The 138,802-nt window shown below is 60.2% G+C and overlaps 1 protein-coding gene and 2 long non-coding RNA genes across 4 annotated transcripts; all 3 read left to right on the top strand.

Annotated features, from left to right (window-relative positions):
• The first annotated feature begins 39,296 nt into the window (after window positions 1–39,296).
• Window positions 39,297–109,549, top strand: SH3BP4 (SH3 domain binding protein 4). Of its 2 annotated transcripts, none has more exons than XM_051834149.3 (5): window positions 39,297–39,494; window positions 89,686–89,912; window positions 96,575–98,934; window positions 106,669–106,857; window positions 107,757–109,549. In XM_051834149.3, exons 2-5 carry the CDS (start codon window positions 89,795–89,797, stop codon window positions 107,979–107,981), a joined length of 2,892 nt encoding a protein of 963 aa, XP_051690109.3. In that variant the 5' UTR covers window positions 39,297–39,494; window positions 89,686–89,794; the 3' UTR covers window positions 107,982–109,549. The 2 variants fall into 2 exon arrangements, with proteins under 2 accessions (XP_051690109.3, XP_089185008.1); XM_089328882.1 differs by lacking the exon at window positions 39,297–39,494 and adding an exon at window positions 56,952–57,074.
• A 3,875-nt stretch (window positions 109,550–113,424) lies between these two features.
• LOC149127244 (uncharacterized) lies at window positions 113,425–118,037 on the top strand. The gene is made up of 3 exons (XR_016231338.1): window positions 113,425–114,437; window positions 116,137–116,372; window positions 116,942–118,037. It is a non-coding gene; the product is annotated as an uncharacterized LOC149127244 (long non-coding RNA).
• Window positions 118,038–123,428: 5,391 nt separating this feature from the next.
• LOC149127243 (uncharacterized) lies at window positions 123,429–125,453 on the top strand. The gene is made up of 3 exons (XR_016231163.1): window positions 123,429–124,170; window positions 124,721–124,836; window positions 125,108–125,453. It is a non-coding gene; the product is annotated as an uncharacterized LOC149127243 (long non-coding RNA).
• The last annotated feature ends 13,349 nt before the right edge of the window (window positions 125,454–138,802 follow it).

Genomic DNA, 138,802 nt, shown 5'->3' with positions numbered 1-138,802 from the left:
CAAAGGAAGACCTTTCTCTCTGTCTCTCTCTCTCTCACTGTCCACTCTGCCTGTCAAAAAATAAAATAAAATAGACTCGTTACAGGAACAAAAGCAAAGGAGCACGGCCAAGGTTGAGGCCAAACTCCTTGGGGCTGCACTGACGTGGGACTTGGGGCTCATGAAGGGAGCTGGCTGGCCACGGCAGGGCCAGGTGCGACTGGGAGATCTTGCTGGGTCTTTCAGTTCCAGTCCGGACAAGTTTCAGTGCCTGTGCAAGAAGGAAAGTTGGGGAAAGTGTGTCCCCATGACCCCAGAAAAAGGGAGAAGAGGTGCTTTGGGCGGGGCTGCGGGGAGGTGAGGACGGGCGCAGGCCATGGAGAAGGGAAGAAAGTCACTCCAGCAAAGGAGTGCAATGATTTAATTTGACTCAACATAATTACAAAGTTCCCTCTTGTAAAAACAGGGACAAAGAGAAGACATTGAATAGGATTTCTCTCCAAACATGGCAGCTTTTAAAATCAGACTTCTGGAAGACAAGGGAGTAGTGCATCTATCGAGAGAAGATAGTCACAAGGAAAATGTTATAAAACCTGCAACTTCAGGCTCCATATTTTAAAATCACAGCCATCAGCTTCTACCACCACTGGGAAAAAAACACAAAAGGCTTTGAAACAGGGGCGGTGGGACGATGACTGTGCCTCCTTCCCAGGAACCGGATCTGCGTGTAGACAGTGGACAGCAATCCGAGCTAGTCCTGCCCTTGGAAATGCAGATTAGTTGTGTCTGGCAGAAGGCGAGTGAGGAGCGAACCATTCTGTGTCTATTGGTACAATTGTTTTTCATCTCTCGTCTGCCCTTGCATGAGAGACACTGCTCTGCCCTTTCAACAAGCTGTCACAGCCGCTGGTCGTCTCAAGCCTCAGTGAGTGAAATAAGATCTTTGATGTGGGTTTGCTTTATATCAATATAGCAATAAAGATCGGGGGCAGGCGTTTGGCAAAGCCGTCCATGAATACAGCGCTCAGAATCCCTGCCTTCCATACTGGACTGCCTGGATCCGAGCCCCAGCTCCGATTCTGATTCTAGCTTCTTGCCAAGGTGCACTTTGGAAGGCAGCAGCAATGGGTCCCTGCCAACCACGTGGGAGGCTGGATTGGTTTCTTGGTTCTTGGCTTCTGCCTGGCCCAGCCCCAGCTGTTGTGGGCATTTGGATTGTGAACCAGTGCTCGAAAGCTCTCTCTCTCCCTCTCTTGCCCTCATTCTCTCTTTGGTAAAGATGCTCTTATAGCAGAAGTGTTTAGAATACTCAGGCAATCAGAAGGGTGAAAGGTCGTAAGTATGTGTGTTAGTGAAGTCCACCAGAGGTGGCACGGTGCCAGACTTGAGGATGGGGCATTGGAGGACGGGGCTCCAGCCCAGTGCGGGCAGTGGCCATCCTGCCATGGGCAGGTCCATGTCCCACCCCGAGACTCAGGGAAGGGACAACAGCTTCAGTTTCTTCCCTCCACGTCACTAAAGTGAAGCACATTTGTCTCTGAGCATGCAACTTACAGAGCAAAACCCTGTCCCGCCCTAGAGCACAGATCCAAAATGTCAGACAGACCGTGAGCTAGCGTGTGCACTCTGCCAAATAAAGAGGGAGCATTGCCGGCGACGCATCCGTCCACGTGAGCGCAGCGTGCTGCGACAGCCCCACCCTGGACACTCCTTGCGGAAGAGCGGCTATGGCAGCTGAGGGCTGCCAGCAAGACAGGCAGGACTTTGTGGTCCACAGGAGAGCATGGCCGTGGACTGCACGAGTTGTGCCCACAGCCCAGCCCATCTTCACCCACTGGTGAGGACAGAGCCATCCCAGAGGGGCCTAACACGCCCCAACCCCCAGATCACCTGTGGTCAAATAATCGACAGAGGTGGCAGCTCTGGCAAATTTTCATCTGTACAAGGGCAAGGGGCTCCCAGAATTCACAGGCTGAAGTCATCAGGACTGAAGACATACTTCCGCATGCAAATGAGGCGCTTCCAACAGAGAGCACTCGAGAATGGAGCTAAAAGGCAATAAAGCTTGTGAATATTAGTTCTCGGCGTAAGTCAAGTTCAGGATAATTTTGTAAGCGATGATATCAACCATTTATCCCTCCAGAAAGAACTGGGGCTCCTTGGGGTTGAACCGTGCCCATGCAGGCTTTTATGCATTTTTAACTGGAGAAAATGGGTGTCATCGAAAGGTTTTTTTCCAAGTAAGACATGAGAGCAGGTGCGAAGGCACCACTTTAAGATCGTAAGGTTCCCGTGGGAGCTCCCAGGGCATCGTCCTCATTCGACGGCAGCAGCGGGCAGCGGCACTGCCCCCTGGAGCCCCGATCTCTCCGGAAGCCGTCCGGGAGTTTCTCCCCAAAGCTTCGCTACCTTTCGCAGGTCGCTCCCGTCAACAAGTGTTACTCTCCGGTCAACAAGCAAAATGCCGTGACCTTTGCCCTTCCCTGGTCCGCTCTGCTCTGACTGGACCCCCTCCCCCTCGCAGGGCCGTGCCCCCCTCTGCTCTGTCTCACGACTGGACCGCAGAGCCGCCTTCCATCCCCGCCACAATTCTTCCAAGAAGCACGGGGGATCTTGATGGGATTTCCACTGCACTCTGCTCTCGCCTGCAGCTGATCTGGTGCAGCGGTGTGGCCCCGTGGACAGGAAGCTTGCTCCCCCTCAGTCTTCCAGTCAGGATCGCTCAGGCCGACCAGCCGCGATGTCCATGGTGCTGGCTGCCGTCCTCTCCGACAGTTCCTTTCCCTTCTAGATTGCTGCGGCTCGTCTGCGGCTGTAGGCTTCATCCGCAGCCGCATCTCAGCCCTTCTTTTTTTGTTATTTTAAGATTTATTTATTTGAAAGGCAGGCAGAGTTACAGAGAGGCAGAGAGAGAGAGACAGAGAGAGAGAGAGAGAGAGAGTGAGGTCTTCCATCCTCCAGTTCACTCCCCAAATGGCTGCAACAGCCAGAGCTGGGTGAATCCAAAGCCAGGAGCCAGGCACTTCTTCCAGGTCTCCCACGCAGGTGCAGGGGTCCAAGGACTTGGGCCATCTTCCACTGCTTTCCCAGGCTACAGCAGAGAGCTGGATTGGAAGAGGAGCAGCCGGGACTAGAACCGGTGCCCATATGGGATGCTGACACCGCAGGCAGTGGCTGTACCCACGGCGCCACAGCACCAGCCCCTATGAGTTTATTTTTATACCAAAAAATTTTTGAAAGTCAGGCATAGCTTTTTCACAATATTAATTGTCTATGAACTTTTTGAAGATTCCCCAGTACACAGATATCAAATATCTTTTCACCAAAATGTAGTGTAATTCCATCTTCCACATATTTTTGAAGTGCCCTCATAAATGCTAGTAGTGAAATGACCCGGATATCTGCGGCATATACTTAGGTTACTCATTTGCAAATCTCTGTGGGGTCTGTCTAGAGCCGGATTTCACCAGGTAGAGAGGGGTGTGGCTGAAAGTGCGTCCCCAGCTGCCCGCAGCTCCAGGACACAGTGGCTGCCGGCCTCGCAGGCTGGCTCTGGGGAGACTCAAAGAAGCGTCTGCAAGCCCGGAGCTGGGGGAGGAGAAGAGCCAACCGCCCAGCTCCCAACCTCAGAGCTCGGCGGCCAGAGCCCGGTGCCCCAGCCTGAGGTCCGGCCGTGCCTGGGCCTGCCGGGGCTCCATCAACGCTCCCAGGTGACGACAGGGGTGCCCAGGGGCAGGAAAGCAGAGGCATGGTGTGGGTCTGAGGTGAGGAGTGAGCGTGAGGCAAGGTAAGGCCAGATCTTGCCCTGCAGCCATGCGAGGACCCAGCACAGCCCCCTTGGTGGGCTTCCAAGGTGGCAGGCTTGCAGGCGTGACCCTGGCCAGCTGGCTTTGAGGACCCCTGAGGTCAGGACGTGGGAGTTCCAGCCCTTTCTAGACAGCTCCGCCTCGGCTTCCTTTGCAATCTCCCTTTTCTTTGTTCCGAGAGAAAAATGTCCATTTTCCATTTGCATATTCACGGTTCGAGTCAGACGAGTGGGTTTTCTTATTCCTTCCACTTTGCCTCATGAGTCCACGTGAAACACATTTTGAAACAACTCTTTCGGGAAAGTCGCATTCTCAGCATATCCACTGACCCAGGGAAAATCACATTTTATCTAGGAAAGTTCACGGTCGTAAGTTGAAATCGTCTTCGGAGCCATTAAAATCCCGGTGCTGGAGCCTGCACGTACCTAACGTCCCGCTGCTGGCTCAGAGGAACGCCAGCCGGCAGATGGGGCTCCCGCCCGGCGTCTGGCAAGGCATCATTCCCGTGATGCATGTGACAAGGGCCTGCAGCCGCATCCAGGAGGCGTCTGCCTTTGACTTCTGAGTTATTCCCCTGCAGCCACATTTTTCCACTTCGTGGGGTGCCGTTTGGGGGCTCTCCTTTGGGGCATCATAATGATAGTTCCCGTCATTGATTCAAAAACTGTGTTGAAGAGGGAACCTCAGCGTCCTGGCCTGCGCTATCAACTGCATGACAAACGAGAAGAACTTTGCACCTGCGGGACCTCTGCTCGGTCCGTACCTCAAGCAAGCAAAGCCAGAGCGGCAGAGAATGATCCACACTCCCACGTTCTCTGCTGGATCACTCACAGTAGCAGGTGGCTGACTCGTTCATCAGTGGGTGGATGAATGGATGGAGAGATTGTGATACAAATCTTCATAAATACAACGGGATTTCAGTCAACCTTAAGAAGGAGGTCTTGAAATTTGAGATGATACAGACGAAGCTAGTGGACATCACGCTAAGTGACATAAACCAGAGAAACAAAACTATCGCATGGTCTCATTTATATGTGGAGTTAAAACAAAGTTTGTATAGCAAATAAAACAGTGCTTATCAGGAGAAACTGGGGAAGGGGAACTGGGCCAATGCAACTCAAAGAATTTAAGTCTCCTGTGTGTAGGATAAATCAGTCTACAACTCCAAGGTTCAACATGAAAACATGAAGCCTACGGTTACAGTAGGGCATCATTACTGAGTATCTACGAAGAGAGTCAGAGTCCGTGCTCTGGCCACACCCACACCACAAGGGTGACCCTGGGAGATGGTGGACACGTGAATTTGTTTCACTGCCACTAACCAGTCTACCACATTTACACCTGATAGATACAGAAAAATAATCTCAAAGAAACACGCTTTGCAAAATTGTGATCACCATCGTGGTCACTCGGAGAGTCGCCACTTTGCTTTGGCCACCGTGATGTCAACGACCAAGTTTCCCACCCGCTCACCTCACCCCAAGTCCTTGCTTTTGTGACCAGGAGTCCAGCCCTAGACCAACGGGGCTCAAGTTCAAGCCAGGGCTCCATGTCTTCCCTCCATGTGCAGTTACTTCTGTCCTTGCCGGAAGAGTCCCCGCTGTTGGCTCCCAGGCTCACTAAATCTTGAGCAAGGTTTGAATGAATGAGTGACTCCTTTGTGGGACGTCCCAGAGGTCACCTGGGTCCCCTTCCATTGCCGGTGGTATAGACAGAGACTTGGCTCCTTGCCACAGGGCTCAAGCCCACACAGTAAAAATCCTCAGACTTGGAGGTCTGCAGTCGCACCTGGTGGTGAACAGATCTGAGGTTGCCTGGGGAAGCAGGGAGCCTCGGCAGAGCAAGGTTGAGGCCCTGGCCCGTGGCTGCACCTGCAGTGACCAGCTTGTCCTGATTCTGAGATGCCTCCCGGGAACTGACTCAGCCCCGCGTCGGCCTTTACGTGTCCTCGTATGGGCTGACGGTGCGACACCTTCCCTGTCTGTCTTCTCAAAGACGTCAGAACATTCCACGGAGAAAGCGTTTGCTCTCTGAATCAGCCGCGCCCCTCATTCACCATTGGTTTGGAGGTCTGTGCCTCCAAGAGGACTGAGATTCCTTCCCTCTCTCAGCTTCTAAGAGGACCCTGGGGCTGCCTGGTGACGCTGCAACAGCAGAACCGTCACTCCCCTCGGGGGGAAGGCGTGCTGGCCAGAGCCCAATGATCTATGCCCCCACCCCACGCCCAGTCCAAAATAAAGGCCAATGGGAAAAGGAGGTCCCTATCCAGCCACCATAGGACCCCGAGAACTCAGACTTCTCTCTTGCTTTCTCCACCTGAACAAGAAGCGGCCCCTTCGGGCTCTGTGCTCTGTGCCCCAGCTGTTGAGGATTTGAAATAACTTCCTCTCCCAAAAGCCCTTGCGTGTCTCACATGTGCCCTTTTTCCAGATCTCTGCAAAACAGCACCTCCCCAGGGGGGCATCCGTGACCAACACGGCTGTAAGCACACCTCCCCAGGGGGCCGTCCATGACCACATGGCTGTAAGTACACCTCCCCACTACACTCAGGGGGTGTCCACGACCACACGGCTGTAAGCACACCTCCCCACTACACTCAGGGGGCGTCCATGACCACATGGCTGTAAGCACACCTCCCCACTACACTCAGGGGGTGTCCATGACCACACGGCTGTAAGCACACCTCCCCACTACACTCAGGGGGCGTCCATGACCACACGGCTGTAAGTACACCTCCCCACTACACTCAGGAGGCATCCACGACCACACGGCTGTAAGCACACCTACCCACTACACTCAGGGGGCGTCCATGACCACACGGCTGTAAGCACACCTCCCCACTACACTCAGGGGGCGTCCATGACCACACGGCTGTAAGCACACCTCCCCACTACACTCAGGGGGCGTCCATGACCACACGGCTGTAAGCACACCTCCCCACTACACTCAGGGGGCGTCCACGACCACGCGGCTGTAAGCACACCTCCCCACTACACTCAGGGGGCATCCATGACCACAAGGCTGTAAGTACACCTCCCCACTACACTCAGGGGTGTCCATGACCACACGGCTGTAAGCACACCTCCCCACTACACTCAAGGTTCATCCATGACCACACGGCTGTAAGCACACCTCCCCACTACACTCAGGGGGCATCCATGACCACATGGCTGTAAGCACACCTACCCACTATGCTCCACGGTCATTTGCTTTCACTGCTTTAAGCCTCTATTTCTTCCCTTAATGTACGTCTTCTACACTGAAACATGGCCATAGAAAAAGGACTCCGAAGGCTGATTCTATGTATCAACACTACTGGGCTACAGGGCGCCCAGGTAGTTGGCTAAACACTATGTGTTTGCCAGGGCGTTTCTGGGAAGGTCAGTGTTTGGATCAGTTGACCAAGTGGAAGAAATACTGACCCCTCCCCCACCACCACAACACACAGCTAAAGCAGGGTTGGTACAATCCACTGAGGGCCCCAGCAGAACCCAACAACAGAGGAAAGGCACATGTGCGCACACTCTCGCTCTCTCTCTCTCTCTCTTTCTCTGCATCTCTATGCAAATCGTATCAGTTCTGTTTCTCTGCAGAGCTGTGCCGACCTCAGGGACAAACTACTTCTTAGCTATTGTGACCCAATGCTTACAAAATACTCAATTTAAGGCCAGCACCATGGCTCACTAGGCTAATCCTCTGCCTGCGGCTCCGCCACCCCGGGTTCTAGTCCCAGTCGGGGCGTCGGATTCTGTCCCGGTTGCCCCTCTTCCAGGCCAGCTCTCTGCTGTGGCCCGGGAGGGCAGTGGAGGATGGCCCAAGTGCTTGGGCCCTGTACCCCATGGGAGACCAGGAGGAAGCACCTGGCTCCTGGCTTCGGATTGGTGCAGTGTGCCGGCCAAGGCAGCCATTTGTCGGGGGTGAACCAATGGAAGGAAGACCTTTCTCTCTGTCTCTCTCTCTCACTGTCTAACTCTGCCTGTCAAAAAAATAAATAAATAAAATAAAACAAAGTGACAGAACTGACATTGAGAGAACAGACAACACAGCCACAGCGGCAGATACACTCTGTACGAGAACACACGGATCCCCCACCAAGACGAGCTCTGCCGACCAGCCAGTCGTGGTAATTGTGGGAGGGCTGAAATAATGCAGGACATGCTCTCTAGCCATCAGGGAACTGAATTTGAAATCTATAAGAATCTGTAAGGAAAAGAAATCTGGGAGCCAGCACTGTGGTGTAGCAGGTTAAGCCTCTGCCTGTGGCACCAGCATCCGATAGGGGTGCCTGTTCAAGTCCCGGCTGCTCCACTTCCAATCCAGCTCTCCACTAATGTGCCCAGGAAGGCAGTGGAAGATGGCCCAAGTGCTTGGGGCCCTGCACCTACATGGGAGAGCCGGAAGGAGCTCCTGGCTCCTGGCTTCAGATTGGCTCAGCTGCAGCCATAGCAGCCATTTGAGGAGTGACCAGGCAGATGGAAGACCTGTCCCTCCCTCTCTCTCTCCACCCCACCCCATCCCTCTGTAACTCGGCCTCTCAAATAAATAAATAACTCTTCAAAATAAAAGAAAGAAAAAGAAATCTGGAAAATCTCTTAACATGTAACTGCAGCGCATTGTTGCGCTGGCCAGGAATGCTAACAACAAAAAGAAATAAACAAAAACAACACCATTTATGGCATCAGAAACATGAAATACTGAGGGATAGATTTAGCAAACTGTATGTAAGACCTTTTACAATCAACACCACACAGCATTGTAAGACGCACAAAATAAAATGATGGGAGTTAAAGAATGAAATGTAGAAACAAAAGTCGATGCATTATACAACCTGATATAGTTAAAATGTCAGATTTCCCCAAATGGATCCATAGATTCGACGCATTCCCATCAGAATCCTAACAGGTAGTTCTATATAAGTTTGCGAGCTGATTCTATAATTTACTTGGAAATTGCGAGGTGTCTAGAATAGCCAAGACAACACTTTAGAAGAGGCAAGAACTGGGTGATTGACGCTGCCTGCTCCTGGGACAGCACTGTGTGGACGTAGACATGTGGACACATGGGGCAGAGCAGATCCAGGCTCAGGCCAACACACGATGGCGAAATCGCTTTCACAGAGACTCGGGGTACTGCATGGGGATAGGGTAGGCTGCTTGAATAACTGGATATTCCGAGGGGACAAAGTGAGCCACTGAGTCCAGCCACGTGACCTGTGGGCTACAAAACATAAGCACCACAAATCAAACACATAACCCGTAACATGAAATGAGACAGGTTGCATCGACACCCTAATTCTCTGCTCTGGTGAAGGTGACAGAAGACGCGCTCCAGGCTGAGCCAGTGTGCCTACTGTAAAGATCCCCGACAAAGTCTTCCTATCAAAAATACAGAGAACCTGACAGGTCAAAAACATGGAAAAACACCCAATCTTTCTTAAAAAATGGGAAAAATATCTTAATAGATTTTTTTAAATAAAGATTTACTTCTTTATTTGAAAGTCTGAGTTACAGAGAGGTCTTCCATCCACTGGTTCACTCCCCAGATGGCCGTAATGGCCGGGGCTGGGCCAGGCCAAAGCCAGGAGTCAGGAGCTTCTTCTGGGTCTCCCATGTGGGTGGCAGAGGCCCAAGCACCAGGCTGTTAGCAGGGCACTGGATGGGAAGTGGAGCAGCCAAGACTCGAACTGGCACCCATATGGGATGCCAACAACACAGTGGTGGTTTTACCCACTACACCACCACAGTGCCTGCCCTGAAAAGACCTTGGTAAAAGAAGATATGTAAGGGGAAAACAAAGAATTCATGAAAATTTGCTCATTGTCATTATTCATCTAAATATGGTCATTAAAAACCACCATCAGATACCACTTCATGCCCCCTGAAATACTGAAAGTTGAAAAGACAGAATCCCAAGTGTTGGGGAGGAAGCACGAGTGTCAAAATATGCTGCTTCCTTGCAAAATGTTTAGCAGATCTCAAAATCTCCAGCAAAGGGGTGGGCACTTGGCACAGCCATTAGGGCTCTGGTCGGGACACCTGCAGCCCACAGCAGTGCCTGGGTCCAAGTCCTGGCTCCACTTCTCATCTAGCTTCCTGCTGATGCGCACCAGAGGCAGCCCTGGGGGCACAAATGCCGGGTCCCTGCCACGCATGTGGGAGGGAGCACTGAATGGAGTGCCGGGCTCCTGGCTCAGCCTGGCCCAACCCTGACCGCGGTGAGTATTCGGAGATTGAACCAGCCCTAGATGCAAGAGAGCTCTCTCCCCCCTCTCTCTTTCAAATAAATAAAATAAAAAAGTTTTTAAACAGTTAATTGTTTAGTTGAAAGGCAGAATAATAGAGAGAGTGGAAGAGTAAAGGGAGAAGGGGGAGAGAGAGAGAGACAGAGAGAGATTCCATCCTCTGCTTTGCTCCTCAATGGCCACACAGCCAGCAGCCAGGTTGGTCCAGGTCAAAGCCAGGAGTCCGGAACTCCACCCAGGTCCCAAGCACCCGAGCCGTCTCCAGCTGCTGTGCCCGTCCTGTGAGCCCGAGGCAGATGGGAAGCAGAGCAGCTGGGGCTTAACCACCACTCCCAGATGAGACGGCTGGGGCTGCAGGTGGTGGGGTCACCTCTGGGCCACAACACTGGTCCCAGCACAGAAATTTGCCTGAGTCAAGCATGTGTCTACCTCACCCAGCACTTCTACTCCCAGGTTTTTATCACAGAAAAATGAAAGCAAGTGTTCACCTAAAGACTTAACTCGTGGGTATTTACGGCACCTTTGCTTGCCACATCCAAGAGGGAAACGCCTTACATATCTGTCACCAGGAGAACTTTAAAGATGTAGGGTGTTCCTACAACGGTTGTTCTTCTGCCACAAATATGTAGGGTGTTCCTACAACGGTTGTTCTTCTGCCACAAATATGTAGGGTGTTCCTACAACGTTGTTCCTCTGCAACAAAGACACCCACACAACAACACGGAGGAATCCCCAGAGCACGGGGAACCTCGAGACCAGGGGTGTGTGTTACAGGAGTACAGGCAGTGGGTCAACTGGTCGACCAAATCCACAGCTACAGAAATCAGAGCTGTGGTGTGTGGCCTTTCACAGGCAGCAGACTGGCCAACAGGGGACAAGAGGGTGTATTCTAGAGTGACTGAAATACTTAAATGTCGGTTGGGGCGTTGGTTTTACATTTCCTTTTTTCCTTTTAAGATTTGCTTTATTTATTTGAAAGGCAAAGTAACAGAGAGAGTGAGAGTGAGAAAGAGAGAGAGAGAGTGAGAGAGAGAGAGAGAGAGCGAGCGAGCTTCCATCACTGGTTCACTCCCCAAATGGCTGCCATGACCCTGGCTTGGGCCAGGCTGAGGACAGGAGCCAGGAACTCCATCCAGATCTCCTGTGTGGGTGCAGGGCCCAAGCACTAGGGCCATCCTCCACTGCCTTCCCAGGCACATCAGCAGGGAGCTGGCTCAGCAGCAGAGCAGCCGGGACTCATCAACAGCCCTATAGGAGATGCCGGCCCTCCAAGCATCAGCTTAACCCCCTACGCCGTGGCAACGACCCGGGTCTTGTGTTTCCAAAACTCATCACACTGAACACTTGGGATCGGAGCACTGCATTCTATGCAAACCTTTCTAGAAGATAGAAAGCTGTATTTCAGCCGTTGTAAAAGTCAAAACAAGGAAAATGGTCTATCACAAAATAGGGCAGGGTGTGTTGGAGTGAGGACGGGAGCCCTGACGTGGAGAGGACTTGTGTGGCGTTGGCATGGAACATTCTCACTCTCCACCTCGGACAGGGTCATCGGCTTCATGACTACGCTCACTGTGGGCTATTTTCTGCACACATTTTTCACAATTCAAAAATAGTTTCTAAAAATATGGCGACAAATTTTCCAGTTCTTAGAAGTCCTCCATCTATTTCCACAGCTCGGACTCCAGCAACACCGCTCTGCGGCCCTCGTCTGCCCCTTCCCTCCCCCGCGGCCCTGTGCGCTTCCTAGAAAAGAAGCCCATCTTTTATCTTCTGATGGCCTCAGGGTTTTAGCTTTTCATGAAATAGTTTACAGTATTTTCTCTCTCTCTCTTTTCTTTCTTCCTTCCTTCCTTTCTTTCTTTCTTCTTGTTTTACAGACTGGGGCGGGGGGGCGGGGAAGAGAGAGAGAAAATGTTCCATCCACTGGTTCACAAGCCAGGAGCCTGAAAATCCAGCTGAGCCTCCCACGTGGGTGCAGGGGCCCGAGCACTGGGGCCATCCTCTGCTGCTCTCCCAGGAATATTAGCAGGGAGCTGGATGGGAAGTGGAGCAGCCGGGACTCCAACCAGCATCATATGAGATGCCGGCATCACAGGAGGTGGCTTCACCTGCTATGTCAAGATGCTGGCCCCTATAGTGTCTTCTCAAATCACACCTGCTTGTTTTACAGAGGAAAACATGTAGGGGAGAGGGAGAGAGAGAGGGAGGGAAAGAGGGAGAGTGAGGGAGAGAGGGAGAGGGAGAGGGAGAGGGAGAGGGAGAGGGAGAGGGAGAGGGAGAGGGAGAGGGAGAGGGAGAGAGGGAGAGAGGACATTTGGCCTAGCAGTTAAGATCCCCACATCCCATGTCTGGGTGCCTGCCTTTAGTTCCCAGTTCCGGCTCCTGACTCCTGCTTCCTGCTAACGTGGACCCAGAGGGGCAGCAGTGACGGCTCCAGTACTTGGGTCCTTGTCACCTACGGGAGACACCTGGGCTGGGTCCCCACTCCCAGTCTCTGCCCAGCCTACTCCTGGCAACTGCAAGCATTTGGGGAGGGAACCAGTGAATGGGAGTGTTCCCTCCCTCCCTCCCTCCCTCCCTCTCTCTCTCCCTCCCTCCCTCCCTCTCCACTTCTACCTCTATCTCCGTCTCCATCTCTGCCTTTCAAACAAGCAAGTAAATAATTTTTTGAAAAGAGAGAGATTTCTTACACTGCACTCAGGATTCCAGGGAACTATGGAGCCTAATTCTCTTCCTGTCTGTGCATCTGCGGTGGAGCCCCACCCCCAGCCATTCTGATTTGTCCTGAGATCCCAGGGTCTGCGGTGCCTTTGACAGTGAGACTGTGTGTTCTCACAGTGCACCACGCACCTCTGTGGGCTTTAGAAATTGGGGAAGCAGGCGCACTCTTTAGGCCTGGGCAGAGCCTTCCCCGGTTGAGTGGGGGAGGGGCATCCATCTCCAGGCCTATTTTAGACTACAGATTCCTGGAAACCCCAGAGGGACCCGTATTTTAAAACTCAATTCTAAACATGATCGTGCGTCAGCCTGCTCCTGGAAGAGCGAGTCTCCAACAGACGTGGTTTCATGCCCAGCCTATTTTAGGACACAAAACCAGAGGAATAGAGCATTTTGCAATTTTCTCCGGATTTGCCTTCCGTTTCTCTGGCCAAGGTGCTCATCTGCGTGGCTTCTGTCAGTGGGGGATTGGAGGGGAGTGGCCTGGGCACTTGCGGGAGGCTTCCCGGGTCTCCCCCTGAGGATTTGGTAGGTCAGCTGACACAAGGGCCACGCCCAGTGTCATCCTGTGCCCTGTAAGGCCCGGCCCAGCACACGCTGGCTTTCCCATCAGCGTGCACGGCTGGCAGGGCCTGGGCACGGCCAGCCCTGGGTGTGCGGCTGAGGCAGGAGCCAGCATTTCAGCCGAGCACTCTTCCGTGAATGCCACGGCCGCCCACTCAGAGGCAAAGCAGCAGAGCCGCAGAGCTGAGCGTGGCTGCGTCCTCAAAGGAAGCGCACCAAGAAGCAGGTTGTGGAACCCAGCGAGGGGCCGGCCTGGCGGGGCTCACCCTCCCCACCTCCAGGCACCCCTGCCTCCGGTCCTTCAGCGCAGCCTGGCCTCAAAGGGACCAAAGCTGAAGTCGCCACAGCAGCAGCGCAAATGCGCCTCCTCCACACAGAGGCGTCCACGCACTCGGGACCCAGGGCCAGTGCCGAGTCCCATCCACCCACGGGTGACGGCGGTGGCGCCCGTGGGCTGACGCTCCCAGCAAGGCTGGCCCTACGCCACCACGCTGCACACATTTGTTACGACGACATTCATGGCAGTAGATTTGTCTTCTCTCAAACTTCCTCGGCCCCGAACTTCAGAAGCGTAGCCATATTTGGCCACGAGGCTTTTAAACAGGGAAATCCAGGTCATGGAGTCGGACAGGCGCCCCTGACTCGAAGCGGACAGGGCTCTTAAAAAAAAAAAGAGGACAGGAGGACACAGACAGAGCTGCAGGGTCACGCGGCGTCCCCAGAGGAGACACCGTCTGCAGTCCCAGGAGGGCACCTGCACCCAGATGCTGACAAAGCGAGGTTCTGTTGCTGAGCCCGCCCAGTCTGGCGTTTGTCAGGGAGCCTGACAGACTGGCGCAACACTCAGTTTAGGATTGCGATCTCGCTGTGCAGAAAGCCGATGCCTGAGCCGTGCAGGGGGACAGCCAGGGGCCGGGGACAACCACCGGCCTGCACGCCGGAGCCCTTGCAATGCGCATGTGGCTCTTGGCTTCCAGCAACAGAAACAGATACTGGCTGCTTCAGGCAGGAAAACCCTTTACAGAGGAGTAGTGGACGGCGCACGGAGCCACCCGGGGCTGCAGAGGCAGGGCCGGGGAGCACGGAGCTGGGACCGCAGCCCCAGTCCCCCTGATGGGCCGGCCGGCCACTGCCCCTGAGCCCAGGACCCGAGCACCTCCACAAGCACCCCGCCCTCACCGCCTGGGGGGCAGCTGGGGGTCCTCCACGTCTGTCAGCTCAAAGCCCACGCTGGCCCGTCTGTGCCTCCAGCTGAGGCCAGGAGGATGCAAGCGCGGGTTTAGACGGCTCACCTTCCGTAGCGGGAGGTGGGCTCATTCTCCCAACACCTCTCAGGACTATGGGGCGCTCCTCAAATACGGGGGAGATTCCAGCACCGGGCAGGCCTGAGGAATCCAGCCGGGACGGCAGGCACAGAGCAGGTGAGAGGCCCTGAGCAGGTGGGGCCAGGAAGGACTCGGGGAGGCGGGGAGGGCTCCCTCCACACCTGAAAGGGATTCTCATCAGAGGAAGAAAGTGACCGTTCTGTGTGCGGCCGGTTCCACCAACACCTGGCAACAGCCGCCTTGGAGGTAGCCAGGCTAGCAGCAGCGGAAGAACCTCGTGCGTGTGGGGGGTGAAGGTGGACGCCGGCGGGGAGTGGGCAGAGGAACTCCGCTTCAGGCAGCGTTGGCCGTGGGACGCCCTGCAGAGCCCTGTGCATCTTTGACAGAGGCGCAGCGAGCTGACCTCAGACATGCTGGAGGTCTGCTCTGTCCATGCTGGTGTGGGCCCACTCTGTCCACGCTGGTGTGGGCCCAACGAAAATGGCAACAGCCTTATCATTAGGACACAGGAAGGGCCTGTGCTGTAGCTTAGAGGGTGAAGCCACTGCCTGCAGTGCTGGCATCCCATATGAGCACTGGTTCCAGTCCCAGCTGCTCCACTTCCGGTCCAGCTCTCTGCTGTGGCCTGGGAAAGCAGTAGAAGATGGCCCAAGTCCTTGGGCCCCTGCACCCACGTGGGAGACCTGGAAGAAGCTCCTGGCTTCAGATCAGTGCAGCTCCTGCTGTTCCGGCCAATTGGGGAGTGAGCCAGCAGATAAGAGACCTCTCTCTCTCTCTCTCTCTCTCTCTCTCTGCAGCTCTGCCTTTCAAATAAATAAATAAATCTTAAAAAAAGACACAGAAAAAAGCAAACACGTGTGCTGGAAGTTGAATAATTAAAAGTCAGAATCAATGTCACAGGTAGCAGCTACGTGGACCCGGTTCGGCAGGTCAAGAGCAATGGCTTCGTGAATTTTAAAGATGGAGTTGCCCTTTGGAGAACACTGGATTTCCACACAGTCCCATGGGATGAGGGATTGGGACCAGCGCCCCCGGTGTGCACTGCAGGAATGGCTGCTGGTGAGAAGGTTGAGAGATGGGTCCGTTCCTGTCTGTTTGGAGAGTGGTGACTTGTTTTTAGCTGACACTTGACAAAGGCGCATAGGTTCTCCACTTGTGGGTTACTTTTTTTAAGATTTATTTATTTGAAAGAGTTACACAGAGAGAGGAGAGGCAGAGAGAGAGAGAGAGAGAGAGAGAGAGCGGTCTTCCATCTACTGGTTCACTCCCCAGTTGGCCACAATGGTTGGAGCTGTGCCGATCCGGAGCCAGGAGCCAGGAGCCAGGAGCTTCTTCCAGGTCTCCCACATGGGTGCAGGGGCCCAAGGATGTGGTCCATCTTCTACTGCGTTCCCAGGCCACAGCAGAGAGCTGGATTGGAAATGGAGCAGCCGGGACTTGAAGCGGCACCTATAGGATGCCGGCACTGCAGGCGGCAGCTTTTCCCACTGTGCCACAGCACCAGCCCCAAGTGCAAATGTCTAAGAGCATTGCGTGTAAAGTTCCTTGGGAAAGCCCATCTCTCTGACCCAGTATTGAGAACACGCAGCTGGATTGGATGAAATTTCCTCAGCCAAAAACTGGGGCAACTCTGCCGCCCACAGCCAGAGCACTGCCTGGATGCTGGAGGCCAGGACGATCCTGAGCTCCGCTGGCGCGGTCGAAGTAGCTCTGCCGCGGAGACCATGCGCTCAGCAGAAACGGGTCTGAAGGTGGGCGACCAGCAACGGGAAAAATATGGCGCGTGGGAGCGTGAGGTGCGCACGCGTGCTTGTGTGTGCCCGGTGCCTACTGGGGCTGGGGTCGTCTGTGCCCGTCACCCTCAGTTTGCTGTAAACCATAAGCAGGGACCCCCACTCCCAGCTCTTGGCTCCCTCTTCTGTTTAGGGCTCTCCCAGCCCAGTCGCGCATCTCTGTTCTCGGGTTAGAGTCACACGAACTTGAGAGAGGCCCGTGACCCGACCGCGTCTCAGCGCTGTTGGAACCACCCCAGGCCTGTGCGGGCCAGCTGCCCTCACTTTCTCTTGGGAATCTTATACACGGAACTTGAAAGAGGATTCCCTACGAAGTAAATATTTAGAAGGCATGTTGGACGATAAAAATATTTCAGTAATAAATATTTAGGGAAGAGAAAGTGTTTCTGTAAATGGTGGCAAGAAGAGCAAATGTTGTATCAAGAGAAAACCCTCTGTAGTAAGCAGTAAGTGCTGAACCGATTTTAACCTGTTGTCCCGGGCAGCCACGCCTACTCAACAAGGCTGAAGAAATTCCAGATCTTAGGAAAGTAGAAAACAAGTGGACGTGGGCAACGGAGAGTCCGCGGGCGGGGCTTGAGGCCCTGAGCCGTTGCTGAGTGGGGTCTTCGGAGAAGATTGTCCGGCAGATCAGCACACTCACACACACACACGCACATGCACACACACACACATGCACACACACATACACATGCACACACATGTACACGTGCACACACACAGACACGTGCACACACAGACACGTGCACACAGAGACACACACGTGTGTGCACACATACACACACATACATGCACATGTGCACGTGTACACATGCAACACATGCACACATATGTGCACACGCACACATACACACATGCACATACACATGCACACATGCGTGCACGAACACAATGCACACACACGTACAGGTGCGTGCACATGTACACACGCACACACATACACACATGCACACACATATGCACACATGCACATGTACACGCACACACATGAACACATGCGCACAGTGCACAATGCACACATGCGCACAGGTATGCACACATGTACACACGCAATACATGCACACATGTGTACACTGTGGGGAGCAACTCGGACTAGACTGTTACTCGAATTAAGACTTATTCTATGCATCTGCTCTCCCACAATATGGCGCTGGGAGAGGAGGTAACAGCTTCTACACAGCTGCCTCCAGTTCAGCCAATAAACTGTAGGACCTGCTCCTGATTGGAGGAGAGCAGCGTACTCGGCGTGTGGGTAGCAGAGTTGGGATTGGTGGAAGAGGACTATAAAGGAGGAGAGAGACAACATGCACCAGGAACATCTAAGGGGAACATCTATCTGAAGGAACACCTGTGCAGCCCCCGAGAGAGCCGGCCGGCGGTGTGCCGCTCCCCCGCGGAAGTGGGGAAAGTGGCAGGGGGAACTGCCCTTCCACGGAGGTGGAAGGGTTGGTAGCCAACCCGGGAAGAACCAGCAGCAAACCCGGGGAGGGCCGAGCAGACAAAAGAACAGCGCAGGGTCCTGTGTCGTTCCTCCACGAAGACGGGAAGCAACAGTACACATGCACACATGTACACACACACATGCACACACACACACACAGTTATGTTTTCTCAAAACGTGTCTACACAGCAAGCCACCCGGGAGTAGCCTCGCATACTCTGGCTCTGCTCTTGGCCCTGCATTGACTTCTTACACAGTCCTGCACTTCTTCCCTGGACCCCACTGAAGCCTCCTCTCCCCCGTGGCAGAGGCTGCCCAGATGGCCGAAGGCGGCAAGCGCAGCCCCTGCCCTCCCTGTGCCAGGAGACAGAGGGAAGGGCCAGGGCGCCAAGGGGAGGGGCGGGCCTGATATGCAAATTGGGTCATTAGCATATCAATGGTAATGAGGGGGGGTGGATGCCCCTGGAGTGGGAGTGCTCTCCTCTCTTCCCAGCCAAGGGGAACCGGCCCCGCCCCCGGACGCCCTCACATGCAGGGGACACACCCCATTTCCTCTCGACCTTGTTTGGGTGATGAGGTTTCCTTCAGTTCTCTCTCCCTTCCCTGCAGGCTGTAGGTCGACCTGAAAGCCGCCTGTTGCTGGGCTTTGCTTTCTGCACCGTCTCTCACGGTCGCCTTGGCGAATCCGCCCAGCTCCCGGTTGCTCCAGCCTCTGCTTCACACCCTCCCCCTTGTTTTCCGGTTGTTTCTCCTCCATCTCGTTTGGGTTGAGTGGAGATTTCTCCGTGTCGACTTCAGCTGTGACGTTCAGACGAACATTCTTTTGCTTCTAACTGTTGGCGAAAGATTTAGAACAGCAAGGAGCGAGGGTAGCAATGGCGTTGGGGACGCCGTCCCAGCCTCCCAGCCTCGCCCAGCCCTGCCATGGCGGCCGCAGCAGCCTGGGAAGGCCTTGTGTATCCGCAAGTCTTCTCTTTCAACAAAGACATTTGAAAAGTGTTTTTAACTGATAGGACCTTGGGGTGGGCGTTAGGCGCCAGTTAAGATGCCCTGGAGCGGGAGGAAGTGCAGGGCATTTGAGCGACCCCCGCTCCGCCTCTGAGCCAGCGTCCTGCTCAGGCACTCCCCAGGAGGCCGCAGATGGTGGCTCAAGTCCTTGGGCCCCTGCCCTGCGTGTGGGAGACCTGGGTGGAGCTCCGGGCCCCCCACTTCAGCAGGTGTCAGCCCCAGTGTTGCAAACATTTGGGAAGCGAACCAGCAAGTGGGAGCGCTCTCGCTCGCTCTCTCTCTCTCCCCACCTTTCAAATAATAAACAAAAAATTGAAAACTAAGATTCTGTGACTTCCTCTTCGTACGTAAGTCTGCTCCCTGCCTGCCTCCTCCGTCTGGAGCTGGCTCATCGTTCCCCTGCAGTTCTGATTTCGATGAACGGTTTTGCTCCACCTCCATGCTGGGCGCTGCTCGCGTCACCGTCGCCTTTTGTCTCTAGCTGTGTACTCTCTGTTGTCTTGTCTCTCGTCTACACTGGCTTCTCCCTGTCTACACTGGCTTCTCCTTCTCGTAGCTCCTACCCTGCCTTTCCATTTGCTCCGCTCAGCCCGGTGCTGGGGTTTTCCAGCGATGGTGACCACACTGCTCCTCCTTGCCTGCGCTGACTCGGGTCTCCTGTGCGTGATGCAGAGACTCTGAGCGTGGGGAGACAGGGGTGGGAAGGCGGCTCCCGCGCCCGTTCCGCCATCTCGTCTGGAAGTCTCCCTCAGGAATGGGAGGGGATCGGGCTCCTGTCTTCTCTCCTCCACACCCAACCTGATTGACCGGCGTGAAGAACGGGGTTTGGGGCAGGGAAAGCCAGGAGCAGCCCTGTCCCGGCCCTGGGACAGGTGAGCACGGACGCACAACCCTGGCCACCTGGCCGGCGAGGCACCTTCAGATCAGACAGAATCGCAAGATTCCAGCTCCACCTTAGAGAGACCAGCAAGTGCAACACTGCACACACCAAACAGACACTCACAGTCAGAATGCCGCTTACAGGGAACCAGGAGCTGCCAAAACAGTGTGTGTGTGTCTGTGTGTGTGTGTGTCTGTGTCTGGGTGTATGTGTCTCTGTGTGTGTCTGTGTCTGTGTATGTGTCTGTGTGTGTGGGTGTGTCTGGGTGTATGTGTGTATCTGTATTTATGTGTCTGTATCTGTGTGTCTGTGTATCTGTGTGTGTGTCTGTGTCTGTATTTGTGTGTGTCTATGTGTCTTTGTCTACATGTGTGTCTGTGTCTGCATGTGTATCTGTGTGTGTCTGTGTCTGCATGTGTGTGTGTCTGTGTGTGTCTGCGTGTGTGTGTGTCTGTGTCTGGGTGTGTGTGTCTCTGTGTGTGTCTGTGTCTGCATGTGTGTGTCTGTGTCTGTATGTGTCTGTGTGTGTCTGTGTGTGTCTGTGTGTGTGTCTGCGTGTGTGTGTGTGACGCTAACCCAGACTGGACCTCAGACCCCCCAGCACTCCGCACTCAAGTGGGCGATGGCTGTGAACACATTAATCCCCCTTTCAACTGTCTCCATGGCTTTGGTTGTGCACAATCAACCACCATCCAAAACATCAAATGAAACATTCCCTAAATACATAATTCATACATTTTAAAGAAACGCCTTACAGTATTGTCATAATTGTTCTATTTCGCTACCAGCTTTTCTTGTCCGTCTCCTCTAGTGCCTAACTTACAAGGAAATTGGATGCCAGACACAAGCATGCAGGGGAAACAGTCTCTCCGGGGTCGGGTGCGATGCAGGGTCCCCAGCGCCGCTGGGGAGAAACGCTGTGTTGAAGAAAGAGGGCACCTGGGGCCGGCGCTGTGGCGCAGCGGATTAATGCCCTGGCGTCAAGCGCTGGCATCCCATATGGGTGCCAGTTCGAGACTGGGCTGCTTCTCTTTCAATCCAGCTCCCTGCTATGCCTGGGAAAGCAGTAGAGGATGACCCAAGTCCTTAGGCCCCTGTACCCACGTGGGAGACCCGGAAGAAGCTCCTGACTCCTGGCTTCAGATTAGCATAGCTCCAGCCATTGGGGCCATCTGGGGAGTGAACCATAGGAGGGAAGACCTCTCTCTCTCTCTCTCTCTCTCTCTCTTTTTCTTTCTCTCTCTCTCTCCCCCTCCCTCTCCTCTCTCTGTGTAACTCTGACTTTCGAATAAATAAGTAAATCTTAAGAAAAAAAGAAAGATGGCTCCTGCCGCCCTCCCCCCCTCACGGCCCCCCTTGGCCCCGGCACCGCCCAGAGGCTGGCACCCCATGCACCCTCAGGCTCCCCTCGTCCAGGCTGCGCCCTCTCGTTTCTCTGGCTGCTTCACCCCAAGCCGGCAACGACTGGGGAAACATCCTGTCACCCCGCCACAGCTACCGTCCGCCTTCATCCACCCAGAGCCAACCCCTAGCAGAGGAACAGAGTATTGGTGGTCCACACTCGCCCACCCCCATAGCCTGCCCCGCCCCACTGCCCGCCATGCTCTGCCACAGCCACCACTCGTGTCCCCAGACAGCCTCCTGCCGCGGTGCGCACCGAGTGCCCTGCCTTTGCTCTCCGTCATCTGCCTGACACCTGGCCACGCCGACCCTTCTCTCCTGCCTGCCGCACTTCCTCCACCTGCGCCAGAGGCCCCGCCCACCCTCGCTGTCCAGCTCCTTGCCCTGCCCGGGGCCGGGGCCTCTTCTGCCAGTCTCTGCTGCCCTCCCTCAGCTACGGCCCCGGCTTGTTCGATGCATTCTGGCACATCCTGTACCCCGTGAAGAAGAGAAGCAGACAATGCCCTGTGAACCATCTCCAATATTAAGGTGCAGAAGAGTGTGTAGCACACGCTAGCCCCGTATGAAACAGTCTTACAAACAGATACGGAAGATCAGCAGACAACTTTGAGATGGAATGTAAGTACTGTTTCACACAGGCACAGGCACAGCCAAAGACCGCAAGCCGGCGAGAGGCACACGCCCAACGCTAGGAATGTTCCAGAAAGAGCACACAGAAGGGCTCTATTCACCAAGGAACAAAAGACAAGGAAGCGTCCCACGTCTCAAGGTGTGCGTGTCCCGACCCACATGGACCTAAAGAGCCATCTCGAGGGACTGCACAACTCAGGGAGCAACAAGAAATGTCTTTGGCCTGCACCATGGCTCACTAGGCTAATCCTCCGCCTGCGGCGCCGGCACACCGGGTTCTAGTCCCGGTCGGGGCACCAGATTCTGTCCCGGTTGCCCCTCTTCCAGGCCAGCTCTCTGCTGTGGCCCGGGAGTGCAGTGGAGGATGGCCCAAGTGCTTGGGCCCTGCACCCCATGGGAGACCAGGAGAAGCACCTGGCTCCTGCCATCGGATCAGCGTGGTGGGCCGGCCGCAGCGGCCATTGGAGGGTGAACCAACGGCAAAGGAAGACCTTTCTCTCTGTCTCTCTCTCTCACTGTCCACTCTGCCTGTAAAAAAAAAAAAAAAAGAAAAAGAAAAAAGAAAAGAAATGTCTTCGATGCTGACAGAGAAAAATGTGTGTCCATAAAACGGGCCTTGCACATCCGATGGGGAGCTCGGTGGTCCCTGTGGGTGAAGGGGCGCAGTCCTCGTTAGCAGCGAGCAGTCCTGCTCCTTTCTAACTCTGCTTCCCCTCTTCTTTGGCAGCCAGGGAGCTCAGCGTTCCATCCAGGCTCAGTCGCAGGCCCTCTCCTCTCCAAGCCTTGGGGGGGGGGGTGAAAACCTCCTTTTGTGGTCAGTCGTGCTGCAAGGTCTTTAGCACCATCTTTCCAGTGACTGGTGGCCTTGCATTGTTTATCACGAGCTGTCCAGATGCTCGTGGGGAGTGAAGAATAAATCCGGAGAGAGAGTTTCTTTCTCCCCTCCCAGCTTTCCACGTGTGTCCAGCCCCCAGCCCCGTGCTCCGTGCCCAGCTGCAGCGCAGGGGTCTCTGCTTGCACAGAGGTCAAACGGCCCGCACCCCAAAATCCAAATCCAAACTGCTCCAAAATCCAAAGCATCCGAGAGCCCCCGTGACAACGCAAGCAGAGAATGCCACACCATGAAGCTTTCTTTTGTACACAATTACCCTCCGCCTTTGTGTGTGAGAAAGGAATCAGCTCTGGGTTGGTGCTGTGGTACAGTAGGCTAAGCCTCTGCCTGCAGTGCTGGCATCCCATGTGGGCACTCGTTCGAGTCCTGGCTGCTCCACTTCCAGTCCAGCTCTCTGCTGTGGCCTGGGAAAGCGGTAGAAGATAGCCCAAGTCCTTGGGCCCCTGCACCTGCGTGGGAGACCTGGAGGAAGCTCCTGGCTCCTGGCTTTGAGTTGGTGCAGCTCCAGCTGTTGTGGCCAATTGGGGAGTGAACCAGCAGATGGAAGACCTCTCTCTCTCTCTCTCTCTATCTCTAACTCTCTCTCTCTCTCTCTCTCTATCTCTCTCTATCTCTCTATCTCTATCTCTCTATCTCTCTATCTCTATCTCTCTATCTCTATCTCTGTCTCTCTCTACCTCTCTCTCTCTCTCTCTAACTCTGTCTCTCTCTCTATATATATATATATATATCTCTGTATCTCTATCTCTCTCTCTCTATCTCTATCTCTCTCTCTCTCTTTCTCTCTGTATGTAACTCTGCCTCTCAAACAAATAAATAAAAGTCTTAAAAAAGAAATGACTCAGCTCAGCCGCTTCTGCAGCTCAGACCATCTGTCCCCCACCTGGTGCTGATTCCGGGCGCTCAGTCCCACTGCTGCCCCCTCAGCAACAGTGCTGGCACAACGCAGCTCTGAAATGTTTATAAAGCAGACGGATGAATCTGGAATCTTGGGGCTGGAGGGCACCTCAGAGTTGGTCTTGGTCATCTGCTTACCCGAGCCAAATGTAGAGGAGAAAAGTGCCCAGGACTCCGCAGCCCTCACCTGTTAGGAGACAACAGCAGGTGCAAGAGCTGTAGCCAAGGGTGTTTGACTTTGCAGAGAGCTGGGTTCAGGCTTCTGGGGAGCTGCTTTCTGGCTGTGTGACCTCAGGGGAGAAGCGTTTAATCACCAGGAATGAGTTCTGTGAACCGGCAGGCACTACATGGCCACAGTGCATCAGGCTCACCAAGGCTCTCGGGACCCTTAGTGCAACTTGACTCTGGGCCAGCTGGGAGGGGCCCACCATGTCAAGTCCGTATGGGACCCTACGAGGATGGAGGCGGTCCTTGCCTGGCTCTTTCTGCTGCTGCCATGAGAAATGAAACCTACAGTCAGGGGGTCAGAGTCCCTAGGCCCCGGATTAGGGTGGCCCACCTTTATTGGGAAAGAACTGACAAAGACTCAGAATTCAAAGACTGCATTCTGAGCAAATGCACCTGCAGGGCGCCCATCCCAGCCTGGGCGTCCTCGTCTGAGAGGTGTGGGTACAGCGTCCGTGTGCACCTGCAGAGAGCTCGTCCCCGGTCTGGGCGTCCTCCTCTGAGAGGTGTGAGTACAGCATCCGTGTGCACCTGCAGAGAGCCCGTCCCTGGCCTGGGCATCCTGAGAGGTGTGGGTACAGCGTCCGTGTACACCTGCAGAGCGCCTGTCCCGGTCTGGGCGTCCTGAGAGGTGTGGGTACAGCGTCCGTGTACACCTGCAGAGCACCTGTCCCGGTCTGGGCGTCCTGAGAGGTGTGGGTACAGCGTCCGTGTACACCTGTAGAGTGCCCGTCCCGGTCTGGGCGTCCTTATCTGAGAGGTGTGGGTACAGCGTCCGTGTGCACCTGCAGAGAGCTCGTCCCCGGTCTGGGCGTCCTCCTCTGAGAGGTGTGAGTACAGCGTCCGTGTGCACCTGCAGAGAGCCCGTCCCTGGCCTGGGCATCCTGAGAGGTGTGGGTACAGCGTCCGTGTACACCTGCAGAGCGCCTGTCCCGGTCTGGGCGTCCTGAGAGGTGTGGGTACAGCGTCCGTGTACACCTGCAGAGCACCTGTCCCGGTCTGGGCGTCCTGAGAGGTGTGGGTACAGCGTCCGTGTGCACCTGCAGAGCGCCTGTCCCGGTCTGGGCGTCCTGAGAGGTGTGGGTACAGCGTCCGTGTACACCTGCAGAGCGCCTGTCCCGGTCTGGGCGTCCTGAGAGGTGTGGGTACAGCGTCCGTGTGCACCTGCAGAGCGCCCGTCCCAGCCTGGGCATCCTCGTCTGAGAGGTGTGGGTACAGCGTCCGTGTGCACCTGCAGGGCGCCCGTCCCAGCCTGGGCATCCTCGTCTGAGAGGTGTGGGTACAGCATCCGTGTGCACCTGCAGAGCACCCATCCCCGGGGTCTTGGCGTCTGTGTGCCGTTGAAACAGAGCAGGTTCAAGGAAGACAGAGAAGCCACCAGCTCCCCACTGTGTGAGGTCCAGACCACTGCCTCCAGCAGGAGGATCTAGAAACCGACATCAGAGCCCTGGGAGGGGGTGACGCCAGAAACAGCGACCTTCCAACGCGCAGTGCATACTTACCATGTCCATTCGTTACAGCTTTCAATCCTCGTCCTTCGAGGACTAATCCTCTTGTTACTGTCTAAAGAACCTCTCACGTATTAGACTCAAGGCAGACAACACCCCCAACACCACAGATTTTCCTTTTTCAAGGTTGGGTAGTATTCCATCGTGTGCATATACCATATAGCAGAGACCGGACTCTGATGTGCAGAGTTCCCCAACCTGTCCAGACAGGGCCTGCTGCTGGCCCTGCGGTGGCCTCTCAGGATACCCAGTTAGCTGGACAGGGAGCACGCTTACCTCTGCAGGCCCGTGGTCACCTCTCTCCCTGCTCCGGGGACTTCAGGGGACGGTGACTGGAGGCCCTGGAGCTGACACAGGGATGAGTCGGCTCAGAGGGAGACCGCTGGGGAGAGATGGGCCCAAAGCTGAGCCCGGGGCGGATGGCGGCTCTGGGTTCATCTCCAGGACTGTGCTGTTGGCCGCCGACCGAGGAGGAACAGACGGTGAGGTCAAGACCAACTTGCTACCGAAGTCCCAGCAAGCCTGGGTGAGCTGAGAAATGAGCCCCGGGCGAGGCAGGGGTCCCCACCGGGGCCCTGGTTCCTTCTCTTTCTCGGACGCCGTCCCGAACACACCTGGTGCGCCGGAGAGCACAAATGAGCAAGCCGCGCTCCTCCTCAGCACCTGGGCTCTGCCCTTGTGTAACGAAGCCGCAACGGGAAGCAGAGCAGACCCAGTCTCGGGCCTGCTTTGCGCCGCAGCCTGGCACCCGTGGCTGGAGCGTGGGTTTCAGAGGGCGGCAGCCCCTGGGCCCTCCCTGGCCACGATGGTGCTGGGCGTTCAAGTTCTCTGAGCCTCGGCGTCCAAAGTAGAGAGGCTGAGGATCGCGCCAGCTTCAGGGGTCCCCGTCGGGGCGGGGTATGGTCACCCGCTCTGCCACCCAGTACGAGGCCCCTGCCAGGGGTTGGTAAACAGTGGTGCTTACTATTGCCTTTACCACCTGAAGCTTCCTGCAGCCAAAGCCTCAAAGGGTGATTCCAGAAGATGCCCCGTTCTCGGCTTCTCTCCCCTCTGTGGTCCAGGAGGGTGTCTCTCTCCCGGAAACCACTGAGGGTCACCCGTGACGCTCCAAACACGAAGACATAAGGCACTGGAAGCACAGGTTACCTGACGTGATTGACTGATGCCACGGACCTGTGTGGGTAGCATGTACCACCCCCATGTACCACCCCCGTAGACCACAACCTGTGTGTGTAGCATGTACCACCACCATAGACCACGACCTGTGTGTGTAGCATGTACCACTACCAGAGACCATGGGCCTGTGTGTGTAGCATGTACCACCACCATAGACCATGGGCCTGTGTGTGTAGCATGTACCACACCTGCAGACACACACCAGCGTTGCATGTTAATCAAAGATCTACCAATCGATAACGAGGTCACCCTCCCGGCTCCCGTGGCAGCCCCAGGGCTGTGTCCCTGTAGCCTGGCTAGGGCCACGCAGCCGTCCTGAAGGCTTAGGGGTTCTCGTTGGCTGCTCCCCTCCCCGGCAGCACACAGGAGAGCGATTCTTCCACCGCCGTGAAGGAAGGCGTCCCCCCGCAGGCGAGCCATCGTGCCAGGGGCCGCGCTGTCCTTTTTGACATCAGACCCATGGGCTGAGCAGAGCACAACGCCCCTCCCCCACCGTGAGAGACCCCCCCTCCTCAAACAGTGCTCTCCACCCCGAGCAGGACGACGTGGCCGGGGTGGCTCAGAGGGGAAGAGAGATTCTCACCTCACAGGAGACAAAGAGGGAGGCGGCGGGTGGGGGGGCAGACAGGAAGAGAACAGAAAGGGGCTGGGGGGTGGAGAGAAACTTCTCCAACATCCTATAGAAAAGCTCATCCCACCAGAAGACCCAACGGCAAACAGGAGAAAACTCACAGGTCGCGCTGAGTAAAACTGAGGGCTTTGACGCACTTGAAAAACCAACTTACTTCTTCCCATCATCCCTAATTATCGTTTTTATTATAAACTGGCAAGTGATAGCGGTAAATATTCATCAGGTACAACGTGATGCTACCATTTGTGAATAATACCCGGGGCGATTCAGTGAACTGCTGGGCACGCCCTGCACGTCCACCCAGGGCTTCTTTCTGGTGGTTAGGACATTTGAAACGTGTGCTCTCAAGGATCCTGAAATGTGCGACGCACTGTCTCTGGATCCCCACGCTGCACAGTTCCCAAAAACTCTCCCATCTCCCCGACACGCTCCACCTCTCACCATCACCGCCCCTGCCCGGCATGTCCCACCAGAGTACCGTAACCACCGTCCCGCCCTCTGCTGCTACGACGTTGGTTGCTTGATGCCCCTCGCAAGTGAGGACATGCGACATTTATCTCTCTGCGCCTCACTTAACAACACGTAGCATAATGTTCTCAAGTCCACCCATGTCGTCAAAACGAACAGTATTTTTCCTTGTTCACAACTAAGTAGTATTTGTCGCTCCCCCTCTTCGTGGAGGAACGACACAGGACCCTGCGCTGTTCTTTTGTCTGCTCGGCCCTCCCCGGGTTTGCTGCTGGTCCTTCCCGGGTTGGCTACCGTCCCTTCCACCTCCGTGGAAGGGCGGTTCCCCCTGCCACTTTCCCCACTTCCGCGGGGGAGCGGCACACCGCCGGCCGGCTCTCTCGGGGGCTGCACAGGTGTTCCTTCAGGTAGATGTTCCCCTTAGATGTTCCTGGTGCATGTTGTCTCTCTCCTCCTTTATAGTCCTCTTCCACCAATCCCAACTCGGCTGCCCACACGCCGAGTACGCTGCTCTCCTCCAATCAGGAGCAGGATCAGCTCCTGCAGCTCAGTCAATCAAATTGGCGAGAGGCAGCTGCGTAGAAGTTGTTACTCCCTTCTCAGCGCCATATTGTGGGAGAGCAGATGCATAGAATAAGTCTTAATTCCAGTAACAGTCTAGTCCGAGTTGCTCCCCACAGATCCCCCTTTCTTTTTATTTTTGGCGTTGATACGCGCCTGTCTTCGGTGCCCCGCGGCACACACTCTGCTCTACTTGCTGGAGTTGCCCACAGGTGCTTACAAGCCCTATCAATCAGGCAAACCGAATCCGGGTCCTCTCTTCACCATGTTGTGAGGAGGTTTTTAGGCGCTGATGCGTGCCTGAGTTTGGTGCCCTGCAGCGCATGCTCTGCTCTGCTAGAACTGCCTGCAGGTGCTTACAAGCCCTATCAGGCAAACCAAATCCAAGCCTCCTCATTGCCATATTGTGGGGAGACTTATTGATGTTGATTCGTGCCTTTCTTCGGTGACCTGCAGCTCATACTCTGGTGGAGCTGCCTGCTGGTGCTTATCGCCTAATCAGGCAGACCGAATCCAAGCTCTCTCATTGCCGTCTTGTGGGGAGGCCTTATTTTTCCCTATTTCTCTACTTCCGGGCATTCCTATCTCTCCTATTTTACTTCTATCTGCCAGCATCCATATTTCTCTCATTTTACTTCTAAACTTCTGTTTCTCTTATCCCTGCGGCTTCCTGGCGCCCACCTCGAGGCTGCTTCTCGGCGGCTTCCCGGCTCTGAGCCGCTTCAGCCAGCGCTTCTCTCATCTGCGCGGCTTCCCGGCTTCACGCGCACACTCCACGGTCTCCGTGCCCCTTCGCGCCCGCACCACGGCCTCGCACTAGCCCCACGTTCCCTATCTATTCACGCCCCGTGCTCTCTCTGCACGCGGCGGCTTCCGCGAATCACACAGCACAGCTCACGTTTCCGCCACCGGTATTCAGTCCAAGTTCCCCGGGCTAACCTGGCGAATTCAACCCAGCTCACGTCTGCGCCCTTTGGCTTGGCTTCCCGTCCTTTGCTCCCCGGGCTAATCTGACGGATTCCAACCTGGCGGCCCACGTCTCTGCCTCTGGTTCCAGATTTTCGCCTTTTGCTCCCCGGGCTGACTTGAAGAATCCCAAGATAGCTTATGTCTCCGCTTCAGCCTGCACTCGCGGCTTCATCCTCCCTAACATATTTTTCTCTACCCGGTATGTTTCCTAACTTTTCTTCCAACAATATTCCTCCCTCATTTCTCCTGGCTTCTCCCCACAGTCCGTATCCAAGTCTGTTTGTTCTAGCTTTCACTTTCGCTTTTGACCTTAGAGATTTCTCCCAGCTTCCCCCCGTAGTCCGTATCCGAGTCTATGCCTAGGCTTTTGATAGCTTCTTCCAGCACCTTTTCCATCCGGCTTTTCCCTAGGCTCTTTGCTAGTCTCTCTCTCCAGTATTTTCCCACTTCTTCCCGTTTCTTCCCTCCTAGGTTTTCTATCCGAGTCACGGCACCATTATGCCACTCCCCCTCTTCGTGGGGGAACGACACAGGACCCTGCGTTGTTCTTTCGTCTGCTCGGCCCTCCCCGGGTTTGCTGCTGGTTCTTCCCGGGTTGGCTACCGTCCCTTCCACCTCTGTGGAAGGGCGGTTCCCCCTAGCCACTTTCCCCACTTCCGCGGGGGAGCGGCACACCGCCGACCGGCTCTCTCGGGGGCTGCACAGGTGTTCCTTCAGATAGATGTTCCTCTTAGATGTTCCTGGTGCATGTTGTCTCTCTCCTCCTTTATAGTCCTCTTCCACCAATCCCAACTCTGCTACCCACACGCCGAGTACACTGCTTTCCTCCAATCAGGAGCAAGATCAGCTCCTGCAGCTCAATCAAATTGGCGAGAGGCAGCTGCGTAGAAGTTGTTACTCCCTTCTCAGCACCATATTGTGGGAGAGCAGATGCATAGAATGAGTCTTAATTCCAGTAACTTAGTCTAGTCCGAGTTGCTCCCCACAGTATTCCCCCGTGTGTACATATACCACATTTTCTTTGGCCACTTCTGTTGATGGACGCTTTGATCCGTTGACTTAGCTATCGTGAGTAGTTCTGCCACGCTTATGGGGGTGATGGCATCTCGTCACCACTCTTCACCATAATGAGTTCACGTCTTTTTTATTTTTTTAAAGATTTTTTATTTTTTTATTTGAGAGATAGAGTTACAGACAGTGAGAGGAAGAGACAGAGAGAAAGGTCTTCCTTCCGTTGGTTCACTCCCCAAATGGCTGCAACGGCTGGAGCTGCACCGATCAGAAGCCAAGAGCTTCTTCCAGGTCTCCCACACGGGTGCAGGGGCCCAAGCACTTGGGCCACCCTCTGCTGCTTTCCCAGGTCACAGCAGAGAGCTGGATCGGAAGTGGGGTAGCTGGGACTCAAGCCGGTGCCCATATGGGTTGTTGGCACTGCAGGCGGCAGCTTTACCCGCTGTGCCACAGCGTTGGCCCCTATCCAGTTTAAAGTAGGATTATTTGTTTTCTTTCTGTGGGGTGGTTTGAGCTCTTTATATGTCTTTTTTTTTTTTTTAAACAGGCAGAGTGGACAGTGGGAAAGAGAGAGAGACAGAGAGAAAGGTCTTCCTTTGCCGTTGGTTCACCCTCCAATCCGCGCTGCGGCCGTTGCACCGTGCTGATCCGATGGCAGGAGCCAGGAGCAAGGTGCTTCTCCTGGTCTCCCATGGGGTGCAGGGCCCAAGCACTTGGGCCATCCTCCACTGCACTCCCTGGCCACAGCAGAGAGCTGGCCTGGAAGAGGGGCAACGGGGATAGAATCCGGCGCCCCGACCGGGACTAGAACCCGGTGTGCCGGCACCACAAGGCAGAGGATTAGCCTGTTGAGCCGCGGCGCCGGCCTCTTTATATGTCTTGAATATAGCTCCTATCAGATGCATGGCCTGCGAGTGCTTCCTCCCAGTCTGTAGGTGATCTCTTCACTCTGTTTGTTGTTTTTATTACAGTGCAGAAGCCTTGTATTTTGATGTAATTCTACTTGCATATTTTCACTTCTGGTGTTTGTGCTTTTCCAGTCAAACCTAAAAATCATTTGGTCGGTGTGTCTGTTTCAGGTCAGCAGCATGCTGTTTTAAATACGCGGAGAGCTCCAAACCACGCGACTGGACGCCTCCAGCTCTGCTCCTTTTGCTCTAGATTCTCTGGGCTGCTCGGGGCTTTTTGTGGGACTCTGACAGGCATTGCATTGGCGCTCTGGATTGCCAGGGATAACGTGGAGGGTTAACAGTATCAGTCCTTCCAGTCCATGAATAAAGGGCAGATTTTTTTTATTTATTTGACAGAGTTAGAGAGAGAGAGAGACAGAGACAGAGAGAGACAGAGACAGAGAGAAAGGTCTTCCTTCCCTTGGTTCATTCCCCAAATGGTTGCTACAGCCGGCCCTGCCCTGATTGAAAGCCAGGAGCCAGGTGCTTCTCCTGGTCTCCCATGGGGTGCAGGGCCCAAGCACTTGGGCCATCCTCCACTGCACTCCCGGGCCACAGCAGAGAGCTGGACTGGAAGAGGAGCAACCGGGACTAGAACCCAGCAACTACATGGGATGCTGGCGCCGCAGGCAGAGGATTAACCAAGTGAGCCACAGTGCTGGCCCCAAGGGGTAGATTTTGACTTATTTGTGTGTTATGCATTTTTTTTTTACATCTGTTTTTCACTTTTCCATGTAGATATTTCGCCTCCTTGGTTAAATTGGTTTCTAGGAACTTTTTTTTTTGAACTGTTGTGTATACAATTGTTCTCTTGATTTCTTTTTCAGAAATTTAGTTGCTAGTGTGGAGAAATGCTACTGAGTTTTCTTTTGAAGATTTAATTGTTTATTTGAAAGTCAGAGTTACAGAGAGAGGAGAGATCTTCCGTGTGCTGGTTCCCTCCCCAGGTGGCTGCAATGGCCAGGGCTGAGCCAGGCTGGAGCCAGAAGCCAGGGGCTTCATTTGACTCTTGCACATGGGTGACAGGGACCCAGGCACTTGGGCCAACCCCTCTGCTATTCCCAGGCCATTAGCAGGGGGCTGGATTGGAAGCAGAGCAGCCAGGACATGACCCAGAGCCCACAAGGGATGCCAGCATCACAGGTGGTGTTTTACCCAGCAAGGCCCTGATGCTACTGATTTTCCTATGTAGCCTTTGTACCCTGCATCGTAACTGTACTCATTTAATATTTCTGGGCCGGCGCCGCGGCTCACTAGGCTAATCCTCCGCGTGCGGCGCCGGCACCCCGGGTTCTAGTCCCGGTCGGGGCACCGGATCCTGTCCCGGTTGCCCCTCTTCCAGGCCAGCTCTCTGCTGTGGCCCAGGAGTGCAGTGGAGGATGGCCCAAGTGCTTGGGCCCTGCACCCCATGGGAGACCAGGATAAGCACCTGGCTCCTGGCTTTGGATCATCACAGTGCACCGGCCGCAGCGCACCAGCTGCGGCGGCCATTGGAGGGTGAACCAATGGCAAAGGAAGACCTTTCTCTCTGTCTCTCTTTCCCATTGTCCACTCTGCCTGTCCAAAAAAAAAAAAAATATTTCTAACCAGTTTTTGGTAAAATCTTGAGGGTTTTCTGTATGTAAGATAATTTTGTCAGCCGACTGTGACAACTTCACTGCACTAATTCCTGTTTGGACGCCTCGTTTCTCTCTCTTGCCCTGGGCAGGACTTACAACATTGTGTTCACAGGAGAGGTGAGCGTGGACGTCCTTGCCCTGTCCCGGCTCTCGGAAGGCAGGGTTTCAAGGATCTGCAGTTGAGCATGTTAGCTGCAGGCTTATCACACGCGCACGAGGTCTTTATCGAATTGAGGTGAAATTGCCCTACCTTGTTGAGCGTCTTTATCACGAAAGCACGTTGGATTCTGTCCAATCCCTTTCCTGCCCCTAATGTGGTGGCCCCGTGGCGCTCCTCCTGCACTCGGCTGATGGGAGGAGTGACAGTTAGCGATCTGCATCTACAGAGCCGCCCTGGCATCCCAAGGATACGTCCCAGCTGCTCGCGCTGAGTGATTCCTTTGCTGCATCGTGGAGCTCTGTTTTCTCGTTATTCCGCGGAGGATTTTGTATCCGTGTTCATCAAGGATGTTGGCGGGCAGTTTTCCTGTGCTGTCGCTGTCTGGCTTTGGAATCAGGACAATCATGGTTTCCTAAAAAGAGTCTGAAAGCCTCATTCCCTTTTGATTGTTGGGAAGAGTTTGTGCAGGATTGGTGTGAGAGCTTCAAACGTTTGCAAGAAGTCAGCAGGGAAGCCATCAGATCCGGGATTTTCTTTGATGGGAGACTTCGCAAACACTGCTCCAACCTCTTTGTTTGCGATCGGCCTGGTTTTCTGTTTCTTTGTGTTTCAGTAGGTTGTATTTGTCTAGGAATGTACCATTTCTTCTAAGTTTCCCAATTTGTTGTCATGTAATTGTTCAGCGTGGTCTCCCATGACCCTTTGTATTACCGGGGTATCAGCTGTAATATCTCCTCTGCCATTTCTGACTGTATTTGAGTCATATCTGTTTTTCTATTCTAGCTAAAAGTTTGTGGATTTTATTTTTTCAAAAATCCATCTCTTGGTTTTGTTGGTCTTTTGTATTGTTTTTCTAGTCACTATTTATTTCTGTTCTCACCATTATTATTTCTTTCCTTTTGCTAACATGGGGCTTTGTTCTTTATTTTTTGTTTCTAGTTTTTTTTTTTTTTTTTGTTTCCTTGAGGAGTAACACTGAGTTGTTTGAAACACTGAGTTGTTCTTCTTTTCTGACATAGGCAGAAAATACCAAAATAAAACCTGTAGTGAAACCCTATTTATTTTAAAATGTTATTTATTTACTTGAAAGTCAGAATTACAGAGATGCAGAGGCAAAGACAGAGAGAGAGAGAGAGAGAGAGAGAGAGTGAGAGAGAGAGAGAGAATCTTCCATCTGCTGGTTCACTTCCCAAATGACCACAATGGCCAGAGTTGAGCTGAGTCGAACCGGAGCCAAGAGCCAGGAGCTTCTTCCAGGTCTCCCATGTGGGTGCAGGGGCCCAAGGACTTGGGCCACCCTCCACTGCTTTCCCAGGCCACAGCAGAGAGCTGGATCAGAAGTGGAGCAGCCAAGACTTGAACAGGTGCCCAAATGAGATGCCAGCACTGCAGGTGGCGGCTTTACCTGCTACGCCACAGTGCCAGCCCGGAAAACCAATTTAAACCCATGTTGACAACTTAGTAGTTCACTGATTCTTCTGAAAAATGAGAGCATCTTGACCTAGGCCAAGTGGAAAAGCCATGTGCAGACAAGAGCGCAGGTCTGGCTGGATCCCGGCCCTCGTGGAAGGACCCTCTGCTCCTGCCAGGGGCTGCAGCACTGACCGCTTGCCCTTTGCCCTTTGCGTCCAGGAGTCTGTCTCTCCAGACTAGGGTTTGCCAACAGGTGTTGCCTCTCCGCATTCTGAGTTGGGGTCACAGCTGCAGGGTGGGTTCTCCCACATCAGGTGTTGCCTCTCCGCGTTCTGAGTTGGGGTCACAGCTGCAGGGTGGGTTCTCCCACATCGGCGCACGGTTTCTGTTGTCACGGAGTCCGTTAGGAAAACGCCTCCGGCTTAAGCTCTTCCTTTGCTGCCCGTGTGGTGTCCTCGGCACTTGCATCCTAGTTTCCCCTGGACGTGAGCATTTCGGCCATTCTCGATGTCTCTTCATCAAAGAACATTATTCTTCTAGTTTCACCATGGAGCATGCCCTTGTACGGAAGAGCTACGTTCAGCCTGCCGTCACCCACGGGTTCTGCATTTGCAGATTCAACCAACCGTGGAGGGAAACTATTTTTTTTTAAGCCTGCGTCTGTACTGAACGTGTACAGGTTTTTTTCTTTGTCATTTTCCCCTAAACAATGCGGCAGAACACTGTTTCCAAAGCATTTGCCCTGTTGTAGGTATTACAAGTATTCTACAGATGACTCAAAGTGTGTGTGTGGAAGGAAGGACGAGTGTAGGTTACATGCAAATCCTAGTCCATTTTATGTACGGCCTTGAGCATGGCAGGTGTGGATAAGAGGGTGTGTGGGGGGGGGGGGGTCCTGCGAGGCCCGCACTGTCAGGATGGTGGGGCAGCGGTGTCTCCGACAAGAAGCCCCGGAGACAAGTTTCGGTCAACAGGTCTGTTTAAAACAACCAATCACAAGCTTTCAAAGGGCAGGCAGAGGGGGCGCAGCCAGTCAGGGCAACACTGATTCTACAGAATAACGCCAATACTCGTGGTGCTATGCTTCTCCAGTCAGCGTGAAGGTCATGGAGCCTGTGCAACCTTCCAGGTGGTGCTGACGGGTCTGGGCCACACCTGGGAGCTCTTTACCTGGTTGACAATTACAAGGCCCCTCAACAGGAAGTGGGGTGGGGGAGATGTGCCTGGGACACCCCGCCGCCTGCCCGCAGCTGGGACGTGTGTGGCTCTCAGTGTGCCTGAGCCCCGACCAGGATGTTTCTGGGAGGCATGGTGTGCCACACCCGCTTAACCTGCATGGGCAGGGCAGGCGGCCTCCCAGCCAGGCACAGGATCACCCACAGGTTACATGCAAATCCCAGTGCATTCATGGCAGGTGCGGGCATCAGGCTGGGGGTTGCCCTGCAGCCAGTCCCTGCAGACCCTGAGGGCCGACTGTTCTCCCAGGACCCAGGACGGGCTCACCTGTAACTTCTAAGTATTCATTTCTTAATGAGGCTGGAATGTTATGGTAGAGAATTTTGTGGGACCAGGATAAGGACAGAGGTACTTCAAACAGTGTGTGGGAAAATGATATCAACGTTTGTTATGGGGCAAATATGTTTGAACTTCATGTGGCTTTTTCACTAAAAGTCATGGAAAATGCATATTATGAAAAAGTATATGTGGGCTTCAATTTTTTTTTTTTGCACCAAAATACACTTATCTTTTCATGTCATTGTTCCACCAATCTTTTGAAATGCCCTCATAGCCTCCACCTGGGAGCTATTCTTGTCTGAGCCACTGTCTCTGGGAGTGTCACATCTATTTTGAGAAGCCCCTAGAAGGAATCTATGGTGGCAGTGGCTGGGGCGGATTGAGCGCTGCTGGTTTTAATAATAGCTGTGCCACCCGAGAGCCCAAACCTACCCTACTGCTTCCTTCTGGCTTCTCCCTGCATCTTGCTGTCCTAGAAATGGAAGACGTCCCCAAATGATATATTCTGTAGATTTTTTACTTACCTATTTGAAAGGCAGACACACACACACACACACACACACAAACTCCCATTCACTGAATAATCCCCCAAATGCCCGGTTAGCCGGGAGCTGGGACCTCAATCCAGGTCTCCCAAGGGGTGGGCTGTCCTCTGGCAGGCAGCTGGAGTCAGCAGCAGGGAATCAGACCCAGGCATTCCGACGTGGGACATGGGCCTTCTAACTGCTCTGAAGTGTTTTCCACACCCTGAATCCACCGGCACACAGAGGAGCCCTTGTTCACAGAGGGATTTGTTGAGTAGAATCCCTCTGGAAGGTCTGAAGTTCACTGTTATGGGCTGTGTTGCCAGCCCTTTCTCTTGAAAGCAATGGGGACAGCCGCGTGAAAAAGACGCTTCCATCCAGAGTTTACTTAAACGCTAGGCTCGTTCTCCCGGGTTTTATGTGAACCAAAGAACAGCTTGTGAGGATGTGCGTGCACCAATAATAACAGCTTACTTGGAGAATGATGTAGCGTGTGCCCATTGCTACGCTAAGCAATCTCCATGCATTATCGTAATTGATCCTTGCGAGCACTGGGCCCAATACGAGATGAGAACGCGGCAGAGCAGCCTGGCCTCCTGCTACCCGGCAGCCAAGGGACGGAGCTGCCATTTGTCTCCAGACAGCCTGCTTTTAGGATCCGCCATACTGTTTCCACGCGTGCACGTGGGTGTGTGTATGTAGCACACACACAGTTCACACCACACACACTTGCATCAGACACACGCACACACACTCATTAACACATATGCTAAAGCTTACATAATAACCTGTCCGGGCATCTAATGCACCACAAACCATAATGCCTAGCTAATAACACGCATGTAAAAGCTCCTGGACATATAATCCACTGCAAAGCAGACACGGGAGGGCGGAGCTGCGAAATCCGGGGCCGTGCTTACATGGATCACACATAGCGCTCCAGTCATTTTAACCCTTCAAAACGACCGAGTGGTATTTTGTACTTAAAAAAAAAGTGATTGATTTTGCTTGTAGTTATTCCCTCTGGAAACACTCACTGAACAGCCAAATGTTAAGTTCGTTTTTTGTTTGTTTGTTTTCCTTTCTTTTGTCTTGGAGACCTGTAGAAACTGATGGAAGGATAAAGCATGACCTCAGCAGGAGGCGGCACTGGGAGACCTGGGCCAGGAAGCACAGACACAAGGCGCCAACCCCGGTTACAAAGTGGCAGACAGCGGGGTCTTGTTTCTTCTCTTTTTTGGTGGTTTCTTTAAACACACTGGCCTCTGGCCTCGCCTGGGATGCAGGCTGGCTGGAAGACGCTCACAGCAGGTGGGCACCAAGTGGGGTCCCAGGGACATGGCCCAGGGAGGCCGGGTTTCCCTGCACCCCCCCCCCCCACTGCTCAGTGGGCTGAGCTGGGCCTGCCTTGGCCTGCGGCCCCTGTGGCCCAAGCTCCTTCCTTAGTGTGGCTGCGGAGCTCTCCTTGCCTTGGGCCATTTGTGATGCTTCAGGAATTGTCTTTTTATACTTTGTGATCTCGTTCAACTGGCTTTGTCTTTCCCCATGCTTTATAGGCAGTTTTTTTTTTTTTTTTAAATCACAGTCGCGACAGACAGTCGTCTGGGATGGCAGCAACTCCTCTCCGGGCTTGGCTGCCCTTCTCATACTCATTTAAAACACAGAGTCAGAGGCCGTCACTCGCCAGGGCCCCGCGCACCGCAGGCTGGCTCCTGTCTTGCCCCCTCCCCGCCCCGTCCCCCCTGCAAAGCGCTCCTGGGCTCCAGGGCTCCCCGGCTCACTGGCCCGCCCCACCCTCCCGAGAGACAGCCTCCTTGGAGCAGCTGCAGTGGTCGTGTTCGGCGTCATTAGGTCCACGTTCAGGAACCCCACGATCCACACCGAGGAGTAGGAAACCAGGGTCCTTAGGGAGAACGCGGTCTCCAGACACGCTTCGTACACGACCACGCACGCTTCATACATGACCACGCTCGCCAGAAGCCTTGTGCAACATGGGAGCATAATAACAGCCTTGGTTTGCTATCCCTAGGGGACTGGTTCCAGGACCCCCAAGGAGACAAAAATCCGCACAGGTGCTCAAGTCCCTGCACTGCGCAGGCCGGCAGGGCCGGGAACCGCCTCTCTGCAAGGCGCTCCCGCAGCCCGCTCTGGACTGGGCGAGGCTCAGCCCTGCCAGCCTCAGCCCGAAGCTTCCCGGCTTTTCATGCCCCGGTAGGGACCGAGAAGACAGAGCGCGGCTGCCCAGCACGGGTCGGCTACAATGACCCGTATTTCTGGTCCGCAGAGGGTAGAATCCCCCCGCGGGAACCAGCGGTCAGGACTAACTCACGCGTCCAGCTCTGGACTTGGAACCAGTGTTTGCTCTCCCCAACCCCAAGACCTGTGCAGGCTCCCGGGCTCCCCACGCCCCGGGCAGGGGGTGGCGTCCTGCAGCCGGGAGGGTCCTCCTTGCGCAGGGGGTCCCCGTTCCCGCTGCGGGGCGGGTCTTCCTCCCGCGACAGCCCCGCCGCCGCTGCTGTCGGGCTCCGTGCAAACTGCGTTTCCACGTTTCCCGCTGTGGCGACCCCACCCCGCGAGCCGCCCGCGCGTGCCACGGCCGATCCCGGAGAGCAGGGAGCGCCGCGCCGGTCCCCGGGCAGGGCTGGCCCCACCGTGGCCGGCGACCCCGCCGCCCCGCGCCGAGAAAAGCCGAACGCAGGGGGCAGCTTCGTGAGCCCCACGCCCTGCGGCCAGCCCACTCCTCTGGGATTTCTCCCGCTCCCCCGCCTCCCACCGCCCTCCGGCGAGCGCCCGCCGCGGGACCCCGATCCACGGCGCACCGGGCTCAGCACTCGGCCGCGCCCGCAGCCCCGGGCCGGCGACCCAGGGCTGCAAGGAGCAGGCGCCGGGGCTGCAACCCGGGCACCGCCCCCAGCCCGCGCTTCCGCCCGCCCGAGGCCCCGCCCCCGCGCTCGCCCCGCCCCCCGCCCGCGCCCGGCCCCGCCCCCGGCGCGGGACCACCCACCCCTGGGCAGGCGGAGGCGGGGGCCGAGCGCTCCGGGCTTTCTCGGCCGCCCCGGCCGCTCGCCCGAGTGTCCGCAGCCGCCTCCGCCGCGCGGTGACTCCGGAGCCGCGCGCGCCCCCGGCCGGACGAGCCGCTGGGCGCCTGGGAGAAGCCGCGGGAGCCCGCGGGGACGCCATGCGAGCCAGGTAGGCAGGCGGCCGCGGGGCGCCTCGGGCGGCGCGCCCCCGGACCCCGCGGCCCCGCGCCGGGCCTCCCCCGCCGCCGGAGTAGGCGGCTCCGCGGGCGCCGGGGCGCGGCTGGCGCGGGTGGCCCCCTCCCCGGCGCGGGCCGCTGGCTGGCGGGCGGCCCTGCGGGGCGCGGCTGGGGGCGCGGGGCGGGCGCGCGGTCCCCGGCCGGACTTGTTGGCGACCGTGCATATTTCAACTTTTGGCGAGAGCCCCGGTTTGCGGGTGAAATCGAGAACTCCGGTGGTGGCGCGGCGGCCGGAGACCCCGCGGGCCGGGCCGGGCCGGGATGGAGGCGGCGCCCCTCGCGCGGGGCCGGCCGTGTAGCCCCGGGCGCCGGCCGTGCGGAGGGCCGTGGGGCCTCGCGGCTCGGCGAGGTCCGAAGGGGAGCCCGGGGCCGGGTTTTCCGTGCACATTTTCTCCACGCTGGGGCGGCGGGTGGCTGCTGTGTGGTCGATCAGTCACCGCGAGCAACTTCGCAAAACTTTAGTTCTGGTTTTACGGACGCGGCCGATGCTGGGAGCGGGGGGCGTGGACGGCACGGCGAGGCAGACCTGATCCCCAGCCGGCCGCACGGAGCCCCCCAGCCCGCTCGGCGCGCGTTCTTGGGGTCGCAGGCGCGGGTTTCGTCGTCTGGCGGGACCGAGGGAACCACGGCGAGCGCGTTCCTCCCGCGCCTCCAAGGGTGGTGCCTCTGCCCCCCGCAGGCTGGGCTTTGGGGACAGGGTCTCCCTCCCTGCTCTCCCGGGGGCGGGGGAGGGGACGGGCCTGGCCTCCTGGCCTCCCTGTGGTTCGGGTTTCTTGCCTCGTAAAAAGGAAGGCGATGATTCCCGAAGTGCTTCCCAGGTCCCCGTAAAAATTAATGGGTGGTTTGTGGAGCGCGTGGACATCCTTGGATGGACAGCGGCTGTGCCCCAGGGGCCCCGGACGCAGGCTGCTGCTCCCGGGCCTCAGCCGGTCCAACAGCTGCCGCCCACCAGCCGGCCTGCCCGGCGGACCCTGCGGGACCGTCCCCTGACCCCTGCCAGGGCCCTCGGTGGAGAGCTAGGGAGGACCTGGCGCCTTGCACACACCCCGCCTCCAACTCTGCCTTCTGCAAGGGGCCCCCTGGAGTAAGGGGCAGGGGGCCAAGGCTGCCCAGCCTGCGTGGGGGCGTTGGAGCTCTGGGGTCCCGGAACCCAGCGACCTGGCTTCCCAGGACTTGCTTTATGGTACGCTTGTTTACTAAATGAACAATGACCCGCTCCCAGGCCAGGCCTGGCTGCTGGAGCCTCTATGTGCTTTTGTGTTTTTTTTTTGTTTTTTTTTTTTTCTTTTTTTCCTGTTGTTACAAATCCAGGCCCTACGCTCCAATGTCCTTGCAGCACCATGAATAGGGACCCAGGCTGGGTACCAGCAGCCCAAGCAGGAGCAGGTGCCTCCCACCCCCCAGGCAGCCGGGGTGCCCACCTCGTTCTGCCTCTCCTGGGCTCCACCGCTGGGGTCTTTGGCAGTTTCTTTGTTGCCATTTCTGCTCCCCCAGGCCTTTGATTTGATGGAGGTCTGGTGACAGAAGGCAGCTCACACAGGGGGCGTTTGGAAGGGTCTGAAAAACAGCTAATACCTATTGTGCTCTTAACTTTCCTGGTGGAGGGCTGGGGGGGGGGGGCTCTTCCTGGAATCTCTGCTTTGCTGCTGTTTCCTAATCCGAAACCTAGAATTGTGTCCCGGACCCCCGACCCCCGACCCCCGACCCCCGCTGCCGGAATGGACTTTCTGCTTATTCTAATCTGGTTTCTAGTCTGACAGAGACATTCACCAGTGGAGAAAGCAGTCCTGGGGAGGGACGCTCCTGCGTTTATATCCCACGAACCGGCCAGTTAGGAGCTCTGAGGTCCCTGGGGAGGGGTCTCCCAGCTTCCCATGCTTCAGGAGGAGCCCTTGACCCCAGCAAGGGGGTCCGGGCAGAGCTCTGGGGCTCCCTGTTTGAGGGCCAGCTGAGTTTTAACAGGAGAAGCTGCGCCCTTGGCTTTGCTGTTTTCAAATTCGACCCCAGAGTTGGACTGGGGTACATTTTTTTTTTCCTTTTGAGAGTTGGAGTCAGGCCCCTGGGACATTTCCCGAGGCCCCGGAGTTGGGCACCAAGACTTCTTTGTCCCGGGGTCGCTGCCTGACAACCAGGAACCAGGAATCAGGAAAGCCGTGCCCTGGCCGACCTGCTCCTGCCGCGGGCGTCTCCGGTGCGCACTCAGCCTCCCGAGGGCCAGCTGGGTCTCCTGCTGCCCAGCCATTTGCACAGCGAAGACCCCGCCTGCCACCTCCCTGTGTTCCGTGTCCTCCAGGAAGCCTGAGCCGGCCACCCCACACCCCCCCACACCGATGTCCCGTAGCTCTGCACCTGCACCTGGGGCCGTGGGGGCCAGCTCTTATGGGAAGCGGTCACAATAACCAGCCTTTAGGAGGCCTGGGACTGCAGAGGCTTTGCAAGAAAAGAGAGGCCTGGTACGAGGAGGGAGGCCATCTGCTGGGCGGCCCCGCTGGCCCACGGAGCAGGCACGTCTGAGTTAGAGGCAGCGGGCTCAGTTCACTCAAGATTGGCGGGGTCTGGAGGGGTAGGAGGAGGCACCACTGACCCAGTCTTGTGCTCCGGCTGCTTGCTCTTCATTCAGAACCGTGAGGGGTTTCTTTTCTTAAGCTCTGAGAATTTAGGGAACTCCTCCAAGCCCATCGCTTGTGATTGCCCAGCTGGGATGTGCACCTGGGGCTGCCTGAGGCGTGCAGGGCCCAGGGCAGCGGAGCACCAGGCGTTCTGGGAGCTTGGAGACCCAGGCACGAAAGGTCAGGGTGGCTGCCTCCCTCCCGCAGCACAACAGCTGTGCTCCTAGGGCGAGGGGTCCTTGTTGCCTCTCGGCCTGGCTGCAGGGCAGAGCCGGGTTTATTGAGGGCGGCGGTGGTGGTGTTGAGACACGGTTCACTCACTCAGATCTGTATGAAGTCTGTCCTCCCAGCGATGGGGAGGTTGTTCCGGGCAGATGAGGTCACTGGAGCAAGATTATTGGAAGGCAGAGAAGTCGGTGTGAGATAAGGGTCCCACCTTGCTTTTGCGATGATGAAAGAGATGACACACTAACGAGATTAGTCTTATCTGCCTGCCAGAGGCGTGGGGCAGGGGAGTGCTCTTTGCTGATGCCTGTTAGCCCAGCCCCAGCGCCCCAGCGGATGGGAAAGAAGCCTCTCTTTGGAAGCATTTTATGATTCCAAATTCTTATTAACCTTCTCCCCCCCCCCCCCCCCAGGCTGCACAACCAAGGCAGACGCTGCTCTGCAAGCCTAGGGCCGTAGAGGAAGCTCCTGTGTCTTCTGAGACAGGAGGCCCCGAGCCAGGGGTGCGTGCCTGCAGAAGACAAAGGGCCGGGCCGGCGGTGCCCACCCCCCGCCCCACGGCTGACTGGCAGCGGCACTAAATATTTAAGTCTGCCCACGTCTCGCCTTTCACTGCCCTGCACCCCCCTCCCGCCCCCGCCAGCCCCCTTTAGGCAGTGGGGGAGGTTGCTCCTTGCGTTTGCACCTGTCTGCCCAGGAGCAGGGCCCAGACAGCATGTGGGTGTCGCTGAGAACACCTCCAAACTCAGACTATGTGTGAAAGTCACCTGGCAGCTTTAAGAAAAAACCCACACCCTCCACCTGCCCCCCCCCCCCAGTCCCCAGCGTGGAACCAGGACCTGTGGCCCTGACCCTGGCATCTGAGGTTTCTTCCAGCTACCCCCTGGGGTTCTGATTGAACCCTGGGCTGCACACAGCATGTGAGAAGGAAGGAGGGGGGGCAGCCAGGGGCTGCGCATGGCTGACCTGTGTTGGAGGCCAAGGAGTGCAGGCTTTGTGCTTGGGGGGTGCTGAGCTCAGAGGGCTCCGGCCCCCCACCGGGCCGTCAGCTGCCAGTCTTAGGCAGTGGCCTTATCTTCCCCCGTGACGCGAGTCAGCACCCGGTTCTGCTCTGGTTGCTTCTGCTGGCCCAGGAAGAAGTGGCCTCGTGGGAGAGAGAGGTCCAGACGGCAGCCGGCAGGCGGCTCCTTGGCCGGGTGTGGTGAGCGGGATAGGGTGGGAGAGCAGGGGGCAGCGGTCCAGGGGGTCCTCCGGGAGCACCCACGAGAAGAGGGCAGCTTGAGGGCCAGGGAGGAGGACTGGGTGAGCAGCCTTGAACTTGGTGGCACACATGAGCTGATTATTTTTTCCCATCATCATTAGCAGGTGAAGTATTTTCAAACGAGAGACGCTCTCTTTGGAGGCAGGGAGCACGTGGGAGGGAGGTGTGACTGCGTGCAGAGCCAGGAGGCGGGAGGGGAGGCCCTGGGGTGCAGACTTTACAGGGATGCTGGCGTGCGGGCGTGGCTGCTGCTCCAGCCGCACTGTGGAGAGCGGCGCAGGCCTGGGCTCGCCCCCTTACAGTGGGAGCCGTGGGAGTGGCGGGGCTCACGTGGGGCCGCCCCAGGGTCACCCCGCGGTGCACGGCAGGCTGGGGAGAGGCAGGTGGAGACGGGTGGGGGGAGGGGCCAGTGAGTGCCCTGCGTGTCCCTGCAGCAGAGGAGGAGAAAGGCAGAGGGGCGGCAGGGGTGAGAGCCCCCTGCACACAGGACCGTGCTGGGGAGCCGGTGAACTCATGAAGGTTCCACTTGCAGGAGCTGGGTCGTCACAGCAGCAGGGAGACTTGGAAGAGAGGTGGTGGAGACCAGCGTGGGGGCTGCTGCTCAGCAGGGTGTTTGTGATGGGGGGGCGGGGACAGGATGGCAGCAGGGAGCCGGAGCAGGGAGCTGGAGCAGGGAGCCGGAGCAGGGAGCTGGACTGGGTCAGAGAGGCGGGGATCCTGGGACCTGGAGGCCTGCAGGGGGGGAGGGGCTGGCCCGAGCAGCGGAAGTGAGGGCCCCGGGCGAGTGGGGGTGGTGGCCGCAGGTGCCGCACTGGTCATGGGGCGGCTGTGGATGGACTGCTTCCCCAGACGCCTTTGCGGGTTGCACATTTGCCAGCCTTGGTGAGGCCTGGTGGGGTTGGAGGCAGGTCCCGGGGGTCTCTGCTGACACTCTGAGCTCCCTGCATGGGGGCCTGCCTCCGTCCTGGCCTCATCACAGGCCCCCTGCCAGGCAGGTGCAGCTCAGGGGCCCTCGTCTGTCCGCAGAGTGAGAGAAGCAGCCGGGTGGAAACCTAGACTGGTGGCCTCGTCTGGCCCTATTGCGACAACGCCGGTACTCTCCTGCGTGAGAGCTGGATGGTTTACCGCTGACGAGATGTGTCTGTGGCGATTCCTGGCCCTTGAGCACTAACCAGCTCAGCCAAGCGCTGGCCGGCGGCCGTCCTCGACGTTCTACGCAGTTAGCTCTCAACTCTGGTAGGCTCAGTTCGTCTGTGTCCACCCCTTTCGTCCTGATGCGGTCTGCTGAAGGACCTGGATTTCCCGCAGCCTCAGGAGGCCGGCAGTGGAGGGACATGCCAGCGATGCGCCTCGGACTCCCAGGAGATTGACAAGGGCGTCAGGTGTGGGGCCCGTGCGTCAGTGGACGCGAGGGGGGCAGTGCTGAGACCCGAGTCCAGGGTGGAGCTGCAGTGATGCAGGGGAGGAGGAGGAGGTCTCTGGCCGGTGCTCTGCCTCCTCACCCCTGCTGTGCCCCTGTTGCTCTTGCTTGGTTTCAGAAATCAGCGTTTAAGGTGCTTACGAGGGCAGCCCTCTCTTCCCGCCTCCAGTTTTGGTCAACGTCAGGCCCGTGTCAGAGGATGCGGGCTGTGCGTGACTCCTGCCCGCCATGAAGAGTGGGTGCCCTGGGGCTCCCGGGTGTAACAGCACCACCTGTGTGGTTCCAGAGTGTTCCGTCAGGAGACCTAGGAGTTTTTGGATTCCCCCTGTGTCCCAGGCTTCCCCTCTGTGTTGGGCACTGTGGCGCTGCCGTAAAAGCCGTGAGTAGGCAAATGGGAGCCGCCGGCCTGGCACAGCTGCAGGCCATCCCGGGAGGGAGATCCCCGCTCGCCACCTCGGCGTCCTGGGGCGCAGCAGCGGCATGACGTGCTCACGGAGCGGGCTAGGCGGTCACTCCTCCGTGGCGTCTCCGGGGCCCTTCCTGGGGGCATCGCAGTGGGAAAGGGCAGGGGCTTCTCAGCCCCGCACACCCTGTGTGTGTGACCCTTGACCTCTGTCTGCCTGCTTTGTCCCTGGGTGAGCCTGGGGAGTGCTCCGAGGCCACGCTTTGCTGGCCACGGTGCTTGCCTCCTGAGGTTGGAGATTTAAACACAGTGTGGCCCTGTTCCTCACTGTGGGTGTGGCTGTGTTGTTTCCACCTGTGAGGGTCCGGGTCCCCGCCCCTGTCAGCGTGGGCTTCTTCATGGCTGTGGGTTCTTCAGTCTGGTGTATATGCGCTCTGGCTTATTCTTGGTTTAAGAATTTATTTATTTTTATGTGAATGGCAGGGTTTCAGAGAGAGAGGGAGAGGCAGAGATCTTCCGTCTGCTGGTTTGCTCCCTAAATGACTGCTACGGCTGGGGCCAGGCCAGACCAAAGCCAGGAGCTTCTTCCGGGTCTCCCACGTGGATGCGGGGGCCCAAGGACTTGGGCCGTTCTTTGCTTCTGTCCCAGGTGCATTAGCAGGGAGCTGGATCTGGGCGGAGCAGCCGGGACACGAACTGGTATCCACATGGGATGTTGGCGATGCAGGCAGCCGCTTAACCGCTGGGCCACAGCGCTGGCCTGTACTCTTTTTAAAGATTTATTTATTTACTTGAAAGGCAGGTGAGAGAGAGAGAGGGAGGGAGAGGGAGGGATTGATCCTCCATCCACTAGTTCACTCCCCAAATGATTTTAACAGCAGGGCTGGGCCAGGCCACAGCCAGGAACCAGGAATGCCACCTGGGTCTCCGGCATGAGTGGCGGGCCAAGCACTTGCACCACCCTCTGCTGCCCTGCCTGGTGCGTTGTCAGGGAGGTGAGCCGGGTACTGAGCACCCCGATGTGGGCTGCTGTGCCGCAGGCTGGCCCCTCCAGCGTACTCTTCAATGTTGCCTACATAGGGAACGTTTAGGCTCTCTCACCACCGGAGTGGAACAGTTTTAGACTCTGTTCGGCCTGACCCTTTAAAAGTGTGTGTGCTTACCTTGCCCCTTGCCCAGGTCCCTGGGAGGAGATGGTGGGGACGCAGGAGGGGTGTGGCGGAGACCCCCAGGTTGCACAGCGGTGCCCAGACCTCTGGCGTGGCCTGGAAGGACCAGTGGCAGGCCGCAGAGGCTTCTTGGTGCTGCGGCACGGTGAGGCCCTGCCCTGCCCTGCCCTGCCCTGCCCTGTCCTGGTGGAGGAGCGACCCGTGCTCGGGGCACACGTGAGTTCTCTGACAGCCCCTCTGTTCTCGTTGTCGTCCTCACTTAAGTCCTGACGTGTTTGATTCAGAAACCTTGGAGAGCGGGAGCCCCACCCCCACCCCGTGGTGGGATTCTGCCCCCCCCCCCCCCCCCCGTGGAGCTGCCCTGGGTGTCTGTGAGCCTCGGAGGTAGTCCCGCCTCCTGGCAGCCCAGACCCCGCGGGCGGGGGTGAGACACAGACTACACGGACAAGACACAGGTGAGATGTCGGTGAGACACAGGTTAAGACGTGGACGAGACGTGGACGAGACATGGACGAGACGTGGACGAGACACAGGTAAGACACGGACGAGACGTGGATGAGACGCATGTGAGACATAAATAAGACATGGGTGAGACATGGATGGAACACGGATGACACTTGGACGAGACGGACAAGACATGGGTGAGACGTGAACGAGACACGGGTGGGACACGGATGAGAGGAGGTGCGGGCCAGACGAGGGTCATCCCGGGACCACACCTGTCGGGAACAGACTCCTTTTTCCCAGGTGTTTGGTGACTGAGTCGTTTGCTTTCTGAAAACAACTTTTTACCTCTAATTGTTGTTCTGGGGTCCCAGATTTGTGCCCTCTCTCTACCGTGGGATTGGTGCAGCGTGGCCAGCGCGCGGGACCAGCGCGTCCTGGTGAGCCGTCACCTCCCACTCTGAAGCCATACACAGCACCGCGGTGAACACCCTTGGTGCCCACGTCTTGCAGAGTGTGTTAGGCTTCCCCGTGGAACAAGTCTTGTACTTGGGCGGTGTCGGATCCGTCGAGAACGAGTTATAGTAACTTGGGTGAACGCTGGTCGCCACTCAGGAAGGCCCCCCGCGGCAGGAGACGGGGAGAGGGTCGAGGCCCAGTGGCCGAGACTCGAGCGGAAGACAGCAGGTGCTGTCGGGGGGGAATTGATGTCTGGCTGGCTCCTGACGCGCTGTGCATCCTGGGAGAGGCTGCCTGGGGTGGGGGGCTCTGAGAGCGGTGGGCGGCGAGGTCCCCGTCACAGGTCAGGTCAGCAGGGTGCTGGCTGTGTCACGTGATTGTCAGTGAGGGGGGCTGTCCCGGCCTGGGGGAGGGAGCACTTCAGGTCGTGACCCCGGCTGCATGAAGAGCAGAGGTTCTTGGTGCCTCCTGCCCGCGGCGTGGCTCTGATTGGGATTTCTGGCTGCGGTCTGGTGTCGCAGGGCTCCCTCGTTCTGGCCAGAGCAAAACTAATTCATGGGTGGAATATTTCTTGGCCTGTCTCCTGCCCGGTGCCGTGACTCATCCTGCTTGGGTCACAGGAGGCGGCGGTTTGGGGGCCTCGTGGAAGCCCGGGGGAGGGGGGGCAGGCGCTGGCTCTCTGAGTGCCACTCAGCCTGGGGGCCCGCCCCACCGTAGCCGGCCCCGCCCTCTTCCCTTCTGGCCTGCTCTGGCTTCTTCCTTGGCCCACTCTGCTGAGCCCTGCGGGCGGGGTGCGGGGTGTGGGCCATGGGGAGGCCACCAGGCCACCGTGCCCTAGGGAGTTTGTCCTCCAGCAGGGGGCGGGGATTAGCATACTGGGGAGGGGGGAAGATCAGGGTTCATGAGGTTGTACTGGGGTCAGCTCAAGCTCCCCAAAAAGTCCCACTCAATAGGAGGGGGAATGCAGGAATGAGCAGGCCAGGAGTCGGATGGGTGCCTAGAGGGCTTTGGGGGAGAAGGGGCTCTGGGCTGGATGACCTGTTGCACCCCAGGGCCCGAGAGAGGGACGTGGGGACACGGGGAGGGGGCAGCGTTCTGGGAGCACCTGAGGCAGGTGGCAGGTGCTGTGGCCGCTTGGCGTGTTTATCTCGGTGCCATGGGGGCCTGATGAGATGTGAGAGCTGACCCGGCCACATCCTGCCCTGGGCCCCCTCCTCACAGCTCCGGGCACCTCTGCGGCTGAGTCGGATCCTCTCCATGCTCCTGCAGCCCCGGGTGTGTGGCCCCCGTGTGGCCCTCGTCCCCGGTGTCCTGTGGTGGGACTCGCATTCAGCTCCCGGTCAAGTGGGCGCCCTGAAGTTTTTTTGGAGTTACTTTCGTGGACAAAAACGCCGTTCTGGGGACTCAGCCGGAAGCTGACTCAAGGCTGGGGTCACGGGGTCACGGCGGAGCTGTGTCCCGGAGAGAAACGGGCGCTGAGCGGGCAGGCTTCCCGGTCACCGCCACGCTCGGGCCTCCCGCAGCGCCGCGCCTCGGTGGCCGGAGTCAGCCTGGTTTTCCTGGTTTCTCAGTTTCTGAAGCCCGCTGAGCGGCCAGGCCCTCGGTCCCCTGTGGCCGGTCAGTGCTAAGCTGCAGAGGCTTCTGTGTGTACCCCGCGCGCACCGGGCTCATCCGCTTCTACTTCTGGGAGGCCCTGGACTCGACCCTTGGAAAGCCAGGGAGTGACGTCCCAACCCCGTTCTTTTGACGTGAGCAAGATGCTTGGAGCGAGATGCTGCCGGCTAAGGTGGAATCTGACACCTGTGAGTGACAGCCGAGCCGCACACCGGGGCGGTGCCAGCTATCTCTTAGCAGGTGTCCGCTCTGCATCCTGGGGGCGGCAGGGTGTTGGCCGCCGCCCCTGGCCATCGGACTGTACTGCCGGGAATCGCAGATCGGCTCCTGGGTACAGACGCCAGGGCTGCTGTGTGCCGGCAGGCGTGGGCTGTGGGGGGTGCCCTGCCCTCCCCCTCGACAGGAGGTGCAGCTGCTGTTGGCAGAGCCCTGGGGTGCACGGATGTGCTCACAGCATGGAAGCTCCTGGACACCCGGAATCGGAAATCCCCGGGGAGGCCAGCCCGAGAGGGCTCGGAGGTGCCCGGCGTCTCGTTTTGTGCCAGTTCTGCCTCACGCCCTGCCTCGGTGGCGCCTGTGCCCCTGCCCCACGTTGGCCGCCTGTCCTGCTGGGGTCCTTTTCTTTGGTTGCGGCTGGCCTGGCAGCCAGGGTCAGGCAGAGCCCGTGTGCTGGGCAGCTCTGCTCCGGGAAGCTGTGTTCCATTCGGTGACAGAGACGTTAAAATAAGGTGGACAGGTCGCTGTGGGGCGCCCCCTCCTTCCCTGTTCTCGCTGGCTCCCGTGAGAGCATCCTGGGTTAGACCTCAGCAGTGCACCCCCAGCGCACAGGTGGGGCCGGCTCCCCCCTCCTCTGTGTAGCAGACAGGGAAACCGAGGCCCAGCGGCTTATGAGACCTGCCCAGGCTGCGCGCGCAGGAGACGGAAGTCAGGTCGGGGCTGTCCTGGCCCTTACGCCGTCCTCCCCGTGCTGGTGTCCCTCAGTGTCCAGGTCCCAGGGTCAGGAACCTGAGCCAAGGGCATCGCCTGGGGCGGGGTAGGGGGGCCGTGGTCTGAGGGTCGTTTGAGGCCAGCAGCAGGAGCCAGGGCTTGGAGGGTGGGCTGAGATGGACCCTAACGCCCAGCGCGTGTGGAGCTGCTGGGTGGGTCTCCTCCTCCTCCTTCCCCACCACACCCAGCCTGTGACTCTGCCCTCCCTTCTCCGCCTCCAGGACCCCTGGCCGCAGGCATTAGCTCCTCCTCCTCCGCACTGGCCATGCCCTCGCCATGAAGGAATCTCCTGCTCTCGTGTGTCCCCCATCCCCTCTTCCGTACCTCAAGGGCGCGGCAGCCTCACCTGTCCACAGAGACCCCCACCCCTCCCAGGGCCACCTCACCCGGGAACCCGGTGGTGACTTGTCCTGTACTTGGTAGCACCAGTCTGGGCCCAGGGCCCGCACAGTCCCTGGGGGAGGTGTTTAGAGATTGGGCTCTGTCCTGAGAAAGCTGCACGCCGTGGCCTTCATTCCCGTGGTCCCAGAGGGGTGGATGCCTTCCCTCCCCTGGGTGAGGGCGCCCACTGCTGTGGACCCCCGGCTGGACCCCAGCTGATGCCAGGAAGCGTGAGGGCCGTCTGGGGTGATGTCGGCTGGTGTTGATTGATGGGTGAGGTTTCCTTTCTGGAAGTTTGCTTCCTACTCACGGGGGGATTGGTGGTGGCATTCTGGCCAGGAGAGCTGTGGGGTGAGCAGTGGGGCTGTGTTTCCACGGTGGGGTGCCCTGGAGACAGGGGCACCGGACGCCCCCTGAGCCACGGAGCAGGTGGCCCCGGCGGGTCCAGGATGCCCTGGCTTCCAGGTCCTTTGGCTCCAGAGCCCCTGTTTCTCCTCTAGGTTTCTGGGCTGCCTTGTGCTCTGGGCGGTCCTCTGCTGGGAGGGCTTTGTGCAGGTTGTCGCTGGCCGAGGCGGGGCTCTGTATCCGTGTTTGCGCCTGGGACGCTTGCACAGCGACCGTGGGGCCGGGTCTGTGACGGGTAGCTCGTTGCTCATGTTGCGTGCCGCACTGGTGGTTTGCCGGCTGGGCGGTCGCGTTGCGGGGGACAGGCTCGTGTCCCGTGTCGCTGCTGCAGCCCCGTGTCTTTCTGCTCACATTTTGCCTGTTCCTAGCGTGCTAATCGGAGCCCCTGCGGCCTCATCGGTGGCCGTCCACTTGGTGTGCCCTGCTGCTCGGTGCTGGCCCCGATGCCCCTCCTCTGCCTCGCTGGCTCGCTCTGCTTAGGCTGAGCTTCCTCTGAGATTCTCGGCGCCGGTGAAGCCCCTGCTGGCTTTTCCGACCCCTGCTGCCCGCCTGCGTGGTGCGGAGCGTGCTTCTCCCTGCTTCCCCCGAGCTCTTGTCCTTCCGGACCTGGACGTTGGGCCACCTCGCGAGGCTCAGGTCTGCGCGGGCTGTGGCTTTCCACGGAGCGAGAGGCTTCGCCTTTCCCCGGCCCTGGGTCCCTGTCCCAACAGCGTGGTGGCGTGGGGGCATGGGGGCGTCACCGACACGTCTCAGTCCTGCCCCATGTTTTGTGTTGCTTGCGAGACTGGATTTGCTGGGCTTTTGCAGGGTTGTGTGTCTGGTTCTGGCTCTGCGTCGGGTGCCGTGTCCGTGGTGGCTTCCGGGGATGGCGACAGCCCGGACGTGACGTCAGGGCTGTGTGGCCGGTGGACACTGAGGAGGGGGCGGGGCTGGGCAGTCGGCGGGGTTGCCATGTGCCAGGACTGCCGGGGGTCACATGGCCCTGGCCTTGGCCTTAGCCTTGCCCGCTTGGTCATCCGCGGATTCGCCCCGCACACGTCAGGGTGCATGGGATCAGCCCAGCTGTGGCCTTTGCCCTTTCCTCAGAATGGAAGACACGGCACCGCTTCCCGCCTGTCACTGCCAAGGGCTTCCTGGTGCCACAGGGGCCTGAGCACTGGCAAGCTGGCCCGCCCCTTCCTGCAGCCCCCGGGCCGCTCCCCCCCAGCCCCACTCAGGCCCCTCCTGGCCCACATGGGTCCGAGCGCACAGTGGTGCAGAGCCGTCCAGCGCACTGGGCATCCTGGCCTCACCCTGGCCTTGCTCTGACCCTGGCGGCTCCTCTTGCGTCAGAATCACTTGTGAGTGTGGAGGTCTTGCTCAGGTCTGTCCCCTGAAGACCCAGCTGGCCTGGGGCTGGGCGCCCAGTAGCACCCCCGGGACTCTGCCCGGCGTAGCGTCCCGTGGCGGTCCATGTCCTGCGTGTGGCCACTTCCGGGGGCTAGTGGATGGTTGTGTGGACCTTGGGGTGTGCGTGGACCTTCCCCCAGGGGTAGCAGTTACAGGGCAGAGGGAGGAGAGTGAGTCACCCCCGGCTGGCGCGGCTCTCCTCTGAGCGGGCCTCGGCTCTGCCGCCATCGCCGCTGGCTGCCCCTCGGGCCCACAGCTGCCGGCCAGGAGGGGTTTGCGTCTCATTCTCTGGCTTGTTTAATGGCTCTGGGATCCGGATCACCTTCGCTTTTCTGTATGAGTTTTACTAATTCTTTGCCTCTACTAATTATGGGACTGCTTCGTTCTCGTTCTACTCAAGTTTTTTGAGCTCTTTCTGCTTATTTATAAAAAGGAGCTTATTTATTTATTTTTTTTTTGAAAGCAGAGCTACAGAGAGAGATGAGAGGTGTTTTCCATCTGCTGGCTGGCTCCCCAAATGCCCGCAACAGCTGGGATTGGGCCAGGCCAAAGGCAGGAAGGAGCCAGGAGCTACAACCAGGTCTCCCATGTGGGTAACAGGGACCCAGCTACTTGAGCCATCTGGAGCTGGATCGGAAGTGGAGCAGCCGGGACACATTCCCAGGTCTGGTGGTCCAGCTGGGGGCGCGGTTCAGCCCTTGGCACAGCCGTCGTTCAGAGATCCGTGCAGACCGTGACCCGGATCCATTTTGTGGCCGCCTCCCTGAGTGGGTTTCATGGGCAGGGATGGTGTGTCCTAGGGCTGACGGAACGTCCTAAATCCCACCTCTGCTTGTGCTGGGCCCCTCGGACGCCTGGGGAAGCGTCTAGAACGTTCAGCTCCCGACTCCACTAAGCATTTGCTATAGCAGAGGTGGACGAGGCCGCCTGGGAGGTGGGGGTGGGAGGGGCTCCCGTGTGCTGTGCTGAGGGAGGACCGGATGTCGGTGCAGCCCAGGGCGGCTCTGCTCAGGAGCCAGTGGTAGCAGGCGCAGCTTCTCCCATGCCCTGGCTGCCGTTGGGCGCTTCAGGGCGGGGCCTCTGGGCCAGCCCTGCTCAGCCGCGACACGTGGCGATTTGTGCCGGGGATCATCATAAAACACGCTGATTGGGGGCAGTGTGGCGTGCACCTGGCACACGCCTTGCTCCTGCCCCTCGGAGCAGCTGCCTGGCCGTGCGGTTCCAGGAACTGGAGAGGGGACGGCTGGGAGACAGGCCTTCTGCTGCGGCCGAGTGGTTGGCCCGTGACTAAGTCAGTTTTCTGCCTGTAAGCAGTGGCAGTCCGGGTGGCAGCCACGGCAGTGCCAGCAGCAGGCGCAGGTGCACACAGCTCTGCCCGGCCCCAGGGGTTTGATCACCCGTGGAGGGCACAGCACCGGGACTCGGGCCCAGGAAGCTGGCTGCCCCCAGTAGGCACGGAGCTCCTTGACCTGGCAGCCTGTGACTGTGGCTTCCACCTGCCCCTGGCTGGGGCGCGCACGTGGAGTTCTAGGTTCTGCCCGGCAAGGAGACACCCCGAGCGTCTTACCACAGGGGGAAGCAGACCCCAAGCAGTCCTCCCACACTGTGAGGGGAAAAATCCAAAGGGAAGAGGTTTGGCCTGGAGCGTCCAGTCTCAACCCCTCCCACCCTCGTGGAAGGCAGCTCTCTCCCTAGCAGATGACAGCGTGGAGTTCTGTGCCTGGGGCATGGTGCAGGGCTGTCATCCCCTGGGGAGGGACCACAGCGTTCATCCCGTCACCCCTGCCCAGGACCCCTGCCAGGTACACTGTGTCCGCGGAGAGCTGTTCCTGCTGGGGGCTGGGGGCACCTGGTGAGGTGCTGGCAGAGACCCAGGCGGGGCAGTGGGGTCAGGGACCTTCTAGAAATTGCCTTTTCATAAATAGAGGCCAGGTCTCTGCTGGATTTGTTTATTCAGCCACACAGTTCCAGCTCGTGCTGCGGCTGTCGTCAAGTGATAGTTCTGAGTAACCCAGTGAGCCCTGCCGAGGTGACAGCAGGTGTCTGTGGGGCCAGACAGCCCCTCCCTCCCTCCCTCCCTCTTCCCTCCCTCCCCCTCCCTCCCCATCTTCCTCCTTCCCCCTCTTCCTTCCTCCCTTCCTCCCCCTCTCCCTCTCCCTCACATTTCACGCAGGGTCACCTGCAGTGTAGCCAGGGCTTCTGTCCCTTGGACCCGTCTTCCCTTTGGCTGACCTTGGGGGCTGTTGGAGCAGAAGGGGCAGGGGCCTGCCAGGCCTCAGCATGGACGGTGATGTCACATGGATGGTGATGTCACGTGGACGGTGATACCACATGGACTGTGATGTCACACGGGTGGTGTGATGTGAGAAGGGCCCTTCCCTGCCATCTCCTCACAGTAACCCCAGGCCCTTCCTAGCTGAGGGTTCTCTTACAAAACACCTGAGCAGGGGCCAGCACTGTGGCACAGTAGAGTAAGCCTCTGCCTGCAGTGCCGGCATCCCATATAGGCGCTGGTTCGAGACCCAGCTGCTCCACTTCCTGTCCAGCTCTGCAATGGCCTGGGAAAGCAGAGGATGATGGCCCAAGTCCTTGGGCCCCTGCACTCACATGGGAGACCCAGAAGAAGCTCCTGACTCCTGGTTTTGGAATGGCCCAGCTCTGGCCATTGCGGTCATCTGGGGAGTGAACCAGCGGATGGAAGACCTCTCTCTCTCTCTGCCTCTGCCTCTCTGTAACTCTGCCTTTCAAATAAATAAATACATAAATCCTTAAACAAAAAAGGCACCTGAGCAGTCCTCAGAGCTGGCAGGGTCATAAAAGCAGGCAGTGTCACGGCCCCGAGGCGCCCTGGGCAGCGGGTCAGATGGTCTCCTGCAGAGCTGGCTGCACAACTCCGCAGGGACACTCACAGCCTCGCAGACACCTGTGCCGGTAGGTGCTTAGTGTTCACGCGTGCAGCCTGCCCCGGAGAGCGAGCCCAGCTCACGGCGGCGAGGGGTGGGGGTGGGGGAGGCAGCGTGTGCAGACTTGGCTCACAGGCACACCAGGAACCCCCCCGGGTTTCTTCTGAAGTGGGGGGAGGTCTCCTTCCGGGTGCCAGCCCCATAGCAGGAGCTGGGCAGAGCTGATGACTTGCAGCCCTTGCTTCTCAAATCTTGCCGTAGGACGGTGAAGCGCAGATTCTGGCTCTGAGGCGGCCCTGCGTGTGTGCAGGCCTGGCCGCTCCCAGAGGGTGGGGTGGGTGCTGTGGGCTGGGGGACGCAGGTGCAGTGTCCAGGGGCCCCGTGAGCTGCAGAGTTCCTGCCTGGGCGGTAGAGCGTGGGCCTGCTCCTTGGCGGCTGGGACACGCTGGGGCCTGCTGGGGGTGACAGGAGGAGTCTGCTGGGGAGACACGGACAGCAGCGGTCAGTGGCATGGCCCTCGCTGTCCTGGTGCAAATCTGGGGTCTCACACCAGGTCAGTAGCAACTCCGGCCCTTTGCGTGGCACTGACAGCGTCCCCTCTCCAGGCCACCAGAGTGGCTGTTTTCCAAGATAAGGGTGAGTGTGAGGGCGGCTCTGCAGCTGCCTAGGGCCCTGCGGGGGAGCAGGGAGCTGGCCCCTGAGCCCCGGGCAGAGTAGGCTCTGCTCCTAACCACTGCAGCTGCAGCTGTGCAGCTGGCGTGGGGGTGGCCCCCAGTGCTGTGTTTACACCCAGTCGTCAGAGCTCTGTCCATGTGCTAGGTGGAGACCGGAGCCTGTTCAGGACCCCCATGGACACGGAGGGCATCTGACCGAATCCGGGCACCGTCAGAAGTGGGGGTGTGGGGAGCCTTGCAGGTCGGCGTCCACGGTGGGGCTCTTGGCCACCCCTGTGCAGTGGGACTTGTCGCCCCTCCCACCGAGCCCCAGAGCTGCAGGATGGGACCCCCCCCGAAGCCACAGAGCCGTGTCCCCGCTGAGACTTGGGGTTCCCTAGAGAGCCACACCATGCCATCCTGCTCCCCGGGAAGATTGTCCGTGAGAGTCCCTTACTGGCCTGGCGCGGGTCAGAGAGGACCAGGGTACTGGGTCCCGTCGGAGAGGATGGTACCTGTCACTTCCTTAGCACCCTCCCAGAAGGAGCCGTGGATCTTCCGGGGGCTTTTCCAGAGAGGCCTGGGTCTGAGGGTGTTGGGTGTCCGGACAGCGTGGTAGCCTTTGTCCCGTGTCCCTTTCAGGACTCGGGGGACCGAGGGGCCTGCACAGTGCTGGGCGTGTGTGGTGGTGGTGGTGGTGGGTGCTGTGACCACGGCGTCCCTGGGATTTGCGTGCGGTCACACCTCACCGTGTTTCGGCATGTCCTCACACCTGCTGGAGAAGCGCTCCTGCCATCCGCCCATCCATCACTCACCCAGGTTCTGGTGTTGCCGGGCCTGGAGGGCTGTGAAAGCGCAGGGCGCAGGCACGGCCTGGGGTCGAGCTGGCCAGGCGCTCAGCACTTCCTGGTCACCAACTGGGAGCCCCCTCCCCCCCCCAGCCAGGCTCCTGCCCCAATGCCTGGTCAGAAAGTCCCTTTGTTCAGCGACACTGGCACAAACCAGCTGATGCCGTGGCCAAGCAGGATGTGGTTCCGGGCAGCTCCCAGCTGCCCCCAGGCGCCTGCTGCCGCCTTGCCGCGGCCTTGGGGGTGGGGGTCGGACCTGCCAACATCAGGGTGCTTCCTGGTCCTGGAGGGAGACCGCACGCCGCAGTCCCAGTGTCCTGCATCCTTAGCTGACAGGCGAGCGGTGAGAGAACCCCGAGTTAGACCGGGCCCGGGGGCGGGGACACAGCCTGGGAGAGCGGGCAGTCCTCCCAGGGCACCTGCCTTGTTCACCCCCAGGCAGAGCCTGGGGCTTCTGAGTGTGGAGGAGCAGGGAGGGGCGGGCCCCCCCTTCCAGCCTTGGCCGAGACCTTGACGACACGAGGCTGCTGCTTCCCCAGCTCAGCCGCCCCTGGAGCCGCGACCTCCCGGAGCCGTGAGGTCCTGTGTCCGCCCCTGGAGCCGCGACCTCCCGGAGCCGTGAGGTCCTGTGTCCTTGCTGGGATTGGGTACACGCCCCGAGGAGCTACACGCGCTCTCCAGGGAGTTCCTTTGTTGCCTGGACGTGTGTGTGCGTGAAGGGCCTTCAAAACCTTAACAAAAGCTCGTATTGTGTGTATTCGTTTTTCTTTCTTTTCTTTTTTTGCACCAAAATAACCTCTTTTAGTCCCATTTTCCCTGCAGCTCTTGGCAGCCCCGGTGCAGCCATGGTGTGTCTGCCGGTGATGCCCTGTGGCTTTGCTGTGCCCGCGCCGGCCCTTGCTCGCTCGCTCCTCAGCTGTCCAGGAGGGTCAGAGGCTCACAGCCGGCGGCTGACCCGGGCAGGCTGTGCAGGGCGCCGTGTGGGACTCCCAGTTCGGCGTGCAGTTCGCCGTGTGGGGCCGGCTCCTGGGGCGCGCTCCCGGTCCAGCCACATGCGGGGTTCAGGTTCGCCTGCGTTGCCCCCGGCCTTGGCGTTGCCAGTGTTTCTGGCTCAGGGCGGCGTGATGGGCATGCGGCGGTATCTGGCTTGCTCTTGACTGATCTTGTCCTGTAGGTTGCACGCAACGTGAGGACCCTCTTCAGGGCTCTGACCCGTCTTTCTCACTGACCTGTAGGAGTCCTTGGGGTTTTCTGGAAAATGGTCCTTTCTTGGTTGTGACCCGTGCAGAAGTGGCCCCTGCGTGTCCCTCGCCCTCATGGGGCACGTGGCGCCTTCTTCCCTCCCAGGGGACAGCTGGCAGAGTCCTGTCTCCGAGGCCACCCCAGTTCTGGCCGTGCATCCTGGTCTCGTCCCAGGGCCGTGGAATCGGGCTCCTGTTTATGGTTAGGGCCTGACGCCGCCTTCCTGAGTGGAGCCGGCTCGGCCGCCCCGTGGCTGCCTGTGGCTCGCCCTGCAGTCTGACTGCTTTCCTGTTCCAGCAGCACGCCAGCCCCTTCGTCACGTGGGAGCACAGCCATGAGTCAGCCCGGAGCCCGGGGACCCCCAGCCGGCACGCTGGAGAGCGGCAGTCTGTTCTGGGCGCCCCGGAGAGGGCTTCACGGCTGCAGAGGAATGTGGGAGCGGGCGGGTCCGGGAGCCTTGTGCTCGGGCGCGCATTCCTGGACGAAGTTAAAATTAGAAGAAGCTGCTACATTTCCTGCCATTCAGCCGCAGCTGCCGCCTGTTTGCTCGGGGACTCCTGGGCTGCGCTCTGTCCTGGGCTTCTGCCGGAATGCGAGGTGAAGTCATGCTTTGCAGGGGGCGGTGAGCTGTTGCCATGGCGCCCTGGGTTGTGGGCGTGGCTGCTGCGTGGGCGTTCTTGCAGGATGACCAGGGTGGGGAAGTGTTCCAGAGCGAGCCCTCCTCAGAGTTGCAGGAGACTTTTATGTCAGTTACTTCCTTTCTTTAGAAAGCGGCTTTGTCATGGGTCGGAGACAGCATGGCACACCTGCCCTGACGTGAACCTCTGCAGCCCAGCCAGGCCGGAGGGGGTCTCGGGAGGGCGCTCGGGCTGGCACAGCAAATGCAGAACACTTAGACGTTTGGGGCACACGTATTCTAAAATGTGACTTGAAATGTGTTCCTGAAACTCCTGCTGTTGCATGTCCTGGGTTTTACCTGGAGACCCTAACCCTGGGGGATCCACTGTCTCGTGCTCCGTGTCAGACTCCGAGGAGGGCCGCTCCTACTCCTGGCCGGTTGCTGGCACCACGGGCACGCCCGGGGCACCACTGGAGCTGCCCGCCTCCAGGCTGACTTGGTTACCCGCGCCGTGCCAGGCTGGAGTACAGCCTGGGGTACCGTGGGCGTCCGTGGCACTGTGCCCATTTTGTGGATGGGAATGTAGAGGGTTCGCAACCTGTCTCGCAGCTTGTAGCTCGTAAAGGGCAGGGGGGGGTGGGGCTGTTGGGCTGTGGAGCCGCGGCCCTGGAGCCGCAGGGCACGGGAGAAGTGTAACCATGACCTTTCCGGGACCTCACCCACAGGGAGGAGCTGCCGTGGGCCTGGGGTGTGGACGAGGGGGCGTGCCGAGAGCTTGGGGCCACAGGCTTGGTGCACAGCTACAGGGCAGGGCGGGGGCGGGGTCCTGTGGGAGAGTCTCAGGGAGGGGTTAAGGGAGTGGGCAGTGCATGCTGGGGACCCTGGACACGAGGGGTAGGTCCAGGCTGGGGAGAACCTGGGAACAGGCAGGGAGTGGGCGGCCAGGGGGAGTGGCCCAGAGAAGCAGGGCAGTGGGTGTCCATGGGGAGAAAGTGCGGAAGGCTGGGCAGGGATGGAGGGGGCAGCCCACCAGCTGGCCCCAAACCGAGCTGCGGGTTGTGGGTGCCTGGGGCGCGGCTCCTGTGTTCAGTCAGCGGCAGCTGCTGCTCCTGGAGCACTTTGCTGGGTGCCTGGCACAGGCCCGAGGGCTGGGGGACACAGCCGTGAGCAACACAGGTGACTCCTGTTCTGGGGACCCTGCGCTGAGTCCACGGGGCACTCTGCAGCTGTGCACGGGCGAGGACCTGGGAACCTCTGGGGTGGCATAATCACTCCACCAGTGATGTCACCCCTCCACCAGTGATGTCACCCCTCCACCAGTGATATGATTCCTCCACCAGTGATGTAATCTCTTCCACCAGTGATGTAATTACTCTACCAGTGATGTAATCCACCAGTGATGTCATTCCCTCCACTAGTGATGTCATCCTCTCCACTAGTGATGTCATCCCCTCAACCAGTGACATCATCCCTCTACCAGTGATCTGACCTCCACCAGGCCCCACCGTTTTTATTTTATTTTATTTTTCAGTTGGGAAAGCAGAGGGAGAGACAGGCCGACCGACAGCTCCCCACTGTGGTTCTCTTCCCAGATGCCCACAAGGCCTTGGAGGGGCCTGGGTCAAAGCCAGGAGCCTGGAGCCAGGAGCTCAGCCCAGGTCTCCCATGAGGGAGGCAGGGACCCTGTACTTGAGCCCCCGCGTGTGCTCCCAGGGTGTGCATTGGCAGGAAGCTGGAATTGGGAGCCAGAGCCGGGACCTCTCTGGTGTGGGATGCAGGCGTCTGGACGGCTAGCCAAATACCTGCCCTGGCCCCGCCTCGTAGGATTCCAGCTCGAGACCACCATGCTGGGGACCGGGCTGTGTGACAGGACCCTCGGGTGTCCGGGTGGCCCTCGGTGTGGCCCTGGGTGTCGGTTACCCCTCAGAGCCCCCAGGACCAGCCCGCCTTGCCCCGAGGGTGGTTTCTGATTTCCAGTCCCCAGAAAGTGAAGAAGCAGATGGCAGTTTGTGACGGCAGCAACACAGAAGCTGCCCAGAGCAGGGAGAGCTGGGGTCCTGGCTGGACGCTGGCTGCCCAGAGCAGAGAGAGCTGGAGCCCTGGCTGGACGCTGGACGCCCAGAGGGGAGAGAGCTGGGGTCCTGGCTGGACACTGGACACCCAGAGCAGGGAGAGCTGGGCCCTGGCTGGATGCTGGACGCCCAGAGGGGAGAGAGCTGGAGCCCTGGCTGGACGCTGGCCGCCCAGAGGGGAGAGAGCTGGGTCCTGGCTGGACGCTGGCCACCCAGAGGGGAGAGAGCTGGGGTCCTGGCTGGACGCTGGACACCCAGAGCAGGGAGAGCTGGGCCCTGGCTGGATGCTGGACGCCCAGAGGGGAGAGAGCTGGAGCCCTGGCTGGACGCTGGCCGCCCAGAGGGGAGAGAGCTGGGTCCTGGCTGGACGCTGGCCACCCAGAGGGGAGAGAGCTGGGGTCCTGGCTGGACGCTGGACACCCAGAGCAGGGAGAGCTGGGCCCTGGCTGGATGCTAGACGCCCAGAGGGGAGAGAGCTTGGGTCCTGGCTGGATTCTGGCCACCCAGTGGGGAGAGAGCTGGGGTACTGGTCGACGCTGGCCACCCAGAGGGGAGAGAGCTGGACCCAGACTGCCCAGAGCGGAGAGAGCTGGGGTCCTGGCTGGACGCTGGCTGCCCAGTGGAGAGATCTGGGGTTCCTGGCTGGACCCTGGCTGCCCAGAGCAGAGAGTTGGAGGGGGGGTGTCCTGGCTGGACGCTGGCTGCCCAGAGCGGGGAGAGCTGGGGTCCTGGCTGATGCTGGCCACCCAGAGGGGAGAGAGCTGGGCCCTGGCTGGACGCTGGACGCCCAGAGCAGAGAGAGCTGGGCCCTGGCTGGACGCTGGACGCCCAGAGGGGAGAGAGCTTGGGTCCTGGCCGGATTCTGGCCACCCAGTGGGGAGAGAGCTGGGGTACTGGCCGACGCTGGCCACCCAGAGTGGGAGAGAGCTGGACCCAGACTGCCCAGAGCGGAGAGAGCTGGGGTCCTGGCTGGACCCAGACTGCCCAGAGCAGAGAGAGCTGGGGGTGGGGTCCTGGCTGGACGCTGGCTGCCCAGAGCGGGGAGAGCTGGGGTCCTGGCTGGACGCTGGCTGCCCAGTGGAGAGAGCTGGGGGTCCTGCCTCAAAGCCGTCTGTCCTTGTGCAGAACGCTGGTGGTCATGTCACATCACCCCTATAGCTGTGCTCTGTGGCTAGAAGTGACCTTTTCCCCCTAGAGTGACAGCCGCTGTGTCCAGAGGAAACGCAGATCAGATGGAGTCTGTGTGGAAGTTGGTGACCGCCACCCCCTCACTCGCAGGTGCTCTCTGTGGATATCCCTGTACAAAACTGGGTGATGGGGGAGCTGGTGCTGTTGTGTAGCAGGTAAAGCCACCACCTGCAGTGCCAGCGTCCCACGTAGGTGCAGGTTCGAGACCCAGCTGCTCCACTTCCGGTCCAGCTCTCTGCTAATGCACCTGGGAAAGCAGTAGGAGATGGCAAGAGTCCTTGGACCCCTGCACCTGCTGGGAGACCTGGAAGAAGCTCCTGGCTTCGGATCGGCCCAGCTCTGGACATTGTGGCCATTTGGGAAGTGAACCAGCAGGTACAAGATCTCTCTCTCTCTCTCTCTCTCTCTCTCTCTCCTCCCTCCCTCTCTCCCCCTCCCTCCCTCATAAACTGGGAGGGGGAGGTGCAGCGGCATGGCTGTCACCTGCACGGGGGTGTTTGCTCTGTGTAGCACCTGCTGCTGGCTTGCGCTCAGCCCCCGCGTCCCGGCTGGGTCTCCAGGGCCCCTGATCCCCGCGTGGGTGTCTCCTGTCTTGTTCTGTGCCCACACGAGCAGTGTTCAATCCCGGCCGCTTCCATGCCTGACCTGTGTCACCCGGGCTCCGGAGCTCCCTTCCACCTGCTTGGAGCGGGACCCACGTTTTCTCTGTGCCTTACCAGGATAGGAGCTGGGTGAGGCCTTGGGAGTGCAGGAGCCATCGGCCCCGTCCTGTAGTCAGGGCGCCTGCCCTCGCGCCTGCCCTCGCCTGCCTGGGAGAGGGGAAGAAGGATCCAGGGCAGCCCTGGGCTGGAGTGAGGAGCCCTGGCAGGGAGCAGAGGTGAGGTCAGAACCCACCCTTCCTGTCCCGAATAACCAGCTGGGCTGCGGCCTTCTCTCCTGCGCCCAGACTGCAGCAGCCAGGGGCTTGGGGGCTGCCAGAGGGAGCAGGCTGGCCCTGCAGCTCCGCCCTGTGTGCGCCCAGCCCCTCTTGTGGACTGGGGACGGCGGTCGCCCCACCCGGTGACACCCATGGGAACAGCTGCCCAGCGACTCTCACTGCCGGCTCCCAGGCCTGGCTCTGTGCAACTTTGCATTCAAAAAGCCTTTTTATGAAGGTGGCTTTCTTTTTTTTTTTTTTTTTTCCCAAAGATTTGTTTTATTTATTTGAAAGGGAGAGTTAGAGAGAGAGGTGGAGAGAGACAGAGTTTTCCATCTACTGGTTCACTCCCCAGATGGTCACAATGGCCAGAGCTGGGCCAGTCTGAAGCCAGGAGTCTCCCACGTGGGTGGCAGGGCCCAAGCACTTGGGCATCCTCCACTGCTTTCCCAGGTGCATTAGCAGGGAGCTGTATCAGAAGTGGGGCAGCCAGGATATGAACTGGTGTCCATATGGGATGCCAGCAGTACAGGCCGGGGCTTTAACCCTCTGCGCCACATTTTTTTTAATTCCTTATAAGATGCTCCCTGTGGTTGGGGCCTGCCTGTCATTTCCGGTCATCTCAGCGAGGGTTAGAGGACCCACTGGGGGGAAGTGTCTTGAAATTCAGAGTGGTCTGGTTACAGCCGGTTCAGGTTCGGGGCTTCTGCACACGTGTTTTGCAATAATCCGCATCAGTGTCTCTGTCTACACGGAGTGGCCTGACGTGTCTTCACAGTGACAGAATGAACCAAGACCCCGCCCTTTGCTGCCCGCCCCCGCCACATTGCCTGGGATTCCAAAGCGTGGGTGTTCTTGCCCCCAGGTGCCCCTTGTTGAGCTGAAGAGAGGAAGGCTTTGGTCTGCGATGAGCCAGTGTGGATGGGACTCCGCCCTGGAAGGCAGCTCAGCCACTGCAGGTGCCGCCTTCCCGCGCTGTTGCTAAGGCGAGAAGTTGCCGGGGGAAGATTCGACCCATAGGCAGGAGACCCCAGGGGGCAGGGGGCAGGGCCGCCCCGTCAGCCGTGTCCCTGTGTCAGGGGCAGCTCTCCCTGCGATCGGGCAGGGTAAGCAGGCAGCAGTGGGCTCCCCAGGATGGGCGTAGCCGTGTGGGGTTCTGGGGAGAGCCGTCAGCACCGTGGCGTTGGCGCTCCTGGTTCCACACACAGGAGACCCAGGAGTGGCCGGCCCGCCCCAGCCGAGGCAGATGGGCAACGTTTGCCTGTGGTCAGGCAGGGGCCGAGGCTGCCACACACGACTGTCCCAGGTTTCCAGGGAAGGACAAAGCCTTCCGAGACCCAGGGGCTGGCGCCCGGCACCTGACACAGGCGGGAGCTCCCGCTGAGGCCGGAGGAGGCTTTGTGCTCCCTGGCGGAGGAAGGAGCGCAGGAAGGAAGGGCAGCACTCGAGCCGCCGTGGAGACGCCCTGACGGCAACCTGTTTGTCCGCGGGTTGTTTGCTTTGTGTTTGGCCACCTCCCAAGGTCCCCGGTGCCGGCTCTGCCTTGATCTCTCGGGCGCATCGGTGCGACTCTGCCTGGCCGCGCCTTCCCCGTGGTGTCTGCCCACCTCCCAGGGCGATGGTGAGACGCAGCCGAGAGATCAAACTAAAAGCACGTTTGCAGCAAGCATGCAATTGCACCGGCGGCTCTCGGGCTGGTCCCAGCCCTGCAGCCCTGCAGCCGCAGGAGCTCCGAGGGTGAGGCCCTTAGGGGACTCTGGGACCCGCTGTTCCGTGGAGGCTGCGAGAACCCTGACCCACAGGGAGCCCGTCTCCCCGGCTGCTCCTCGCCCCACGCGTGGCTCGCGTTCCTGGCTCCCCATTGCTTTACAGAAGGGAGCGGGGTCAGCGTGTCAGGCCCCTTCCTGGGCAGCTCACCTCTGTCCGCTCAGATTCCCGAGGCGTCGGACTCCCGCCGGCAGCCCCCCACGTGGAGCCTGGAACTCTGAGCCGGCCCAGGCTGCGAGGGTCCCGGAGGAACCGGTCGGTGGATTGCGAGGGTTCATCAGCCGCTGAAGAGCAGTCTTTCTGGGAAGCTCCTGACCCTGGGGAGAAGGGCCCTGCCCCATGGGCTTCCCGTGTGGGCGGCGGGCCTGCGTCCCTTGGCTTCCTGCCACAGTGGAGCTGACACATGGGTGCCGGGGTCGGAACCCTGCGGTCTCACCGCGGCTCCCTGAAAGGCTTCCTGTGGCCTGGTGTGCCTGCAGGTTTACTTTTTTTTTTTTTTTGAAGTTGTATTTATTTGAGAGGTAGAGTTATAGACAGAGAGGGAAAGACAGAGAGGTCTTCCATCTGCTGGTTCGCTCCCCAAATGGCTGCAGTAGGTGGAGCTGGGCCGACCCAAAACCAGGAGCCAGGAGCTTCTTCTGGGTCTCCCACATAGGTGCAGGGGCCCAAGCACCTGGGTCATCCTCCACTGCCTTCCCAGGCGCATTAGCAGGGGGCTGGCTTGGACATGGAGCAGCCAGGACACAAACCGACACCCATAAGGGAGGCTGGTGCCACAGGCGGAGGCTTAGCCCACTACGCCACAGCGCCGGCCCCTTGGCCAGCGAGCTTTAAAGTGAGCTGCCTTGATCCACTCTCCCAAGTGTCCTGCCTGAGTTGGCGTGGAAGGGCTTTGTCTCTGGCTCATGGTCATTTGTTTATGTAAATAAGAGAGGCACTCGGACCCAAGGGCCCCCAGAGGCAGAAGCCCCCTGGAGGAGAAAGCCTTCCTGGCACAGGTGTGGCCGAGGTGGGGACGGCAGACTTGGCGCCTCCCCCGCCCATGCATGGAGGAAAGGTGCTGGGGACAGGCAGCCCTGAGTGCCGGCTCACACCCCCCCCCCGCCTGCTCTCTGAAGCTTGTGGCGCTGGGGGGTGCTCAGGACCCGCCCTCTCGTGCTCAGTGCCCAGTGAGGGGGACTCCTGGAGCGGTCCCGCACACAGCACGTTGCTCATCACGTTCTCCATAATCTGAACTTTCCCTTCTAAGATGTATTTATTTACTTGAAAGAGCTGCAGAGAGACAGAGAGAGATCATTCATCTGCTAGTTCACTCCCCGGACGGCTGCAGCTGGGCCAGGCTGAAGCCAGGAGCCTGGGACGCCTTCTGGGTCTCCCATGTGGGTGCAGGGGCCCAAGCACGTGGGCCACCTGCTGCTGCCTTCCCAGGCTGTTGGTAGGGAGCTGGATGGGAAGTGGAGCAGCCTGGACTCAACGTGGGATGCCGGCATCACAGGTGACAGCTCAGCCCGCAGCACCTCAGTGCCGGCCCCGGAATTTTGCCTAATTCTGGGAACGGTAAGCGCGCCGGCACTGGGCTCTGCTCAGGAAGCCGTGTGGAGCAGGTGAGACTGCAGACAGGCCTCGTACCTTGGCCGCCTTGTACCGCACGTGCCCGGTGACGTTTTAACGCGCCTGTTCACAGTTTGAGCGGCGTTGATTGATGGCTGTAGCTACGAGGCAGTGTTAGTCCACCAGTTTTCTCAGTTGCCCGTCCCAGAACGGAATGTTCCCCCGCACGATGAAACGCCTGGGCTGTGTCCACGGCCGGGCCCTGGGGTCTGATTGCGGTCTCGGCGTCCCGTGAGCGACCGCCCGAGCTCCCTGCGGGCAGAAGTGTGGGAGTCGCCCCGCTGCCCTCTCCTGAGGCCGGAACCAGCTCCTGGTGCCAGCGTAGCCAACTCCCTCCCTGCCCACACCTCCCGCTGTTTCTCTGCTGTCCCGGCGCCTCTCTGGGCCAGTATGCCTAGCACCTGGCCACATGCCCATGGGTGCATGCCACTACCCTCTGCCCATTGCCTGCGTGGGACTGGTGGAGAGCAGGCGCCGCCCCCGTTTGCTGGGAAGGCTCGGAGAGTAAGTGTTTCTGTCAATGCAGCTGTGTCGTGGCGGCACACGGAGCGTCAGCAGGTGCCGTGTGTGTTTGATAAAACCTCAGTTACGGACGCTGTGGCTTGGACCGCCTACAATTTCTGCACCACGAAACGGTCTTTAGATCCCTCCAACCCCAGATATATTTTTTAAAGGTTTATTTATTTATTTGAAAGAGTTACACGGTGGGGGGTGGGGGGGAGGTCTTCCATCCACTGGTTCACTCCCCAATTGGCCGCAATGGCCAGTACTACGTCAATCCAAAGCCAGGAGCCAGGAGCTTCTTTTGGGTCTCCCACACGGGTGCAGGGGCCCAAGGACTTGGGCCATCTTCTGCTGCTTTCCCAGGCCACAGCAGAGAGCTGGATCGGAAGTGGAGCAGCCGATTCTTGAACCGGCGCCCATATGGGATGCTGGTGCTTCAGGCCAGGGCATTAGCCTGTTGTGCCCCAGCACTGGCCCCCACCCCCAGCTATTTAAAAATAGGAAAACAGAGACTGGTGTTGTGGTGTGGCAGGATGGGCCACACCACCCAGGATCCCAGCATCCTGTGTGAGCAGGGGTTCGAATCACAGCTGCTCCACTTCCAGTCCAGCTCTCTGCTGTGGCCTGGGAAGGAGCAGAGGATGGCCCAGGTGCTTGGGCCCTGCACCCACGTGGGAGACCCAAATGTTCTGGGTTCCTGACTTTGCCTAGCCCCACACGGCCATTGTCATTTGAGGAGTGAACCAGTAGGTAGAAGATTCTCTCTCTCTCTGTATGTGTGTGTGTCTTCCTGTAACTCTGCCTTTCAAATAAATAAATAAAGCTTTTAAAGAAATACTTAAAACATTCTCTGTTCATGGGCCACATAGAAACAAGCAGGCAGCCAGGGCGGCTGGCCCACAGCCCTCAGGTGTGAGACAGGGCGTATTTCATTCCACTGCGCCGTAGCCACGCTCCTTGGCGCTCATGTGTGCAGAGGCTGAGGCTGGGAGCCGCCGTGTCAGTGCAGCAGGTGCAGGCTCTGGGGAATTCATTTTGCTGGGTCCATGGCCTCCTACCGGGCTGGTTTGGGAACCCAAGGAGCAGGCTTTGGAGGCCCTCAAATGGCTTCACTTGACCCTTCAAGGGCGACGGGCAGCGTGGGACCCAGAGCCCCTCTGAGGTTGTCGGAGCAGGGGACGGAGTTGCTGTGACCGGCTGCCACAGGCTGAGGCGGGCGAGGTCTCACGGGGCATCCCCTGGGCAGCCTCTGAGATGGGCAGGCCTGGATGCCCATCCACAGACGGTAGCCGGGAGACTTGAACTTTGGGGTTTGTCAGCACAGGCTGAGGCCACTAGGTGTGGGTGGGGCTGGCCGGCAGCCTGGGATCACCGCCCCACCCCTGTCTTCTGTTCACATGGCTTCTCCTCATTCTTGATTCTTGTCATCCTGTTAGGCCAGGGCCAGTGCTGGTGCTGCCCTTTTTACCCTGGTTCCCTTCTTAATGACCCATGAGCCACGTTCACAGCGCCCAGCATCAGGACGCCAACGCTTGAGTTGGAGGCACACACGTGAACCTGTAGTGTGGGGCGGCGGGGGCTGGGAAGGGCCCGTGTGCTGTGGGCAGCTGGCCTTGGAGCGAGGACTCGGGCCGGGCCGCCTTCTCTTCTGTGGCCGTCCGTAAGCTCCCGACTGTGGTGGAGGCAGCACCCTGAGCCTAGCCTTTCAGGCCTGCCCGGGGAGGACGGACTCGGTGGGTTCTGTCCCAGCAGGGACTGCGGGCTGTCATGACAGCCACCATGGCGAGGTGCACACGGGGCGCATGGGACAAGCCACGTGTGCCTGCAGACTCCTGGGACGGGGGACCCTCCTGGCACTGTGGTCTGTGGAGGTCACCCCAAATCTCAGGCTGACGATGGTATTGATGGTTCTGAAGCGGAGACACGGTCAGCGAGGCAGGCGTCCTGGACATGCGTGCCAACTCCATCCGTGCTCTCGGAATTGCGCGGATGTCCCCTGGGCACTGATGGCCCACGGGTGTGCGTTTGACCATACTGGCCTGTTCTGTCCTCTCAGGAGAGCCGGTCCTTGTCCATCCACCTGGCCCTCCTCTGCCCGGCGGTCCCTGGCCAGTCCCGGCCTTCCCCTCTGCCCAGCTCCGGGCCGGCCGAGGACTCTGCGCCTGCTCCTGTGTCTGCTCGGGGCCCGGTGTGCACGTCACGTCTCTGAGCCAGGCTCCACTTCTCGGTGGGAGGTGTGCATTCTCCACGGCATGGCCCATCCAGGGAGCCTGCCACGGGCTCAGGCCTGACGGGGCCACGGGGCCACCCCTGCAGAACCTGCCAGAGTAAACTAGAGAGAGGTCCTGGGGCTCGGGAGGCGACCCCCTGGGCACTAAGAGAAGCAGCACCTGTCAGGGTGATGCGGCTGCCATCGTGGAGGGGCGTGTCCTCTCCCCGTGCAGCAAGAAGAGAGCCGAGGCAGTGGGAGTCCGGGGAGGGGGGTTCTGTGCACAGGAGGTGGGCGCTGGGCAGCCGGTGAGCCCAGCGGGCAGGCAGCAGCCTCTGCCGCCACCTCTGAGCGGCCCGGCCCACCCTTCATTGTCTTCCTGCGGCTCAACATCTCTCAGGTTCGGGACTCTGTTTGGTCACTGTTTGTGTCCTTTTTCTTGGGGTTTATTTCTTACAAGAGTTTATTTTTTGGAAAGACCAAGTGACAGAGAGGGAGGGGGAGAGAGACCTTGCATCTGCTGGTTCACTCCCCAGATTCCCGCAGCAGTCAGTGCTTGGAGCAGGCAGGAGCCAGGCGCTCCCCCGGGTCTCCCACGTGGGGGCGGGGCCCCAGCACTTGGCACCAGCACTGGGCTGCCTTCCCAGGCGCGTTAGCAGGGAGGCGGATCGGAAGTGCCGCAGCTGGGGTGCAGGCGTCCTCGGCCGAGACTGGGCCGTTGCTCCGTCCTGCGGACCCCTCGTCGCGTGTGCTGACTCCGTGGGCTTTGCCTTTTGCTTTTGTGATTCCATACGTCGCCCAGGAGGTCCGGCTCTAGCTAGAGATAAACCAAGCAAGGGGGCCTTGTTTCCTGTGTGCCCTGCACGCCTGCCCGTCCATCTGGAATTCTTGGACCCTTGGGGGAAACTGAGGCTGCACACGGGCCAGCTGTCCCCACGTCACAGCCCTGACTCTGCCCTCTTGGGTGGCGCTGATGCTTCTTTGAGTTCCGTGTTAATTACTCGTCAGCCACCCGGGGAAGGCTGCTCCGGGCTGGCTGTCCTGTGGGGGCGGGGGGGGGGGTAGGATCTTGCAGACAAAGTGGCCTTGATGTAGGGAGGGTGCGGCAGGCGAGGCTGTCCCCAGTGTGCCACCGCCTGGCCAGGTCCAGGCTCCTCCTGTCTGGAACGTCAGCCTGGGGGCGGGGGGTGTCTGCAGTCTTGCCTGTGACTGTCCCCGGTGGGAGTGTGTGCTCCCGAGGTCGGTCCCGTGTGCGGAGGAAGCTGCACTCCCTCGGCGCCCTGTACTTCTGTCCCCAGGGAGCAGAAGTGACCTTGGGAAGGGAAGTCGCTCAGCCGGGGCAGATCAGCTGCAGATGCTGCTGTCGGAGGCACCTGTGGAGGGGGAGGCGGCGGAGTGGGCGGTGGGCTGCGTGCCCAGGCTGCGGGGGCTCTGTCCTGACCCTGCCCTTCAGAGCTGGCTATGGCCCGATGGCAGCCTGTGCCCCCAGCACTGGTCGTCAAGGGCAGGCTGGCCACCTTGGGTGGGGCCACGGGGCAGCGTCCACCCCGGTACCTGCCCTGCACATGCGCACTTAGGAACCTGGCCCACCCTCACGCCGGGCATTCCTGCCAAGGGCATTGGGTGTTTATCCTTCCACGGGTCAGAGCCTGCTGTTGGTGGGGGTCCTGGGGGACGCGTGGGGGGGGGTCTTCCTGCTGAAGACGACTCCGGGTCTCACGCGCGGCTCCCATCTTACCTGAAGCAGCTCCTCTCCATCCTGGGGTCCTGGGACCCCCGAGGTTTGCAGCGTAGGTGTGCAGGAGATGCTGTACCTGGGCCCACTTCATGGCTGCAGCCTCTTCTGTGTGGAGCAGCTGCAGGAGAGAGAGGTAGCTTGGGGATGCTTCAGACCTGTCGCGGGCATCGCAGCGTTCCGGTCGTGGCCTTCTACTCACGTCCTTGGCCCCATGTCCCCAGCGTGGGAACGTGGCAGCTCGAAGTTGTCTCCGGGACATTCCTGGAACCGGCCCTCCTCTCTGTTACTTCCATTGAATTCCCATTCTGTCCCACCTACAGAATGTCCCCGCACTGCTGAGAAACCAGACCTGCAGCTCCGGGCCCCAGGTGGGCTGGCCTGTGTGCACAAAGGATGTATTCTTCTGGGGTGGCGGTGCGAGTCCCCCACACAGTGGCACCCAGGGATGGGAGGGGAGCCCAGAGCGGCCCCAGGTGACCCCGGGCTGTGGCAGGACGTTGGTCCTTGAAGAGCAGGGACAGAGAATTCTGGAAGGGAGCATGGCTGGCGTCCACGAGGGAGAGCTGGCCAGCCCAGTGCCCTTGCTGAGTGGCGGTTTCTTGGCCGCTCTTGGTCCGGCCGCTGGCGAGCAGCAGGAGGGCACTGCCCTCGGCTCAGGGCTCGTTTGTTTAGGCTCACAAACCCGTCTCTCCTCGCCAGGTGGACACAGTCAGCTCCAGAGGGAGGGTGGAGAGCGGGGAGGCAGCGGCTCAGTGCCAGCTCCCTTTGGGGGTGGACCCGGCTTCAACAGCCCTTCCAGCTAACGCGGACCACTGCTGGACTCAGCTTGGGGTTGTCTCGGAACCCTGTGGACCAGGGAAGCCCGCTGCACCTGTGTCGGCCTCCCTGCCGCCTTCTCTGTCCCGCCCCCTCGTTCCAGCCTCTGCCTGGGTGTTGGGATGGACAGAGGGTCAGAGCACCTACAGGCTCAGGGAGTCTGCTGGCCCGGGAGCAGGTCAGCCCTCAGCCCCTGGAGCTCCCAGGGACTTGAAATTCTTTGCTCAGGAAGTGGCCACCAGCAGGGCTTGGCCCAGAGGAAGCTCTGGCTTGTCTGGGTCTCCGTGAACTCCGCAGGGAAAGGCACCCGCATTCCTCACATTCCTGAAGCCGCTTCTCTGTCCCTTGCAGCCAGCTCCAGCACCTTGGCTGCTCCTCTCTCGCCCCACGTGGTCTCCCCCTGTTGGCCTTTGGGGCGCAGCGTGGCCAGAGCAGACCCCATCCTGACCCACTAAAGGAAGATGTGGAGAGTTGGGGGGGCACCAGGCCCCTGTGTGGCTTTGGTGGGTCCTGGGCCAGCAGGATGTCTAGAAAGAGGAGACAGGGGTGGGAAGGGGCTCTGCCATCTGTCGATGAGCCAGGGTGGCGCCTGCTCACCTCGTTCCGGGGCACGGAGGGCCCCTCGCCGTGGCCTGGCCTAGCCACAGCAGGTGCACAGGGGATCCTCACGCTCTGAAGAGGTCGTCCGTGGGCTGTGACCAGTGTTGGCCAGTGTTCGTGGCTTTGTTCCAGAAGCATGAGTCAGCACGCTTGTCCTCACTGGCCTCACTGTCACCTCTCAGACCCTGGGCTTCTGTGTCCTGGAGTTTTACGGGTGCCCCCCCTGGGTGATCCCTGCAGCGTCAGTCAGTTCAAGTTCTTAGCTGATTCCTGACCCCTCTGTGGTCACTGGCGAGAAGCACCCGTGGGTGCTGCTGCTCCAGTTGATGGACAGAGTGAGGCAGTAGAAATGGAGCCAGAATGACCCCTGACTCAGCTCTCCTTGAGACCAGCGTGAGTGAGTGAGTGATGTGACCACGGCATCCGTGGGATGGAGCCGGGCTCCAGCAGCCAGGGAGGGGAGCAGGCCGGGAGACAGGGCTGGGGAAGGCCTGGCCTTGAGGCCAGCCCACGGTCCCCTGGTGGCCGGGAGTGCCGTCCCAGGGACCCTCAGTTTACTCTGCTCATTGCATGGATAAGAAACCAGGCCTCAGAGAGGACCGCATGCAAGTTTAAGTTCAAAGTCTCATAGTAGCCGACTCCAAAGAGGTGGCCAAGCCCAGGCCCAGTGTGTACCCCGCCCTACTCCCCCCTGGCCCCCGAGCGGTGGGGGCCATGTAGGTGGCCTTAGACTTTTCTGAAAGTGCGTGCATTTGTCCTGTTTCTGACGTGAGAGTCTCCCGGCGTCCGCCTAGCCGTCCTGGGCTGTGTGGGTTGGTGGCCGTGAGTGCACCCAGCAGTGTGTAACTGCCACCTCTCAGCCTGGAGGTCTGTGGCACGGCCTCATGGGCTCGCTCACTGCTCGCGCCCGTTGCCCCCTGCCCCCAGCCCTGCCCGGCCTGGCTCAGGCTCTGACCCTGCACCTGCCTGGGCCTGCATGGCCCCTGTCCCTCGGGGGAGGTGGGGGGAAGCTGACCTCAGGGCTTTCAGCAGGTGATCCAGGGGTGAGAGAAGGAACCTCAAGGCTGTGCTCAGGATCTTTCAAAACCTTGACATTGAAAGGCCAGCAAAACCCCCTGGGGGTGAGATCATAGGCAGCCGGTGAGGTCACAGGGCACAGGGGAGAAGCCTGGGGAATCTGCTCCCATGGGAAGGGAAGGGGCCTCCCCAGGCTGCTGCTTTGGTCTCTAACCCGGGCAGAGGAGACATTTTTTGCATACCTTGGAGATAAAGACCTGAGTCAGAGAAAAGTCCCGCTCTGGTGGGTGTCAGCAGCCTCCAGGTGTCTTGCTGGAGCCTGCACAGGCTTTGAGGAACTCTCCGGTCTAATCAGAGCTCTGGCGTCCCTGTCTCCGCTCTCCCGGTTAGTTCGCGACGTGAGCGAGGGTCGGAGAAACGTCCCCGAAGCACGGACGTGTGGGCCGTGGGCGACTGTCCTCGCACCGCGTGTCCCCACGTGCGAGAACGGAACCAGCTCTCCAAAGCTTCTCAAGGACCAAAGGAATCTAATCTGCACTTAAGCGGGGAGGGGCGGGGAGGGGTGGGGGTGGGGGGACTGTTGGGAACCAGACCTTGAGAACTGGAGCTGCTCTGCACGGCCTGCCCGCCCCCTCCCCTGTGCGGCCTGGCCTGGCCCCTGTCACCCAGGCCTGCTGCTCACCCAGCACACACTGGGGCCACAAGCCTCAGACTTTCCTGAAAGCGCGTGCATTTGTCCTGTTTCCGACGTGAGAGTCTCCCGGCGTCCGCCTAGCCGTCCTGGGCTGTGTGGGTCAGTGGCCGTGAGTGCGTCCAGCACTGTGTAACCGCCACCTCTCGGCCTGGAGGTCTGCCGGCCAGCGCAAGGCGGGGCTTTGCAGGCTCTGCCCCGGCTGCTACTGCTGTGCTCGCCTTCTGAGCCAGGCCCCCAGCCCTGGACAGACCACTGCGTGTGCCCCTGTTACTGCTCTGCCACGGGAGAGAGCGGGCCAGGCAGTGACGGCACGGGTACCCCGGGGGTGCGCGCCCTCAGCCCGGCTTCCATGCAAGCCTCCCTCCTCCGTTTCCCCTCCCCCACTGCATTCCTCACAGCCCTGTCCCCCGAGCCAGTCACCTAGCTTTGCCGGGCTCACTTGCTGACCGAGGCTGGGGGTCCCTGCTGTGCGGCCTCTCTGTGACGTGTTACTGGTGCGGCTGCGGGGCCAGGCCTGACCGCTCCGTCCACACTGCTCTCATGAGGCTGCCCAGAGGTCAGAGGTCAGAGGCAGTCCTTTGGGACCCTGTTCCCAGGAGGTCCGCAGGGGCCTCCTTGGGGATGTGCGTGGCTGGCCCTGGTCTAGATGCCAAGCTGCCGTGCCCGGAGCTCCTCTCCACTCTTCCCGAGCCACAGGGGACCCACGAGGGCGGTGGATGGCGGAGCCAAGCTGAGCTTTTGGCAGAGGAGGGATGGGGGCATCGAGGCGGCGGCTTGCCCCAGGCGTCACGTGTCTCCAGTGGGGACCCGCTCGCGGCTGCCCAACAGCCCGTTCCCGCCTGGTGCGGGTCCTGCCTGGTCCTGCGTTTGTGGCGCCTCCGTGGGCGGGGGTTGCCGGCTGCTGCCCCTGCGGCTTCACGTTCCCGCGCAGCCCTGGACTTGGCGGCGGACACAGCTTGTTCTTTGCTTTCCTCCTTGGTCGGTGCGCACGGACGCTGTTCCCACAGCGCTGCGTGTGTGCCGGGTCTGCTGGTGAAATTCATTCCGAGGAGAGGCTCTGGCTGGCCGAGCGCCGCAGACGTGGCTGGTGCACCGCTCTGTTGGACACCGTCGCCAGCAGAGCCGGAACAGGTGTGTTTATCCCTGGCTCGGGTGTGTGCCCCACCCCCCACCCCGGCATGGCCCTTGCCTTCACAAAGCCTCTGAAATCACTGCAGACTGTGCCAGCAGAGAGATTTCTCCAGAGGTCCAGTCCAGGGCCTTTATCAGATTTCTGACGCATGTGCACCTTGAGTAAAGTTAGCGGCCCCGACCTGGAGGCAGGCCTAGGAAAGCTCAGAACTGGGGAGGAGGTACTGGGGCTGCAGAGCTGGGCTGAAGCCAGGCCAAACCCCCCTTCCCTTTTTATGTTCACTGCACCTGCTCACGTTGAGCCCAGGTATTGCTGCTGGTTTACAGAGTTGGGGGGACCTGGCCTTCGGGCTTTGGTTAAACCTGGGCTTACTCAACAACATCTGGAAACCCCAGGTGCCCTCCAAATGGCTAACGGCGGCCCAGGGCCCAGGGTCGCCACGCTCACCTGGCCGGCGGGGGTGGTCCTTGCCGACCTTGGGGGGCTCTCCAGCCTAGGGGTGTCCAGAGAGGGGTGGTGAGTGGGCCCTGGGGCAGGCTGGGTTTTCCGGGGCGTGGTCGCGGACCGGAGGGAGCTGGAGGGAGAGAAGTCAGGGCCGGGGCTTGAACCGCCTGTTTCCCAGTTTGAAGGCTCCTGAAGGTTTGCCTTGTATGGGGGTGGGGGCACCCAGCGTCCTCTGAGAAGCTGGACAAGGGCAAGACCAGCTGGCCTTTCCACAGGGCCCAGATGAGGGGTGCCAGGAGAAGGGGGTCCCAGGAATCCAGGGAGGGCTTGGGTGGTCCTGGGCAGGAATGCTCAGCCTGCCCCACCTTCTGCTGTCTTTGCTCTCTTGCTGTAACTTGAGCCCCCGTATGCCGGGCGGGGCTGCAATTGCCGGAGTCCAGCCTGGGAGCACTCACTCTGCAGTCCCTTGCCTGACTCCCATGACGCCAGGTCTCTAGGAATTCCTGCGATGTGTGGGCTCCCTTTGAACTCCTCCTTCCCTGGGACAGGGCATGCCGGCCCTGGGTCCCTGCTGGGTCGGTCCTTCCTTGAGGGCAGTCCAGGAAGCACCCAGGGGTGAGGGACGGGGAGTGTCCGGCCAGAGTCTGACCCCCAGAGGCTCTGGGCGGCCTTAGGTCCTACAGGCATGGAGGCCTGGGTGCTGGCTATTAGCGGTGCGCCCCCTGGAGGGGTGGGTGGGGCTGCAGGGCGGAGCCGGACCCTCAGCTGGCGGGAATTGCCGCCAGTCTTCTCTGTTGAGAAGGGGGTGCTCTTTGTTGGGGACCTTGGCCCCACCCCGCTGTGTGGTTCTGGGAGCGGGAGGAGGTACCTTGGCCTCTGCAGCCATTGGGTTGGAGTATTGGTGACGGACGGCTGCGTGGCTCCACTCGCTGTGCTCGGCTCCACCTCAGTTTGTGCATCTGTGAAGCGGAAAGGAGAAGCCACAGTTAGGAGCCCACGGAGCCTCCACGGTCTCACGGTTCTGGCACAAAGGAGCAGAACCTGCATGACGGTGACAGGGCTAGAGGTTGAGTGACTGTGTCCAGCTGTCTCCAGGGCCAGGCCCACCTCTCCTTGCCTTGGCTTGATTTGGGGCACCCAAGTCTCTACCCATTTGGGCTCAGCCAGCTTGAGTTGGGTCTGCGAGGCCCTGCCCCCCGCTGACGGCCCTGGGCCCCTGTGCCCGCCGGGGAGCTCTGCTTCAGTGGGCCCCAGTGCCGGGTGCCCTGCTTTGGTGGGGCCCAGTGCTGGGGCCTTGCTCTGCACCTGCGAGCCGTGACGGCCTCCTGGAGCCCCCGGGTGAAGCTGGCCCCGGCTTCCCTCACTTGTGTTGTTCCCTAACCCCAGCCTCCAGCCCAGCTGAGCGCAGGTCGTCTTTGTCCCCCGGCGGGTTATTCCCGATAACCAGGCCGTGTTCTCAGCGTCTGCGTTTGTCCTGGGAAGGCACTTCCAGTCTGTCCTCTGTGCAAGTGGGTTCTGAGGCGCACACACCTCCATCCCTGGGGGTTTGCCCCTTCTGGGCGTCACTCATCAACGTTCAGACTGAGACCTGTGTTCTCAGTCACGCGTGCCGCGGCAGGTGTTGAGATCCTGTCCTCTCCGTGGCCGTGCCACGCCCACTCTGCCCACCGTGGGTGCTTGGGCCTCCAGGTGTGTGCCACTCCCTGTGCAGCCAGGGTTCTAGCTTTCCTTCTGAGTTCCTGGAGCCCCTCCCTGGCCTGTGGCCCCACCCCGCCCCATGTCTGTCTTCAGGAGCCAGGGCTTGACCTGCGGTTGAGCTCTCCCTGGGCTGGGACCACTGCTGGTCACGGTCACGGTCACGCAGGGGCCTGGAGCGGCCAGGAAGCGCTGCTGACACAGACCTGGGCCAGCTGTGGCTCCCATCCCTGCATCAGGTGCCTGGGCCTCCTGGCCAGCGCCCATCCACCTGCCTCCCGCTGCCTTGCGCACCTGCCTGATCTGTGATGACTGCCAAACACTGCTTCCTCCCGGTCAGCAGGGGGTCCCTGGGCATGGAGGGGACGTCAGGGCGGCCTGTGTGCCCCCTTTCCTGCTGGGACCCTGGGGCATCTCATGCTGCCCCCACCCAGTGAGGAGCCCCAAGGCGGGGAACCAGCCTTCCAGCAGGCTGTCCCGACACCCTGAGCCCCTGAGAGCTGCAGGCCCCTGCTGCTGGCCTTGACCGTCCCTGAGCCCTGGTGTCCTGGCCCCAGGCCAGGCTCTGTAGGAAGCCCTTGTTCTCTGAACTCTTCCTGCTCTGCAAGTTAACACATCCCTTCCTCCAGACAGAGTGCGGTGGGGCAGGAGGGAGGGAGGGGCCGAGTTCGGGGTCGGGGGTCGCCTGGCTGGCTCCCACACACCTGGCACTCAGCCACGCCCCGTCCAAGCTCCTGGTCCTGGTGGGCGTTTTTGGCCTCTGGGTGCTGAGGAGAGGCCTGGCCCCTGCAGCTGTAAGCCCCTAGCCCCGCCCTGGCTGGAGTGGAGGAAACCTGAGCATAGAGCCACGCAGCATGGGCACTGGCCTGCCCGGGGTGGACAGGAAGGGACAGCCGGTGGGAGGCAGGGCCAGCTGTGTGCCTGGCTCTTCCTGCTGGGACCAGCCAGGCCTGCCTCTGGGCTTCCCAACCTGCTGTCCTCTTCCTTTGGGGCGGGAGTGGCCGAGTTCAGAAAGTGCCAGAAGGGGTTGGATGAAAACCAGTGAGCTGGTTTTTACGAGGAGTGAAGCCTACTGCCTTGTATCTGTGGTGAGGTTTTGGCTGGGCCACACTGGCTTTCTGGAAGGAACCAGCAGGTGATGATGTCAGAGGGCGGGACTCTCAGCCCGACACTCAGCTTTGCCTCGGGGGCTGCCTGGCCTGGGCTCCTCCTGTCCCATCCAGTGGGCTCTGGGACCGGGGCCCATGAGGCTCGGCCTGGAATGGGAGCCCCAGGAGAGCCTCTGGCTTTTGGGGGGTCAGAGAGAGGGGACGAGAAGCAGATGGCCCAGGTGCGCCGGCTGCAGGTGAGCATTGGGGGCCCTGTACGGTGCGTCCTTGGACAAGCTGACCTGGCCTGCAGCTCGCCGATACTACTGAGCATGCCTGCCCAGAGAGAAATCAGCTTGAGGAAGCTCCTGGCGCCTGGCCGGGCCTGGGGAGTGGGTGTCACCTCCTGTGAGAATCTCAGTGATATACATTTCCCCGGAGTCAGGTGAACCCATTCCTGGGAATTGGAGGAGTGGGGCCTGTGGGGTGGGGGTGTGGCAGGATGACGGCCTGAAGTGGGGTGGGGCTGCCCGCCCAGGGGCCAAACAGGTGCACAGCTTTGTAAACGAAGTTTGTTGGAACCCAGCAGTGCCACCCATCCTCTCTGGCTGCTTTTGGCTGCGAAGGTGGAATTGAGACCAGAGGGCCCCCGAAGTCTAGAACGTTCGCTGACCCTGTATAGCCGTGGCTGTACCGGGAGCCTTGCCCCCAGCCCCACCCGGGAGAGTTCCGTTTGTGACCACCAGGGTGGGAGCCCAGGGGCAGCACCCCTCTTGCCAAGCACAGCAGTGAGGGTGCAGCCTGGAGGGTCTAAGAGCCGAGGTCAGGCCCCTGCTTTCCACCACTGAGGGTCTGGTTGCTGGGAAGGTGTGGGGGGTGGGGAGCCGTGGGGCCTTGGGGCCTTCATCGGGGGACGGCTGTTTTGTGAGTGGTGTGGCTGAGCGGGACTGCCATCCGGAAGTGGCCTTTTGCTAACCCCAAGGTGGCCGTGCCTGTGCCTCCAGCCCCCAGGAGGACACCCCAGCAGGGAGAGGAGCGGGACAAGGTGGGCTCTGTGGGCGGGGGTCAGAATTGCAGGGAGACCCTGAGCTGAAAGGAAGGAGGCCCGGCCTGGGTGGAGGCCCCGGGCCTCAGTGGCCCCCACGAAACGGCAGCGCAGCCTCGCACAGAGGACCAGGAGGCCAGAGAGAAAGTGCGAGGAAGAACCGCGAAGGGTGGTGGGAGCCACGGGCAGTCCAGCGAGCGTGGAGACGCCGGGGTCCTCCAGCTGCCTCCTGGGCTTCCTGCCCCCGTGGAAGGCTGCCCCTCGGGTACAGACCAGGGAAGCCTCCCTGGGTTCTGGCTGTGCCCCTGGCTCCAGGTCACACCGTGTCTCCTCTTACGTCACTGTAAGAACTGCCAGGAAAACAAGCCACAAATTATGCAAAGCCACAGGCCTCTGCTCCCGCCGCACTGCCCACAGGAAGCTGTCCGGTGGGTTGATGGGTACTGCCTGTGCATGTGTGCTGGGCAGAGACGAGCAGGGGTCATTCTCATGGGGCTGACACGCTGACAGTCCCCTGACCCTCCTGCTGGCTCGGCCACACCCCACAGCCCTGGGGTTTGCCTGGGTGGAGGGCAGGAGGGGGGGTGCACAGTGCCTTCTGGGAGTATCTGGATATCAGCTGATTTGCATAGGCTGCGTCCCCAAAGCTGAGGGCTGAATGTTCCCAGTCAGCCTTTGTTGGGTTTGTTTAATCCACAGCTTCCTGCAGACTTGCTTAGGTAGGTCACCTCCCCACACACAGGCTCAGCCGTGGTCAGAGGACGCAGCTGGGGGCCGCGTCCCAGGCGGAGGACAGAGCTGGGGGCCGCGTCCCAGGCAGAGGATGGAGCTGGGGGCCCGCGTCCCACGGAGCTGGGGGCCACGCCCCAGGCAGAGGGCGGAGCTGGGGGCCGCACCCCAGGCAGAGGGCGGAGCTGGGGGCCACGTCCCAGGCAGAGGGCGGAGCTGGGGGCCACGTCCCAGGCAGAGGACGGAGCTGGGGGCAGAGGACGGAGCTGGGGGCCTGCGTCCCAGGCAGAGGACGGAGCTGGGGGCCTGCGTCCCAGGCAGAGGATGGAACTGGGGGCCACGCCCCAGGCAGAGGGCGGAGCTGGGCGCCGCGTCCCAGCGTGGCTCCTGGGGTGCATTCCTTCCCTGGCCCCGTCAGTCCCAGCTTTCCTTCGCCGTTTCTTCTCTTTCTCTCTCCGCATCTCTGCCGGCTGGCACGCGGTGGTGGGGTCCTGCCCTTGACCCTGGCCTTTACCTCCTATCTTTGTTCTCCTCCTCTCTCTGCGTGGCCGTCCTCCAAGTCCAGACTGCAGCCAGGACCGCCTCTCACTGCTGGAGCGCATACACCTGCTCCACAGACACCCCCCGGGTGGCGTTCGGGAGAAACCCCGCTGGCCCTCTGCCTCCAGGCCGCCGGGGTCCACCCTACAGGGGGTCGTGGTTGACAGTGTCCCTGTCGGGTTCCTGCCCCTGCCTTTAGGCTACCATCCCTGAGCCCTGGGGACAAGGGTGGGCCCTCCGAGGCTCTGGGTGTGTTTGGGGGTTACCTTGTCTCCTCCTGAGGCTCCCCTCCCCACCCCTCCACCCCCACTGCAAGCCTGACTTGCAGATTAGAGACGCTGCACCCCGCCCCAGCCCTCCTCACCAAACCTGGAGCCAGGCAGCCTCCTCACACCCCAACTGGAAGGCCACTTCTGTCACCTGTTGCCTCCCCGCTGAGCCCGTGGCTCTGACCGCCTCCCAGCTGGGGCTGTTAAGGGCGGGACAGGCAGGGCAAGTGGACAGGTCTCTTGCCTTGTCTGCGGAAGGGGGCAGTAACCGCTTGTCTCAGGGCCACTGTGACATTGAAGAGAGCAAACACAGGGAAAACCCTGAGCGTGCTGCCCAGCCGTCTCAAAGTCCCGCGAACCCGAGGCCTGAAGCAGCCTGGAGTCCAGCAATCGGAAATCCACGCGCCTCCAGGGTGGAGTCTGAGATGAGCCGGCGCTTGGAAGCCAGCGTGTGCTGGAGAAGGCGCGGGAGGGGCTTGGGGGAGTTTGCAGAAAGCCCGGGACGAGACGATCCTGGGCGCTGGCCCCAAATCCCGGGCCCTCGCGCAGCAGTGGGAAGCTTCTTTTAAAATAGACTCGGGCTGCTCGGAGTGGGTTCCTGTGGGGAGGCATCGCGTTTTAGTCGATGTTGGGAAAGCACAGATCCTCCCGGGCTGGCATTCCGCCGTCCTGGTCAACGTGCCGAGTGGGCGGCAGGAGTCGGAGCCCAGCCCCCGGCCATCCCAGTCCCGTGAACGGCCCCCTCTGCGGGCCGCCAGCCAGGGCCCCGAGCTTGGCGCACTCGTGGCCTGCGCCGGTCACACGGCCCTGCTTCCCAGCCTGTGTGTCTGCCGTCTCCGCCGGCGGCTGTGTCACAGGGCGGCCAGCCTGTGCGTGTGACTCCTGCGGGCCAACGTGGAGCTCCATCGTGACGTGCGGCCACACTCGGCCGTGTTGGGACTGTGGATTTCCGCAGAGGGGTGATAGGACAGAAGGAGGCCGTAGCTGCAGAGTGTGGAGTGCCAGACCTCACTGTCCTGCCTGGTTGGTGTCCTGTGTGCACTGCCCCAGGAGAGGAAGGGGACCAGGGCCTGCACTCCTTGGTGACTCTGGTGGACCCTGGTGCTGAGCGCATGTCTGGGCCAGGCCCCGGTTCAACAGACGGCCCCAAGCGTGGATCTGAGCCGTGCTGTGGGCTTGGCGCTGGGAACTGCAGAGGTATCGGAGCCAGGGCGGCAGCTTTCCAGGAAACAGGAGTCGTGCGGGGATCAGGGAGAACCAGAGAGCCGCAGCTGTGATGCCCAGGATGCGAGCAGGCCCCGCAGCACTGCCCCAGCGGTGATTGGCGGCTGGGTCCGTTTTAACTGTGCCGGGCATGAGCACCAGGCCCGGGGAAGGCTTGATGGATGGGAGCCGAGGCCGGTCCAGGCCTGGCGTGGGAAGCCTCCGAGGGTCTGTGCGCGCTGCAGGAAGGGAAGGGAATGGTGGGGTCTGTCCAGTGTTGGGGGGGATCAGAGCGGTCCTTGGCCGGGCATCTGGTAGACAGCAGGGAGAGGCCCCGGCCCTGGAGCAGTGGAGAGGGATCGGCCCCCTACCCCTCCCTCCGCTCCCTGGTCCCGACCCACAGTCCTGGGATTCCCAGGTTCCGATCTCCTGTTGTCTGGGAGATCTGAGTCCCCCTCGTGTGACAACAGAGCCCGCCAGCCTCCCCCGGGTCGTCTCTGAGTCCCCAGCTCCACAGGGACAGCCACGCCCCAAGTGTGCGAGGCTGCCACACACAGGACCTCCGCGCCCCTCAGCTCCGTCCCATCCCTGCTGTGAGCCGAGCCTGCTCCTAGAGTTGCTGGGGGCTCACTAAGGCGCTGCCTCCCTCAGACCGGGGCTGGGGCACAGGGCTCTGCCCACACACCTCTCTTCCACGCAGGTGGTGTGACACAGGCTCCCCCACTGAGCCCAGGTGTCCCGGGAAGTGCCCTGCACGTGGGCACTGGGATGGGCCACGACCCCCGGGGTGCCTGTTGGTGCCTCTGGTGGGGGAGCCCGTGTTCTTCCCCCCAAACTAGCAGCGGGCCAGAGGCCTGGAGGCAGCAGATGCACTCCTGCGAGTGGCTGAGGGAGCCCCTGGCTGCAGAAGTGGGCAGAAGCTCCCAGCACCTGGCAGGAAGGTTTGTCATGCATTGCTTGGGGGCATTCACTCTTGCTGTCTCCCTCCCATCCCCAATCCTACCCCTCCTTCCCTGCGGCTCCTGGAAGTCGGCAGGCAGGGGAGCAGGCTCTCACTTGGGGCACTGCCCAGGGTCCAGGCCAGACTAGACACACCTGGCCGTGCCTGGGCCTTTGGAGCTGGAGCGGGTTTGAGGTGTGGACACCTTGGTAGGCAGAGTGGTCCACGTGGCCCACGCGGTGCCTCTGAAAACCAGGGCCCCGCCCACCTTGCCGGGTGCTCGGCTCACAGCAGAGCCATGCACTGGGGAGGGGTCACTTGGGACCGGGCCCTGCAACACCTTGCTGGTTGGGCAGTAACGGGGTGAGAAGATGGGACCGGCGTCCGTCCCAGGAGGCTGGTGACAGAGCGCGAGGCACAGGCTGAAACTCGCGCTGTTTTTTTTAGCCTGGAGGAGCGCTGATGACACCCGCGTGATTCTCCATAATTACGATCGGCATGGGGCATGAGTCAGCTGAAGGCGTGAGGAGCGCTGGCGAGGGAGGGAGGGGCCCAGAGCGGCGCTCGGCGGGGGGCCGGGTCTCCCCTGCAGCTGCGCCTTTGCGGGCGTGTCTGGTGCACGCGGGCAGGGCCACACAGGCCGGGTTGGTTCCCCTGGCTCGCTTGGCTGTGCAGTGTCTCTCAGGCAGGTTGTTGGAGGACAGTCCTCTGAGATTCTGGACTGGGCAGACGGGCGGGCCGGCAGCTGTAGCCCAGAGCCCGCGTGCAGGTCCCTGAGCTTGCGGCTGGCATCTGCCGGAATTCTCTCCAGGCTTAGGTGGCAGAGGCCGGCCTCCTGGTGCCTGGGGAGGGGCTGGGAGCGGGATCTGCTCCGTCCTAAGGGATCTGCCGTTACACAGGAGGCGGCCTCACGCTGGGAGTTAAACACGTGACCCCAGTGCCACTTCGGTGCTGCTGAGTGCAGCCTCCGCCAGGGCGGTGGACGGCGCGGGCAGGGCCTGGGGCTCTCACCTGTGCTCCCAGGCGTCCTGCGATCCGTGCCGGCTGCCCTAACCTGGGCTGCCCTGGAGAGGTGGTCCCTGGGGCCCGGTGAGTGGCAGGTGCCTGGGCCGTCCAGGTGCGTCCAGGTAACCAAGTGTTTTCAGAATCAGTGAAGGGGCTTGCGGTACTTCACGGAAGAGACGCCTGATGAACACTGTGCGTGGGCTCAGTACTCAGGTACTTGCACCACAGTGATCTCTCTCCACTCCGTTTCCTATGGGCTTTCTGAAACGCCCGTGCTCCGCCGATTTCCACACTCGGGAGTGGGGTCCTGAGTCCTGCGAGTCCTGCGTGCCACGTGCCGCACGTCCCGTCAGCCTGGCCGGTGTCCGTCTTTGAGCAGATAGAAGTCACTGCTTCACTCGTATCTGAGAGCCGTCTATGCAGGGGTCGGTCCCAACACAGAGGGACAAAGACAGAGCTCGTGCAGGCCCCGGCTGGGGACGGGGGGCCCAGGTGTGTCTGGCGGGGGCACTGGCGCTGGCGCAGAGGGTGGAGTCCAGTGAGTGTCTAAACAGGGCCTTCCAGACGTCGGCAGGAGCGTGTGCAAAGGCCCGGTGGTGAGGGGGCTTGGGCAGGGCCTCGAGGGCAGCTCGGAGAGCACGTGCCTTGCCCGTAGCGGGGGTGGAGCAGAGTCCTGGCGGCGTCTGGCTGCTAATTGAGGGGTGGACCCTGGAGGGCAGAGCTGGCCGCAGGCAGTCCAGGGGCCCGGGAGCCGATGACTGTAATTGAGGTGAGGGAGGACGGTGCCACGGTGCTGAGAAGGGGTCAGCCACAGGTCATGTTCTGCAGGTACAGCCGGAAGGGCTGGGTCGGGAATCCCGGCCTAGGCTGGCGGAACGGAGCTGCCGCCCCCTGGGAGGCTGGAGCCAGGGGCATGGGGCCTGGGGCCAGCGCAGGCCCAGGGCTGGGTCTGGAGCCGGAAGGTTTGAGATGCCCTGGAGACATTGGAGAGCAGCACTCAGAGGGCAGGGAGTGGTCGGAGTCTGAGGTTTAGATGTCACTTGTCAGCGGGGCTGCCCGCCAGGCACTGAGTTCCTGCCCCTGGGGTTTCCTGGTCAGGGGGTGTAGAGGGTCTTCACTCACTGCAGCCTGTGTCTGGCGGTGTGGACAGCACTCACTGCGGCCCATGTCGGGAGAGCAGGTGCTGAATGTCCCCCTGTGAGCACTGGGCTGCAGCCTGTGCACGCACAGGGAGGCCCGTATTGCTTTTCTAACACACCAGGGACGGTGTGCAGGGGCGGCAGTCGGCATGAGGCTCAGGAGATCCGCGGCCAACACGGGAGCCCCCCCAGGAAGTCGCAGATCCGGGGGTGGTGGGGAGGCAGGGGCGCCTGGAGGGAGGAGCTGGAGAGACAGGGACCGGGTTTTCCCTGAAGCACAGGTGAGGGTTAAGCTGTTGCCGCCTACGGGGGAACAAAGAATGCACCCGCTGAAGGTGCTGGCCCAGCCGGGCTAACAGGAGCGCATCCGGCCGGATGTGGTCAGCGATAGCTGGGCGGAGGGGCGAGATAAGCGAGCTGGACGCCTGGCTGAGAACCGGCTCGGGGAGGCTTGCGTGCCAGGGCCGGCAGAGTTGGACTCGGCTTTCTTAAAGGCAGCGAGCAGCACCTGCCGGCTTCTGGGTGGTGGGCGGAGCCAGGGGCCCGGGGCTGCTGGCAGGGACAGCCTGGGCACGGGGCGTCTGGGAAGAGGTGGTTAGCTCGGCCGCGAGCGCGGCTGCTTCAGTGACCAGTCCAGCTTGATGGCTGTGGGGCCGTCTCCAGGGCTCAGCGGGACGGTTCTGTAGTGGGCTTGGCACAGCCCTGCAGGGTCTGTTTGTACTTGGTACAGGAGACCCAGCCAAGGAAGCTGGGGATCCACCAGAGAGAGGTTGGAAGGTCACAGCCATGGGCGGCCAGTGCAGCTGGGCACCCCACCCCACCCCCGCCGCCCCAAGCTGAGCTGTCAGGAGTTCGGGGGAGAAGACAGCGGAGGGTGATGCAGTGGCTCTGGGGGGTGGGCGCGCATTCCTCCTGAAACCCGTGCCTGGCTCTGTGCCGTTACAGCCCAGCCTGAGACGTGCAGAGCTACACTGGGCATCCCAGCCGGCTGTCTGGGAGGGGAGGGTCCAGGGTGGGCCGGGGAGGAGCTGGCCGGGGTCGCAACTCTGGTGGTGCACACAGAGCATCGAGGACCACTGGACAGGAGGGGCGGCCGCGGCTGAATGAGCAGGCTCTGCCCGTCGCCTGGCTGGGGAGTGCGACTCCGCACTGGCTTCTCGCCTGCCCACCGGCGCAGCACGCAATCAGAGACCTCTCCGTCCCTTCAGGGTCAGCCTCTGGCGGGAGGTCCTTGTGGTTCTGAAAGGACTGCGGAGCCCTTGCTGTGGCTGCTAACGCGTGCGCCTCCCCTCTCGCTGCTGGATCAGGTGGTGTCCTTGTCCCCCTCAGCAATGACCCGGGCAGCCTTAGCAGCGCTGAGAGCGAGCTGCGGAGCCTGACCGCTCCGAAATGCCCTGGTTTCTCCGCGGCCTCCGGATTCCCCTTCGCGTGGTTGTTGGAAAGCTGACCGGCAGGTGCCTCCCCACACTACTGGTCCCACTGCCCTGGAAATCTGGCCTCCGCCACCTGACCCTGGACATGCCGCTGCCCTCATGCTGGACGGAGGCATGGGGGGCTGGGCTCGGCTGAGTGGTTCCTGGACGCACCCTCCTCCGCCTGCCCCCACCTCAGCAGCCTCTCGCCAAGCCGTGTCCGTGGTTTCCCATTTCTCAGAAAAACCGAGGCCGCCAGCGCCTCCTGGAGCCTCCAGGCCACGTCCAGGCCCCTCAGCGCCCATGCCGTGGCCCCCTGTCCTCTGACTCCTGGGAGCTGGGAGAGCTGGCCAGGCTCTCCTCCCCTCGAGTTCTGGCAGCGGGCTGGGGTCCTTGTGAGTGGGAAACAGGGGAGGGGACGCCCCGTGGCCCAGCAGGTGCTTCTCAGTCGCGCTGCACACGTGGGGGCCGAGAGCCTCCCGGGGGACAGAGCACCCTGAAGCTCTGCAGCCACGCCTCCTCCCGGGCACGTGTCTGTAACCCCCAGGAGCTGCTCCTCGTGGTTGACAGTGGTCAACTGGTGACTCCCAAAGGAGGTGGTGAGGCAGCCCCACCATGCTGTGGGCGGGACACGGCTGGGTGACTGGCACCTAGGGGGAGGCGGCCCTTCCATGCTGTGGGCGGGGCACAGCTGGGTGACTGGCACCTAGGGGGAGGCAGGGAGACAGCCCTCCCATGCTGTGGGCGGGACACGGCTGGGTGATTGGCACCTGTGGGCGGGGCACAGCTGGATGACTGGCACCTAGGGGGAGGCAACCCTCCCATGCTGTGGGCGGGACACGGCTGGGTGACTGCCACCTAGGGGGAGGCGGCCCTTCCATGCTGTGGGCAGGACACAGCTGGGTGACTGGCACCTGTGGGCAGGACACAGCTGGGTGACTGGCACCTAGGGGGAGGCAGGGGAGACAGCCCTCCCATGCTGTGGGCAGGACACAGCTGGATGACTGGCACCTGTGGGCGGGGCACAGCTGGGTGACTGGCACCTAGGGGGAGGCGGCCCTCCCATGCTGTGGGCGGGACACAGCTGGGTGATTGGCACCAGCGCTCCTAGAGGGCTGCAGTCCACACAGCCCTTCCTCTAGTTCTCCTGTAGTCCTTGGTGCAGCTCTGCCCAGGCCGCTGGGTGCAGGGAGCCCTGGCCCCTACAGCTCCCAGAGCTGACGGGCACCTCCCGACCTCCCCTGCCCCTCTGCCGTGGCTGCTGCCCCCTCCCCGCCCCAGCAGCAGGCACCGGCAGTCTCCGGTGGGAGCTGTCCTCCACTGGGCAGACACAGGCTGTGGGCCTGCCTGCCTTAAAGGTCCCGCGCCCCCCCCGCCCCCGCCCCTCGCTGGAAGCCTTTTCCCTCTCTGTGCGTTTTCTCCCGGGAAGGCTCCAGAACCTTTGAGATCAGCGAGTTGCGTGTCTTCCCGCTCAGTGGTGGAACACGGCGCCGTTGTGCCCTGGAAGTCAGCTGTTCCCAAGGTCTCGTCCCCAGGGCTCTGGGGCCTGCGAGTCGCAGCCCCGTGCGCACAGAGCCCCTCGGTCACTGAGCCCGATGGGGTGGGCATGCCGTGTCCTCAACCCTGTGGCTGCACCCCAGCGGTAACAGGGGCACGTGGGTGAGCAGGAGGCCACCCCTCAGCCCGGTGCACAGTTCCTGCAGGGAAGAGGTGGGGTGGGGGTGGGGAGTTGCAGTCCATAGCTCCCAAGAGCCACCCCCCCCCCCGCCCCGCCGTGCCTCGCCCTGCCCCTGCAGTAGCCATCACCTGCCCGAGAGCTGACTGGGCCATAAGCAACAGCGTCAGCCCCCGGCCCCTCCTGAGGTGAAGGGTCAGGCTCCATTCGGAATAGAAAACCCTAGAACGGAAGTCGGGTGGGTGGGGTGGGCGTGCTGGGGGCTCCAGGATGGCAGCTTTGCCCCTTCTGATTCTGCGTCTCGTCCCCACCACGTCCCGCCTTACCCAGGCACTGCAGGCTGGACAGGAGGGAGACTTGGAGGCTGGGGGTCCAGGGCCCTCACTATGTGCTCACAGGGGTGGGGGAGTCGCTGGGGTCTCCAGTGAAAGCCCTGGTTCCTTCCCACCCGGATGACCTCTGAACCTGACCACCCCCGCACCTGCAGGTTAGGGCTTCAGCTGGTGTCCCTGGGGAGGTACATGCAGTCCACGACATGAGCCATCCCTCCGAGATCTCTCAGGGGCAGGGGTCCAGCCTCCAGGCCTCGATGGGCAGGAAGCCCCCTTTGAGTCCCGGGGAGCTAGGACCCCCGCTGTGGCGGTGCCGGCCAAGGAGTGCGGCTGACATCTCGGGGCCCCGCTGCATGTCCCACACCCTCGCGTGGATCACCTGACGTGGATCACCTCACGTAACCTTCCCACACATCAAATGAGAACCGCTGGAGCAGGCTGCAGTGGGACCCTGAGGCTAGGTGGGGCCAGGCTGGAACCAGCACGGACTCTGCCTTGCGCCGGAGCCCCGGGGAGTTGGGAGTGGCCAGGTCAGCTTCTCGGAACACCCCGAGGGCCTCCTCCACACCTGGCCTGGGTGTGGGTCTGCACAGAGCCCTCCAGGGATAAGGGGCCTCGGGCCGAGTCACCTAGAAGTCGCTACGCGGCCTTGGCTGCCCACTTCTCTGGGGGAGGTGGAGGCTCTGCTCAGAAGTCAGCTCTCGCTGGTTCCCGTGTGCCGTCCGCGGGCCACCGCGGGGGTCACCCCAGAGCCGGCTACCTGCACTGGAGTTCCTGTGCCCTTCCCAGCAAAAGGAGCTGGGGGGGACTTGGAGTGGTTTCCGGCTGGGAAGCGACGCTGGGTCGAGAGGTCAGCCCCAGTCTCCTCTGGCTTGTGTGACCACGGGGTGTTCTTGTGGCTGTCTCTTTGGAGTATGGGCGGCTCCCAGGAGCACGTGGCTGGGAGCATCTCCTCGGAGCACTGCCGGGGCGTGGAGTCGCCGCCATTCCTCCCGCAGGACCCACAGTCTGTGCTGAGGACAGACAGAGGCTGCTTCTCTCCTGAGCCCTGGCACTGGCCGCAGGCACACATAGTCCTGTCCTGTCTCACTCTGGTGAGCGGGCAGCCAGGTGCCGGCACACCTGGGCCAGGAGCTCCGCGCGGGAGCCGAGGGGACCGCCCAGAGTGGGCTCAGCGGCCAGGCAGCACGCGCCATGCTGCTCTCGGCCCGGGGAGAAAGAACGGGGGGTTTCAACCCCGGAAAGGCCTGGTAGAAAGAGGAATCCCTCTCTGCTCTCGCTCACCGAGTCCTCTCCCCCCTCCCTCCTCCCAGGGGCCAGCTCCCCGCCGGGCTGACAGCACTGCGCAGGGCGGGTGCCACTGCAGGAGCCGCAGGCCGAGCACACATGGACCCCTAGCGGCTCGCCCGGGTGGAGTGCGACATGGCGGCGCAGCGGATCCGAGCAGCCAACTCCAGTGGCCTCCCGCGGTGCAAGTCCGAGGGGACCCTGATGGACCTGAGCGAGGGGTTTCCGGAGACGAGCCTCAGTGACGTCAAAGGTGAGTGGGGCTGGGGGGGACGGCGGGCACCGCCGGGGCTCTCGGAGCTGAGCCTTTCTCGGTCAGCCAGTCAAGCTGACGGAGGTGGAGTGCCAGCCTCCCAGCTTCAGCGCGTCAAAGATTCGGCCCCGAAGAGGCAGGCGCTGGCCTTGGTGTTGGGAAGCTTCTGATGTCCCGCAGTGACGAAAGCCTTCCTGACACGGAACGCAGTGTTTCTCCTCACCACAAACGGGTTGGAGGCGTTGCTGTAGAACCCCAAACCGGGTGCACTCGCCCGACGCGCAGAAAGCCAATCACTGACGTCGGGGTGGGGGGAGAAAGCAGGTGTTTATGGCGAAGCTCAGAGGTTGGAGCCGCCACCCGGCACTGACTTCCGGGCTCCGAGGAGTGAGGGGGAAGGTCTTGCAGACTGAAACCGGGCTGAGACTGCGTGACCAGCTCGTGTCCAGGTTCCTGGTTGCTCCGTGCAGCTCGGGGCCTTCCTTGGGTTGGCCGGCAATGCCGCGCTCTTCAGGGAATTTGTGGCGGCCAGGTGGGCTCTCGTCGGCCTGGGGGTTACGAGAGGGTGGCAACTACATCCTACCCTGCCCTGGAATTCCCCTGCACAAACCACCCCAGGCCAACACCGGCCATGAGGGTCTTATCTATGGGAGAAGCAGATGACTCCCTGCGTCCCTGATTAGAACCTGGGAAGGCAGCTGGGCCAGTGAATTCCTTTTGGCCAAGGACAGGCAAGGGCACCTTGGGCTGCGGGAGACCGACCAGAGGCTGGGTCCAGCCTTTACATTATGGGCGTTCCGTTTTGGTGACTGTAGGTGGGGGGCTCGGTGGTACCGAGATACAGGGGAAAGCAGGCAAGTTGGAGACTCGCCAGGGAGTAGAGGGGTGGCCTGGGGCAGGGGTCAGCAGCCGTCCCCTGTAGAGGGTCTCAGTGAATGCAGCTGCGAGCACACAGGGAGGCCGCCATGTGGACAGCGGTGGCCGTACCATCAGCAGGTGCGCATGGGGGCACCGCAGCCAGGTGTGCCGTTCCCACCGTGACCCGGTCCCCATCAGCTGTTTCCCGGGGGCAGTGCACGGCTGTGCTTCACGTTTGCAGGGTCCTGGTCACAGCTGCTCAGCTCTGGCCCTGGGGTCGTGTCCCAGCACGAGTCCATCTGTGGAAACAGGCAGCCCCGTTGGGCCCAGGGCCCTGGGTTAGAGCACACCCCAGGGTTTCGCCATCCCAGGTGCCCAGGGCTCTCTGAAGGCCTCAGAACTGAGTGAGCGGGAACACCTGTCTCCCAGATGCTGGGGTGGGCCCTGGTGAGCATTTGTTCTCCTGGGGGTCCACCCCGATCCCACAGGGCCACACTGGCTCCCTGGTGTTGTGGGCAGCATGGTAGCATCAGTGTCCCCTCCGTGGGGCCGCGCTCAGAGGCTGTCACCTGCTGCACTGTGCAGGACACAGTTGAGTGGTCGGAGCCAAGGGAACTTGAGGATGTCCTGAGCAGACAGCGAGAGACCGAGTGGGCGTTGCTAAGGCCGTGGGACTGTGTGCTTGCTGTCTCCAGGGAAGGGCCTGGTTTTCCTGTAGCCCAGATAGCTAATAGCCCAGCTGGTCCAGAAGGTGGGAGTGTGAACTGTGCGCCTGGATGTGGACGCGAGGGGCGGAACTTTGAAAGTGACCACAGCGGCCAGCGGGCAAGGCTGCTGCCTCCATACGGGGAGGCCGGGTGGGAGGAGGCAGAAGGCCCAGCTGCCTGGGGCGTGGGGAGGGGGCTCATCCACTTGAGGGTCAAGGTTGGGCGGGCCCTCAGGCCCTCATTCCGTGCCCAGAGGGCGGGCCCTGGGTGACATAGGCAGCTTCTAGCCAGGATCCCGCCCCCGCCCCCGTTCCTGCCACGGCTCCGCTGTGGAGTCTGCCCTCCTTGCTTTGCTACACAAGTGCTCAGGCAGGCTGTTAGGAAATGCATCACTCAGGGCTACCTGGGACCCCGCGCAGCGCTGCCCGGAATCCAGTGCAGTGGAAGTGGGTGGGGACTTCCCAGCTCTGCATGGACAGGAGCCCTCCCCCGAGCCCCGCTGCCTGGTGGCCGGTGGCTGACGGATGGACGGAGACCCCTCTACAGAAGGGAGGCCCCTGCTGGGGTCCCCGCGGGGAGGAGGCTGTTGCCCCGGACAAGCCTGGTCTCTGAGTGAATGTGTTGCTGCCTCTCTTCTGAGGGGAGCGCGTGGGGTCTTCAGTAAAACCGCTGTGGCCCTCGGTCTGGGATCGCCGAGACAGGGATTCCGGGCCCGGCACGAGCTCAGTCGCTCTGGGTTTTCATTCGGAAAGTGTAACGGTAAGGAGTGATGCCAGGCTGCATAGTGAGGGTTCTAATGAGATTTTTAATGACAAGCAAGCCGTATTTAATTTTCATCTGGGTTTTTCAAAATTTGTTTATTTGAAAGGCAGAGTTACAGAGAGGCAGAGGCAGAGAGAGAGAGAGAGAGAGGTCTTCTGTCCACTGGCTCACTCCCCAAATGACCACAACAGCCACAGCTGTGCCGATCCAAAGCCAGGAGCCAGGAGCTTCCTCTGGGTCTCCCACGTGGGTGCAGGGGCCCAAGGACTTGGGCTGTCTCCCACGGCTTTCCCAGGCCATAGCAGAGAGCTGGATGAGAAGTGGAGCAGCCGGGACAAGAACCGGTACCCATAAGGGATGCCGGCACTGCAGGCAGCAGCTTTGCCCAGTACGCAACAGCGCTGGCCCCTCCATTTGGTTTTTATTTTTATCTGCAGTAGACTTGTCAAGGAAACAAAGAACCAGAAGGGGGAGGGAACAGCTTGGGCGTCCCCTGAGCCCGGGGCCACCTCGCTCCTGCCCACCTCTCGCTCTGAGCTGCTGGGGCCAGGGTGACAGGTGTTCCTCCTCCCAGCCTGTCTGGGCCGGCTCATCTCAGCACGCATGTGCTGAACCCTCGCGGGGAAGCTTGGAGCTTCACGCACAATTTTCTTCACTCCGCCAGTTCTGTTCGCTCCCGTCCTTTCCCTTCCACGGCACGCGATGTGTTGGTTGTGATTTTACACCCGGGGTTGGCAGAGTCTGACTCTACGTGTGGCCACCCCCATGATGCCGTGACAGGGGTGTGGCTCCTGCCTGGTGGTTAGGCTGGGGGGTAGCAGCTCACCCACGAAAACCAGTGAGCATGACCACGGGCGCGCCACACAGCCACGACCAGGACGGGCTGCGACAGAGCTGTGTTCCCACTGTTTATTTATTTGAGAGGCAGAGGGAGCGAACTCCCACCTGCTGGCCAGGAGTCAGGAACTCCAGCCGGGTCTCCCACATGAGGGGCGGGGACGCGACTGCTGGGGCCAGCCCTGGGAATAGAACCCAGAGTGAGAATAGAACTCCGGATGGGGTGCGGACGCCCTGCCCGCGTTCCAGCCCCTGCCCCAGAGCTCACGTCCTGATGAGATTTTACACACGTGAGGTGCCTGGGAGGGAGGCTTCCTTCCTTCCCTTCTGAGGTCTTGGCTGGGACCCCTGGGAGAAAAGACAGAGTAACAAGGGCAAAGCGTGCAGACTTCTCCGTGCCTGCCTCCCGTGACCCGGAGCCTTCGTAAGGACGTGAAAACCCAAGAAGAGTTCAGCCGGCGTGTTTCTGTGCTGGGCATGACGAAGTGTGCAGAGTGGGGAGGGATACCCTGGGGCCAAAAGCTGGGCGTGCTGAGCCTGGGGACCAGCGAGGCCGTGTGCTCGGATCCCCCCGTCTGTCCGTTCCCCCAGCTCTGGGGAGGACGCCTCGGGCACAGGAGGCTCCTGCACCTGCTCCCCACGTTGCTGTGGGTCAGAGCATCCAAGGGGCCTCCTGCAGTGCCAGCATCCCGCGTGGGCGCCGGTTCCTGTCCCGGCTGCTCCACTTCCAGTCCAGCTCCCTGCCATGACCTGGGAAAGCAGTAGAAGATGGCCCAAGTGCTTGGGCCCCTGCCACCCGGGTGGGAGACCGGGATGGAGCTCCTGGCTCCTGGTTTTGACCTGGCCTGGGCCTGACCATTGCAGCCATCTGGGGAACGCACCAGTGGATGGAAGATCTCTCTCTCTATGTGTGTGTCTCTGTTAAAAAAAACACTATATTCAAGGTGCCCTTGGGTTAGCACGTCCTGAACCCCACCGGCTACAGAAGTGCTGTGGAGAAAATAACATGAGGCGGGGGCTGGAGGTGTGTGTTCTCAGGTGAGCATTGTGCGACCTACAAAGGGCTGGGCGTCCTTACGCTGAGCGTCTCATCCGCATCCTCTCGCCGCTGTATTTAATCCTCCCCTGGCCTTGGGGAAGGAGGCTGCTTCTCCATTGTGGGAGTCTTGGGCTCCTCCTAGTCGCCCGCCCTTAGCTCAGTCTCCCCATCCTGCTCCCGTGGCTGCAAACCAGCCTCCTGAAGTCAGCTCCTGAGGGCGTGGCGCGGCCGCCCCGCTGGTCCCTGATGGCCAGACCACTAGATTTTTATCCCCCTGCAGATGACACCCCGATGTTCAGTCTTGTCTTCAGGGGTCCCTTCTCTTCTCCAAGAACCCTAGGCCCTGAGCCAAAAGTGACAGCCACCTGCTCGGACCCCACAGGATCCCTAAAGAACACAATGTCACCAACCAATCAGAGGTGCTCCCCGACCACCACCGACCACCAGGAGCCTGGCCCCGAGCTGCACACACACCGCTCGGCCCAAGTGCCACCTGGGAGGGCCTCACTCCCAGCCCCTGGGAGCCCCGTGCTGGCTCTGCGGTGAACCCCGCCTTCCTGCAACCAGTGGGGCGGGGGGTCCTGTATCAGCATGGCACAGCTCTGGGGACTGAGCCCAGGTCGGGTGGCCCCAAAACGCCCAGACACCCGGCCCAGTGTTTTCCCTGAGGAGGCCGGAAGGCGAGCTGTGCTCCCGGCCACAGGCGTCTCTGTAAGCAGGGAGTGGGAGCCCACAGGACCCCTCCTCCCAGCCGCTGCCTGGGATTCTGCTAAGGACCAAGATTTCAGCGTCGTCGGCTGTGTCCTCTCACAGGAAGATGGAGCCGGCTGGGGAGGGGTTCGCGCAGCCAGCTGGACAGGACGGTGACCTGGGCACGTGTTGGGACGATGTGGGTTCAGCTAGAACTGTGGCCGTCTCTGCTCGTCTTCATGGGCTACTTTCAGAGGAGGAATCGTTTGTGATGGGAAGTGGACTCGCAGCCGATCATGCCACTAAGGGAGCCGGGGCAGCGGTCCTGGGCACCCGTGGGCGGGCTCATGTCCATCAGCAGGACTTTCTCTGCCCCCGTGGGAGGGAAGACCCTCGGCTGTAGAACACGTGTGTGTCATCTTTCAGAACTCGCCACTTACTGAGTTTTCTTAAGATTTATTTACTTATGCAAAAGGCAGTTACATGCAGAGAGAGAGAGAGAGAGAGAGAGAACTTCCATCTGCTGGTTCACTTCCGAAATGGCCACAATGGCCAGGGCTGGGCCAGGCTAGAGCCAGAAACTCAATCCAGGTCTCCCACGTGGGTGCAGGGGCCCAAGCACTCGGGCCACCTCCTGTTGCTTTCCCCAGCACGTAAGCAGGGAGCTGGATCAGAGCAAAGCAGCTGGGCTCAGATAGGGCCCACGCAGGGTTCACACACCGCGGGGCAGGTGAACCCGCTGCTCCAGGACGCGGCCCCGGGGGGGAGGTATTTTTGCTGTTATAATTGCTGTGATGGCAACGTAAGTAGTTTAACTCCAAGAAGCCTAAACCAGCTTGATCAACCCTCTTTTTTTTTTTTTTTTTTTTTTTTTTTTTTTTTTGACAGGCAGAGTGGACAGTGAGAGAGAGAGAAAGGTCTTCCGTTTTGCCGTTGGTTCACCCTCCAATGGCCGCCGCGGCCGGCGCACTGTGCTGATCCGATGGCAGGAGCCAGGTACTTATCCTGGTCTCCCATGGGGTGCAGGGCCCAAGCACTTGGGCCATCCTCCACTGCACTCCCGGGCCACAGCAGAGAGCTGGCCTGGAAGAGGGGCAACTGGGACAGAATCCGGCGCCCCGACCAGGACTAGAACCCGGTGTGCCGGTGCCACAAGGCGGAGGATTAGCCTAGTGAGCCGCAGCGCCGGCGATTCCCTCTTCTAAAGCCTTAGAATTTTGCAGACTGCATCAACAGTTACTTGGACCTGACCCAGACCTCTGGTGGGCACGGTGTGGGGGAGGGTCCATTTCCACGCTGCAGTTTTGAAGGATCGGTGAGAGACGGACTGAGACTGACCTCGGAGGTCATGTGCACTTGGGGAGCAGTTGGGGAGCAGCGGGTTGGACGTGGCCGTGCAGGAGCCAGGCCTGCTCTCTGGGAGCTGCACACGCGGTATCGCAAGGACCCTGCGAGGCCCTTCATTCCCGGTCCCCAGACTCCTGACGGCCTACTTGCCGAGAAAGTCCCACGCAGCCTGGCTCTCTGTGGAGGAGCAGTTCTGAGCTAGAGGACGCCTGGCCACGTCTGGGGGAGACGCCAGGAACCCAGGGACTGTGCGAGGCTTCTCCTGGGCCATCCCTGTCCGACCGACGTGGCCCAGGTGGACAGGGAGCTGGTGGTCGAGCAGTTCCTCGGCCCGGTGGAGCCCGCGCCGGGGTTTGCCTCGGGAGCGCCGGCGGCTGTCCCCCAGCCTGGCCTCACCGCCTGTCTCTTTGTGTTCCGCGCAGTGCCTTCCCCCAGTGCCTTGCTCGCGGACAGCCCCACGCCGTTCGGGAACGCGAAGGAAGTGATCGCCATCAGGGACTACTGCCCGACCAACTTCACCACCCTGAAGTTCTCCAAGGGCGACCACCTGTACGTGCTGGACACGTCGGGCGGCGAGTGGTGGTACGCGCACAACACCACCGAGATGGGCTACATCCCCGCCTCCTACGTGCAGCCACTCAACTACCGGAACTCCACCCTGAGCGACAGCGGCATGATCGACAACCTGCCCGACAGCCCGGACGAGGCGGCCCGGGAGCTGGAGCTGCTGGGGACGTGGGCAGGCGAGCAGAGGGGCCCGGGCAGGGCGCACAGCAACAACCCGTTCTGGACCGGCGTCCAGACGAACCCCTTCCTGAACGGGGGCGTGGCGGGCGTGCCCAGCCTGGACGAGCTGAACCCCAGGAGCACCGTGGACTTGCTGCTTTTTGACACTGGCGCCGCCTCGTTCACCGAATCCAGCTCAGCCACCACCAACAGCACCGGCAACATCTTTGACGAGCTCCCGGCCGCCAGCGGGCAGCCGGCGGAGGCGCCGGCCCGGCGGGACAACCCCTTCTTCAGGAGCAAGCGCTCCTACAGCCTGTCGGAGCTCTCGGTCCTGCAGGCCAAGGCGGACGCGCCCGCCTCCGCCGGCTTCTTCACGGGGCTCAAGTCCCCAGCCCCCGAGCAGTTCCAGAGCCGGGAGGATTTCCGAACTGCCTGGCTGAACCACCGGAAGCTGGCCCGGTCTTGCCACGACTTGGACCTGCTGGGCCAAAGCCCCGGCTGGGGCCAGACCCAGGCTGTGGAGATGAACATCGTGTGCCGGCTGGACAGCTCGGGGGGCGCCGTGCAGCTGCCCGACACCGGCATCAGCATCCACGTGCCCGAGGGCCATGTGGCCCCCGGGGAGACGCAGCAGATCTCCATGAAGGCGCTGTTGGACCCGCCCCTGGAGCTCAACAGCGACAAGTCCAGCAGCGTGAGCCCCGTCGTGGAGGTCCGGCTCAGCAACCTGGAGGTGAGGACCTTCCTCACCCTGGAGATGAAGGTCTCCGCCGAGGTGAAGAGTGACCTCTACAGCAAGAGCGCCGTGGGCCTGCAGTGCCTGCGGAGCGACGCCAAGGAAGGCCCGTACGTCGCCGTGCCGCTCGCCTACAGCTACGGGGACACGGTCCAGGTGCAGCTGGACAACCTGGAGCCCTGCATGTACCTGGCCGTCGTCGCCCACAGCCCCAGCATCCTCTACCCCGCCACCGTGTGGGACTTCATCAACAAGAGGGTCACCGTGGGGCTCTACGGCCCCAAGCACGTGCACCCCTCCTTCAAGACGGTCGTGACCATTTTCGGGCACGACTGCGCCCCAAAGACGCTCCTGGTCAGCGAGGTCACCCGCCAGGCGCCCAGCCCCGCGCCCGTGGCGCTGCAGCTGTGGGGCCGGCACCAGTTCACCCTGTCCCGGCCCCAGGACCTCACCGTCTCCGTGTTCTCCAACATGACCAACTACGAGGTCAAGGCCAGCGAGCAGGCCAAGGTCGTGCGAGGCTTCCAGATGAAGCTGGGCCGCGTGAGCCGCCTCATCTTCCCCATCGCCTCGCACAACCCCGGCGAGCTGTCCGACTTCACGCTGCGGGTGCAGCTCAAGGACGACCAGGAGGCCATCCTGACGCAGTTCTGCGTGCAGACGCCGCCGCCGCCCCCCAAGGGCGCCGGCAAGCCGGCGGGGCCCCGGCGCTTCCTCAAGAAGAACGAGGTGGGCAAGATCATCCTGTCCCCGTTCGCCGCCGCCGCCAAGTACCCGACGTTCCAGGACCGGCCGGTGTCCAGCCTGAAGCTGGGCAAGCTGCTGAAGACGGTGGTGCGGCAGAGCAAGAACCACTACCTGCTGGAGTACCGCAAGGGCGACGTGGTGGCCCTGCTCAGCGAGGAGCGCGTGCGGCTCCGGGGCCAGCTGTGGACCAAGGAGTGGTACATCGGCTACTACCAGGGCCGGGTGGGCCTGGTGCACGCCAAGAACGTGTTGGTGCTGGGCAAGTGCAGGCCGGGCCTGGTGGCGGGGCCCGAGCTGAGCACCGCCGTGCTGCTGGAGCAGATCCTGCGGCCGTGCAAGTTCCTCACCTACATCTACGCCTCGGTGCGCACGCTGCTCATGGAGAACATCAGCAGCTGGCGCGCCTTCGCCGACGCCCTGGGCTACAGCAACCTGCCGCTCACCTTCTTCTGCCGGGCCGAGCTGGACAGCGAGCCGGAGCGCGTGGCCTCCGTGCTGGAGAAGCTCAAGGAGGACTGCACCAGCGCCGAGAACAAGGACCGCAAGTCCTTCCAGAAGGAGCTCATGATGGTGAGTGCCCGGCCCGGATGCCCCGCGCCGTGCGGCCGGCCGGGCTTGGAGCGGGCTCCCCGGGGTCGGCGTCTGCCTGGGTGTGACCCCAGGAGCCCCCGTGGGGAAGCCTGCTCCAGCCTCTCCCGTCCTGCACTTGGAGCCTCCCGCTGGTTCGGCACAGACCGGGGAGGCAGGTGCAGAGGGGCGGTGCTGCAGCCGCCCGGGTTTAGTGTGCTCCGGGTCAGACCCCAGGCAGGGTCGGTGACTCAGTTTTCCTAAAGATTCCCGGCCCCAGAGCCCGGCTCTGTTGGGACATGAGCCTCCAGCGGCTCTCGGGGACATGGTGGCCTCTTCCCTCGCTTGCGTGTGTGAAGCGGGCAATGGGGACAGCCTTGTTCTGCCGGCACAGAAGCAGGAAGTTACGCATCACATCTCTGGGCTCCACGCTGCCTGTGGGCCAGCAGGGAAGCTCATCTTGGACCCTTCCCAAGCCCCTCCCCACCAACAGCCCCATGCAGGGCACGGGGAAGGCCTGGGAGAAGCTCAGTCCCATGCCTGTCCCCGTGGCTCCGCGGGAACCCGTGCTATACGCTGTCCATCCACTGCCTCCCGGGAAGCCCATGCTGCTCCCACGCTCCTGGGCCCGCCATCGCTACTTCTGGTTCTTTACCAGGAAACTTCTACAACACTCTCAGGCGCAGGTGGGGTCTCAGGTACAAGTTCATTCTCAGGCGCAGGTGGGGGGCCTCAGGCATAGGTGGGGTCTCAGGTGCAGGTGGGGTCTCAGGTACAGGTGGGGGGTCTCAGGTGCAGGTGGGGGTCTCAGGCACAGGTGGGGGGTCTCAGGCACAGGTGGGGTCTCAGGCACAGGTGGGGTCTCAGGGACAGGTGGGGTCTCAGGCACAGGTGGGGTCTCAGGTACAGGTGGGGTCTCAGGCGCAGGTGGGGGGTCTCAGGTACAGGTGGGGGGTCTCAGGCGCAGGTGGGGGTCTCAGGTGCAGGTGGGGTCTCAGGCGCAGGTGGGGTCTCAGGCACAGGTGGGGTCTCAGGTACAGGTGTGGGGTCTCAGGTACAGGTGGGGTCTCAGGCGCAGGTGGGGTCTCAGGTGCAGGTGGGGGGTCTCAGGCACAGGTGGGGGGTCTCAGGCACAGGTGGGGGTCTCAGGCACAGGTGGGGGTCTCAGGTGCAGGTGGGGTCTCAGGTGCAGGTGGGTTCTCAGGCACAGGTGGGGTCTCAGGCGCAGGTGGGGTCTCAGGCACAGGTGGGGGGTCTCAGGCACAGGTGGGGGGTCTCAGGCACAGGTGGGGGGTCTCAGGTACAGGTGGGTTCTCAGGCACAGGTGGGGTCTCAGGTACAGGTGGGTTCTCAGGCACAGGTGGGGTCTCAGGCGCAGGTGGGGTCTCAGGCGCAGGTGGGGTCTCAGGCACAGGTGGGGGTCTCAGGTGCAGGTGGGGTCTCAGGTACAGGTGGGGGGTCTCAGGCGCAGGTGGGGTCTCAGGTGCAGGTGGGGTCTCAGGCACAGGTGGGTCTCAGGCACAGGTGGGGTCTCAGGTACAGGTGGGGTCTCAGGCGCAGGTGGGGGGTCTCAGGTACAGGTGGGGGTCTCAGGTGCAGGTGGGGTCTCAGGTGCAGGTGGGGTCTCAGGTACAGGTGGGGTCTCAGGTGCAGGTGGGGTCTCAGGCACAGGTGGGTCTCAGGCGCAGGTGGGGTCTCAGGTACAGGTGGGGTCTCAGGTGCAGGTGGGTTCTCAGGTACAGGTGGGGTCTCAGGTGTAGGTGGGGTCTCAGGTACAGGTGGGGGGTCTCAGGCACAGGTGGGGTCTCAGGTACAGGTGGGGTCTCAGGTGCAGGTGGGGTCTCAGGCGCAGGTGGGGTCTCAGGCACAGGTGGGGGGTCTCAGGTACAGGTGGGGTCTCAGGCACAGGTGGGGGTCTCAGGTACAAGTTCATTCTCAGGTGCAGGTGGGGGGCCTCAGGCATAGGTGGGGTCTCAGGTGCAGGTGGGGTCTCAGGTGCAGGTGGGGGGCCTCAGGCATAGGTGGGGTCTCAGGCGCAGGTGGGGTCTCAGGCGCAGGTGGGGTCTCAGGTACAGGTGGGGTCTCAGGTACAAGTTCTTTCTCAGGCACAGGTGGGGCCTCAGGCATAGGTGGGGTCTCAGGTGCAGGTGGGGTCTCAGGTACAGGTGGGGTCTCAGGTACAGGTGGGGTCTCAGGCACAGGTGGGGGTCTCAGGCGCAGGTGGGGTCTCAGGGACAGGTGGGGTCTCAGGTGCAGGTGTGTCCCTTTGCTATTCCGCTGACTCTACACAGCCTCTTGTGAGATGCCCCGGGTGCCCCCATGCCTCTCTGCCCGCTCCCCTGCCCAGTACCTGCTGCTCTGTGCCCATGCATCTCGGCACACAGGAGCCAGGTGTGTCTGTGGGGGGACCCAGGTGTACAGTTGGGGTTTGCACCCTGCACGCGTACGGCGCCCTGTTTGCAGAGTATGGGTGGGGTGGGCATGGAGAGACGCTTCCTCTGACAGCGACAGTGAAGTGGCAGACGAGAACCTTGGATTTCCCCAGTGGGGCGGGGGACGTGGAGCGGATGTGGAGGTTAGAAAGGCAGCCTTGTCCACGTGGTGCTGCCCCTGGTGTCCCCGGGGGTCTCTGTGACAGCAGCTCTGGTGGAGGGGGAGCCGCAGGGCGCCAGAGGGGCCTTCCTAGGCCCTCGCTTGGTCCAGCTCCAGAGATGACTCCTGACCTCCGTCCGCTGTCACCACCTCCTGGCCCACCTGTGAGAGAAGTTTCCAGAATCTTGGCACAGACCACATGGCCTGGTCGCCTCCAGGGCTGGATGAGCTCTGGGGGCCAAAGCCGTACCTCCCTCCAGGGAGAGCCCCCGTGGGCCGTGCCCTCCCTCCAGGGAGAGCCCCCGTGGGCCGTGCCCTCCCTCCAGGGAGAGCCCCCGTGGGCCGTGCCCTCCCTCGGGGGGGCGGGGCATGGACCGTGCCCTCCCTGTAGCTGAGCGCTGTCACTTGCATGGGCAGAGGTGAAAAACCAAAGAGCCCGGGGCCGGTGCTGACCGGTACTGACCGGTGCCAACCGGCAGTGACAGAGTGCTGGGCCGCCGGCCTCTGCACTGCCACCCTCCTGATTTTGAGCGCTTCCCCCGAAGACCTCGGTGCCCACCCCTTTGGGTCAGCTTGGTGATGCTCGCTCGGGAGAGAGCTGGTGTGCAGAGGGTGGGGGCCAGGGGCAGGAAGTGAAGCCCGCCTGGGCTGCAGCTTCGCCCGGAGGCAAGGCCAGGTTCCTGGGCATCGGTGTCCCCCTCCCCCATGTGAGTCTCTGAGTTGTCAGCAGGTGGATTGGGGGTTGCCAGGCCTCCAGCGGGCACACTACCCTGACCCGGCAGAGTGTGGAGGGGCACTGGAGACGGGTGTCTGCTCCCTGCAGCTTTGCACTTGAGGGAGGTGGCGTCTCCTCTAGCCCAGCCCGCACTCCCTCTGCCCGGCCGTGTCCACTCACGTCCAGTCGCGTCCGGCCAGGCAGCTCCACAGGCCCGCTTTCAGGATCGCCTTCTGTGGGTTGTCTGGGCCCCCGGGTTCAGGTGAACTGGAAAGGGTGAAGATTTGGGTGGTGGGTCTGTGGGGAGTCGGGAAGGAACCCGACCAGAGGTGGCGCCTCCTCCCCTGCCCCTCGGGCCCTGGACGCCCTCCCTTCCAACCCCCCCCCCCCAGCAGCCTCTGCCCCCAGCCCTCCCGGTGCTGGCCTCTCCTCCCAGGGCCGCCCCGTGCCCCGGGCGCCCACTGCCTCGTCCCGTGGGATCATCCTCACGGTGGCTGTGTGCTCCCCACGAGGAGGGACCCTCGGGTCCTCCATGCATGAGTGACAGGTGCCTGAACGGTAGCAAGGCCTGAGCCCGGGGGCCGGGGGCTGGGGGAGGGGCTGCCTGGGACTGCGGGTGGGGGCTGATGCTTGTGGGAGTTGTGGGGGCTCAGTGATGGGGGCGGTTGGTGGGCTTTGCACCCAGGTTGGCCCAACTTGTGTGTCCCACCCCTGACCCCTCCCCCAGTCTCTGAGCCGCTGTGAGGCGAAGTCAGGCCCCCTCCAGTGTAGTTCCTGCAGGAGCCAGCGGCCGGAGGTGGGAGGAGGCCTGACCCGCTCACCCAGATCCCCTCTCATTTGGCACCGCGGGCTCTTCCTCCCGAGCAGGGCTGCTGTGCTGGGCACGCCTGGCGAGCTGGTGCGGGGAGCCCTTCGCCATCACCCCACTTCTGACTTCAGAGCAGGCTGTCCGGGGTCGGCACTGCAGCTGGCTCCGGCCCCTGGCCTCCTGGCCTCCGGGCCGAGCTGGACACCCCCGCACCCCCACACCCCGCTCCGAGCCCCTCACCCCGGTCCCCGGAGTGAGAACTCGCCCTCAGCAAGCTGCCCTTGCGAGACCAGCGCTCGCTCTGTCTGCTGGGGCCTCAACCCTGCCGAGCCCCGCGGGCCGCTCTCCCCTGCAACACGTGCCCCGACGCGTGGACACGCGGCCCCCACGGGTGGGACACGCAGCCCGGGGGCTTTGTGCGCCATGCCACCTCGGGGAGGGAGGGTTTTCAGTGTCTGCCGGGAGGTCCACCCTGGTCCCATGTCTCCGTGAGTGGTCAGCCCACTCCAGAGACATAAAAGCCGTTGGTTACACAGGCTACGCTGTCACCTTTAAGAGCCCTGGAGTGACAGGAACTATTGCTAGGTGACCACACTAAATCCCGCCTTCCTCACTTTGGGACGCTTTTTTTTTTTTTTAAGGAGTTATTTTATTTATTTGAAAGATTTACATAGAGAGGTAGACACACACACACACACACACACACACAGATCTTCCAGCCAGATTCACTCCCCAAATGGCAGCGACTGCTGGAGCTGAGCTGATCCCACACTGATCCGAGCTGAGCCTCCTCCGGGTCTCCCACGCGGGTGCAGGGGCCAAGGACGTGGGCCTCCACTGCTTTCCCAGGCCACAGCAGAGAGCTGGACTGGAAGTGGAGCAGGCGGGACTCCAACTGGCACCTGTATGGGATGCCGACGCTGCAGGCCTGGCCTGGGCTTTAAACCCACTGTGCCACAGCGCCGGCCCCGGGACCCTCGGGTTTTGTGGTTGGGTTTGTGTTTTGTGAAGGGGCAGGAACAGGTTTTTGGGGTGTGCATCCTCTGACGTGGCCAGAGGGTCTTGGGGAGGAATCCTCAGTGGGTTGTGCTGATGTGGATTTGTGCAGAGCGCTGTGAAGACTTCGGGGGAGGGGGGATCACGCAGTTGTGCCCCGACGTGGCCTGGGTGACCCCCATCTCCTGAGAGGGGAGAGGAGGTGGCAGACGGGACCCCAAGGAGCCAGCTCTTAAGGACCAGCGGTGTTTTCCTTCCACGCTTCGTGGTGGTTTTCGGGCTGTGCCGTAGTCGTTACGCCCCACGGTGCCTGTTCCTGTGGCTGGGAGGATGGGGGGGGGGGCTGCTGGAGACCCTGGAGGCAGGGACCACCCATGGTGGCTTCAGAGCCTCAGGGAGGAGTCCCCAGGGGCTCCTGCAGGGAGCGCGGTTTGCTGATGGCTGCGGGAGGTGGCTTCCCCAGATGGGGGCTCTCGGGGACTTTTCTCTGAGAAGGAGGAAGGAGGTGCCGGAACACCCAAATGGAGGTGGGGGGAGGTGCATTAGGGATTAGAGCTGGGCTGAAACGGGACAGGCACGCGCTAATGGGAACAGGCACACACTAACGGGACAGATACATGCCAATGGGAACAGGCATATGCCAACAGGACCAAGGGGGCAGTAGAGCTGCAGACAGCGCGGGGGGACCCGGGGACTCTCTGGGACCTGGAAGTCTACCTTATCCTGCAGAGGAGGAGGCAGTTAACAGACAGCTGTGCATTTGCCTTATTTAAACATTTATTTGTTCATTTATGTGAGAGGCAAACCTCCCATCCACTGATGCCTGCTACAGCCTGAGCTGGACCAAGCTAAGGCTGGGAGCCGGGAGCTCCATCCGGGTTCTCCATGTGGGTGGCAAGGTCTGGAGTACTGGAGCCCTCGCCTGCAGCAGCAGGAAGCCGGACCGGGAGGCAGAGCCAGAGGCCACACCCAGACCCTGCAGGAGGGGAGTGGGTGCCTGCACCGCTCGGCCAAGCGCCCGCGCCCCCCCCCCCCCCCCCCGCTCTGCACACAGACAAGTCCCTGGGGATTCCCTCTGAGCAGCCCCGACTCCCGCTCTGGCTGTGACTGTGGGAGAGGAGGGGGCAGGCTGGGCCGCGTGGGCAGTGTGGTGTCTGGTCCGGGATCCCCCCGAGAACGGAGGCTGGGTCGGCATTCAGCAAAACCCAGAAGTGTACTGTGCTGGGTCTTCCTGAGTGCGTCTCTCAGGTCTGTGCATGTGTCATGTGTGGCTGGCAGGGGCTGCCATCGGGCGCCATGCAGAGCCAAGCAGCCCACTGGGCCAGAATCCCGTCCTCTGTCCCCTTGTCCACAGAGTGTGGTCGCCCTGGGCTGGCTCAAATGAGCCCCTCCCAGCCACGATCAGCAGGGTGCTTTCTGGCGCACCTGTGCGTCCCTGGGGGTGCTCAGAACTCAGGAGGCCACGGGGACGAGGTGCCCAGAGCTTGAGGCTTCTGTTGCTAAGACTTGGTGAGCTCCCCAGATTTGCAGTTTTTTTTGTTTTTTTTTTTTTTGTTTTTTTTTTTTTTAATTGCACAAACTGCCGCTGTGGACAGCGCAGGCAGCTTTGTAAGAAACCTGCGCGGCACTGAGCTGGAAGCTGGGCGAGTGGAGCCCACGTGAGCAAGTCAAAGCGGCGCCCCTGCTGGCACTGGCCGCTCGGCCTCTCATCCACCCTCTGTCCACGTGGCTGCCCTGGGCGGGGTCTGGGCAGGGCTCCGGAGGGGCCTGCATTCCTCAGGTCTGCGTGTGTTCTGAGCCGGGCACCTCTGGGCACATGCGGCTTTCCCCCACTCAGGCAGGGAGAGGCTTGAGTCAGAGCAGGTGGTCTTGGCAGTCCCGCTGAGTCGGGGACCCCAGTCCTGTTTCCGGCCCCCGGGCCCCTCTCGTGTGGCCGCTGGGCTTCTTGGGGCAGCCTCAGCCTCGGTGTGGCCCTTGTGTCTTCTTGATGCTTCCTGGGCTCGGTCTCAGCCGCAGCCCCTGTCCGAGCCCCCGGCTCTGCGTCCGCTCCGCTCATCCTCCCAGGCTCCCGTGGCTGCAGGCCGTGCTGTCGGTGTGGACAGCGGCGTCGCCTTGCCCCGTGCCAGTGGGGTCAGGGCAGACGGCTGTTCGCTTCCTGGGGCTGCCCAGACAAACGGCCATGCACGTGGGGGTGAAGGGCAGACACTGACTCTCCAGCAGTCCCGGAGGCCACGCGTGTCTCCACGGGCATCTTTCCTGGCTGTGAGGGCGCCTCTGCCGGCCGGCCTCTGCCTGTGCTCTGGGCTGTGGCCGAATGGTCCAGTCTCCGCCTGCCCTCGCACCTCTGCCCCCACTTCCTCTTCCTGTCGTGCCCAGTCCACCACGGCCTCACCTTACCCAGTTGCTTCTGCAAGTCCCGTCCTGAGTTTCCGGATGGACGTGAACCTGAGACAGGGCTGCCCTTCAGCCCGCAGGGCCCGGTGCATGCTCCCTTCCCCAGGAGTCGGGCCATGCCAGGGAGCGCCCAGGCACGGCTCCCATGCCTGGGAGCCATCGGGGTAGAGAGCCCTCCCCCAGGGCGCTACGCCCGCCTGCGCCTGCCTCACCTGTGCCTCCGTCTCCCCAGGCGTTACTGAAGATGGACTGCCAGGGCCTGGTGGTCAGACTCATCCAGGACTTCGTGCTGCTGACCACGGCCGTCGAGGTGGCCCAGCGCTGGCGGGAGCTGGCTGAGAAGCTGGCCAAGGTCTCCAAGCAGCAGATGGACGCGTACGAGTCTCCACACCGGGACAGGAACGGGGTGGTGGACAGCGAGGTGAGCAGGGCCCCTTGCCCGCGGCTCCCCCACCGCGCAGGGCAGCAGTAAAGGAAGGGCCACTTCACGGCGTGAGCAGGGGGGCGCGATGAGGCGAAATGGGGACGCGCGTGCCTCGCGCCCAGGGCCCCTCGTTCTCGGGGGCACGGGCTGGGGGCCCTGGCGCCGAGGGTGGGAAGGCGGCCGCCACGAGCAGACCTCCTGCCCCCGCTGATCCCACCTTGGGCTGCCACCCGTACACGGGAGTGGGGCATCTTTGGGGCCCCAAGGACCCATTTCTCTCTGGGTGTCTCCCAGGAGCCCACCCAAAGCCGGGGGCATTTCTAAAGGGACAGCACCACTACAAAGTGCTGCTGGGATCTCGTGAGCCACCACCTGCTGCCTCCCAGGCTGTGTGTCGGCAGGAAGCCGGAGGCAGGAGCCGGAGCGAGACCCGGCACCAGGTGTGGGGCGCGTCCTCGGGGCCCTGCTGTGTGCTTCCCCGGATGTGGGCTGGTCTCCCCAGGGCGGCCCCGCCTGTCTGCCCAGTGGGCTCGTTCACTTCTAGGGGTATCACGGGGGTGGCGTCCGGCCTAGAGGTTGAGACACCTGCAGCCCACATCCGGTGCCTGGGTTTGAGTCCCGGCACACCCTGAGAGGCAGCAGGTGATGGCTGACGCAGTTGGGTCCTGCCACCCTCAGGTGACCTGGCTTCAGTTCAGGGCCCGGGGCTTTGGCCCAGCTCAGTCCCAGCTGTTTGGGACGTTGGAGGGGTGAAGCAGAGTCGGGGAGCTGTCTCTGCTCCCTGGCACGTAAGAACAGTGTCGCAAATGGTGCCTGCAGGAGCAGGAGCAGGGAGCAGGGAGCAGGACGGGACCCCTCGCTGGCCCCTAACTTTCTCGTGACTCCGCCCCCCCCAGGCCATGTGGAAACCCGCCTACGACTTCCTGCTCACCTGGAGCCACCAGATCGGGGACAGCTACCGCGACGTCATCCAGGAGCTGCACATGGGCCTGGACAAGATGAAGAACCCCATCACCAAGCGCTGGAAGCACCTCACGGGGACTCTGATCCTGGTGAACTCGCTGGACGTCCTGAGGGCGGCCGCCTTCAGCCCCTCAGACCACGAGGACCTGGTGATCTGAGCGGCGCCCCTCCCCGCCCATGCCTGGAGCACAAGCCCGCCCACCGCCCGCCAGGTGCCCGGGTGCCCCGGTGCCGGTGCAGTCACTACGGAGCTGGGGAGGGGCGGGTTTTCTACTGCAGGTCGTTGCCAATCAAATAGCTTTCTGTGTGTTCAGTGTACATTGAATTGGAAAATCACGTTTTTTAATGAATGAGGGGAACATATGAGAAAGGTGGTATCTAATTTTTTAATGGAGCATAAAGGTTTGGAAAAAAAATAGGGGCAGATGCTGTTGGTTTTTATATTGTTCGAAGGCCTTTTTAAATTAAGTTCCAGGTGTACATAGGTATTTAAGGGCCGCTGGGGCGATGTCAGCACCCGGCGCCCACCGGACCCTCTCGCCCTCTCCTTGCAGAGAGGCCGTGGCCACAATCACGCCCGTTTTCCCTGAAGTCCAGCCCTGCTCCCTGCTCCTGCTCTGTCTCCTTGGCCTCACTTTCACCCGCGGTCATCGCAGACTGGGGGTGGGGGGTGTTCCGTGCGCCGCAGTGGGCGCCGGGCCCCTTGTGGGCAGGTGACTGCTCTGACACGCTGCTGCCGACGGCGTCGAGAGCAGCTGCGGTGGGGGTGGGGGGCGTTGCTGTGAGCGGCGGGACCTTTGCAGCCCTGGGTGGCCTGGGCACTGTCCCCCTGCAGGGGGCCGGGGACCACTTCCCACAGAGTCCGTCGCCTCTTCTGGGGACAGGAGGAGGACGTGGCTGCCGAATCCGAGCCCTGGTGGCCTCCAGCCCACCTCAGGCCCCCACAGATGTCCCGGTCGGCTCCGGGTGGTACCCTGTGCTGATGTGCCCACGCGCCGGCCGCCGTGTGCCAAATCCCACCGCTCATCTCACTGAGACCCAGCCGCCTTCCCCTCCCGGTGCACCCAGCTCTCCCCGGAAGTACACAGCACAGGAGGAACCACATTCTGTCCAACAGAAAGACGATCCGAGCAGGGCGTCCCCTGGAAAACCAGGAGCTTGGGGAATCAGCTTGCAGCAACTCAGTCGTAGCTCAGCCTGGAGCCTGCCGTGTTGAACCCCGCCATTGTCTTGTGCTCGGGGCATCTCTGAAGGCAGCGAGCAGTGGGGCTGATGGCTGGAAGGTGCCCAGAGGGAGCTGAGCCCCGGAGATGTGCCTGGACCCGCCCTGTCCCCTCCCGGGGGCACCCTTTGGTGGGGGGGGGGTCCCTGAATCTCATCCCCACGAGCTGAGATCTTGAAACTCGTGGATTGCATGGTATTGTCGATGCAGTCCCGGTTGAGGGCTGAGCCACAGTCACGGAGCCACCCTCCCAGCACCGAAGACCCCAGACTCAAAGGCCAGACCCCCAGAGACCCCCGTCACACGTGACACAGCCTGACGTCCCGCTTCACCACCCTCTCCCCAGAGACCCCCTCTCTCCCTCCCTCAAAGAAGAAACATACCAGTTGCACCTTAAACCATGGATGTTTTCCTCAGGGCTTTACATAGTTTCCTATGCAACGTGTCTTGTAGCACAAATTAAATTCTACGGAAGTTGCAGTAAATTTTATTTGGATATTTTAACCTGCTCAGCGTGTGCGTGTTTTCTGTACACAGCCAAACTTTAAGGCGGAACAAAAGCGAAAGGTGGCTCACGGACCCATGGCTCCCGCCAAGGCCGCCTGGAGGCCAGCATGACCGTGTTCTTGCTGCTGTGACGGCTTCTGAAACACCAGTGGCCGTGGCGCGGTCACTGCTCACCGAGTGCACTGTGTCGCCACTGGCCCTGTTTCTCACTCCCACACTCCTGCAACTCACGGCGCCAGCCCCACGGCAGCAAGTCATGGGCCGAGCCATTCCCAGCTGCCAGGGGCACCTTGCAGCCTGCTGGGCCGACCCTGCCCTGGGACTGCGAGAACACTGGGTGGGGGGGCAACTTGGGGAGACCACACCCAGCTGGAGGCCTGAGAAGCTCTGTAACCCAAAGTCCAGAGGCCGAGAGGGAACCAGCTGGACTGGGGGCCGGCACGTGTGCAGCGCTGACACGGGGGACATGGGACAAGCAGTGCGTGAGCCCCCCGGGTGGCTGGGCCTTCTCTGCTGAGCAGGGCTGTGTGAGCTCAACCCCATGTACCTTTGGGTCAGTGCTGGCCCCGCCAGCACCCACCAGCCGGCCCTCGCCCACAGCCCCGCCAGCACCCACCAGCCGGCCCTCGCCCACAGCCCTGCCAGCACCCACCAGCCGGGCCCTCGCCCACAGCCCCGCCAGCACCCACCAGCCGGGCCCTTTCCCACAGCCCTGCCCAAGGCCCACCAGCCGGGCCCTCGCCCACAGCCCTGCCCAAGGCCCACCAGCCGGGCCCTCGCCCACAGCCCCGCCAGCACCCACCAGCCAGCCCTCGCCCACAGCCCCACCCAAGGCCCACCAGCCGAGTCGGCACCCATTCTATGGTTCGGGACAGGGTCCTTTGTGGTCCCCAAACAGCACAGCTAACAGGAGAGGCAGGGGTTTTCACTCTGGACTGTCACAGCCACAGTCCGTGATGGGGGCAGGCGGGGGTCCTGGGACAACACAGGTTCCTGGTGCATCTGTGTCCGTGTCCACCCCTGACAAGCCGGTGGCCTTGGGGCCCCCACAGACCTCGCATGGCCTCGTCTAACGAGGCTGTGTCCACACAGGCCCTGCTTCTCCATGAGGTCACGTTCACGGCGGTTACGAGCAGGACAGGTCGATCTGAGGACACACTTGGACCCGTTACACTGCTTCCCAGCTGGGCCGTCTCTGTCCCGGCCCACCTCTGCCTGCTGCAGGAGGGAGCTGGCAGGGGCCCTGTGTCCCCACAGAGCCATTCTCCCACGCGGGCCACGAGGCCGTCCCCCAGCCTCCCATGGCCACGGGGCCTGTGGGATGGGAGCCAGGGTGACACGAGCTGCGTTGAGCTGGGATGAAGGAAACTTCCCGGCGATCCTCACTTCCAGTACGGAGAAATCCAGGGCCTGGTGGTCAGCAGAGCCAGACAGAAGGTCCCAAGTCCCCAAACGGCCCCTGGGGGCACCCTGTGTCCAGCGGCGTCCCCACCAGATTGTGGCTGACGTGACCAAGTGGCGTTAGTCCATGGAGACGTGGCGACTGACTCGTCACCTTCGCTGGCATTGCAGTCGCTCGTCTCGGGTGCGAGCTGCCCAGGTCACCGGGAGAGCTGGAGGGGCGAGGGAGGCTTGCCTGTCGCCTGCACTGCCTGCCGCCCGCGCCGTCCTCCTGCCGAGCCCAGCGCAGGTCAGTACCTGTGTGGCTGTAAACGTTCTGCCCAGCATTCCGGAAACGTGGAACCTGCAGCCCCTATTCACGCTGGCTTTGACATCGGCAACCAACACCCCAACTTGGGCATTTGTAGGTACTTCGGGGACCACTAAGGAGAGATTTTTTTTTTTTTGTAAATATTTTATTACATTGAGTGTCTTTTTTTTTTTTTTTGACAGAGTTATAGACAGAGAGAAAGGTCTTCCTTCCATTGGTTCACCCCCCCAAATGGCCGCCACAGCTGGTGCTGCACTGTCCTGAAGCCAAGAGCCGGGTGCTTCCTCCTGGTCTCCCATGGGGTGCAGGGCCCAAGCACTTGGGCCATCCTCCACTGCACTCCCGGGCCACAGCAGAGAGCTGGACTGGAAGAGGGGCAACCGGGACTAGAACCCAGCACCCATATGGGATGCGGCGCCACAGGCGGAGGATTAGCCAAGTGAGCCATGGTGCTGGCCCCAGGAGAGATTTAGTGAAAACAAAATTGTGCTCTGATTTCCCAAGGAAAGGACGATTTTGTCCCTGATGAGTCCTAGCCTTGACCTTCCCCTGACTGCATTCAGTCAAATCAGGGGGGCAGGCACCAAAGCTCATGTTCTGTGATCCCACCTGGCATCCTAGGGGCACCCATGACTCCGCCTCCACCCTGGGACCCCTCCCCACCCGCGGTCCCCAAATCCCAGAACCTGGGGGTCTCCTAGCATTCCCCCTGCTGGCACCGCACTGGAGAACTTCCTGTGCTCTCATCCTGTCTGTGCCAATACCGCCCCCCCCACCCTGCTCCGTCCCTGGGACACGGGGTCCTTCCTGTGTGACGCACTCTGCCCGTCTTCCCATCCCAAACCCTGCCTCGGTCTCAGCTGAGCCCTGGGGAGTGGGGGGACTCGTTCCTTCTCCACTTTGTTGGGGGTGCAGGGGCACTGCACACTCAGCCCCTTGGTGTGGAGAGGTGGGCGTCGTGCTGTGTTCACAACCAGCGTGGGAACCTGTCCAGCCACAGTGCACCTCTGGAGGAGAGGCCCAAGAGGAGCCTGGAGGAGCCGGAGCCCGTGACGTGTGCACCACGTTCAAGAACGCCTCTTGATGACTCACCTTCGGCACGAGGGCCATTGTCAGCTTAGCTTTTATGTAAAGCAGATTGAAAGGAACCTGCTTAACTCTTTTTGGGTCCTGTATCCCTTTGACAATTCAATGAAGGCCATAGGCTCCCAGAATTATGTAAATGCACAAAACAAATTAAAGCAGTTGCATACAGTTACAAAGAGTTTTCACAATTCTGATGTGGCATATATACATGCATGTGTGTGTATATATGTTTCTCTATGCATTAAATAACAGAATCTAACAGTGGGTCTCATGTCGAAATAACGAGAAGCAAATGGATATCTGCCCAAACATTAACAGATATAAAAAAAAGTCTGAGTTTGTGGGGCTGGTGCTACGGCATAGTAGGCTAAGCCTCCTCCCTGGGTGCCAGCACCCCATATGGGCGCTGGTTCTAGTCCCGGCTGCTCCTCTTCTGATCCAGCTCTCAGCTCATGGCCTGGGAAAGCAGCAGGAGATGGCCCAAGTGTTTGGGCCCCTGCACCCACATGGGAGACCTGGAAGAACCTCCTGGCTTCTGGCTCTCCATAGGCTGAGCTCTGGCCATTGCAGCCATTTCCAATAGATGGAAGACTTCTCTTTCTGCCTCTCCTTCTCTCTATCTGTAACTCTACCTCTCAAATAAATAAATAAAATCTTTTAAAAAAAAAATTCTGAGTTTGTATTGTTTGTAACCCACAGGTAAGTTCCCTGCCTACATGATTCCTGAAGGAAATGCTAATGGGTAGTTAGAGGTCAATGAAAATAAAGATGTAATTTTCTCCTTATTACTATTTAAAAAGGATAGCTTAAGGAAATTGAAGTCCCCAAATTTGCTCTATGCATTTCTTAAAATTGCCTGTGTTCATATTTTCTGCTCCAGGCTAGCAAGAAAGGAATTTTTAAAGCTTTGCCTCTCTGGTTTAATATTCTACCTACTGGGGGCAAAGGCAAACAAAGAAATGAATTGGTTGCGTGGACATCATTTGGAATATACCAAGTACTTTTTCTTAATTTTCCATTTCAATCTACTTACTTTTTACAAACAGAACTGTGTGCTCATGTCATAGCTATTATGACTTCCATCTGGAGGTGACAGGAAGAGACTGCACGGCTGAGGGTGCAGCCCGGGCCTCAGTGAGACGAGGGCAGCGTCGGGATCTGTGGCCGCTCACCTGTGCACGTTGGCCAACGCCAGCGTGGACGCAGAGGGCGCCAGGGCGTGGAAGCAGGACAGAGCTGGTTCCTGGCTGAAGTGCTGACAGCAGAGTGGACCAGAGAGGCCAGTGGGTGATGAGCACCGAGTCTCGAGGCTGTGAGAGGAGACGCCGAGGTGGCAGGGTCCCCAGGAGGTACTAGAAGTTCAGGGCAGGGGTGCGTGCTGTGGCACAGCCGAGTAGGCGCCACCTGGAACACTCACATCCTATATCCCGGTACCCGGTTCAAATCCCAGCTCCGCTTCTGATCCAGCTCCCTGCTAATGCGTCCTGGGGTGCGATGGGGGTGGTCTCTGGTGTGGCAGATGAGGGCTCACGGGCTTGAGTGCTGCCACCCACATGCAAGACCCACACGGAGTTCTTGGTTCCTGGCTCAGCCTGGCCTCAGCCCTGCAGGGGTGGGCATTTGGGGAGCAAACCAGCAGACGAAAGATCTTTCTCTCTCTCTTCTCTCTCTCTCTCTCTCTGTATCTGCCTTTTAAGTAGCTAAAGCAATCTCTTAAAGGGCAAGGGGGAAGTGCAGTGGAAGGCACTGTGGGTTGCATGTGTCTCCAAAGTCCACTGTTGGAGCTAGGGGGCCTGGAGCTGGTGTGAAGCCCTCGGGCCTTTATGGGACGACCGGGTCGCAAGGGCTCCTCCCCTTGTGGATGCGACTGCGGCCCTAACTGCAGAGGTGGCCGCACCTGTCGGCTCCCTTCCGCTTCCACCCTCCGCTGCAGCTGTCGGCTCACTTCCGCTTCCGCTGGCTCACTTCCGCTTCCGCCGGCTCACTTCCGCTTCCGCCCTCCACCGGGTGAGGGCACGGTAGAAAGGCGCCATCTTGGAAGTGGAGACCGGGACCTCGCTGCACGATGGAACCTACGAGTCCCTTAAGGTGGGGCTCCCAGCCTCCAGGACTGTTGCTGTTTTCAGTGGGCTCAGCCTTGAGCGTTTCGTTATGGCTGCACAGACGGACGGAGACAGATAGGAAGCTGGGCCAGTGGCGACTTGAGTTTGCCCGGAAGGAGGGGAGGCCTTGGGAGTCTCCCAGGAGGGCCTGAGAGGCCCCGGAGTGGGGCGAGACGGAGGGCAGACGCAGCCCGGTGAGCCATGTGGTAGGGCACAGTGGCCAGGTGGGCTGTGAGGGGTGGCCTCAGGGCCGGGAGCCCCAGGCACCTGTCAGTGGCTTCCCTGGAACGGGCATCCCCGACTCTAAGAGTTCAAGGCCCAACTGAATGACTTCAGCTGAGCTGTCAGGTCTCGGGAAAGCTGGAGGAGCCCAAGCCGCGTGCCCGGTGCCCTTTCCCACGCCCCTCCCCGTCGTGGGGGCCTCAGCTGCCGCTCCGTTTCGGCTCCTCCCGCTGCACGGCTGCTGCTTTAGGCCTGGCCACCTCCGTCGCCCCGTCTGCAGCTGCGCTGGAGCAAGGCGCCTGCTCACACCCCACCAGGAGTAGAAGCACCCGGGCCCCCAGCGGGCTGTCCTCTGGGCGCGGGAACAGAAGGCTCCCCGGGCCAGCTTGCAGCCACCGGCGGCCTGGTGACGCGTCCACCTGCACAGGCAGAGGAAGGCAAGCAGGGCCCGGGCCGGGTGTTGTCATGAAGCAGCCTCTACGCCAGTCCTGAGCCCAGAGGAAGTGGTGCAGCGCGTCTTGATGCCGGTGATGGATACCCGCAGAGGGTGGGAGCGCTGGCAGCTGTTTCATGCTTCGATGGCACTAACCCAGTGAAAGGCCGGCCCGGGACGAAGGTGCAGCCTCCCTCCAGACCTGGCCCAGGGAACCAGGAGGGCCATGTGAGAGGCGCCCTCTGCATAGCTCCGCACCTGGGACTGTTCCTGCCTGTGCCACCCCTCCCTCCCCTGTGAGGGTGGCCTTGATGGTGGCTTCTGGGTGCTCAGCGTCGTGGGACGCACACACTGCAAACTCCCAGCTTCCCTTGCAGCTGAGTCTGAGCGCGTGACCAGCCCCTGCCCCCGGGGTCTTAGACTGGGAGGCCACAACGTGCAGAAGCATCAGTGGGCAGGGCAGCCGCAGTCCCTGGGCCCAGCTCCTGGCCCAGCCGTGGCGTCGGGGGCACACGTGGCCTTGCCAGTTTGCCCCGGCCCCTGGTGGGTCTGCTGCCATGGCACCTTCCACACCCATGCTGCACACTCTCTGGAAACTTCTCGTCCAGTGGGAGGCCTCTGCCCCTCCCTGCCCCCCGTGAGTTTCCTATTTATGCTTCCACAGCCCCTCCGTGAGGACCCAGGCCTTGCCAGTTACCATCGCTTATGGAGAAGCCCTCACCTTCCGACTGTCCTGCTGGGGGTTCAGCTCACAAACCCAGCTCCTGTGCCCATCTCCTCGCTGAAGGCCCTGCCTTTGTGCCCTCACCCTGCTCTGCCCTGACCTCAAACAGCGTCTGGATCCCTCCGTGCCACACTCGCGTCGTCACTTATGATTGCGCCCCTGACTGCAGACGGGGCCGTAATTTAATTCAGACTCAGACACAGTTCTTGGGTGAGCGACTGAGTGGCCCTGGGAGCAAGTGCGACGTGGGCCCGGAGGCCGGGGCTGAGCGCCCGGACAGCTTCGTCCCTTTTCTGAATCAAACAGGTGCAAGTCTTGTGGCGGAGAACTAGAAGCCTCTCTAGAAGGTTCCGTGGTTTCAGCTCTGGTCTTCCCACTACTGCACTCGGCAGGAGCTCACACTCTGGGATCACAAGTGCCTGCCTTATGCGTCACCACCCAGGCTTCTCTGCACAGTCAGTTCACGCCCGCCCGAGGTGCAATCCTCACGCCTGGGCGAGAACAGAAGATGTGAGTGCCCTGGGCCAGCGCTGAGGCCTCAGGTGAGCCAAGTCCTCCTCCCCCTCCCCGGGCCAGGGGCCCTGACACCTGAGCCAAACAGGAGGCAGGAGGTGGTAGCAGGAGGTTACCAGGCAACCCCTGCCATCACAGAGCTGTCTTTCTTCTCCGAGGGAGGAAAGATCTAGAAAACGGAATCACTTTCATTTTTGACTCTGAGCCTGGCTACAGCCGACAGACACAGAATGGAATTCATAGCAAAGGCCCCGCCGACACGGCAGCACAGCGACCTGGACGCACACAGCCGCGGGCCTGTGTGGACGTGGGGGTGGGGGGTGGGGCCAGCAGTGAATCTAGGAATGGAATCAGGCACAGAAAAGCTCACAAAAGGAGGTCCCAGTTCTCCAGGGCGTGTTGCACAACACCCTTGTATATTCCTAATTATCACATTTTCCATGTGACGAGTGAGCTGACACCAGGCAGAAAAGGTGACGGAGGGGTGTTTGGAGGACCCAGGGCACTTGCCCTGGTTAACAGTAACTCGCACAGGCCTGGGAAACGCACACACGTCTGCCCTGGACCGGGGAGATAACTGTCGTTATTCAAATATTAGGTTTCCACAGAATACACGGACATGTTCTGACGGCTGATGGCCCTGTACTGCGCATGCGCGTGGGGGAGCTCACGCTACCGGAACAAGAACACAGCTGTTCCGCATCCGGAAACTCAGACCCAAGTCAGAGCAGCTCCGTGTTCTGTTTGTGGCGCGCCTGTTACTCCAAAACCTGCCTGCGACGTGTCGGCTCCCTTTGCTATCGCTGGCGGTCTCCTCTCCCTGGAGGAACGGCTGCCCCGGGACGCTCCGCTCACTTCCCGCAGTGCCGTTGGGCATCATGCATTCACTCCTCCTGTCTTCAGAACAGAGCCGTTTCACTCGCGCGTCTCCAGTTCTTATATTTTATCTTATTTAGCATTTTGCAGGTTGATCAGAACAGAGCTCTGATGGAAATATAATTACCTTGATTCTCGTGTGTTTTCTTCTCATCAAACTCAGGAAGTACACAAATTGGGCACAGCCTGGTCATCTGGAGAAAATGAGAGAACTTTTTTTTTTTTTTTAAGATTTATTTTCGTTGAAAGGCAGAGCTAAGAGAGAGCTGCCCTCCACAGGTTCACTCCCCACGTGGCCACAACGTCCCAGGCTGAAGCAGGAGCCAGGAGCTCCCTCTGAGTCTCCCACCTGGGTAGCAGTTGGGCCGTCCTCTGCTGCTTTCCCAGGCCATCAGCAGGGAGCTGGACTGGAAGTGGAGCAGCCAGGACTCGAACCGGTGCTCTCGTGGGACGCTGGCGTCACAGGCGGCGACTCATCCCACTGGGCCACACTCTGGCCCTGAGACTGCGACTCTGAGATCTCTGGGTAGCACATGGCGGCCCGAGCACTTCCCCGTGTCTCTGAGCGTATCCAGGGACGCCCCGGCTGAGACAGCAGCAGGTCGCTGGAAGTGCAGATTCCAAGGCCTTCCCAGCTCCACTGAATCCGACTTGTCGGGGACCGGGAGACTGCACTGGAGCAGGATCTTCACCCGCGTCTCGGGGGCCCTAGGGTGGGAAAGACAAGCCGCATGTCTGATTCACGGCGGAACACCAGGCAGGAGGCAAGCCGCGGCCGCGCGGTGCAGAGGTGAGCGAGCGCAGGTCTGCTTTGTGCCCCTGAGGGTCCCCTCCGTGCTCCCTGCCTCCAGGCCCCCCAACCCCTCACTCGCAGTCCCCTCCTGCTGGACTTCTCGGACGTGAACTGTGTCACCACACTTGCCCGGCGGCCTCCCTGCCCGGCCCAGTGAGGCTCAGGGTTTCTGGCCAACAGTGAAGGATTCACAAGCCCTGCGGGACAGTCCAAGCTGCACAGGACGTGCACCTGGCCTGCAGCTGCGGAGTCCAGGCTGAGGCCGCTTGTCTCTGTGGATGGCACCGCGCAGGTGCAGCTGCAGTGTTCACAGTCGGCTCATGCTGCCCCCAGACAGGGCCTGGCAGAGGCCCTGCTGCACACCCGTGCAGGCCCCACAGCCTTTTTTTGTCAGTGCCTGGGAGGGGTGTGCGTGTGCCACGTGTGTTCTGAGACAGACCCGGCCCCCGGCCCCCGGCCCCCGGCTCCCAGCTCCCGGCCTCGCCACCCAAGCTGGTGAATGACGTCAGCTGGTGCCTGCCCAGCGCTTCCTCTCTGCCCGTCACACGCCTCAGCACGTCGGGGCAGCACAGTCATCACTCACGTTACACAGAGGAGACTGGGAACTCTGCCCAGCTGGTGCAGCCGGGAACTGTGTGGAGCCCAAAACCCAGCACCTGCTCCCCGGCCCTCCCAGTGCCCCTGCCCCGCCAGGCCCCGGTGATGGATTTCTGTGCATTGGAAACCCCCGCGTGAGCAGGGGACGGTGCCCTGCGTGGATTCCGCCTGGGACACAGCAAACCTCTTGTTGCTGACACCTGGGAGTGCAAGCTTTCCGTGGAGAGGGAGAGCGGAGGGCGTTTTGCCGTAGGCTCCTTGTTCTGCATCCCCTTTGGCCGAGCAGACACTCCTGTGGCCGGCGTGGGGGTGCACGCAGCTGCTGGGCCAACTGTGGTCTCAGAGTGGGAGCTCCCTCAAGGACAGGGCCGGGGTGTGCATCATGGGCCTTCCTTGCGGGGGGATTCGCTCCAGCTGCACGGGGAGAAGGCAGGGCTGTGACAGGTGTACAAGTGTCTTCAAGAAAAGAAATACCAAACATAAAATCTCTCATTGATTTTAAAATGAAAAAGCAGGGCGGTGAGAAAGCTTTCTAGAGTGACGCTCGAGAAGCCTGGAGGTGGAGGTGGACCTGCTGGCCGGAGGTCGGCGGCTGGGGCCCCGTCTCCGCGGTGTGTCCACTTGGGACGCTCCGCGTCTCACCCGTGCCGTGCGGTTTGCACGGTTCTCCCTGTATTTTTATCCTTGCTGCAAGTGGTTTATGAGATGAGAGCGATTCAGAATTGGCGGTAAGAACCCACGGAGTAGAACGAGTATCCCAAAGTGCACAAAAATTAAAAATCAAGCAAATTCCTCATTTAATGATGCTCCTCAGCCCAGCGGGCGCGTTCAGGCAGCTCAGGGCGGCTGGGGCTGGTGCGCGCGTGTCGGTCTGTGCGTCTTCCTGGGAGGGTACTCGGAGGCTTGCGTGTTCTAAGGTTTATTGATTTATCTAAAAGGCGACAACACAGAGAGAGATCTTCTGCCTGCTGTTTCACACCCCAGATGGCTTCGACAACCAGGGCTGTGCCAGACGGAAGCCAGGAGCCTGGAACTCCATCTGGGTCTCCCACATGGGTGGCAGGGGCCCAGCTCTTCGGCCGTCACCTGCTGCTTTCCCACGTGCGTCAACAGGGCGCTGCACTGGGAGAATAAGCAAGACTCAGTGCTCTGACAACACCAGCGTCGCAAGCAGAGACTTAAGCCACCACTTCACAGTGCCAGCCCCACTACCGAGTTTTTAACAGGTTCCCACACAGTTCACAGTCAAAGGGAGCTTAACCACCACCAGCCCAGCGCTAGGAAGAACACGTCTAAGGATATACAGGGGCACCTCGGAAAGTTTCTGCAAAATGGAATTAAACGGAAGATTTTTTTGGTGCAAAATACTTCACCTTGAAATCATGCACATGAGGGTCTTCAAAAGTTTATAGAAAAATGCACACTATAGGAAATGCATAGAGAAAACACTATGCATGGATTAAAAGCATTTTTGCACTTAAATGCACTTACCCTTTAATTCCATGTCTCCATGAACTTGCCAAATCCCCTCCTGCTGTTCCGAGTCAGCACGAAGCCAAACAAAGCCAGGTTCAGGCCCTTCCTCTCCAGGGACCAGCCCCAGGCTGCCCGGCTGCACCCACGGCTCGCCCTGCCCAGGGCTGTCAACCGAGCACGTGTCACACACGTTGGACCTGTGACATCTGTGGCTCCAGTCTCCCCACCAATCTGCAGGGCCCCGTTGGAAGCCTGACCAGGATCTGCCGTGTCCAGAGCAAGTGTCCAGGGTGGCAGAGTGGTCTCAGCTGGAGAACCAGTTCCCCTCCCTTTCTCCCACTCAGCCGCCCTGTGTGTGACTTGGTCCCCGCTTGAGGTGGCTGTGGCACCACTGGGCAACAGGTCCGTTTTCCGGGCAGGAGAAAGGGGAGAGGGCGGAGTCTGGGTGTGCCGGCTGAGTCTGTCTCTCCGCACGGGAGCTTGGCCTCAGCTGCACTCTGTGGAACTCCCCTGTGTTTTGTTAGCCAGGAGGGTGCGACGCAGCCACCCCCTGGTCCTGAGGAGCCCAGAGCCGGGGTAGGGAGGGCTCCACGGGTGGGGTTCCCTGAGGGTGGAAGATGGGACAGGGCAGAGGAAAATTGGGCAGGGGACACAGCACCTACGCATGGGAGATTGCGTGTCCGGCTCTGGCGTCCCGATGAGCTGGCAAGCAGGGATTAGTGGATCAATTGGGCCTGAAAGCCGGCCTAATGCCCGCATTGTGAAAGTGCAGCCAAAGATTGTAACTCAGCGCCCACGCCCCTGAGTGACGCTGCCGTCACAAATGAATTACGGTCATGTGACTGGTTTTTTTTTTTTTTTTACTCTGCATGTTTGGTTCTCATAAAGGGACCTGACCCCACCAGGACATCGTAAAGGACGCATCAGGACCTCAAGGACATCGTAGAGCAAAACGCACCTCAAGAAAATGAGAGCTAAGGATGAGCGAAGCAGCCAGCTGTGCTTGCTGTCACGGCTGAGGTCCAGGCTGGGATGGACGCTCCCAGTCCACTCCGTTATCAACAGCACGGCCCACGAGCCCAGCCCAGGGGCAGGTGTTGGTGTGAGAAATCACAGACGCCTTTGCTCGGAGCGCTTATCCTCGGCATTGCAGGAAACCAGGACAACATGGAGGGAAGCCTCGTCGCTGAGACCTGAGACCGACCGAGACGCCTGGGCAGGGCAGGGCAGGGCAGGGAGCGAACCCGGCCAGCGGCTCTGATGGAAGAGCGTGGCAACCTGAAGCGACCAGGAACCAAAACTCAGGGCGGCCATCCAAGCACGGATCCACAGTTACGTGGGGTCCTGTCTCCCGGAGTGAGATTGGTGTCCACAGACTGCGACATTGTCCTGTTGTTTGCTTCTTGTCACCTGTGTATCTTCTTTTTAAATTTACATAGAGAGAACAAATGTCGTGTGTTTCCTATAGACAGTTTTAAGAACATAATGCTACTTCCCTCCCCACTCTCCATCCCTCCTTGCTTTTTTATTTTTTCTTTTAATTTTTGCAATGACATACTTTCAGTTTACTTTATAATCACAAGCTTAGTCCCTCACTAATGAAGAATTCAACAAGTAGTAAACAGGACACCGCTCCTCAGGAGTACAAGAGCTATAGACAGTAACCAGCGGGCACTGGTTCAAGTCCCGGCTGCTCCATTTCCAATCCAGCTCCCTGCTAATGTGCCTGGGGAAGCAGAGGAAGAAAAGTCCTTGGGCCCCTGCACCTGCATGGGAGACCTGGAGGAAGCTCCTGGCTCCTGGCTTCAGAGCAGCCCAGCCCCAGCCGTTGCAGCCATTTGGGGAGTGAAACAGTGGATGGAAGACCTCTCTATGTCTCTCCCTCTCTCTGTAACTCTGCCTTTCAAATACACAAAGTAACTCACAAAAAAGGACAAATAGCTAACCTCCAAATGCCAGTGTGCTCATTTACATTGCTATTTCTGTATTCTGTGTCCTGTTATCACAAATCAGGGGAAACAGGGTATCTTCCTGTGGCGTTGTCTTGAATTCTGATTAGCACCTTCTGCCTTCGCGACATCAGCCGGCCCCTAGGGCCACACCCGCCTCTCTGGCACCTGCCCAGAGCAGCCCACGGTCCTATCCGCCAATCCAGCTGCTGCGAGCGAGCCTCGTGAGTGATGTGATGTTTCTCCAAGGGCCAGGAACTCCCTCGCGGATGAAAACATTTCGCCAGAAACGAAACAGGGATTTATGGAGGCCGAAAGCCGCCTCTCCCTGGACACCAGAATGTGAATGTGGAAGCCTCGGGCGCTAAAGGGAAACAGGGAAGTGGGGATGCAGGGCTTCCTTCCCGCTCACCGCCACCCCGCGGCTTTCTAGAAAAGGCGGCGTGGTCCAGGTCGGGGTTTAACACGGCAGAGGAAGTCCGCCAGCGCGTATGCAACAGCCGAGATACTCAGTCTTAGTAAAAGAGTAGCTCTCCTTGGTTTCCCAAAGAGAAAACTCGGCACACACGGGAAGCCACTCAGCTTTTCCTTCGGAGTCGGTAGAGACCGGTTTGGGGCCGCAGCTTCTCTCTGGCGCTTGTTTTCAGAATCGCCCAAAGCACCCCTGATTCACGTTCCTTGCACACCCGAAGGAGTGGCTGTGAGGCCTTTCAAAAGCTGTAATTCTGGGCATTACCAGGCCTTCTAGGAAGGCGCTGAGGATAAATTGGAATCCATGCTTCCTGCATATAAATAGTCTGTGTTTATCGCAGCTCTCAAGCCCCTTGGAAAAGGTACACTCCACGCAGCCCAGTTCTTTGGAGAATGTTGAAACAGCCTCTGAATAGCTCGTGAATCTTTGAAACATCCCTGTGGGAGAGGCGTAAAAAATTCAAGAGCCATCCAATAAAAAATGCAAGGAGCCCTAAGTGCGCGGTGAAGTCAGCCCACAGACATTTTACTGGGCGTCTGGCCTGGCCCGGGGCCTGTGCTGAGCGGCAGCCAGGATCTCTTATCTGGTTGTGCTCAGGGGGACTCGCGGGGTCAACCCCTCCGCCGCCGAGGCCTCCTGGCAGGGCCAGGCAGCGCAGGGGTCACCTGGGGAGCTGACGAGCCGCACCGGGAGCTGCTGGGCGTCCTGGGCCCTCTGTGATGCCGGGGCGGGGGCGGGGCACAGCTCCTCTCCTGGGAGACCCCTCCTCCAGCACCTGCCCAGGTGATCATCACACCTCTTTGGAGAACCCTCAGAGGCCCATGACGGAGACCGAGCTCACTTTATAGCTCACTTCACCGCCTCCGCCCTGGTGGTTTCCTGCACGCCTTCTCCCCGCTCGCCCCTCGGGCGGGCCCCTCTCTGGCTGTGTTCTACAGTGCGGCTCTGGTAGCAGAGTAGGGTTGGGGTCAGCCGGCTAGAGGAAGCCGGCAGGCCGTGCAAGGAGCAGGCTGGTGCTGCCGGGGCAATCGGCATTCTGCCGTGAGCCGTGAGCATCTGTCCTGACAGCCCCGGCAGCTCCCGGTCAGAGCCCATCACTGTTTAGTTTGCTGATGGGATCTCTCTGCAAGCAGCCAGAGCCTCTCGTGCCAGAGTGGGGCCTCGGCCGCCCCCGCCGTCACTCCGCCTTTCTCCATGGCTGGCACACAGCTCCCTCCTTGGAGCTCAGAGTTGCCTCAGGGAGCAGAACCGCCATGGTATGTTATAAAGCCGTCTCGCACCCAGAGCTGCGGGCAGACACCTGGCTCTGCTTTCGCTACCAGGACCAGCCTGTGGGCCTCTGAGTCGCCTGGGAACGCTTACGGCCTTGAACCGCACGGATTCCACGTGTACTGTGCGACAGACGGGGCTGCTGCTTCTCCCTGAGTCACGCACACGCCCAGAGTACAAGAAAGAAAACGGTGTCCAACCTCGCAGGACTCGACCTGCGCCTCCCATCGGGGAAGTCGGTGCGCATGTGGAAAGCCAGCAGGTCAGCCGCACCTGTTCAGGTTCCCCACCTGCTCCAGCCTGGACGAGCACACCTGCGCCCAGCTCCTGGTCGGGCGGGACTGCAGGGCAGGCTCCCAGAGGAGCTTCCGTCTCTGGTCACAGCTCTTGAACAGGTTCCTTTGTTCTGAATTCATACTTTGGGTGAAAGTGACTTAGTGCCAACCACTGTCCCCCTCCCCCCTCCCCCCTCCCCCGAGGGCTGCCCCTGAGCGTTCAGAGCCTCTGCACGCTGGGGGCACGAGGCTCCATCCCAACACGCAGGCGCAGTGCACCCACGGGTGGGGCGGACGGTGGGCGCCGGCTGGATCTGCTGGCGGCGGGGGCTGGGCGGGGAGGAGCCCCAGCTTTTCATGGTGAGGCTGCTCCCTGTTCACGCTAAGCACTGAGCTCCCCGGAACGTCCGTCAGGGCTTTGGGAGCGTGTTCCTCTTCCTGGTTCAGTTCATTGTTGCTGTATTTATTATCCCCTTCCCCTCTGCAGAGACAGTCGCTCCGGGAGTCAGACAACACAGTAAATAAGTCTCCCGGCTTCCTCTAGGTCATCCTCAGACCGGCTGAATAACACCCATCGTGTTTCTGTCAAGACTTCACTGCTGACTTGGTCTGTACGGTGGAAGCTTTGGGACTGGTTAAACGAATTTTTTCTCTTTTTTTGATGATAAAGTTGGACTCCTGCTTCCAGCCTTGTGTGTAACCAGCGCCAAACCTGCCTGCCTACCGTTAACGCGTACGAAGCCGGGATGAGTGTATGAAACAACTGGTTTCAGATTTGGGTCCGAGGTGAGTGAAGGATTTTGAGAGAAGGAAAGCAAACAAGGGGAACCCCAGGACTGCCCCCGGCTTCCCCCTAGAAGCAGCTTCTGGATCACGGCACCCAAGAGAGGAAACCCAGGCTGACCGCACGCAGCTCACTGGGCTGGGCGGGAGGCGGGGTCCCGGCAGCCGGGGAGACTGAAAGCTATGGGTTGGGGCAGGTCAAGCTGCTGTCAGCAAGGCCAGCACCCCACGTCGGAGTGCCAGCTTGACCCTGGCTGCTCTACTTCTGACCCAGCTCCCTGTGACTGTGCCTGGGAAAGCAGAGGAACATGGCCCAACCCCTGCACCCACGTGGGAGACATAGAAGAAGCTCCTGGCTCTTAGCTTTGGACAGGCACAGCCCCAGTCATTGCAGCCATTTGGAGAGTAAACCAGTGGATGGAAGATTCTCTCTCTCTCTCTCTCTCTCTCTCTTTCTCACTCTGCCTTTCAAATAAATAAATAAACCTTTATAAAGTAAAGTGCATGGAGCCCTCACTCATGGGGACTTGGTTCCTTAGGAGCAGCCTCGCATTCCTTTGAGAGTGCATTGAACCTGGGCCGCCCCACACCATCACCTTACCAAGGTCAGAGAACGCACTACCGGGCCTGCCGGCAGAACTGACATTGGCGCTCACCCAGGTCCAACCAGCCAAGTGGAGAGACCTTGCTGAGTGCCCAGGGCGCTGGCAGAAGCACTCGGAGAGCTCATGTTTCGGTCGTAGGACAGAGCGAGCCCAAGAGTAACGGCTGCTCCAAACCAGGAGACCTAAAACCTAGAAAAGAAGCCCCACAAGATCAAAGCGGCTCAGAAACTGAACGGCCTGCCAAAAACCAAAAACAGGCAGACAGACACTAGAACGCTACCTAGAGGAAGCAAACAGGGCCCAGACCTCAGTGATGGGATCTTCACTGACCCAACTGTCGGATGATAACCCCAACATCCGATGCTTGACTGATTGGATGAGGACTGGGTGATAATGTCAATACCCAAAGTTAACGAGACAGGAGAAGGGGAGAACACATGACCCGCACCCGAAAGTCTATCAGAGACACAGACGCAGACGTGACGGGGTGCCGCAGATATGAGGTGCTTAGCAAAGGGGGGCTTCGCATCGGTTGTTAGCAGTGTGTTTGCCGTGAACTTGTCCACGTCTCCCTGGATTTCCTGCCCTGGGACCCGGTCCTCAGTGGAGCAGCATTTGAGGCGGGGCCGGCAGGAGGCCTTATGTCACGAGGATGGAGCCCTCTCGGGCGGGCAGGGTCGGTGCCCTGTGGGAACCAGGCGGAGAACGCCCCGGCCCCCCTGCCCTGTGAGGTTCTAGCAAGAAGTTGAGGCAGCAGATGAGCCTTCACCGGGCACCGGCTCTGCCAGTCCCAGCTTCCAGGAGTGTGAGAGGGAAACTGAGGCTGCGAGCAGCCTACTGAGCTGTGCTGTTTCATTGTTGCAGCCCGAATGGCAGAGACGACGCTTGAGAAGTTTAACAAACGCAAAACACAGGGAACAAATAGAGGACAGGACCAGAGGGTCTGCGAGATCTGAAAATACAACATCTGAAGTGAAAAACTGATGTAAGGCTGTAAACGCAGATAAAGCATTGGAGAAAAAAGAGTCATAGGCTAAAGATACAGCAGTACTGAAACCAGACAGATAAAAGGAAGAAATAACTTTACTGGTCCAGGTGTCAGACAATACCGAGTGGTCTAATATATGCACAGAGTCCCAGCAAAGGGGTAGGGAAAGTGAAGCAGGAAGTTATTAATTACAGGAGAACAAAATAAGAACAGCAATAGCCAAGTAGGACGGAGTTCAAGAACGCAGGACTGCTCTAACAGTCGGAGACCTATCAGAGGATGGTTTCAACAGAGAAAAAGCATTTGATACCGATTAAAGCTGATTTACGATAGCAGCTCTCTGAAAAAAGGAGCTGCAGGGAATGTCCCCAAACCAATAAATAGCAGCCGTGAAAACTGGCGCTAACACACCTGTTATTAGTGAAAGACTGGATTCGCCCTGAAATCAGAGCCGGCAACAGCGCGTAACTTCTCCACGTACATAAACATTGCACCGGAGTTTCCTGCCAACGTAATACACCAAGAAACAGAAGAAAAGGCATAAGAGCCGATAAGAAAAAATTCTCCATTTGCAGATAATATAGTTCTTTACATAGTAAATCCCAGGAAATCTCTAAAGCAATTATTAGAACTAAGAAGTGAGTTCAGTATAGATACAAGATACTGTTAATTTGCAAAAATTACTACTCATCACCTTATTTATAACAGCTAACAATTGGAAAATTAAAAACTAATCTCATTTATAGTAGTACCAAAAAAAACATAAAATACCCAAGTATCAGGGCCAGCACTGTGGCTTAGTGGGTAAAGCCACCACCCACAGTGCTGACATCCCACGTGAGTGCTGGTTCAAGTCCCGGCTGCTCTACTTCTGATCCAGCTCCCTGCTAATGGCCTGCAAAAGCAGTGGAAGACGGCCCAAGTGCCTGGGCCCCTGCACCCACATGGGAGACCCAGAAGGAGCTCCTGGCTCCTGGTTTCAGGTTGGCCCAGCTCTGGCAGTTGCAGCCATCTGGGGAGTGAACCAGCGGATGGACCTCTCTCTCTCTCTCTCTCTCTCTCTCTCTCTGCCTCTGCCTCTCTGTAGCTCTACCTTTCAACTAAATAAATAAATCTTTAAAAATATATACCCAGGTATAAATCTAATAAAATAAGTCTGAAGCTTCTGTAGTGAAAGCTATAGAATATTTCTAGATATTTATGCAGGAAAAACAAAAAAACATGCCTCCAAAGAAAGGCCACGAAGACCTGGGAAGCGTATCATAGTCGTGTCGAGAGTCTGCCTAATAGCTTGGTCCTCACCCTTTTCTTACTAAATTCATTTACAGCATGAGAATTCACGTCTAACCCAACAGGCCCACTGAGGGGCGGGGTTCAATGTGTTTTGACAAACACGTGCGCCCTGCAAGCTGCCTCACAAGCAGGACGCTGGGTGACCCTCCCGGGAAGGTCCCCTCGGCCCCATGCATCCCGGCTCATCCCCGCTGCAGCGGGCGGCCACCTGTCCTCTTAGGACGAGCTGACTGTCGGCTCCCGTCTCAGGGGCGAGGAATCACTATTTTGCTCGGCACAGTATTTGAGCTGATCTATACGCTGCAGGAATCAGTAGGGTTTTTTTTAACTGATGAGCAATGTCTTCCGCGCAGATCTGCGGATTGATAGTAGGACGCGTCTGTCCACTGTGGGGGCTGCTGTGAGCCACGTGAGTCTGCAGGGACCCAGCGTGGCCCTGGGGGAGGAACAGCTGCCTGAGGGGGGCTCTCCGCTCTGCCCCTTTTCCTTCTTTCTTTTTTCTTAGAAGGACTTATTTATTTATTTATTTATTCTGACAGGCAGAGTTAGACAGTGAGAGAGAGAGACAGAGAGAAAGGTCTTCCTTCCATTGGTTCACCCCCCAAATGGCCGCTATGGCCAGCACTGCGCCAATCCAAAGTCAGGAGCCAGGTGCTTCCTCCTGGTCTCCCATGCAGGTGCAGGGACCCAAGCACTTGGGCCATCCTCCACTGCACTCCCGGGCCACAGCAGAGAGCTGGCCTGGAAGAGGGGCAACCGGGACAGAATCCGGCGCCCCGACCGGGACTAGAACCCGGTGTGTCAGCGCCGCAGGCAGAGGATTAGCCTAGTGAGCCGCAGCGCAGGCCAAAAGGATTTATTTATTTATTTGAAACTCAGAGTTACACAGAGAGAAGGAGAGGCAGAGAGAGAGAGAGAGAGAGAGAGAGAGGTCTTCCATCCACTGGTTCACTCCCCAGATGGTCACAATGGCCGGAGCTGCGCCGATCCGAAGCCAGGAGCCAGGAGCCTCCTCCAGGTCTCCCACGTGGGTGCAGGGGCCCAAGCACTTGGACCATCTTTCACTGCTTTCCCAGGCCATAGCAGAGAGCTGGATCGGAAGTGGAGCAGCCAGGTCTGAACCGGCACCCATATGGGATGCCGGCACTGCAGGCTGAGGCTTTACCCACTACACCACAGCGCCGGGCCCTCAATGTATCTTTTCTTCCCCTCTACTTCCCCATCTTGGTCCACGTAGCATGTCAGTCCCAACATGAATCACTCTGGGAAGGGGTTAGGAAAACAATACCCCGAGGCCATCCACACACACACTTCTTCCCGTGTCGGGGGAGCTGGATGTCAGGACAGGGTGGAGACCCAGCACCCCCTTCGCAGCAGCACACGCGGCTCCCAGACAGAAGCCCGCTCACGGCTCTGCCAGGAGAACGTGACAGTCTAGGGCACCAGGCATCTGTGCAGTGGAGGGCAAGGGATACGGAGAGGACACAGGAGTGAGCATACAGGAGTGAGCACACGGGAGGTGAGCACACAGGAGGTGTGGACACAGGAGGTGTGGACGGGAGGTGAGCACACAGGAATGAGCACACGGGAGGTGAGGATACAGGAGGTGTGGACAGGAGGTGAGGACACAGGAGTGAGCACACAGGAGGTGAGGACACAGGAGGTGTGGACGGGAGGTGAGCACACAGGAGGTGAGGACAGGGGAGGTGAGCATACAGGAGGTGAGCACACGGGAGGTGTGGACACAGGAGGTGAGCACACAGAAGGTGAGGACAGGGGAGGTGAGCATACAGGAGGTGTGGACAGGAGGTGAGGACACAGGAGGTGAGCACACGGGAGGTGTGGACACAGGAGGTGAGCACATGGGAGGTGAGCACACAGGAGGTGAGCACACAGGAGGTGTGGACACGGGAGGTGTGGACACAGGGGGTGAGCACACGGGAGGTGAGCACATGGGAGGTGAGCACACGGGAGGTGAGCACACAGGAGGTGTGGACACAGGAGGTGAGGACACAGGAGGTGAGCAGATACGAGGTGTGGACACTGGAGGTGAGCACACAGGAGGTGAGCACACGGGAGGTGAGCACACAGGAGGTGAGCACACAGGAGGTGTGGACACTGGAGGTGAGGGCACAGGAGGTGTGGACACAGGAGGTGTGGACGGGAGGTGAGCACACAGGAGTGAGCACACAGGAGGTGTGGACACTGGAGGTGAGCACACAGGAGTGAGCACACAGGAGGTGAGGACACAGGAGGTGAGGACACGGGAGGTGAGGACACAGGAGGTGAGCACACGGGAGGTGAGCACACAGGAGGTGAGCACACAGGAGGTGAGCACACAGGAGGTGAGGACACAGGAGGTGAGCACACAGGAGGTGTGGACACTGGAGGTGAGGACACAGGAGGTGTGGACACAGGCGGTGTGGATGGGAGGTGAGCGCACAGGAGTGAGCACACAGGAGGTGAGGACACAGGAGGTGAGGACACGGGAGGTGAGCACACAGGAGGTGAGCACACAGGAGGTGTGAACACAGGAGGTGTGGACAGGAGGTGAGCACACAGGAGGTTAGCACACAGGAGGTGTGGACACAGGAGGTGAGGACACAGGAGGTGAGCAGATACGAGGTGTGGACACTGGAGGTGAGCACACAGGAGGTGAGCACACGGGAGGTGAGCACACAGGAGGTGAGCACACAGGAGGTGTGGACACTGGAGGTGAGGGCACAGGAGGTGTGGACACAGGAGGTGTGGACGGGAGGTGAGCACACAGGAGTGAGCACACAGGAGGTGTGGACACTGGAGGTGAGCACACAGGAGTGAGCACACAGGAGGTGAGGACACAGGAGGTGAGGACACGGGAGGTGAGGACACAGGAGGTGAGCACACAGGAGGTGAGCACACAGGAGGTGAGGACACAGGAGGTGAGCACACAGGAGGTGTGGACACTGGAGGTGAGGACACAGGAGGTGTGGACACAGGCGGTGTGGATGGGAGGTGAGCACACAGGAGTGAGCACACAGGAGGTGAGGACACAGGAGGTGAGGACACGGGAGGTGAGCACACAGGAGGTGAGCACACAGGAGGTGTGAACACAGGAGGTGTGGACAGGAGGTGAGCACACAGGAGGTTAGCACACAGGAGGTGTGGACACAGGAGGTGAGTACACAGGAGGTGTGGACAGGAGGTGAGCACACAGGAGGTTAGCACACAGGAGGTGTGGACACAGGAGGTGAGTACACAGGAGGTGAGGACACAGGAGGTGAGCACACGGGAGGTGTGGACATGGGAGGTGAGCACACAGGAGGTGAGGACACAAGAGGTGAGCACACAGGAGGTGAGCACACAGGAGATGAGCACACAGGAGGTGAGCACACAGGAGATGAGCACACAGGAGGTGAGCACACGGGAGGTGTGGACATGGGAGGTGAGCACACAGGAGGTGAGGACACAGGAGGTGAGCACACAGGAGGTGAGCACACAGGAGATGAGCACACAGGAGGTGAGCACACGGGAGGTGTGGACATGGGAGGTGAGCACACAGGAGGTGAGGACACAGGAGGTGAGCACACAGGAGGTGAGCACACAGGAGGTGTGAACACAGAGGTGTAGACACAGGAGGTGAGGAGACAGGAGGTTAGCACATGGGAGGGAGGACTCCTCTCCCGGATCCTTTGGCCCCCGGCTCACGGTTTTTGCTGGATGGTGCCCTCCGCCAGGCTCTGTGCCGGCAGTTTGGGCATCAACAGTGCCATCGAGCCTCCCCAACATTGATTATTGAAAAGTGAGCAGCTCAGTTTTGCTAGAGCAAACACGGGCTCCTGCTGCAAGGCCGCAGGTGCCGAGAAGCCCCCCAAGTGCCCGGCTGGTGTCGGTCCCCTGCCCGTCCAGTGCTCCTGGAAGACTCACCTGTGTGTGCACGTCTCCGCGTATTTCAGCAGTTGCATTGGGATGCAGTTCGTGCAGCCCACAACTCACCCAAAGTGTCCAAGTGCACACTGAGAGAGAGAGAGGGAGAGAGAGAGAGAGCGTGAGAGAGGTCTTCTATCTGCTGGTTCATGCCTTAAATGGCCACAATGGCCAGGCTGAAGCCAGGAGCTGTGCTGGGCCTCTCATGTGGTGCGGGGCCCGCGTGTGTGCACCGTCCTCCAATGCTGTCCCAGGTGCGCTAGCAGGGAGCCGGATCAGACGTGGGGCCAGCAGTTGCTACAATCCCACCTTTGGATTCCAGCCACCCTGGTGGCATCAAGTGGAATCCCTCTGCAGTCTTAAAGACGCAGACATTTTAGGGGGCAGCGGTGTGGTGGAGCGAGCTAAGCCACCTTGCAATCCCACCGTCCGCCCCCCGCCCCTCCTCTGCATTCTGCCCACCCGGCCCAGTCAGCAGAGAGGAGCCCATAGCAGGTGCTGGCTGAATCCACTGTCGATCGACTCCCTGCTAATGCACCTCGCAGGCCGCAGATGATGGTCCAAGTACTCGGGCCCCTGCCGCCCACGTGGGAGACCTGGTGGAGCTCTTGGCTCCTGGCTTCGGACTGGCCCAGCCTGGTTGTTATGGCCATTTGGGGAGTGAAGCAGTGGTTGGAAGATATTCCTCTCTCTTTCTCTCCCTGATCTCTCTCTCTGTGTGTGTGTGTGTGTGTGTACACCCCATGCATGTTGTACAGATAAATGCCCCATCTTGCTTGCTCCTTAGTGAGGTGACTGCGGTGTGGCTGCCTGTCTCTAGAATCTTCTTGTGAGGACAAAGTCCCCTGGAGGCCTTCCCATACCGTCTGCTGGCTCAGCAGCCTCCCACCCCACCCCCGGGCGTCCCCGTGTCCCCCGTGCCCCGTCCCCCTCGTCTGATGCATCGCTCGCAGGGATCAGCTTGTCCCCCTCCGTCTGATGCATCGCCCGGGCCGAGGCAGGTCCTCTCCACGCCTTCGCCGAGCCAGGGCGACTGCGATGGCTTCTTGTCATCATGTTCGGCTTCCAACAGGAGAAACTCAGGCTTGCAAGGAAGAACAGAAAACGGCATGCGGGACCCTCAGCACCGTCCCCCACCCTGCCAAGCGTGTCCCGTTCTCCCAGAACTGTTGGTTTCTTCGGGAGCGTTTGAAACCTGGGGTATCACGGCGTCTCACCACACAGGCCCAGCCTTGTCTCTGCCAGCAGGTGGTTAAGTCTGTGCATGCTCACTCTGCCACACCCAACCATCCCTTACTACTGTCCCCTGTCCGATCCTCGCCCAGCTTGCCTGATGGGCTCGGAAATGTCCTTGTGGCTCATTCGCTCTCCACTGTTTCCAGCTGACGACGTCCCCTCTTTGTTCCCGCAGGGTCTTACCAGGCTGTGTCCACCTCTGAGTTTCCACGCCAGCTGCTTGTTAGAAACAAGCGTGGTTTTCCAGGTCACAGGCCCGGCAGACCCTGTCTTGCGTGTGGAGCCAACTGGTTGCGTGGTTGGGTCATTTAACGCTTTCCTTCCCATGCGGGTGCAGGGCCCAAGAACCTGGGCCATCCTCCACTGCCTTCCCAGGCCACAGCAGAGAGCTGGACTGGAAGAGGAGCAGCCGGGACTAGAACCAGCGCCCATATGGGATGCCGGCGCTGCAGGCGGAGGATTAACCAAGTGAGCCGTGGCGCCGGCCCATCTTGCTAATTATTCATATGCCATTTCAATTTTCTTTTTGGATTAGCATTGCAGAACTTTCTGTGCCCATTTTTGCATTTAAGAAAGCATCGTGAAGGCTCCAACCATACGGGAACGATAGGGAGACAGGTCTGATGATCGCCCTGATTCAAGTAGTATGCATGGCAGGCTCTGGCTATATCCCATAGACACGTCCAATAATTACATGCTGTTTTAAAGAAATACAAGGTAAAAAATCTTTTTCTGAAAAGAAACCGTTAGCTGCCGGCCCCTGGCTTCCTCCAGGCCCCCGCCGCCCCTCCCTTGCTGTGACGCGCCCTCTGGCTGCTCCCCCAGCTGCTCTCTCTCCAACCGAACGGCCCCCACGTCCCAAACACGGCTCTGCCGGAGCTGAGAACGGCAGTCCTCTCCCCATCAGAATGGATTCCTTCCAGGGGAATCGCAGCTCCTGTATCTCACCCGGGAGGGACTGACGGCCAGCGGTGTGGGCATGGACAGAGGAGCTGTGGGCCACTTGGCCCTTCTGCATCTGTACCGGCCGCCCTTGTCCACGTGTGTCTGGACTGGCGGTGCTGGGTCCAGCTCTCCTGCTGGGCGGGAGCATGACCGCCGGTGCTGGGTCTTCAGGGCTCTGCCCACGGAGCTGCCACCGCCCCTGCCTCCAGTCCTTGCTGCTCTCTCCAGGAACCCCAGAACATTCCTTCCAGTTCAAGTTCTTCCCTTGAGATGCATAGTTTTAAAATAGCCTAGAGCCCCTCCTCCCACCCAGGTGTGCGTCCCACCTGCCTCCCCTTGACTCTAGAAGGGCTGGAGTGCTTCAACCCCGGGAATCTGGCCACGGCAGCGCCAGGTGACGCCTGAAGCCAGACAAGAAACAGCTGTGTCGCCTCTGCCTTGTTCGCCAAGTCCTGGCTGCGGCAGGAGGAGTCAGGGCACTCCGAGGCCGCCGTGCGCCGTGGTAGCTCAGGCCGCCGGGGCGGCCACACGGAAGCGCTCTGGTCAGCAGTCCCAGCTGAGCCCAGCCTTCCAGCGACCCCAGCCCAGGCACCAGATACATGAATGAAGAAGCTTCCAGAAGATTCCAGTCTCTCAAGTCTTTCGCTTCGTGGAGCAGAGAAAACCATCCCAGCTGATCCCTGCCTCAGCTCCTGTCCCAGCGAATCCACAGGCACAACCCAGTGGCCGTGGGTGTCCATTCCGGAGAGTTTTGTCCTACAGCAAATAACTGGAGCCCCACTGGCTGGCGCGGCTCCCTGGCCTCCACCCTGGATGGGGAATCTTTTGACATTTTCTCTTCCTTTGTGCCTCCCCTCTCTCTCCCCTCACATCTGCTCTGTCGGGAGGAATCCTGGACTCTTCTGTTCTCTCTCAGTGGAGACCGGTCATTTGCAGATCTAAGCAGCTATGCCAAAGAGAAAGCCCAGACAGGGTCATTTCCTCCTCTCCATTTGCTTTTAATTTTCTTTGATGAATCATGAAGAAAGGAGGGATGAATCAAATACAGAGGGATGAATGCCATCGGGATGCGCGTGCGACGCATCAGACCTGCGTCGGGCGGTGGGGGAGCCATCTGCTGCAGGGCGGCATCCCTGTGATGGGCCCTGCCTGTGACCCCTGGAGGAGAAACTGGGGAGCTGCTGTGGGGTGCACTTCCTGGAATCGGGCCTGGGTACAGCCATGAAGGAAGAGAGACAAACCCAGGAGACTAGTGCTCAGGTGCAGCGTCCGTCACAGGATGGTTGGCCTTGGCTAAGACCGGGAAGCAGCCTCACACCAGTCAAAGGAGGGGTGGGCAGGTGTACCTGTTGTCATCACAGATCAAGGATATAAAACTGCCCCTGTACAAAGACAGCAAGAAGGGACCAGGGCAAGAGCAAGGATTATGTTCCAGTGGAAGAAGGCAGGAAGTTCAAGGAGGAAGGAGAACCATCCGATGCCTGGGGTCATGGGCCAAGTTCAAGCTTTGGCTTTGGGTGGTGGCGGCTCAGGGGCTTAGAGAGAGCTGTGGTTATTCCAGCTCGGGGTATGCGGAGGCCCAGCTGAGCAGAGAGGACGGGGGAGGGGGAGACGGTGGCAAAGCAGAGCTGTGAAGGGGAGGGCAGCGGCTAGAGGAGCAGGCAGGGTCCTGAGGCGGCTTTTTGAGGGTTGGTTTGCTTTTCGTTTGCTTATGGAAACCACCCAGCAGCTGGAAAAACACTGCTGATGTGAGAGACAGAGCTTTGGGGAGGCAGGTGGGAGCCGGTGTCACACCGGGCTTCGTAGCACGCATGGCTCCCTCCCGCCGGGGTCAGAGGGCAGGGACCTGCTCAGATGCTGTGTCTGTGCCCGATGCAGCCCGAGGAAGCAGCGGCTCAGAGCAGAGGCGCGTGGGTGTCAGATGTCGGAACCTCAGATGGGCCCTGAGCCCGTGCAGCTCCTCATAGCACCTGCTGCGCGCACACAGGGCCGCCTTCTCATCTGCAGCCAATACGGAGGCCACAGGACCAAACGATTCCCTCCGCCTGCTCGTGCTTCCCCGAGACCCTGCAGCAGCCGCATGCTCCTGAGGGGAGGAGGGCGCCCCACTTTCTCCAGTGGGGCACATTTAGGGGTCCTCCCAGCATCTGGTCTCCCTGCCTGCTATGCAAAACCCTGCTGATGGGTAGAGAGCCCCCGGACTCTCGCGCCTGCTCCAACCCCGGTTCCTCCTCCTTCCCGCAGCCTGGAGCTCCAAAGCGGGGGGGGGGGGGACACATTCAGACTGCCCCAGTGTGTCCTCCTCCTTTCCACAGCCTGGCGCTCCAGAGGGTGCGGGGGGACACATTCGGACCGCCCCAGTGTGTCCTCCTGCCGGGCCGCTCTCCCTTCCTGTTTGCAAGAAATCAGCAGTGTTTCTGGCCTTCCTCCAGATGCTGCCTCCCGCAGGCTGTGTCCACGCCCCCAGCTGGCTGTGCCTCACCTCTCGGGACCCCTGCCATGTGGATTCAGCCCCCCCCAGCCCCGCCTCACCTGCCCTGAGCAGGTCCTCTGCCCAGCAGCCGCCTGCAGCTCCCCCATCTCAGGCCCGCCCTTCCCATCCTGATGTGCCCAGTGGCAGCCCGGTTCTCAAAGGCCCCCTCCACCCTCCCAGGCAGTGAGGATCCTGGTGCCCCCCTAAATCCTGGTCTCCCCCTGAGAGGGGGGCTGAGGCCAAACTGAGCCCGAGTTACAACCAGGTGTATCGTCACAGCTTGTTACTTTCTCTATAAAGGTGTGGTCACCCACTTGGAGGGAGACTCCATACTCGGTGCCTAGAAACTGGATCCCACAGCTCCTTCTGGAACAATCTTCCCAGGCTCCTCTGGAAACTCCTCCCTGGGGCCTCCCCCTCTACCCCTTGGGGTCCCTGCTGGTGCGGACTGGCCCAGGGGCCTCCCCCTGCCCCGTATGCACAGGGGTGGGAGGGTCTCCACCCAGTTTGCTCTCCACTTGTCCCCTCTTCCCTGTCCCCAGTGCACCAGTGCTGCAGCCTCATGTCTGTCTGCAGAGGTCCTGCCCCACCAGCCCCCGCACCCTCCGACCAGACGCCCACCCCAGGTGCTGCGTGCTGCCCTGGCTGGAGGGGATGGCGGAGCCTGCAACCCACTTCTCTCTTTGAAGCATCCCCTCCCAAGCCGGCTTCCGTCTCTTCCCTGTGGCCTCAGCCACTCCCTGCTCCCTGCCCCACTCCCTGTCCCACAGCGGGGAAGGGAGCTGCAGCAGGAGCTGGCTTTGCACGCTTGGTTTCCGCTAATCATCCGGATAACTGCAAGAAACCCAGGAGACGGAGTCAGGGACAGAAAAACACACAGCGCTACGGGCCGCGTGGCTGCCAGTCTCCAGAAGCGGTTGTCCGCAGCCCGGCAGGAGGAAGTTGGGGGCAAGGGTCCTGTGTGTGCTGGGGGGGGGGGGCTCTCGTGGGCTTTGCACCCTGCGCGGGGAGGGGTACAAGGGTGAGAGGCAGAAGCACCCACAGGTCCTCCTCTGCAGGGCGGATCTCAGACACCGGTTTGCTCCCGGCCTGGGGATCTCCTCTCCTCCCCCGCCGGAGCCAACGTGAGAGAGACTGGTTTCCTCGGCAACGGAGCAAACATCTCTGGAGGACGCTGATATTGTTGTGAAGTGTTTTGAAATCTTATCAATGGTTTCCCGGGAAACACAGGGTGATGAATAGAGGGCTCGCTAGGTGAAGCCGACGGCGTGGGGACCGTATCTGAATTCACAGTGCGCGAGTATTCAGCTGTGTATTAAGGCAGAAAAGCCTATTTCACTCACCTCTGACATTCTCATTTTATTGCCAGTTCTGATTTATGTGGAGTAACTGATGGGAGCAGTTTGGTCTGAATCACAACCACAGAAATCACACAAAGTTTAAAAATCAGGAAACGTGCGAGTCACATGAGCATCCGAGGGTTTTAATTAATGTTGTGTCTCGGACTTCCGGCAGCTCCAGGGGTGAGGCAGACAGAGGGGTGAGGCAGATGGAGGGGTGAGGCAGACGGAGCTGCCGAGCTCCACTCACAAGTTTGTAGGTCAGACAGCAGCGGTGCCGGGAGACAGGGGCCCAGGACACAGCAGCCCAGGGGGAGGTGACAGAGAGCCCTGATGGGCCAGGGGGCCGTCCTCTCCTGAGTCCATCTCCCCGGGAGCCCTGCAGTACTTGCCAGTCACAAAACACCTGCCAGTCCGAAGGGTCCCTGGCTACTGCTTGTCATCTTCTGTTTTTTTTTTTTTTTATTAAGATTTATTTATTTATTTGAAAGGCAGAGCTACGGAGAAGCCGAGAGAGAGAGAGAGAGAGAGAGAGAGAAGAGGTCTTCTATCTGCTGGTTCACTCCCCAGATGGCCGCAATAGCTGGAGCTGCGCCAGGCTGAAGCCAGGAGCCAGGAGCTTCCTCTGGGTCTCCCACATGGGTGCAGTGGCCCAAGGACTTGGGCATCTTCCACTGCCTTCCCAGGCCATAGCAGAGAGCTGGATTGGAAGTGGAGCAGCCAGGACTAGAACCGGCGCCCATACAGGATGCCGACTTTGCAGGTTGTGGCTTTACCCACTACACCACAGCGCTGGCCCCCGTCTTCTGGTTTTTGATCTGTTGAAAGCATCAGGTGACTGCATTGCTGCGACAGGCCTTGGTTTCTTGTCTGCTCCGTCTAGGGCTCGCCTTTGCCCTAGTTATTGTGTGAATATCGAAGAAGTCCCTCCAGCTCCGTGGAGGTTGCTCCGAAGAGCAGGGAAGGAAAATCAAAGCACAGCGTCCTGGCATCCGGTTGATCTGAGGTCACCCCTCTCCCCTGACAAGCAGCTCTTCTGTGACTGAAGTGAAGATGCGCATTTTCCTAACTCTTGTCATGGTGCTTTCTGTAAACTGGCCGTCTTCTACTCTCTGGGCTGAAATCAAATAGTTGGCTGAGAGTAGAAACAGATGAAGCTAACTTTATACCAAGTGGAGGTCAC

The sequence above is a fragment of the Oryctolagus cuniculus genome, chromosome 3 (assembly GCF_051225735.1).
Source record: "Oryctolagus cuniculus isolate XC-2025 breed Fujian yellow rabbit chromosome 3, ASM5122573v1, whole genome shotgun sequence".
Taxonomy (NCBI): Eukaryota; Metazoa; Chordata; class Mammalia; order Lagomorpha; family Leporidae; genus Oryctolagus; species Oryctolagus cuniculus.
Note: the sequence above shows the minus strand (reverse complement) of the source record. Positions and strands in the feature narration are given on the sequence as shown.

Bases quoted from the DNA above. Each gene is read 5' to 3' on its own strand.
- SH3BP4 (XM_051834149.3), top strand. From the start codon at position 89,795: ATGGCGGCGCAGCGGATCCGAGCAGCCAACTCCAGTGGCCTCCCGCGG. The intron at 89,913-96,574 runs GTGAGTGGGGCT...TGTTCCGCGCAG, and splicing joins GAGCCTCAGTGACGTCAAAG to TGCCTTCCCCCAGTGCCTTG. The intron at 98,935-106,668 runs GTGAGTGCCCGG...CCGTCTCCCCAG, and splicing joins TCCAGAAGGAGCTCATGATG to GCGTTACTGAAGATGGACTG.